The 144,179-nt window shown below is 37.2% G+C and overlaps 2 protein-coding genes and 1 long non-coding RNA gene across 34 annotated transcripts; all 3 read left to right on the forward strand.

Moving 5' to 3' along the window:
* The first annotated feature begins 2,379 nt into the window (after positions 1-2,379).
* On the forward strand, positions 2,380-112,036 carry LOC131051461 (mediator of RNA polymerase II transcription subunit 6). Of its 32 annotated transcripts, none has more exons than XM_059207885.1 (14): positions 2,380-2,637; positions 5,993-6,191; positions 11,518-11,639; positions 12,210-12,299; positions 14,190-14,399; positions 15,698-15,779; positions 17,925-18,009; positions 20,610-20,690; positions 20,864-21,299; positions 41,408-41,682; positions 70,392-70,566; positions 70,980-71,049; positions 96,133-96,239; positions 111,494-112,036. In XM_059207885.1, the coding sequence occupies exons 10-14, from the start codon at positions 41,435-41,437 to the stop codon at positions 111,644-111,646; spliced, it is 753 nt and encodes a 250-aa protein (XP_059063868.1). In that variant the 5' UTR covers positions 2,380-2,637; positions 5,993-6,191; positions 11,518-11,639; positions 12,210-12,299; positions 14,190-14,399; positions 15,698-15,779; positions 17,925-18,009; positions 20,610-20,690; positions 20,864-21,299; positions 41,408-41,434; the 3' UTR covers positions 111,647-112,036. The 32 variants fall into 32 exon arrangements, with proteins under 32 accessions (XP_059063868.1, XP_059063874.1, XP_059063865.1 ...); XM_059207891.1 differs by having other exon boundaries at positions 12,213-12,299; XM_059207882.1 differs by lacking the exon at positions 5,993-6,191 and adding an exon at positions 13,747-13,845.
* LOC131856297 (uncharacterized) lies at positions 101,358-102,393 on the forward strand. Its single transcript, XR_009358411.1, has 2 exons — positions 101,358-101,922; positions 102,063-102,393. It is a non-coding gene; the product is annotated as an uncharacterized LOC131856297 (long non-coding RNA).
* A 4,691-nt stretch (positions 112,037-116,727) lies between the features above and the next one.
* On the forward strand, positions 116,728-121,007 carry LOC131856298 (uncharacterized). Its single transcript, XM_059207907.1, has 9 exons — positions 116,728-119,538; positions 119,632-119,709; positions 119,794-119,892; positions 119,995-120,060; positions 120,157-120,225; positions 120,325-120,417; positions 120,513-120,581; positions 120,673-120,738; positions 120,845-121,007. Exons 5-9 carry the CDS (start codon positions 120,160-120,162, stop codon positions 120,905-120,907), a joined length of 357 nt encoding a protein of 118 aa, XP_059063890.1. The 5' UTR covers positions 116,728-119,538; positions 119,632-119,709; positions 119,794-119,892; positions 119,995-120,060; positions 120,157-120,159; the 3' UTR covers positions 120,908-121,007.
* The last annotated feature ends 23,172 nt before the right edge of the window (positions 121,008-144,179 follow it).

The raw sequence follows: 144,179 nt of genomic DNA on the forward strand, positions 1-144,179 counted from the left end.
AAACACTAGAGAAGAAATGTATTGAAAGTGGGGTGTCGATGAGCAAGAAAAACAAGTAAACGAGAAGGAACACAACGTTAATGTATTTGGATGTGAGGAAAAGAATACATGACACACTTTAAATGCAAGGAAGTGGATGTTCCCCAGGTGACATGGAGAACATGTACCTCTCCTTTGCCACAAAATGATCACAAATGGTTCCAATTGAAGATTGGTCACCCATCTAAATGGGCATGTATTTTACCTACTCCACTAATAATTGATTCACATATGTGCCGAATTGCATCTATATAAGCAAAATAATTTTTTTTTGGGTCTATTGTGAATTTTAGTTCCCGCCACACGTAGGAATACTAATGCATTCACCCAAATTTATTAAATGCCAAAGCATCAACCAATCAGAATCAATAATTAAAATAGCTTGACCAAATTTTCTAATGTTTATATTTTTTCCAAATTTATTATAAAGTATATAAATTGATTTATCTATTATTCTATTGGATAAGAGTACTCTACAGTCTTATTAGGATGATGTCAACATTTTAAATGTCAAAGCATCAACCAATGAGAAGCAAGAATTAAAATAGGTTAACCGAATTTCCTAATGTTTCTATTTTTGTCTTCATTTTCATCAATAGTATTCTACAATCATTTCATTATTAAATAATAGTAACTAGTTTTGTCCTATTTCTTTTGATAATGAAATGAGTGATAAAGCCACTTGATTTTTAATAACAATAATTTAAAAAATACATAGAATTATAAATATCAAACATATAAAAAGATTAAATTTATAGCTTTAATTGACTCATTTATATAATGACAATATACTAATTTCTTATATACTATTATATAACATATATAATTATTAGATAATAAATAATAAATAATAATGTAATATAATTTATATATACGAATGAAATAATTACAATACATTAATTATATATAAATTAAATATAATCGAATAATTAAAACTTATTACATAGTCATCAATAATAAATAATAGAATAATTACTATGAATAGTAATAGATGTTATTAATATTTTTTCTTATAATTAGATTAATTATTACGTGTACAATTATACATGATACTGGTTATCATAATTATTTTATTTTTTATCAGTAAAGTTTATGTAAATTTATTAATATTATCAAAAATTTCAATAAGATTTGTCACAATTTCAACTCCTCCTATTTTGAATCCATACAAATTCACAATCTACAACTATCCTATCCACAATAGTTTCTACATACAATTCTTGTTACGGTTTACACTACTCCTTTGAATCCATACAAATTTTTAGCTTGCATCTATCCTATTCACCATAATTTCTACATACGTTTCTACAAAAAAATGTGGTTCCCATCCTACTACTTATAGAAATATTTCTAAACTTCAATAGAAAACAAAAAGAAATTTGAAAACCCTAACCATCCTTCCTTCTTCACATTCTACACCATAGGCATTATGGTGACAAACTTCGCAGTCATTGTTCCACCTTGCCTTGATTGGTAGCCTCAGATCTCACAAAGACGAATCCACTAATTCTTTTTGTCTCTCATCCCATGAGCCTTCCCCTCTTTCTCTTTGTCTCATTCTTCTTTCAACTTCTCTACTCCGAGAGTGTTATCATAATTATCATTATATTTTATTAATTAACAATAACATTTGTATAGCTATTATAAAAATACGTGAAGCTTTAATTCTAATTTGACATACTCTATTTATTGCAAACCTTTAGTATACATATCTATTTTTTGTTACATGTAGAAATCATTATTGTTACAATGTTGTCTAACTAAGCAATATGTTATAGATTTTACTGATTGACATGAACTAGATGCAACACATCTATTGTTTACTTACTAAGGAAAAACATTTTATGTTTTAATATTTAAATATCGATGCTTCAAGGTTAAATTTTCTTCAATAATATTTGTCAAAAGATTTACTATATTATAACTATACATATTATTCAAATAATTTCAAATTATTATTTAACGATATCAACATTTTACTATTATTACTATAATTCACAAATTCCAATTTTAATTCTATTTTTAAAATATTTTTACCATCCATGTAATACTCCACGTAAACCAAAATTATCCCATTGGCCTCTTCCACTATAAGCCTCTCTCTCCTAGGAGAAGTGTACTAGTAATTATTATACACACCCATAAGCTCTAAAAAATACATCAAAATTTCACGATGTTTGTTTAGTTGTCTTCACGTGCAACTTAACTGCTTGTCACTATTATTTTGACTTCTAGATAGTAATGATGAACGCTATGAGATCCACTATACATTTAAAGATAAAAAATACACATTTCAAAGCGTCACCTATACCTGTTTAAAGATTCCCCAATTACCATAGGCACGTGTCATACGTTCGCTGTAAATATGTATATAATTTGGAAGCGAAGAATCTGCCTCATTTCACCCCGTGTTTTTTAAAAGTTTGGAACATTTGAAATTTGCGAAGAATTTGCCTTCTTTGTTTCCAATATTTTTTTTTGCAACGTTTCTTTTATTTGGGTTTATGGCGGTCAAGAGATTTTCCTGCACACATTGGAACAAGCTTGAATCGTTAGAAGTTGGAGTATCTCTTAAAATTGTTTCACAATATTTAACAGGTAAAAGGGCTGTTTAATTTATATTTACAAATATTACTTTAAATTCAGTACAATCTTTTTTAGAGATCGATGTTTTCGCTATGGTGTGTTAGTTCAAATTTATCTCTGTTCAGTGCCCTTGCGTTAGATATGGAATAATCGAAGCTAAGATTCTTTGTTCGGTTAGGGCAACCTATTTTTCTATTTAGCATAGTTAAAATCTGGACTTCACAAAAAGATGGCCCATATTTTAAAACCCTAAACGCAAATAATTCCGTTTCATAAACGGATGCTTTTGAATCTTTATTGTCATTACAATATGCTTTGAAATTTGTAGTCCGAAGAATGTAGTGAAATGGTTAGTACTACCGGGCATGATGTTTGCAAACAAAATCGTTATAACACCTATACTTACTGCGACGTTCAAATTATAGTGATCATATATTTGACAGAAGAATTTCTTCTGTTTTGAAATTGTCATTTATAATTTGGGGTATTTTCATTTTTATGTGAAAGAAGGATGTGGCTCAATGAATGGGGTGTCAGGTGTATTCTCCATCAGCAAACTAAACATACGTAAGAAGACATGTTGTATATTTGGATTGCCTTTTCTATATGCATTCTAGCAGAATATTCACTACTTTCTTTCATTAACAGCGAGTAGCAGAGCCACCCGCTGGAGGCCAAGGTCATTAGAGTCACCATTGAATCTCACATTTTCTAATTAAATTAATGCATTGCAATGAAGCGTATGCTCATATGTGTTTGAGTAGGGTGTAATGTCTCCATTTTTTCTAGTCTTTTATGAAATTTTAGCCTTTTGGCTAAGTGGAGAAATATGAAGAAATTAATTATTAATTTCTTATAAAGTCATGAAATAAATTAAAAATTAAAAGGGTGACTTTATATTTAATTAATTAATTAATTAGTGACTTAAAATAAAATAATTAGTTCATTAAAATGAAATAATATTATTTCTAGAATCCTCTAGAAGTTTATGAGACGTATGGAGAAAAAAGATAAATAGAGGTTGAGTCTCATTGTATGATAATTGGAGATTTGGATTATGGATTTGATGAATTGACTGATGCTTTGCATTAGTTGAATCTCTAGGATGCAAACCTTCAACAAATTGATAGAAGGGTTGGACGAAACCCTAATTGTTCATCTTGGGAGTGGATTCGTGACGAAATCTACATCAACGCCTAATTTGTGAAGTCTTCTTTCGAAGACAAATTTGCAGCTGAAAGGAAGATATTTCAGTCTTCCTATTTGAGCTTAATTTGTGGCCAAGGGCCAACTTTTCTTAGGTTCGATTTTTGAGAAGGGGTTGAAGATCGTGTAAATGTTTGAGGATTTCATCGATCCTCTTAAGAAGCTGTTAGCACCTTTTCATATCTGAGATTTAATTGCAGCAATCTTCAGACTGCCATCAATTAGGAAAAAATCACGATCTTGGAAAATACATCAGCTATTGATTATTTTGACATCCAAGTGTGCATCGATTGTTAAAGGAAGCAAGGCGAACTCTCTAGGAGCATATTGAAGGGGATATAATCAGAGTTCGACATTCTTTCAGATTTGAGATAAATCGGGTTTCTCCATCAAAACCCACGATTCCATATTTATTCCATCATTGGAGCATCAATCACACAAAGGAGGGCAACACTAATGTTGGCAATAAAGGGCGATTCCCTTGGGGGTATTTTGAAGGAGTTTTAAGGAAGGAATCAGACCCAAATTCAATTCTGAAGATAAATTGATCAGACTGTTGGGACACATGAAATTGCTCCTAGGCGTCCATATTGGTATTGAATTTGGCTTTTGTCACTAGCATCTTGATTTGAGGGAGTGAGCGATCATTCTTGGTGTAAAGGGGAAGAATTAGAAGCTGTCAAATTGTTAATTCTGAGACCTCCATTGTAGCAACCGAGGTGATTTTGGTAAAGGCTTCATTTTGGCACAAAGGAGGCACAAAGACCATCGATATTGCTTGTTTCTTCATCTACACAACAGGGCGCTACATTCAGGTTCTCTTTGGCCTTTGTTACAATGAGTTTTTAGTAATATTTATGTAAACTCTTGCTGCTATTAATACTCAGAAAATTCTGAGTCATATTCGTTTGTAAACCAATGTTGGCTATGGTTTTGACATTGTAAGCAGTCTATTGTAAGGAGGAATAAGGTCTGAAACATATTGTAACATACCTGGTTATTAAATTGTAAGTCTAAAGTATGTATGGCATAAGTTTGATGAAATGTCAATGATCTAGCAAAGTCTGATTTGAAGTATTTTCCTTGTGTATTTTGATGATTGAATTCATCTTGTTCATTTGCTTTAAGCAATTGTGAGTTTCAACGTGTTTGCCAACTGTTTGACAATATCCCTTAAGCCCAAAATCCATTATTTCATTGCACCATCAGCAAGGGATATTACATAGGGGAAGAAGTCATGAAATGTAATACAAACGCAATTTTGTTCAGATGGTCAAGAAACGGTATCAAATTAAATTATTATGTCATTTTCCTTCTTTTTCACAGTAATTAATTATTAATGTTATTATAAAAGGATAAAGATATATTTTCAAGCTGGTTGGTTCATTCTCAACAATGATTTTTCATATTCCAACTTTCAACATTGATATAGTTTGTGTGCACTTAGGGACATAACCCCTTTGACTTTGAATTTGAGGTGAGGATGAAAACCCTTGCCTCTAGCATTGACAACTCCATTTTAGGAATTGCATGGTGTACTAAATTGAATTATTATTCAACATTTTTTAGGGTTGTGGAGAAGATCAATCATCATTTACCCAAGCACTATATGGAGGATGAAAATTGTAGTCATCAACAGGTAGATTACAATGCAGAGACCAATATTGGTGGCTGATCCACCATCATATCACTGCCGGACTTCAGAACAGATTGGACGCCTAGGGTTCTTGTAGGTTGAGGGTAGAAATACAACACTAACCGGAAGTGCACTTGTGGCACTGCTAGGGATCAAGTGCCATGCATTTTTATACTGTCATATTTATTTTTCTTCTACTATTAAAATTTAAACCGACACATGCTATTTATTTTGGTTTTAGTTTTTTGATGAAAATTTATTTTAAAATTGTAATGTATTTTAAATTTTTTTGATATATGAAAGTGGCTAAGGGGCCCTAGTACAAGATGTGATGTCCCCAAATTTTTATACAGTGGTTTATTGAATTAATTGATTAAGTTATTCAAAAATTAATTTCAATTCTTATGGATGACTTAAATTAATTAATTTAATTATAAAAGTCACTTTATTAAATAAAGTTTTCCAATTATTTCAAATATATAAGTTGGCCTAATCTTTTAGATGTTTCCTCAAACTCTTTATAAGGACGCTCGCTTGGAGAAGTAAAGCATGCTTGATATGATGAATTTCTCTGATGCTTTACATCAGCTAAGCTAATCGTAGAGGATGAAAACCTTCAATGATGAGAAGGGTTGGATGAAAACCCGACTCTTCCTAACAGTGGATTTGTGATGGAGTCTACAGTTGTGCCAAATTTGTGAAGTCTTCGACGGAGACAAATTCTGTAAGGGTTTCCGTTTTGTTTTATATATTTGCATATGTTTATTATTTGAGAAAATAAATTAAGTTTTAAATTGTTATGACATAATATTATGAGACAGAGTTATCTCATTGGTTGCTGATAAGATTCATGCTTTGCTGTCTAAGGGCAGGTCCCATGCGCCTGCTTAGCTTATTTTTGCTAGTAGTCACTGCTTTATATTATTAGGAGAAAAGATTGGAGACATATAAAAAGGAGGGAAAGAAATTTGTGGAACCATATATCATTTTTTTTTTTTTTTTCAATAAGCAGTTGCTCCTCCTTTATTTTCAGTCTCGTTCAAAGCTTATTTTTAATTTATAAGGAGCAGCTGCTCCACTAAAATAAGGAGAGATTCCAATTTATCCTTTTCCATAAATAAAAATTTACATGAAGACACCAATGCTTAAATTTAAATTAATCAACCCCATAAGGACATGGGTAAGGTTCAATCTCAACTTTAATATTTGGTGCGAACTTTTTCTAAATGTTGGCGATGATACAATTCGTGGGCAAATGTATATTTGAAGGTAGCCCCGATAATTGTTTGACGGCAGCTATTATTTCATCTTTGGCAAATATAAGTTGTGGGTCACCTAATGCTTAGCATGTAATTATTTCCTATCGAGCCTGTGTGATATTGGCGTTGATACAGTAGCTAGTCTGTGTTGATGTGTATTTTGTACACAGCCTAACACAGAATAAAATACCTAAGGGTATCTTATCCTCTCTTGAGAAAAAGTCTCTAACTACTGAAGATTCGCATAAAGGATCAGTTAGGATGACTCCAAGGTTCCTTTTAGTAGGGTCTCTACATGTGGATAAGCTCGCCGTGGTATGATGTGATTTGCTGGAATCACAAGGGGACTTACATTTGGTGATTGAATTTCCGATCTACTTTGCTAGAACACAAGCTCTCACTAACTTAGATTTGAAAAAAAAATGGAAAAAGGATGGGGGCGAAGAGAGGATCTAATCCTAATACTAAGAATGTAGGAGCAATGATTGATTTTTTGATAAAACTCTAACTAGGTCTTGTTTTGACATCAATGGAACATCTACACAAGACTAGTGCGATCTTCTAAGGGAAGCTTTATGATGTTCAAATCATCACCGCAGGCATAGACACCATCAAGTTGATGCATATCAATGAAGAAGCGACAAATTGAAATTGAGCTTAAGCTGAACGATTCCAGTTGACTACACAAGGCAAGTTTGCAATCAACAAACTGCTAGTAGTATGGATATACGAATTCCATCATCAATCAATCACATTTCCTCCATTCATCTAATTATCTATCATCTAGGATTGAAGACTCAACAAGAAACCATGCAAATTGCAAGAAACGACACACTTCACCATTACTTCAATGAAAATGGAGTTTGTTTACAATCAATGGCAACAATTTCTTGCCTTGTCCTCCTATTCTACTCTAATTACTATTCTATCAACTATATTCTAACTCTTCCAACTATTTACATGCTATCTCTAACTTATTGCTAATTAGCCTTTACAAATGAAATGCCTGGGCTTATATAGTGCCCACAATACAATTCGATGGCTCAGATCAATTCAAGATCAATGGCCAAGATTCAACAATGAAAACCCTAATTAGGGTTTGTTACAACCATTACATAACATTTAATGCTTGACCAATGACAAAATTGTATTGCTTGGACACATGTCCCTTCTAGAAAAATCGACCAATGGATAGCCGGGGTAGGTACATCGGAGTTTGTGCCACCTTCCATGAGTTAAGTACATTGAATCTGGACATGCTGAGGTGGACCTCACTGATTGGAGAAATGATGACTAGGATGCCACCTCATTTGACACCTGTAACTTGGTAGATATTCAACTTGATGTTGTTGAGAAGCTGGCTTTAATTAATTCATCTGGAACTATTTACTTCTTCAACGAGCCCTTGTTCTAACTCCCTGTGTCCTTGATGTGTAGGATGATGATGTACCTTGCCTTGGAACGCTGGATTGAAAGAGGTCGCCCATGTCCTGGCGAAGACCGTCCTGGCGAAGACCGTCCTTGATCCGGCTTGATTTTCCTTGAAGAGATCTCCATTTGATGCCTACACAACATTTCAAAATTAGTAACATGATTTTGCAATACATAACATAAATTAGAGAGCAAATTTTAGGAAACTTAATGATAAGTCCTTTATTAATCATTTCCTAAAAACGACTGAGCTAAGGGAAAACAAATTTTCAAAATTCAAAATTAAGGCAATGATGATCAAAATTCGAAATTAAAACAAGAGATCTTGCCATACCTTACTTGAGAGCTTAACTCTAAAAATAAAGGAATTCGCCTAGGCAAAATTTGAAATAAGATGGTCTTCAACGTGATCTCCCTTCAAAATAGCAATTTCGCCACCTTTCAAGTTTTTGACGTGATCTTCAAGCCTTTGACAAGTTCGCACCAATAGAATTTTCAAGTTCGCACCCCTTTTGAATATAATTCGCACCTCTTTGTCTTCCTTAAATCGCACTTGAGATGATAAAATAACAATGTGAAAATAATGATCTTCACCACCCTCCTTTATAAGTGCTTACCTCTCATCATTATTTAGGCCGACTTTTGTAAAAATAAAGCAATTATAAACGATTTTTTAATAAATAAGAAAGGCCGACCTTCATAAAACAATAAAATACCAAGCGCTCTATAATAATTAATTAATTTGCCATCGTTTAAATTAATAAACTTCGATTTTTTTTACAAGGCAAAAATTAATTAATAATTAAATGCAATATTTAAATGCTATTTTTAATTAAATTTTCAATCTTATCGAATTTTCTAGCATTTAAATAAATTCAAAAATGTGTTTGAGCGCCAAAATATTTTGAAGATGGAAAGATACGTACCTCATCGCCCTGGTCCCTTGGAGAGGGACAGGAGCGATCCATCAACTGGGTCTTGATTCTTGCAATTTCGACGTCCAAAGTATTTATTTCCACGTTGAATTAGACATTTTTGCTAGGATCTTTGAGCTTAATTGACTTGTTTGTGCGAATGAATGCATCTCATGACTATTATCGCCCTGGTCCCTTGGAGAGGGACAGGAGCGATCCATCAATTTTTACTTGAAATTCTCCGTCCTTGATATCAACTTCTCCTTTATTACCTTTCAAACAACGCTTTGAACCCTTTGCAAGTTTGTTTGTCATGATCTCCGAAGGAAAATGAGTGCTTTGGCAAATATCGCCCTAGTCCCTTCCTGAGGGACAGGAGCGATCCTAGTGTCCTGGCTCAAATTTGCAAACTTTTGATCTTCGTTCTTCGTTCATTGCCTTCCAAAGGACGTCCTTGACCTTGCCTATCCTTGCCTTGTCTTGGTTTTGACGGGACATGAGTGTTTTGATGAAAATCGCTTTGGTCCTTGTCCAAAGGACAGGAGCGATATAGGCTCTTTATACAAATTGGTGATCGTTTGACGTTTGAAGCCTTTGGTATATCACCTTCGAAGGACGCCTTAGACCTTTTACCACCTTGCAAAACCTTGACTTGGCATGAATTTTACATGAATTGGCAAATATAATAGATATCGCTCTGGTCCCTTCCTGAGGGACAGGAGCGAACTTCAAGGTTTTGAGTTTGTCCTTGTTTCGACCAATTTGCCATCACTTTCATTGCGTAGAATGAAGTCCCTTTGAACACCTTGGACGCTTGAAACTTTTGAAATCTATGCCTTTATGGAAATATCGCTCTGGTCCCTTCCTAAGGGACAGGAGCGAATTAGGTGTCTTGATGCAAATCTTTCACTTTGGTGATCTTCGTAACTTTGTGCTTGATTGAGACACCTTAAAACATCTTTGCCACCTTGTACTTCGTCTTGAAGTGTCTTGAATTTGGAGGAAAAGGCAACATAACTAAGATATCGCCCTGGTCCCTTGGAGAGGGACAGGAGCGAATTTGTACTTGTAGTCTCCATCACACTTCGCCAGCTTCCAAATTTATCTTCAACGGTCTCGTAATGTCCCCTTTCATTCATCCATGCCTTGGAATTCATTGTAACTTGGCAAGAAATTTGTCTAAGACAAAAATCGCTCTGGTCCCTGCCTAAGGGACAGGAGCGAACTTGGGCATTTGGGTCCCTTGTTGACGTTTAATAATCTTCAATTTGTCTTCAATGGGTTCAATTCATCTCCTTTCTTACCTTCAAACATAAAACTTGCTTGATCTTTGCCCAAATCGTACCTTATGAAGAATTTCGCTCTGGTCCTTCAGTGAGGGACAGGAGCAAATTTGACCTTCTAGGCAAAAACTTCATCATTTCATTGTTTTTGATCAAGTTTGGATGCTCTATCATGCTCATTTCGTCCTTCACCATGCCTTTGATGCCTCAATTCGTCCAAACAAGGTCAGGAATGGCTCAAATAAGTATTATCGCTCTGGACCCTTGGTGAGGGACAGGAGCGCTTCGCCTTGGTCCTCCTGGGAGGGACAGGAGCGAAATTCGCTCTGGATCCTCAGTGAAGGACAGGAGCGAAATTTGACTTTTCGAACTCTCTATCAGGATAAATTTTATGGAATATAACATTTAAGTATAAGAAAGAAGTTTCTTATACTTTAAGTTATATTCCATATATACTTTCAGGATGTTTGAGAGTGGTTTCAGACCTCCAGGAGTTATATTGCAAAATCTAGTTTTTGGAGGTTTTTTCAGTTTCCAGACTTAGTCAAATTCAGGATCAGGACATTCCAGACTTACCCAAAATTCAGGATCAGGACTTTCAGACTTAGCCAAATTTCAGGACATTCCAGACTTAGCCACATTTCAGGACTAGGGCATCACTTAAGTAGGACTTGCTACCCTATTGATCTCCCCGAGCGACACTCAAAATGCAAAGGCTAACTAACAAAACCCTAAAAAACCTAAAAAAACAAACCCTAAAAAGCAAGAAACATGGGTCCCCATTTGCAATGGGGCGATGTGTGAAAACGTCACAACAGTCTGGAGTAAATATTTAATAGTGAGGCGCAGATAATCAATTTCATATCTCACGGATAGTTTAGTAATCGCAGAGCTGTTATTAGTCCCTGCCTACTATATATAGGCAGGGAACTAATGTTTTCGGTTAACTCTTCCCTATTAATTTGTGCAAATTGATGGTAAATTTTTTTCAATTTTCTATAGTTTCTAACATCTAGATTTGATAAATAGCATTTTCGGTGATATTTTGCTTTTTTTTAATTGGCTCGTTATATTTTTCCTTGTGGTTTTTTTCGTTTTAATTATGAATTTTAGAATTAAAAAAAGTGTTCACGTGTTGTCTTCGTAACACTTGTACACTGCAGGTACAGGCCAGTTCATCATTTGCTGATGTAACAATTAAGAAGCAAGCCCTTGCATGGTGTTCTCACAGCATACATTGCTTCGAAAAGCTCAAACAGATTGAAGAAGGCACATACGGATACGGGTAACTTAAAAAATAGTTCTCCCTTCATACCCAATTGAGTGGAGTTCTGTATTTGTTTAAAACAGATTGAAGAAGGCACATACGGGTAACTTAAAAAATTATTCTCCCTTCATAACCAATTGAGTGGAATTCTGTATTTGTTTATTTTATTATTCAAACTTGTAATTAGATTTTTAGTTTCTTCAACCTTTCATGGATGGAGCCCTAGTTCTGTTACAGAATTCATTTTGTGGTCTATTAATAATTATGGGATTCAAGTGTTAATGTTCCCTTCATTCGCAAGTAAGTTTTTGTTTGTCTTCCTGCATTTCATCAACGAAACCCTGTAGTTAGGGTTTTGCTTTCCATGATTAAAGGCGCAGTGTTGTCTCAGAATTCGTTTTGTAGATTTATAACAACTAGGAAAATAAATTGTAATGTTTCCCCTCATACGCAGGTAACTAGAATTTGTTTTTTTAATGCATTTTGTCTGCGAAACCCTGCAACTAGAATCAGGATAAAACATTGAGCACATTAGATGTTGTTGTATTGTCTTAACTTTCTTCTTCTGTTTGTGTTTGCTGGCGTCAGTAGCTCAAGGCCGTTACCAGACTCTATACGTCACCAGCTTCATCCACAACTACCGACATGAGCTCGCTAGATACCCTGCTTTGACTACAGGTTAGGTTCATTGTTTGTCTGATATCATTGCCAGAGCATAATTTCCTGCAAATCTACAAGTTTGATTATAATATGTGTGCATTTATATTCAATTTTGAGTCCGAATTCTGAGTTATGTTGAATCTATTATCCGCCCAATTCGTTCATGTTAGACTTTGTTGTGCAGAAATCTTTCTAGTCTAAGATTTAGAAACAGAGTATATATATTGTGATCCTTGTCTTCTACAATTTCGGCATTTGGATCCTTTGTTTGAAAATTTGTTTATAGCATGAAATCTTTAGAGGGCGACTTATTTTTAATTGAGGTTTGAGTGGATTCAAAGAGCCGGAGAATTCTTTCCTCACCACATAAAGTTGGAATAGTTCTATGATTTACAACAGATTCTGTGGCTCTTCCAGTACATAACATGTCTTATGGAGATCTGAATATGGAGTTTTGCCATAGTTTTAGGTTTATGTTTATTCCATTCAATTAGCTTTTAATACCAGCTGTGGATTTGAATTTTGGGTTTTACAGTAACTTTATGCTTTATTTTTTTATATCATACCATTCAAGTAGGCTTTCAATGCTAAACATCTGTTATGATAATTTGAATTTGGGGCTTTGCTACAATTTTGCATTTAGTTTTCATCAGCTCAAGTATCAATATCTAACATGCCTTTAGGATTTGAATTTTGGGCTTTGCTATACTTTTGCATTCAGCTTCATTCCAGTCAGTTGAGCTCTACAATATCTGACATGTCTTCCACAGATTTGAATTTTGGGGTTTTCTATAATTTTTCATTTAAGTTAATTCCATTCAACTAGGTTTTCTATAACCACTATTGATAGACTTTCAACATAAGCGACAAGTTATCTCCCACCAAGGATCTCATATGCATAACAATAGAAGAATTTAATCAAGAATACTATATTTCTTCTATATATAAAGATTCTATTTTAATTCATCAATGCAATACTTGCCATATTAGGTTCCTTTGATAGCCTGGAACAAACAACTCCACTTGCATTTTATTTCATATCAAACCAAGCTCTTTACAAGTGGTCTTTGGCTACTTAATTAGTCACAATGTGCCCACTATTAAAGCAGTGCACCAATCTGGTGAATATTTTAGAGGTTTGAAGGTTATAATGGTTGATCATGCTCCTCAGCTACCGAGCACTGAGTCTTTGCCCATCCTGTACTCAACTATTTAACTATCTGTTTAACTAGTTTTCTGTACTATAAAAGAATAAACTTTACAATGTTGTATGCAGACACATAATATTATGATTACCTATGAAATATGCAAATGTTTATAACATAAATTTATGTTCCTTGATGAGAAAATGTTTAGTAATAGAAATTTATGTTCCTTGATGACAATCTCTTTAATCAACATTTTGACATTTTCTAGAATTGTAAAGTGTTGTCAAAAAACTCTAAAATCTTTATTAACAAACCAGAACCGTTGAAGTAAGATGAATAGATGAAAACAATTTCCAGTGTCCACATCATTTTCATTCAAGACGTGCAAGACTCTCACACATGTTGCAGCATGCAAGGTAATGGCTTCAATATAGTTGACATCATGAGTTTCAAAAGCAAAAGTCTTGTTATAGGTACCGGGAGTCTATGCACTAAATTGCATTTTTATAAAATAGCTTCATTGATAGCATTATGCTCAAAGACATCGACATGGAAATAATTATTGGTTGGATTAGATTTAGTAGTATGGCTATGAAGTGCATTGATAGGAACACATGGTTAACACCTGGTGCAACAATATTGACATGAGAAGCATTGCTATAATTTTTTCTTTTTTTTCTTTGAGAATGAAGAGGACTGCCTCGCCTATTTAGTGAGGGGATATTATTATTAAAATTCTTGCATCTGTATTCTTTTATAGGCAACCCACATGGTCATAATTAACTTGATCATCGACATTACTACAACGTTCCTTGATGCTAGTTGAGGCCTAAAGCATATATTGATGCAGAATCCCTTCCTCGGGTATAACTACCACTAGTTTTCAAGCTGCAGTTGATAAGAACGTTTGAGAGAGAAAAGTGATACTAATATAAAGAAGTCACTGGGCTTCCATTGCATTATTTAAAAGGTACCATCATTTCTTTTCTCTGAAATAGATAAAGAATTCTAGATAAAAACAACCAAAGTTACATATATATTCAGAAATGTTAAAAGTGATGAAATTACCTAGTCCAAATATCTATCCATGAAATTTCCTTCAGTAAAGATACCTACCAACTTCGAATGCGTTGTATATTGAATATGTCATAATGAGGATGTCAAGGACCTAAGTGTGATTCTGACAATACCTGAAAAGCCGTGAGTTGAATTGAAAAGGTTGCATAATCTACCTAAAGTGATTCTAGATAAAATCCAAGATGTCTTCAAGATTAGAGATAATTAGAAAGATTGGAACAAGAAGTAAAGCCTTCCCTTTTCTGGGCTTGAAAGTACTGCTGATGTTTGGGATAGGAAACAAAAAACAAATTCGTGTTTATGTGAGGCAAGCCCTTTTGAATTTGTCAGGCCATTGTCAAAACGTTTCAAAGCAAATGTTCTTTCAGATGTTCTTACAGATTCAAGATTCTAGATTTTGAAAATAAATATTTTAAATTCTCTGCACTATTATGAACTTATTTTGATTACAATGTGGAAACTTACCAAATTTTGGATTTCTTTCATTAATATAAATATCTAGTGAATCATAACTCACACCCGAAGGGCTAGGGTGCCTTTTTGAGGCACCGTGGAAATTAAGTTTTTATACTCCCTTAGGATGAGGGCTCCAATAAACCAATGATCTATTAATTACTCCAACTCTTCAATAAATGATCATGTAATAATATATATCTACTCTTAAATCCCATGAATGGGGGGAGAAACCAATGATATATATCCTTTCCATTTATTTCAGAATTAAGAACATATATATATATCAGACATTAAGAGCAGATCTAAAAGAGGTTTTGTACCAGATATAAAGGGAGTTTATGAGCAAATTGTTCAAGCATATTATACCAGACTTGTGTGTGAAGACGTAGAAGATAAATTTTGAATACACCAGCAAATTTGTGAAAGAAAAGAACAAATAGAACACAAATTTTATGTAGATTCTATGAGTAGATATATAACCAAAATTATGGTAGATCTATGAGGAACATTATAGCAGGTTTAAAGCAGACCAGCAAATGTGTTAGCACAAACAAGGCACATGGACGATTTGTTGAATGCCATCAGATTTTCCCATTAATTTTTAATAATTAAAAAAAAACAAATGACTAGCATTTATTGTCCATAGAATTTCTTTGTGTTTTGTTCATTGCATGACATTCAACAAATAGACCATGTGACTTGTCTCTGCTAACACATTTTGCATAATGTGTGCAGGTACACAGCAACTGCAAGCAATATACAATATTAGTAGCATTCGTGCTTGAAGAAATAATTTTGAACACATCTTTGGCTGTAGGTATGGTCACTACTTTTCTTTTTCCTATTCCTTGGTTAACCTCTAGTGCAATGCAAAAACAATTTTTTGCACTCATCAAAGCTATAAAAAGTTAGCTGTGACTTGTTGGGTTGTGAAACATGGTAGTTGATTTCTCACTAACAACATTTTGGTTTGCAGGGGCCTTGATAAACCCTCTGGTTGTGGGAGCCATGCAAAACCCACTCTCTTGAAGGTTAGGGGAGCCTTTCAAAACCCCTATGTTTGGATTTAGTTTTTAATGCTTCTTTTATGTAATCATATCTAGCTGGATGCTGATAGTTTTCGAGGGCCCGGCACAGACTGTAGCTGTTTTTGGTTAAGGGACGGGCTAGCCTTTTGCTGCCTTATTTTTCTGAATATGGGTAGGGGATCCCAGAAAATCCTTGATGTTTGGATGTGGGAGTCTATCGACTTCATCTAATGCTTTAGGTTGTGTTGCCAGCTGGTTTGGTGCTGGCTTTTTTCTGTTCTTGGCTGTGCTAGCTTATGGCTGGTTTTAGCCAGCTCTGTTGTTTTAGTTTGCTGATCTTATTTGCCTATCTTTATAGCAGAAGTTTCTTTGTAAGTTTTAGATCCTGGCAAAATCTGAGGGTTTCGGGTCCCTTTAAAACCTGATGGATGGGGTTTCTGGTCCCCTCAAAACTTGCTTTCCCTTAATCAAAAACAGCATAATCAAAACATCTCTAAGACAACTTTTTTTGCAATGATTAATAAATCCATCAATATGCTTACAAATGTTGCTACAAAGAAGCAAAATATGTCACAAAACTCGATCATAGTAGAAACACACAAACCACAAAGCCATTCAACAATAATATCAATTTATCAAGCTCTGGATAATGCATAATGTTTCCAAATTAACTTATTCAATTACAGAGTTGGGGATTGTGTATTTTGGAACTAATGTTTTTGTTTGAGCCCTTCCCTATTAATTTGTGCAAATTAAAGGTAAATTTTTTGCCTTTTTCTATAGTTTCTAACATCTAGATTTCATAAATTCCACTGATTTTTTTCTTTTTCCTGATTGGATTGTTATATTTTTACCAGTGGTTTTTCTCGTTTTAATTTTAAAAATAGGGAAAATAAAATTGTTCACATGTGTTGTCTTCATAATATTTGTACAACTGCAGATACATGCTAGTTCATCCATTTTGATGTAATAGATAAGACTCACACAGTATTTGTGTCAGAGTTTATTTTCATGAGATTTTTTAAACTTGTAGGATTTGTTTAACTCGCATTATTTGCACTGTTGTTTGATCAAGGGCTAAGCAAGGGCTTAGCAATAACTTTGACATATGGTGGCTGTTTATGTTTTAAGAAATTTCTCGGTTTAGTTCTTTCATGACTTTATGCTTAAACCGTCGATTGTCATTGTTTTATTTTTCAAATGACTTCCAATTTGTTCTCGATTTAGCCATGGCTATTTCAATATGACCATTTACTTTTAAAATCTAGCTGTGAATTATAGCACATTTAATGCAGCTGATTTTGAACTGTGCTTATCAGCAGTGTTGTTTGACAAAGCAAGCTAATGTAGTTGTGAAGTACAACACATGTAATGCAACTGATTTTGAATTGTGCTTATCAACAGTATTGTTTGTAGAAGCAAGCTAATGTCTACATTTTAGCATTATTTCATATTGTAAACAAATCACAAGTTGTTTGGATAGTAGAATAGTGACAATGTAGAGTTTGAACTATAGATCATGGAAGAGCCAAATGAAGAAATTCATAAAACTAAAAATAGTCATAGAGCTAAACTTATGAAATCAAAGGACTGATCTAATAGAGCTAGAAAAAGAAATAGAAACAAGAAAATCGGTCACCATACCTACCAATGTCATACAAAATGTGTTAGCAGAGACGAGGCACATGAACTATTTGTTGAATGCCATAAGATTTTCTCATCGATTTTTAACAATAAAAAAAAAAAAACTAACTAGCATTTACTGTTTATTCATTATATTTTTGCTGACATTCTATAAATTTATTGTTAAAAATTAGATGACAAATCCTTCCAAAAAATTAAAAGTATTTCTTTGTGTTTTATTCATTACATGACATTCAACAAACAAATGATGTGCCTTGTCTCTACTAACACAGTTTGTATAATGTGTGTAGGTACACAACAAGTACAACCAATATACAATATTAGTAGGATTCATGCTTGAGGAAATACTTTTTGAACACATATCTTTGGCTATAGGTATGGTCACTGCTTTTCTTTTTCCTATTCCTTCATTAACCTCTAGTACAATGCAAAAAACAATTTTAAGCACCCATTGAGGTGCACTTTCTTTTCTTATCTCCAATTTTCGCTAACTAGAGAGATGTCAAAGCTATAAACAGTTGGTGCTTTTATTTCTACATAATCCGAATGTTGGTTATCCCATTCTTCATTATAGACTCTTAAAGATTCTAGCTGCACATGGAAAGCTGGTTGTCCCAACATCTGCATAACTAGTTTGTATTTAGTAGCCAAAACGGATAAACAAGTAGTCTTAAGAAGGCCACTGGAAACCAATCTCTCTCAGAACATTTCAATCTATATACAAAAAATCAACCTTAGCAAATGTATTTTCTATGTTCAAGGTTGAAATCATTCCAGTTTTCCAAAGTAGTCTCTTTCCAGTTTCTGATATATTTTTAATTTGAAAACTGCAAATACACATTGAAAATTGCCATACATAGCCATGTTGTATTACTCACCCAAGTTTCTAACTCAATATAATTGAAGAGTTTTTGCAATGGATCTTATCATAAATTAACATGGGCTTGATTTCACTATGATTTATTCAAGTCCAAAACTTTTAATTACTCAACCACTGAGTTTTCCTATATCAGTAAATGATATAGTACACAGTGCAAGACTGGCAAGCTGAAGCCATAAAGTTTACTGATGTAGTACACAGTGCAAGACTGGCAAGCCGAAGCCATAAAGTTAAAAACAAGATCTGGACTCTTAGAAACTTGGAGCTAATACCATGCACCTCTGACAGTCAATCAATTTAGTTAAGGTGTGGAAATATAAATTTATATTTCATTTCTTTGCCATATAGATGACTCAAATAATTTTATAGGAATTATGTGCAACCACCTTCCTTCTCTTGTTGAAAGATTTACCTGGGAGGTGCAGCATGAGAATCTCCAAACACAACTCCACAAGTCATGACAGATCCAGATATTGATTCAACAACAACTTTTCAATCAACTTCATCCCATTCTACTAGTGCTTTGGCTCTTCTTCGAATACGACAATTACTAGCACCAAGAAGGTAATTTAATTCACTCAAATAAGAAAATGGCATCCAAGCATCATCTTTTGTCTCCTCACTTGTAAAATCTAATACTGCAACCCAAGAAAATAAGAAGAGTAAATGACAGATTTTTAATTGTTAGTCAAGAACTTTTGTTTACAACTTCTAATAATGTAATGCAACGATTACTATATAAATTGACCTCAGAAGCTACTCTCAGCTTAAATGAATAAAATTTACAATTATGAATGTGTATGTGTAAGCATGCTTTGGCTCTTCTTCGAATACGGCAATTACTAGCACCAAGAAGGCAATTTAATTCACTCAAATAAGAAAATGGCATCCAAGCATCATCTATTGCCTCCTCACTTGTAAAATCTAATACTGCAACCCAAGAAAATAAGAAGAGTAAATGACAGATTTTTAATTGTTAGTCAAGAATTTTTGTTTACAACTTCTAATAATATAATGCAACGATTACTATATAAATTGACCTCAGAAGCTACTCTCAGCTTAAATGAATAAAATTTACAATTATGAATGTGTATGTGTGAGCATACCTTAAATAGCTACACATTTTAAGTTTTGGGATTTATTTTTCATGAGCACCATGAAAAATATAACAAGCCAATTAAAAAAAAGCAAAAAATCACCAAAATGTTATTTATCAAATCTAGATGTTAGAAATTATAGAAAAGGCAAAAAATTTACCTTCAATTTGCACAAACTAATAGGGAAGAGCTGAACCAAAAACATAATAATATCAATCTATCAAGCTTTGGATTATGCACAATGTTTCTAAATTAATTTATTCAACCTAAATGCATGGTACCTATTAGAATGCCTAGCTTTATAATTCCATATGCTAAAGAATTTGTAAGCTGTTTTAAGAGTGGGGCAAACAATGAACAGTTTCAAGAATAAGTGATGCTGCAGGTAAAGCTAAAACTTTAAAAACCTAAAAATGGTATGGCATCAAAAACTTTCCCTGAAAATAGCCAATGCTTAAAGATGAAGAGATCAATGCCATACTCTAACTTCATATGAAACTTCTTATGAATAGTTTGCTTTATCGTTGTTCAAACAAAAGAACAATAAGAGTTTAAAAAAATCCCAATAGAATAAACTCTGGTATGAATACTGTGTAAGGCTTAAATGTTGCATCAGAAATGATAAACTGGCATTTACCTGCAGCTATACAAGTATTATGAAGACTAACAAATGTGAAAACTTTTTTTTCCCCTACTTTTCATAATTAAATTAAAGAATTTTTCATTTTCAAACATAGATTATTTTTAGAGACAGTTTTTTATTGTAGACTTTTTTTATGTACTGCAACTTCATATAGGTTATAGCATATTCTGTTAAAAAGCATGATATGTCATAATGCCTAGCTTGACAGCACAATGTTCATGTAAAATATTTTCCCATTTTCCAGAACTTGCCTTTCAAGAACAAGCCATAAGCGTTTTGAAAATTTTATTGTTAAAAGTTACAAGAGAAATCCTTCCAAAAAATTAAGAGAATCTCTTTGCGATGTATTCACTAGATAGCATTCAGGAAACAAATCATGCATAGCAATATACAACACTGTTGCTCCACCAATAGTTCTGATTCTATCTGGCCACAGGTATAATGACTGGTTTCTTAGTTTTGATTGATGCTTGTGCTATCCATTTAGCATTATATTACAAAATAATGCTAAATTTAGTTCCATTAATATTTACAAAACACATGCGCAAGCTATTCTATACAAGACAGATTTACTCCAATATATTCACTAATATTTGTTGCATTTGGCAGGGACTCTAGCTCTCGCAGAGCTCTTGTTAATATTGTGGTTCTTTTAGCAAGCGATTCAAATATTGTAAGGGCTGCGGCTATTCTGGTGATTATCGAGCCATAAATATTTGTTCTGCTGTCTTCATCTTCAAGTAGTGTGTGGCGAGGGCTTTTCCTTCTATCGCAGCATCCATAGTTGGGGAAACTCTCCAGTGACAGTAGCCAGTAAATTGCGTTGAGGCACGAGGGGTTTGGCAGTGATTAGAGAAGTCTGAAAATGACTCAGAACCGAGCTTGAGGTATTACCAGAACTACCGGGTGTGTTTGAAGATCATCAAAGTCAGAGAACAATCGTGCTGTTTGCTGAAGCGCTTTTCAACGCTGAAGCAAAACTACATCTTGAAACTCTTTGGCCAAGCAAAAGGTTCAGTCCTCTTATGGATTAAAAAATCAGAAGGTATTTCTGTGTAATTATCTGTTTGTAAGGAAGCTGTTCATTTCTAAGTGTGCAAAATATCCAAGCATTTGAGTTCGTTTGTTCTCCATTGGTATGTGCAAATTCTGTTCAAGATATCGTTGCATTCAAAAATATTGATAAATATCTGAAACATATCAAAATATCAATTCTGTAATCTGCCAATTTATAGACAGCAGTACTGTTTCCCTTCCTGATCACTAATAGGGGTGTTTAAGTGCAATAAATTGGAAATTTGTCTTGAGGGACATTTCACAAGATCAGTAAAACATTAATGTTGAGCTTCATCCAAAGCCAAAAAACCTTATGCAAATAATAAATGATCAACCCCAAGCCAGCCTATAGAAATATTATCCCGCTAAACTGCCATGATAATGCCAAAAAACAACTTACTATTCTTCCACCAATTTGACTTTGTCTTCACCAGCTTCCCATTTGATAGTCAAAGGCCTATCCATTGTAGGGTTTGAGCCACCTCAGTTGTCTCCTTGAGAAACCCTAATCTGGTCGCAGCTTGCTGTCATCTCATCCCCTTGTTTGTGCCATATTCCCAAATAAGAAATGGGATTTGTGGGCCGTTATCATTTAGATTTAACTTAGATCAATAGCCCCCCAATGGTGTGAGACCAATACCCACTACCATGATTTCCAAGTACCCATTCATGTTTTTGCACCATGGTGCCCAAACTAGCCTTTCCATCATCCCTCTCACCATTGCTTTATCTTCTCTAAGTTCGAGTAACCAAGCCACAAGCATTAATGGGATGTCCTTGTTGACTTTGTGTTTGAAAGCTAAGTTGAGATATGCATCTCTCAGAACTAGTTGTTTGGCATGCTGTGTCTCTACGTCTTTGGTTTGGAAGATTTTCACCAACCTATTATCGGTGATCTTACCTTTTGAAATCCATCTACCGCTCCTCGGAATCTAAATTGATTGTAGTCTTCATCATGCCTGAGATGAGAAGTGTGAATTTCCTAGTGATGCTCCTGTAATTAAGCCCCTTGGGGGCAGACAATGGCTGCCATCCATGAATTCTCTTTTTAATGTGATCATTTTGATCACCATTAATGCCATTTCCCTTGCTTTGTCCTTTTTTATTCCAGTCTAGCTTTGAAATCTTGCCAAAATTCTTATAACCCCATGTCCCCATGTGGCTGCTTATGTGATCATTTTGATCGCCATTAATGCCATTGCCCTTGCTTTGTTCTTTTTTCCTCCAGCCTAGCTTTGAAATCTTGCCAAAAATCTTTTAACCCCATGTCCCCATGTGGCTGCTTATGAATGTTTTCTGCTTAAATTTAAGTAGCTGGAGTGTGCCCTTGTAAAATTTTAATTAGGAGAAAAGGATAAAATGGAATCTTTCCCTATTTTAGTGGACTGGCAGCTGCTTAAAAATTAAAAATAGGCTTTGAAAAAAGGGGGCTAGAAATAAGCAGCGGCTGTTTATTGAAAAAAATGACATGTGGCTTCACCATTTTTTTCCTTATCTTTTTTATTTGTCTACAATTTTGTCTACAAATTTTATTTGCAACAAATGTTACTAATAATTTCATTTACAAAATGATTTAAGAGGATTGCATAGAAATAAGCAGCCATTTTACTATCCATGGGGCCACCTGCTCCACAAATTGTTCCTCAAAAAGTTGAGCAGTTGCTGCTCGCCAAAATAAGCTGAGCAGCTGCATGGGGACCTGCCCTAAGTTTACCCCTAAATAATTGATGGGTCACATGATTCCCCTTTGTAAACGTGGGATATGATATCATCAAATTCTAGCAATAAATCCCAAATGTGTAACAAATATTTCTTTAGTTTCTAGTTGGGAGTATCTTTGCATTGTATGGCGTTGAGTGTGATTTGTCTCTATGCATAGATACACAGGGATTGTGATGATAAACTGAAACCTGCACTAACCATACCAGAAACTGTTGTGCTAAAATTAAACCCTAAAATTCTGGTTTCCTACACATACTTCAGCTAGATTCCTGCGTTTTCTTCAAATTTTATGTTAACCCTAAAAAAGATCTCTGTGCTAAAATTAAACCCAAAAATCATCAGGTCAGCCACATACTTAAGCTAAATTCTTGCATTCCTTTTTTTAAGTTTCAGATGTCCCATAAAAATAATCGGAAGAGAAACCCCAATCCTATAAAACTATAAAAGTAAAAATTAAGCCCTAAAATCCTGAAAGCCTCATTATTGGCACATAATTTGATTAAATTCCTACAATTTTTACAATTTCTGGATATTCTGTAAAATAAGTTATAACACTAACTGTTGGTTTATTTCATTCCCTGATTGAAATACTCATTCAATGTTTTTTAAAATGTCCTAGTAGGACTTGGGGAGTTTTTGTTTACCTTCATGAGTCAATACTTTGCAAAGTGTGATTATGTTTCAACTTCATTTGTCACGATTCCCATTTTTGATAAAAGGTTTAGCATTAGATAAGGTTTTCAATACCTTGATATTGTCAAAAACATTCAAAGTCTTCTTGTTTTCACCAAACTCATGTGTATGCAGTTTTAGAGGGAGTTTGTTGTTGAGAAAAGAGTTGAGTTTCAATGGGGTTAGGTCAAGGTTAGGGTTTTGCACGTTAGTCTCTCTTTCATAGCAGTTTGTAAACTTTCTATGGTGGCCCAAGATATCATCAAATTTTCAATCGAGAGTTTCAGAGGGGTTATGCTAGTTTCCAATCCTTATACTTTCATTTCCTATTATGAAGACACCTATGCTATGCATTTTCATGTTTGTGTTTCAACGCTTTGCAGATCCAGGTGAAGGGAGTTTCACATATAAAAATCTCTATGGTGGAGAAAATCTGTGTCAAACTGTTTGTTTAGTCCCCGGAAGTTATCATTGCTTACCCATGCAAAGAGCCAGGTGGAGGGAGGTTCACGCATAAAAATCTCTATGGTGGAGAAAATATGTGTCAAAATGTTTGTTTAATCCCTGGAAGTTATCATTGCTTACCCATGCAAAGGTATGCATGTGGAGGTTGCAATACATGTATCACAGTCTTCTTAGATTCTCTACAGTGCCAAGAGAATATGGTTTTCTTTGTCAGAGATATGGGTTCTCAAGATAAAATGGATGCAATAAGTCTTTGCCACAGTCAGCAAGGGTTTCTCTCAGGTTTTTGCAAATATGGAAGATTTGTTTGAAGCTCTAAGATGTTTGTAATGTCATTAACCCATATCCTGTTGTTTTGATGATAACAAGTGTTCCATTGTATATGCTTTTAAAAAACCTCATAGAGCTGTTAATGTGATCAATGCCCAAGATCTCACAGTAGGAGCCCTACCAAACGTTAACACCTCTGCCAAAAGGTCTTACACTTGTTCATGGAGGAGCTGTGAGAATATTATTGCAGCAGGGATTTAAGAGTGCTTTTGAGGATTTTTTGTGACTCTTAAGCCAATAAATGACAATGCAAGACTGTGTTAGGGAAAGGGACCCTTATTTTTGTTCAAAACCCTTACAAACCGTCTATGACAGTTATGGATTATTGACCCAATGTTTAGAGTCAAGGATGGCCTGGGTTAAGGTTCAAAGAACTCGTTGGTATGAAAAAACAGTGAAAGAACGAGGTTTTTGTCATCATACCTTGTTGACTGTTGATGAAAGGCTAAATATGGTTTGAAGTTGCAGACTTATGCATGCAAGGAGAAACAGAAGACATGTTAACTTTAGTGATCAGATTGCAGAGAACAATGTGAATGCAAGAATACAAAAGAGACAAGACACAACTCATACCCTGGGAAAACCTCCCTCTTGGAAGAAAAACCCAGCAACAAATCAGATCTAGATCCTTTTATTAATTGTAGAATACAATGGCAATAAAGATCAGACTACCTATCTGATATAACTGTCAACCTAGGGCAGAATTAGAGCTACAGTCGTAACCCAGCTAGGGCACAATGTAACAGCAGAAGATAGCAGACTTATCTCTTTCTTATATAAGGATATCATCAGCATACAGCTTCCAGCTCTTCGTAGTTCTTCACTCAAGATTGCAGACTTAATGGTGTTTGTAGACCTCCAAGAGGAACTCGCTATCCTCTTCAATGTATTCACTGTCCAAGATCGCATGTATGACAAATGCTTATGGCAGAAGTAATTCGCTGATTCCTTGATCAGAATTCGCATTGACCTTTTATTGCAGAGCACAGGGTCTTCACATTGATTGTCTAATATTCGGATTGCTTGATTATGACTAGTGATATGCTTGTGCATATATACAAGAGGTGAGCCCTATCTTGGGTCGGCCCAATCCATCCTTGGGGCCAACACTGTAATATTAGTTCCACACGCCACCATAAGCATGGGACCTAAACAATATAGTTTCCACGTTACAAGAGCCCATGCTACATAGAGATGTGCTAAAATAAGATATAGGACCATACGTTTGGAGAAGGGATGCGTCCTTTTAATAATACAATCATTTGTGCCCAGCCCATCATAAATGATCAATACGTAAGACTATACGCCACAAAATGTGTGTGCTAGAGATAGGTCCACACGTTGGACCTAGAGATGCGCCCCTTTATATGTTAGGTCCAGCCCTTAATGGTTTTACACATTACATATAAATACAATAGATAGGGCCCTGCCCTATAAGGATTCGGATGATGCCTTAAGGCAATCCGAATCCTATTTATTTTCCTATCCTAGTTACACAAAAAAACCAACAAGACATAGGTATGGCAGAGTACTGAGATGTTCCATACAATGATAGACAAGGTATGGAGGTGTCATGAAGCAATATGACAGTGCCAAAAATTGAGTAAGAACTCTTGTTACAAAGTGACAATCCTGTGACAGGCCTGTACACTTTCTTTAGCATGTGACAGTTCTTCATGAGAACCCTATCAAAAGAAGCACTATTGAAGACAAGAAAGGGCACTGTTACGACAAAAAATAGTGTCTTGAAGGTATGAAAGTTTTTATCACTTTAGGAAGTCAATGCACATCATAGAGATGAACAAGCAGTTGGAATGCAGTGACTGTCATAAAACAGTGAACAAAGACGAAGACAATCCTAAAAGAAGTGCCAAGAGTCACTGAGATGATAGCAATCCTAATCATACGCATGTATGAGAGACATGTCATCCCAAGAGTGACAGTCAAAGGTAGCAATCACCAAGAAAAGATTATTTAGACACCATGTAAGGCCATGAAAGATTAGAAAAGCAACAAGAAATAAAGTCACACAAGCTTTCAAAGTCAATTGATGAGTGAACAGAGATTTGTATCAAAGAGAATTACAGTCAGTCACAAGGCACAGAGTTTTAACCAAGATCATGATAAGATATGACAAGTGAAGATCTTTTAGTGATAGAGGATGCGAAGAGTGAAGACATACACAGAGCACGTGAACTGATTGACAAAATGCCTAAAAAGATATTACCTTATGAAATGCAATTATTGCAGGATATGCTCAAATTAGAATTGTGCAGGCCTGTGACATTCATTACGCAGTTATTGGGTACAGTGACAACATTGAGAGATTCAAGAGGACCGTTTTATAAAGAAACATTGGTTTCAGTCAGGCAAGAGGAAAGTAACAAACAGTTTTATTGCTTATAGCTTAGAAGTTTGTTTAGAAGCAACTCTTAATAATGATAAGAGGTGACAAAGCTCTACTCATGGATAATGACTATGTTGTGTGATAAGCAGCAGTCATGAGGTTTAGGATACTCAAAGAGATTTGCAAGAGGCTGACAGTGGTAGGTTTTGTTCACTATAGTCTAAACTCTAAACCTTAACAAGATTTGGCAAATGGTATTGTCGCTGTCATATAACAAGTTTCACCTGCAATTTATATAAATTATAGACTATTTGTTGTTATGACAGCCCATACATAAGTTTTGGATAATTGCAATTTAAGGGCATTTTCCTAAGTAATAGTGATAAGGAATTCCCTAATATCCCGAAAAGCAACCTTGACATAAGCCTCTGTTTTTTAATTTTAAACTCTCAAAGCGTCCTTTCCTGCAGATACTTAAGCTATCTTCCTTGATTTCTTTTCAAATTCCAAACATCCCATAGGAATAACACTTTTAAAATGCTTGGTGCTAAAATTAAGCTCTAAAATTCTTGTGTCCGGCACATATATCAATTAAAATCTTGCAATGTTTTAAATATCCTATAAATCTCGTAAAATAAACTTAGCAGAAACCTATATGCTCACCCAAACCCTAAAATCCTCATTTTTGGCACACACTTCCGCTAAATTCTTTGCAAAAAAAAATCAAACTTCACATCTCCCATTAAACATAACCTACCTTGGTGCAAATTCGAAGAAGGAGATCTTTAGCATCGGTTGAGTCTTGCAACGACAAACGAAGGAAAACCTTTATGAGAGGGATTGCATATGCTTCAAATTTGCCAGAAAACAATATCTCTTCCAATATCTCAACTGGATTCTCCCCTGCAGGCTACTACAGGAAGGATGTATGAATGTGATGCTGTAAATGCCTCATTAACTATGGTGTCGGTGATATTTAGTAATGATGAGATCTACCATAGGATTTCAGATTTGATACGATTTGATGGGATTTAACAGCTGTATGAAAGATTTAATATTAAATACCAACTTTTAGCAACTGAAATTAGGAACAGTTACGCTAAAAGTAAATACTAACTCTCGGTGACTGAAACCAAAAACAAATGTGCAGTTTAATAGCGTGAGACAGGTTTACCAGCCATCCGTACACAAGCTTTCTTGAAGGGTAAGCCTATTGGCTAATTGACAACTCAACACTATATGGAAATTGTTTGCCTTCCGAAACTGAAAGTATCAAATTAGTTTTTTAAGTACATTGGTCATTCTTTTCTCTTTCTTGTGTCTTGTTGATCTCTGGCTTCAGATACACTGCAAGTGATGATGTTTTTATTTTCTTTGGCACATTTATAACTTCTCTCAGTTGAGAAGCACCTAGAGTAACATTCTTGAAACTAACACCAGCACAATGGAAGGTATTCAACATCATCTGAGTAGTGAGTTGACCAATGGATTGTGCTGCAATACGTCCCATCATCTTCCTTGGGCTTTTTAAAGACTGAAGGAAACGCGATTTAATCTCTCCAACTACCCAGTAAATGCTTCCTTTGTGAGGTTGTACTCCTTTAGTACATGTTTAATTTCAAATGTAATACATAGCATAATACTGAAAATGAGTGTTGCATTCTTCTGGACCTCAATACTCATGAGATCATCACCTGAAGCTTATTGACCGCCTCAGAAGTCTCTATGGAATGCATATTTGATCATTTGTTGGATCAGTTGTGAAAGTCTTATGGATGTTCCAGACGAGGCTCTTCAAATTTACAGGCACATGCCATGAACTTCTTCAAATTTGTAGTTTCAATAAGCCTCTTAGACTTACTTGAAAACATTTATGTAATTACTTTTGGCAAGTGCAAATATAAACATGTAGAAAATAAAAATACATCTAAAGGGTTTGAGAAATGGATAAGTGATGGATATGATAATTTTTATGCAAAATATGAGGGTTAGATAAATAAGTGGATACAAAAATGTAACTAAAAAGTTAGGTACAAATGTTACTTTAGTTAAATAGGGAGGTATTTTATTTATAATGGTGTTTGCGAAGTGGGTGTAAAAAATATAATTTTGAAGGGTAGGAATGAAATTAGGGTGTATTTTAGTATCCTAAGAATGCAAGTGCTATGTCCATGTTTTATCGAGTGAGTCATCTGGGTCCTGTTGTGAGGTATTCACACATCGCCCCATTGCAAATGGGGGCCCCCCACTTTTTCCTGCTTTCTAGGTAGTGTCAAGTCTTAGCTATTAGCCTTTGCATTAGAGAGGTATAAATGCTTAAATGGCTCGGAGTCAGGTGGATAGTTTTGCATAAGTGTGAAGTAAGTAGGTTTGCAAAGTCTAGATATGATGAGTTCGATCATGAGTGAGGAAGATTTGTTATTTAAGAGTCTCTTCAAATGCTACTCTTGGGGAGCAAATTTCACTTCACGAACACTCCTTATGTAAGTAACTAAAATTCATGTCAAACTTCAGCAGTTGCAACTTTGGAGCGAGCTTCATGTTGGAGAGATTTGGGGCGAACTTCCTACTCAATCCTTGATAAGTGGATTTGAAGAGGTGAAGTCATAGCATTTACCTTCAAGGGAACAATCCAAAGTGGACTTCACAAGCTCAATGAAGCAAGCTTCATGAACTAACAAATCAGAGTGAACCTCATGCTTGAAGGATTTGGAGCAAACTTCTTCATGATGAAGATGGAAGAATTGAGAAATCTGTGAGCACTCACTTCATGTTGGAGAAATCAAGAATCAGCTTCATGGGCTAGAATTTTGGAGCGAACCTCGTATCAACTTCATGAATCAAGGAAATGGAGCGAGTTTCACATAGAGATGAACTTCATGTCATGAGGCGAACTTCAGGAGTTTCAACTTTGGAGCGAACTTCAGGACTTAAGCTTTTAGAGCGAACTTCATCAATGAACACACATGAGAAAGTCCACATGATCAAAGTTGGAATAGAGAGGAGAAGGATGATGAATAACATTTCACCTTGAATGGATTCAACTTGAAGATAAACTTCATGACTTAGCAATTCCAAGCAAACTTGATGACCCTAAGATTTGGAGCAAACTTCATGACTTGTGTTTTGGAGCGAATCTTCTACTTCATGAGTTAAGGAATTGGAGCGAACTTTAGGTTTGACAAATTTGGAGTAAATTTGATGACTCCATGGAGTTGCAAGGTGATTGAAACAAACTTCATGCTCGAGACTACATGGGTGAATGTCAATTTCATGACTTTAAGATTCCAAGTGAACTTCAGGAGTTGCACATTAGGAGCGAACTTCATGAGTTCAAGATTTGGAGCGAATTTTCCAACTTCATGAATTCCACATTTGGAGCGAACTTCATGAATTGCTACCTGTTGTGACCATTTCACACATCGCCCCATTTAAATGGGGACCCCCTCTTTTTGCTCGTTTTTGCTCGCCTTTCTTTTTGCTTTTTAGGATTTTGGTTTAGTATGCCAGTTGTCTGGACTAGGGTCAAACCTTAGGGTTTCTGTTACTGTGTTTTCAGGCCAGAGTCCAGTCCAATTTTGAGCTTTTGAGCTTCCTCTCGTGGAATGCAATTTTGAATAAAGTAAATTCGCCAGAGGCTGAGTAAGTTGGTCTAGTTTCAATTGGAATTTTGAATGCAGAGTCCAAATTTGTCTAAGTGTGAATGATGGGATTTTGATTTTTTGTCCGATTGAGTATTTTTGACCAAATTTTGAAAATTTTGATAATTGATCCCGGGCATTGGAAATGACTTTTTTTTGCCTTGTGAAGTGATTAAACTCCCAAAATCTTGATATTTTGGCCTGCAGGAGCAAAATCGCTCCTGTCCCTCAGTGGAGGACCGGAGCTTGTTTTTCAAAATCTTACTATCTCTGCAGGATCAAGATGAATTTCGAATTGGAAGTGGTAAAGGGAGGCATGTTCTTTCCGTTGAATATAATTTGAAGAATTTCACAGGCATGGAAATGTGCCAGGAGCAAAAATCGCTCCTGTCCCTCAGTGGAGGACCGGAGCTCGAAATCAAACATTGCCTTGTCCTTGCAGGATTTGAACAATTTGACGATTTGAGGAGATCAAAGGAGATATGTTTCATCAGTTGAATATAGGTTGGAAGCGCAAACATGAGGAAAACATGACTTTGGAGCTAAATCGCTCCTGTCCCTCAGCCAGGGACCGGGGCGAATTTCAGTGGTAGCTCTCGTCCCTCTCCCAGGGACCAGAGCGAATTTCCTCATGAGGCATGTTTTGGGCGAAGATCAAGTAAGTTTTGAGTTTGAGGCAAACAAAGAAGGTGTAACGAACTTATTGAAGACAAATTGAAGATTGCAAGACGCCTGATGAACTCTATATTGGCCTAGGCGCTCCTGTCCCTCAGTCAGGGACCAGAGCGATTTTTGCCTTAGGTCAATTTTTCACCAAGTTAGAACGAATTTCATGCCAAGAATAGGTGAAAGGGTCCACATCGAGTCCATTGAAGATAATTTTGGAAGTTAGCAAAGTGTGATGGAGCCTAGAACATTAAGTTCGCTCCTGTCCCTCAGCCAGGGACCAGGGCGAAAGGGTATTTATCTTGCCTTCCTCCCAAGTTTAAACCACTCTAAGTCAGGATACAAGCTGGCAAGGACATTTTGAGGCGTATCGACGAAGAACGAAGTTGCAAGGACCGCCAAAGATGAAGGAATTGCACTATATGCTTAAGTTCGCTCCTGTCCCTCAGTCAGGGACCAGAGCGAAATGTTCAAATGAGGCCAAATTTAAGTTGCCATTCACATTCTAAATGTTTGAAAGGGAGTAAAGAACATCGTTTTGCACTTTGAAGACATTTACAAGTTAATATGATGAACGATTTGCACCAAATGCCCAAATTCGCTCCTGTCCCTCAGTCAGGGACCAGAGCGAAATCTCCATGGAGGCTTAAATTTTGAATGTTAATCACATTTCGTACATTCAGGAGGGATCAAATGACACCGTTTTACATTGTGAAGGTGATTGCAAATTGATGGAAACTAAGATGAGCTCAAGATGTCAAAGTTCGCTCCTGTCCCTCAGTTAGGGACCAGGGCGATATTCATTACATTAGCCAAAATCTTCAAAAATCACGCTAAGTAAAGGACGTACAAGGTTGCACAAAGTCTAAGGTGTCTTGAGAAGATGATATACGAGGAAGTTAAACGTTAAAAGGTGATCAAATTGAACCAAAAGGCTAAGTTCGCTCCTGTCCTTCAGGCAAGGACCAGGGCGATTTTCATTAAAACACTCATTTTCCTTCAAAATCATGACAAATCAAGGCTGCGCAAGATCAAGGACGTCATTTGGAAGGTGATGAACGAGAGGCCAAGGTTGAAAGATAGCAAATTTGAGCTAGAGCACAAGGTTCGCTCCTGTCCCTCACCAAGGGACCAGGGCGAAAACCATTCAAACATCAAATGCACCTCGTAAAAGCCAAGAAAAGCAAGCGTGGAGTGAAGGGATAACGTCATTGCTTGCCACATGATGAAGATTGGTGATTGAAGAAACAAAGATCAAGGAGAAAACATAAGGTTCGCTCCTGTCCCTCACCAAGGGACCAGGGCGATATCAACCTCAGGAGACACTCATCCACAAAATCAAGTTGATCAAACTCGAAGTTTCCTAGCAAAAATGCCAGTTTTAACGTGGAGATGGTGATTTTAAACGTCGAAGGCAAGAATCCAAGCTAAAATGACAATTCGCTCCTGTCCCTCTCTCAGGGACCAGAGCGATATGGTTTGTATCTTTCCACCTTTCCAGTTTTGGCGCTAAAACACATTTTTTGAATTTTATTAAATGCTAAAATCGATAAATTTAAAAAATTCAATTAAATAGCATTTAAAAAATTGCGCATGGACATTTAATTAATTATTTTTTGCCTTTAAAAATCGAATTAATTAATTGCAAAGGCATTAAATGAATTAATTATTATTTTAAATAAAAAATCAAATTGGAGCGCTTGGATTTAAATATTTACAAAAGTCGGCCATTGGTTTTTATTAAAATTGCTTTTAATTATCTTTGTTTTTACCAAGTCGGCTTTGAGGTAGTTGTAAGGGTAAGCGCCTATAAAGGGAGGTGTTTATTTCATTTTCAAATCATTAATCAAACATCCTTCACATGCGATTTGGAGAGGTGCGAATTGTGTTCAAAGTGGAGCGAATTTCCATTCCAAGCAAGGTGCGAATTTAGCAAAGGAGGTGGTGCGAGTTTGAGTTAAACGAACTTGTCAAGGATATTTGCCTAGGCGATTCTCTTTATTTTGCATTTTAGAGTTAGCTCTCAAGTGAGGTATGGCGAAGTCTTGTTTTGTTTTAAATATTGATCGTCATTGCCTTAAATTTTGAATTTTGAAATTTTGAATTTCAGTGGCTCAATCGAATTTAGGAAATGATAACTCAAAGACTTATCATGAAGTTTCCTAAATTTAATCTAATCTATGTTATACATTGCAAAATCTAGTTCTTATTATGAAATGTTGTGTAGATATGGCGACCTCGAAGGCGGGAGCATCCACCAGTCGTCCAGCTCTCATGAAGGAAGATCAAAAGACCAAAGAAGTGGAGACCAAGATCGTGTCTAAATGGAGCAACATTGGAGATACCAACTTGGGCAACTTCAGTACGAAGAAGTTACGAGAGGTCCCTTACATTGGCAAGCCATCACCTGTCGCCCGGAGGATGATTGAAAGCGGCATCATTAAGGCGGCCGGCTTCCCTCCAGCAGTACAGTGCCATGAGTTGATGATTGAGTCTGCTCGTCATTATGATCCTCAATCCAGAATGATCGTGTCCAAGGAAGGAAACACTTTAGCTTATCTTTCAGAGGAAGCTATAAGTGAGGCTTTCCACCTTCCAGAGCACAGGGATATGGTTTACAAGAGCATAGAAGGAGCCAGGTCCATGTACGAAGATGATCCAGATGCTTGCCTAAGCATCATCAACAAGAACTGGTTACTCAAGAGTCGTCCTTGCCTGAGCAAGATCCCGAACACACCACACAGGATTGATTTCCAGGAGGAGTACAGAGATTTGATTACAATGCTCAACCGAGTCACGGGTGCACCTCAAGCTTTTTACTTTGAAAAGTGGATGTTCTACTTTATCCAGGTGATAGTTCAGGGAAAAGGAACAATACATTGGGCTAGAATGATTAGCCATTGCTTGGACGTACAGTTGACTCAAGGCTACCAAGTCCTTCCACATGAGTTCATACGTCATCTATGCCTTGATCAGGAGCTTCGAGTACACAGGACTACCTCACAGAGGAGTGATTGGAAGAGGACCCGGCGAGGTCAGAGTTTGTGATTCCTATGTTCACTTGCATCATCCGCCAGGAAGCAACTACAAGTTAGTTAATGATACCTTCACAATGAACATCACGAGGACGTTGCAAGGCGGGATTCACAATAGATTATCTCAGGATGCACAAGAGCTAGTAAAGAGGTACGGTGCCTGGTTTATCAAATTTCCAAAGTTTACTTATATCAGAGTTCATGGATGTCCTTCGCCTCCATACATGTTGCCGAGATATCCGACAGACAGAATTGTGTTACTTGAGGTAACAAGACAGTTGGCAGCTTATGCGAAGGCGTTCAGACACAGGCATGGGAATGGAGTTCCGGTACCTATCATATTGGGCAATTCAGTTGAGGTATGTCCTAATGCTTTAGCCATGGATGACGCAGAGAAGGAGTTAGCTTTGTATTCTTTTTCATTCTTTGCCTTGAGGGAGAACTTTGATCCACATGGATACATAGAGGGGACAGTCGGTAGGAAGTTTAAGCATGAGTTTCAGATAGAAGATTTTATGATGAATCTCCTAGACGATCTTGAAGTGAAAAGAAAGATGCATTCTAGATTGCCTTTGGATTTCATCAGGAAATGCAAGATTTACAGAGTGGCCGACCAAGCTCAAGACAGTGGCAGACATCTCCAGTCATCCTATGATCGAGAAAGCAAATCAGTAAGGTTAGATTGGAATGAGCCCGAGGTTGTGGATCTAGATGCTTTGATGGCTCCAGTCTTGTCTTGTACTCGCAGATGGGTTGATGTGCAGCATCAGAAGTTGAGAGAACAAGGCATAGCTATGACTTTCACTTTGGAAGAGAGACCAGTTGAAGGAGGAGCTAGTGTAAGTGAGGGTAATCCTAATCCCAGAAATGCAAGCGAAGGCAACCTTCGAAGTGCAAGTGAAGGCAATCTCCATCCAAGAGGCTCAAAGAGAAAAGAGAGACCTGAGAAGAAAGAGTCTTCCAAGAAGAAACAAGGGGCCAACCGAGATCGCTCATCCGGCACATCTTCTCGACAAGAGAAGAGGACACTTGAAGTAGAAGAGTCTATGGAGTCAATGGTACAGAATGATAAAGAAGGATAGGCATCTCAAGGGTCACCAGGTGGATCTCTCCAAGATTATGAGTTACATGAAGACAAGAACAATGACGAGGTAACATCTCCTCCTAGAGAAGAAGAAGCATTGCATAAGGAGATACAGGTTAAAGAGACCAGATCGGCCATCCCGGATTGGTTGAAGGAAAGATTAACGAAGGTGATTGTGATCGAGGACGAAGACAATGTGATTGATTTAGAGAGCCTTGTTGGACATTCCCAGGAAGTGACAGAGAAGAGGAAGGCTACCAAGATGTCCAAGATGATTAGAGATGAAACTGGATCCAGAAAATTACAGATAGCTACACCGGCCGTGGACAAGTATGAAGGTGAGATCCTAGCAGAGGAATATGATATAGAGACATTTGAGCTAGGTCCATCCACAGCCGAGCAGACACTAGATGATGCCACCGAGTCGTTTGAGGCGTTGAAAGATAAGCTTAGGGAAGAAATGGAGAAGAATAGAAAGCTTGAGAGAGAAGTTGGTGCATGGAGAGCATATTTCAGTCATCTCAATTAGCCTTGAGGACGTCAGGATCCAGCAAGATCACCCATACAGGCACTTCCCCTTCAATCAATTGGTGAGGCAGAGAGATTCAGGAGTATGGTCCAGCGTATGAGTACTTGGATGGATAAATCTCATACAGTCGCCATGGAATTTGCAACAAGGATGATGCAGACCATTCACCGAGCTATTCAGGTTCTTGAGATTATCCACAATTTGATGATAACAGTAGCTGCTTTTGCTCATACCAAAGAGGTTATCATTCCTGTCTTGCGAGTAATCAGACAAACATCGAGGAAGGTCTTAGCGCAGGAAAAGATCATGGATGGAGGACCTCACAGTTTACTTCAGTGGTCAACCTTACTCCAGATGAAGGAAGTTCTTTTCGAGGACATCAGTACTAGATGTAGCCATGTTGAGGAGGTGATCAACCCGATCCAGGACAGAGTATTTGAGGTACTTCGTACCATTCTTGGCAGGAGGATCGAAGTCGAGATAGATGTGGATTTGCAGGAATTAGAGGATAGAATCAAGGTCATCTTTTGCAAAGACGCTAATATCACAGATGAGCAACAGGACCAGATGTTTGCTACCATGCTCTTGATTGAAAAGACTAAGGAACTTGAACCTGGATGGGACGCTGCTCTTCTCGAGGCATTTGATCAGGTCATCCACTTGGAAGAAAGAATGAAGAATCTTCCCGAGATTCCAATTGCTGAGATCGAAGGAATCGTATCAAGATTCATTGCATATGCTAAAAAGGAGCATTGGAAAGGGAATAAGATTCTAGATGAAAGGTTGTTATAGATGACATGGCATCTTAATTGTCATTAGTCTATGTCTCCTAGGTTTTTGTGCCAAATTTAATATTTGGCTATGCATTTAATATTGTTTAGTAAAAAGGAGGCTATTTGTAACAAACCCTAATTAGGGTTTAGGTGTCATGATCTTGACCGTTGATCTGCTTTTCGATCTGGACCGTTCATTGTAATTGAGGATGCTATTTATACCCTCATTTCATTTCATTTTATAATCGAGAAATTAGAGAGAGTTAGAGATTATTGATTAGAGTTTAGAAGCAATTTACTTTTGTAGCAAGATTGAGCTTTGAGAAAGGAATTCAAGCAATTGTTGTACATGTTGGCTTTGAGATCAACGAAATATTGAAGTTATGGTGTTTTGTTGCAATTCTTTTGGTTATCTTCATGGTTGTTCATTTTCCTTGAATCATTCTCAATCGAAGTAGTGTGTTAATTCGAAGGACAAAGTGTTGGACTTGATCTTTGGTAGGATTCGTTTTCCAAACCACTAGCTTCTTGCTGATTGTAGGAATGCCTTGCGTGGTCGACTGGAGATATTTGAATCGCTTAAATCTTCGATCATTATTGTATCTTGGATATGTACCTTCGTGGTAGTGTTCTTGATCTTTGATGTATTGAAAAATCATTTGTTACCTTAGAAGATCGCATCAATTTCAATTGAGTTGTTAGTTTATGGCAATATTGAAGTTGGTTGAATCTCACCAAGTCTAGTCCACATCAAGTCATTCTTAGGGTTAGACTAGATTAGACCTCTTGCAAACCTTATCCTTTTGATATTTTTTGAAAAGCTTGTTTAGTTCAGCAAAATCTTCGGCAACGTAAGGCCCCTTGATGACACAACAATCACAACGACCACTGGTGCTTATCCACACGTAGAGACCCTACTAAAAAGAACATTGGAGTCATCCTAACTGATCCTTCTTGCGAAATCTTCAGCAGTTAGCGACTTTATTCAAGAGAGGATAAGATGCCTTTGGGTATTTTATTCTGTGTATGATCGTGTACAAAATACACGTCAACACTACCTTGGAGCGAACTTGAACTTCATGATTTCACCCCTTGGAGCGAAGTTGAACTTCATGAGTTGGGGCACTGGAGCGAATTTAACTTTCAAGATTTCAATGGTAAGATTAGCTATAAAGGAATGAAGTGAAGGAGTTGAGAGCACTTACTTCATGAGTTCATCTTCCGGAGCAAATTTCTAACTTCACGAGTTAGAGTTTTGGAGCGAACTTCATGACTTTGTAGTTTGGGGCGAAATTCTAACTTCATGAGTTGGTGATCTCAAGCGAACTTCATGACTTGAGCAAGAGGAGGGAAATTCTCTACTTCATGATTTACTAAGTTGGAGTGAAATGTATACTTCATGACTTGAGTAATTGAAGCGAAATTCTAACTTCATGAGTTGCACTTCTCAAGTGAACTTCACAAATTGCCTTATTGGAGTGAAGTTTGAACTTCACGACTTCATGTAGAGGAGCGAACTTGAACTTCATGACTTCATATAGAGGAGCGAAGTTGAACTTCATGATTTCATGTATTGGAGTGAAGTTGAACTTCATGATCTCACATTTTGGAGTGAACTTCAGGTTTGAAGGGTTTAGAGCAAATTTCACATTTGAAGCAACTTCATGAGTTGCTGTTTTGGAGCGATTTTATAACTTCACGAGTTCACCTTTTGGAGCGAACTTCATGAGTTCACCTTTTGAGGCAAACTTTAGGACCTTAAGATTTAAGGCGAACTTCATGAGTGACATATTTGAAGTGAATTCCATGATTTCATGAAGATGCAAGGTGATCAAAACGAATTTCATGCTTGAAGCCTATAAGAGAATGTCAACTTCATGTTTGAGCAAATTGGAGCGAACCACTAAGAATGAACTTCACGAGTTCAAGAAGGAGAGCGAATTATAACTTCATGACCAAGGGATACGAATGAACTTCAAGAATTAAGACATGAGTAAACTTCAAGGATCAACTTAGATGAGCAAACTTCACAATTTGAAAGATATGAGTGAATTCCACAAATTGAGCGTCAAGAGCAAAATTCAAGTGAGTGAACTCTTCTTCATGTTTTCATAGTCAAAGGCGAAGGTGCAAGATTGGTTACATGATTACTACCTTAAACTGATTTGAAGTTTTGAAAGAGTCATTTTGGGTTAAGCTCATATAATGAAGGGGAGTAAGTTCAAAGACAAGGACAACTTCATGAACATCAGGGGTGGAGTAAACTTCAAGAGCTCCTCTCTAAGAGTGAAAATCAACTTCAAAGTGCTCCTTCGTGAAGGCGAATTCCTCTAGATCTTTTTATCAAACCTACAAAACACATAAAATCAAGGGATATATCAAGCTAAGAAGAACTATCAAAGTTATATATTATGTATTTGATATCATGTTTGTTTTGTTTTGCAGATGGGAGAGGATGGTGATTGCAAAGCGAAAAGGAGAAAGATTGTAAGACCTACACCACCGTGCAAGAGGAGAAACTTGACTTACAAGAGGAATTTCAACCTTCACCGCACCATGGAGACATGAAGAGATTAAAGGAGTGCGAAAGAGAAGCTATACAATCACTCCAAGGCAAGCGAGGATGAAGGAAGGATTCAGTTACCTCACTACTTTGAGCAAGCTTGTAATGTTGAGTCTCGAATCTTCCAAGTCTACAAGCGAATTGAGGTGGCAGCCCAGTCACCACTCACCAATCAGAGGGGTTCCACATCAGCATGTCTAGATGCAATGTACATGACTCACTAGTGATGGCACAAACTCTGAGGCACCTACCCTTGATATCTATTGGTCCACACTTTCTGAATGTAATTTTCTCATTGGCTAAGGAGAGTTTGTTGTAACAAACCCTAAGGGTTTTTATTGTAAAATCTTGGCCATTTAAGGAGATTCAATCCTGGTCATTCATTGTAAATGAGCTCTCTATAAAAGCTCAAGTTCTTCGTTTGTAAAAATTAATAGTTGGAGAATAGCTAATAGCGAGTAGAATAGCTGATAGTCAATAGATAGTCTTAAGAGAGTAGAATAGAAGTTAGAGTAGAGTAGGAAGAGAAGGCATAAATTGTTGCCTAAGTTGTAAATGAACTCCATTTTCATTGAAGTTATGGTGAAGTGTGTTGTTTCATTACAATGTGCATGGTTTTTTGTTGGATATTCATGTTAGATGATAAATAATTAGATTGAATGGAGGAATTTGTTGAATGTATTCATGTGGAATCCATTTTGTCTATACCACTAGCCTCTTACTGATTGTAAGTGAGCCTTGCGTGGTCAATTGGAATGATATGAGCTTAACTTCGAATTGTTCTACATTCATGGCTTATGCATTAACTTGAATGGTAATCGATGTTTGATGGTATTGATTCAAATATCTTTGAAATATCCTTAGAAGATTGCATTGAGCTTGTGTCAAATTGTTCAGCTTGATGGTGAGACCTCCCTCAGTAGGATTCCACCTAGTCATTCATCTATCTTCTTACATTCTAAGGCCTAGAATAGACTCTCTTTGACCCTACCTCTTTTGCTCCTTTTTATCTTCCAATTGAGTAGATAGGACCTAAGTTCTTGTGAATCAAGCATTAAGGCATTCGAATGTAAGTCCCCTTGTGATTCCAGCATAATTACATCAAACCAATGAGCTTATCCACATGTAGTGACCCTACATTCATGAACCTTGGAGTCTTCTCAAGTGATCCTTAAGTTAATCTTCAGCATTTGAGAGATTTTGTTCAAGAGAGGATAATATACTTATGGTATTCTATTTTGTGTTCACACGTGCGTAAAAAACACATCAACAAGTCCTAATGAGAGCTTCCCTTCTTTCAAAATGTCTCCGTTACTATTACAGCACAACCTTATTATATGTTTGCTAGGGTTAGGGCCTGGGTTATTACAGTGGGAGGTTTGAATCTGGTTCATGAGCATATAAATGTCAGTGGGAGAATATGGATGTGTTTTATGATCTTATAAATGTGTCCTTCACAACATGTCTGCTATAGAGTTATGGGATGTGTTATTGCAGTTAGAGTATTTGAAACTGGGTTATGTTCTAATGATCACAACCACATCTCATGACTGCTAGAAATATGGGCTATCTTATTGCAGGGAGAGGATTTGAAGCCAGGTCATGCTCTTAAAGTTTAAGGATGACCTCCATTCCTTTACAGTTTACACTACAATATCAGCATATGTCAGAGTTATGGGCTGCCTTGTTCTTATAGGATTTGAACTGGGGTCGCATTCTAACAGATGTCACTCATTACCATTTTCTCTTGCATTGCAATACTATTTTGCTTCATTTTTCATGAGGCTTGGGGCTTTCTATATTCTCTAGCTTAAAACTGTTGTCCTTTTTCTATGTAGAAACATGTTTGTTGATTCAGAAGTAAACTTTGGTCTTTGTTGTTTTCGTTTATAGACTATTTCCTTTCATTATTAGCTTGTATGGTAATTATTGGTTGAGGTTATGGGCCACCTTTGAAGCATTGTGGGCTGAGCTTGGACAACATGTTTGTGTGACTATGCTTTGTTAGTTGTGGTTATGGACTGCTTTATTGCAGTGTGGATATTTCGAACCTTGGTCATACAGTTTGTACCCACTATCAAAACTCTACAAGCCCTTGGCTTGGCTGAACCAAAAAGTTCTCTAATATTCATGCTCAGCTTTACTAGACAAATGAGTAACTTTTTGATTATTTGTATCTTTTCATTAAAGTAAATTTTGCATTAGTCTCAAGTTCTCTTTAAATTTTATGGATTAATATGTGACTGAAAGTTTGAATCTTGTGATTGTAGTATTTATTCAAAAATATTTGTGGAAAAATGGCGGCAACTCCAGTTCCCCCACCTGGGGGAATGATGATGGGAATGGAAGGAATGCAGCCTCCTCCTCCTCCCGGCACTGATATGACTGGCATCTGCTTCAGAGATCAGATCTGGCTCAATGCTGTCCCCCTTGATCGAAATTTTGTCTTTGATTATTTTGCACTCTCTCCCTTCTACGATTGGACATGCAACAACGAGCAGCTGCGCAGGCGCTCCATTCACCCTCTAGACATGTCGCATCTTTCGTATGTTACTTTACCTTCTTTTGCAAATTTTTAATTTAAATGCCAAAGTAAATATAGGGATTGCTTGAATTGCTGGTCTTGAGTGATTTCCAAGGAGTTAATCCTGGGATACTATTTTGATTATTTTATCATAATTAGTAGCCTAACATAATGCTGAGCTGAAATACTGACTGAATTACAACGTTGTATGGATATGATACCTCCAATGAAGCCAATAGGATTTGAAACAGTGTGAGTGCTAAGTTTTCAAATTTAATTGCATATATTGGGTCAGAAAAACAACAGAATTGTGGAAAAGATGGCAAGTGTATAACAAAGTACAACCGTACAAATGATAGGAAAGCATATGAATTTCATAAATTTGAGTGCTGCTTAAAAATTTACATTACTCTTGCAGAAATTAAGCTAATCAATAACACCACAAGTCTTAAAAGTAAAACCCTAGGCATAGTTGGATGAAGGGATGATGAACCACGGACAATTCTAGATGACATCATGCTAGGGAAAGATTTTACTCTATCACCATTATTTTTAAGGCAACATTGGGATGCATCTGTGGGTCTAGCATGGCATCCTGAGTGCTTGAAATGGCTTTGGGATGAGGGGATGGGGATGAGACATCCCCTTTCTGCCCCCTCTAACTCGTGAAAAAATTGGGATGTCTCCAAAACTTCTAGACTTTCTTGGGAACATCTCTTGTTTTTCTTTTTGCCAAGGACATCTTGCTGACCTCAAAACTAAGCTGCTGGTTTGTGTTTGCTGGTACGGTGGTTTTTTTCAGGTGTGGTATGGCTAGATTCAGCCACACAATATATACAATTTTAAAAATTTATAAAAACAATAATAACAATATGAATAATTAAAACTAAATATATTAACAATAAAGTTATAAATATAAAGTAAATTAAAATTAAATAATAAATAGATATTTTATAATCATATATAATAATATACTAAGTTACTGCCAAATCGAGTACGGGAACTGGTATGTGGGCATGAAATGCTGGTACAGTAGAATTTTTTTGGGGGTTGGGTACATTTTCGGTATGTTCATATATATATATATATATATCTATATATTGTTGAACACTACTGGATGCTGAGAGGTGGGGGAGGGGCTGAATCAGCATATACTGAATCTTGATTAAATTAAAACATTTATTTCAAATCAACCATTCATCACATGTGCATGAGAATAAATAATTGAAACAACAAATGCATCTACACAAGAACACCATGATTTTTATGTGGAAAACCCAAACTGGGGAAAACCACTGTGAGAATTAAACTCATAGCAAGATACAAAATAGAGACTTGCACAACTGAAGAGCACTTCTTCAGGGCAAGATACAAAACATCCATCTTGATAAAATGAGAATAAGATATTTGAATTGTAAAGAGAATAGCATCTACCAACATGCAGGCAACAGTTCACAACTTAATACTCATCTGATACATCTTTCATCTTTGCTTTGTACCATATCCGAACCTCTGCTTTTCTTCAAACACACATCACATTCACATCATATATCTTACTATTTCAACTCCATGCTCATACATGCCACACTTACCTTAACACAATTGATCTGTTCTTTATATACCAACTGGAACACCAATAATCTCTATTAAGTGGACTAAATAAATGTAATGTGTATATGCATTATCAACCCAAAACTTTGCATGCGAAGGCAAAGAAGACATGTGAAGATTCACACCATGTCGGCACACCTTTAAATTATCCTCACAAAGGTTCTACACACAACTGCATGGACCAAAACACATAAGCCTGTTTATACCAATCTGTTTTACCCAAAATATTTTAATCCGGACCCAATAACAAGATATGCAGCCCACCACGAAAGAAACATGACTTGCTAGGAACAATATTCAATGATCCACAACAATCTCAAGGTAAAAACAAGATAGGGAATGCAACACATTCCTTGCACACTAATGAAATTGTACCAATCCTGATCACAAATTGGAACATGCTCATAGACAAACATCCATCCAACTGAGATCAATCTGCTATAATCATTCTACTTCAATTCACATAGCCATCTGATACATATCTGGTGTGTACATACAATTCCATACGAAGATACTGCTCACTAGAACAGTCAACAAAGATAGTAACACATTTGCCAAACCAAACAAAACACATAAGTCTCTCGGAAATACATCATATCATCAATGTTAGCTATCCAAAAAGCTTACAAATAGTTAACATAGCATATCCACCTATTTCTGAAAACACCATATCGTTCTATATCACTCACTGATAGACATCCAGACCACATCCAGATGGGCAACTAGATACGACCAATATGTTAGACTATACACTTCACCATATTACATCACTTCCAAACTAGTAGTGTTGGACTAAATACCAGTAGTGTTGGGACTCATTAAATTGAGTCAAGTTTAGAGGCCCATTTCAAAATTTTGCTCTGCATTTCCAAATGAGTCAGTTTGAATGGCCTAGTTAGAGAGAGGGCAAAATGGAGCCAGTTGATTTTCAAAGGGTAAGGCCCGGGAAACATGTCCTACACCTTTCATTTGGCCTATGCAGTGTGTTGCAACTTTCAGAATTCAGTTTGGATCAGTTTATCAGGTACTCATTTCAAGGGGTGAGCTGAAAGTGCATTTTAGGTGCAAATGCAGATTTTACTAAGTAGCCTACTTTGGGTGTTTATATCTTTTGCCCTGCTGATTGTCATGGTAAAATTCAAAATGGATTCAATTCTATGCATAAATGTGAGTTAGCTTGCAAAATTTCAAGTCCTTATGAATCCATTTGCTCATTTTTCAAAGCCAAATCCGTTTGCAGTTGGTGTGGTTTGACAAGTCCCTGTTTCGACACCTAGTCGGAGCTCTGTTTTGCACAAGTGTAAAAGTTGCCTCAGTAAGTGTCATGTCAGAATGTTTACTCCGGGCTATTTTTGGTATAAAGGACAAGCTATGTTTCAAATTTCAAGCTCCTACCAATCCGTTTGATCGGTTTTCAAAAGGGTTTCTTGAACCATCTATTTTAGTGGTCCGTACTTTCATTGCTATATCAGTAGATTGTGGCTATTTTCATGAGCGCACCATTTCCACCCAGTCAGTCTTTTGATCGAACTGAGAATTCTAAGTTTTGATATGTACTACAAGGTACCTATGTCTCAGATTCGAGGGTCTACGGAGGTCGTTTGATATTTTTAAGAAAGGCATCATGTGTTGCTTGAGCATTGACTTCATCAGGTCCGCAGTGTCAACAAAGCCAGTTGGTCATTTTCGACAATTAATATCTCTTCGCTCAGGATTCGTCTTGAGAAACCATTTGGTAGAATTCATGCTTGTATATCTAAGTACATGCTTGTCAGATGGCGAGGTTCAGAAAGGTGTTTTGACCGGTTTGAAAATTACGTCTTTGCGATTAAATGCGAAAATGTGGTGTAAGTGCTTGAAAGTTGCAAAACTCAGTTCGATGATCCGAAAATGGTGCCGATCATTTCCAAAGGTATGTTTAAGGTTTGTGAGACGTTTCAGAAGTCAGTTGCAGGAAAACGATTTTTTTTTTTAGTCGGACCCACTTTGGGGCTCGACCTGGCTCATGCCTGTGCAGTATTATTTTATTGGTAACTTGGCCCTATGAGCATTTCCAGAATAATATTGACATCCATTGTTGGAGTATAATACTTGCATGTTTACCACCAGAGGATAATGCAAAATGAAAATGCCTCTTGTAGTCAAAACAACCAAGGCATTTTACGAGTTCATGGTAAACACGCAAATACTGGTGCAATTTTGAAATGGGATGTGGCAAGTAATGGAAATTCATCACCACCAGAGTTAGAAGGGCGACAAAAGCAAATAGAAAAGAGAATCAAGAAATTACAAGAATGGGAAAAAGAGCTAATTGATTCAGCAAATGCAAGGTTGCAATTTCAGAAGGAACAAGAGTTGATTGAAATTGCTCGGAAGGAATGCAATGTTTTAAATGCAGAGAAGGGAGGGATGTTGATGGAAATGACAGAGTTAAAAGAAACCTCAATGAGAAGAATGCATATATGAGTAAGTTGCAAGCAGATCTTAGTAAGTGGAATGTGGTGTGGAGCTTTATTGCCAGCATCCAAAACTCCACGTGCCATAGTGCACCGTAGTCTCCAACATGGTTAATGAAATGTGCAAATGAAACTATTAGCAAATGCATATTGGCAGGTGTAAATGAAATTCCACAACCCCAGTCAAACTTACTCACTTGCCTCCTGTTGACGTGTATTTTGTACACTATCAAACACAGAATAAAATACCTAAGGGTACCTTATCCTCTCTTGAATAAAGCCTCTGATTGCTGAAGATATCGCGAAAAAGGATCAATCAGGATGACTCCAAGGTTCTTGTATGTAGGGTCTCTACGTGTGGATAAGCTCTCTGTGGTATGATGTGATTTGCTGGAATCACAAGGGGACTTACATTTGATGCCTGAACTTCTGATTTGCTTTGAATATTGCTGGAACACAGGATTTTCACTAACTTTGACTTGAAAAAAAAGGAAAAAAGAGGAGGGTGAGGAAAGAATCTAATCCTAATACTAAGGAATGTAGGAGCAATGATTGATCTTTGATGAAATTCTAACTAGGTCTTGTTTTGACATCGTAGGACCATCTCCACAAGGCTAGTGCGATCTTCGAAGGAAAGCTTTATGATGTTCAAATCATCACTGCAGGCATAGACACCATCAGGTTGATGCATATCGATGAAGAAGCGACAATTGAAGTTAAGCTTAAGCTGAATGATTCCAGTTGACTACACAAGGCAAGTCTGCAATCAACAAACTGCTAGTAGTATGGATATACGAATTCCACCATCAATCAAGCACATTTCTTCCATTCATCTAATAACATGAAATCAAACATGAGAAGTATAAAGACCATGCAAATTGTCGAATCGACCCATAAATTTCACCATTTCTTCAATGAAGTTACAAGTCTTTTACAACAACATCTTGGCAACAATCTTTGCCTTCTCTCTCTACTCTACTCTAATTGCTTCCAACTATTCCTAACTATTTCTAACTATTCTCACTCCTTTAACTATTGCCTTTACAAAATGAAATGCCGGGGCTTATATTGTGCCCTCAATACAATTCGATGGCTTAGATCAATTCGAGATCAATGGCCAAGATTCAACAATGAAAACCCTAATTAGGGTTTGTTACAACCATTACATAACATTTAATGCTTGACCAATGATAAAATTGTATTGCTTGGACACATGTCCTCTCTAGAAAATTCCACCAATGGATAGCTAGGGTAGGTACATCGGAGTTTGTGCCACCTTCCATGAGTTAGGTACATTGAATCTGGAAAAGCTGAGGTGGACCACACTGACTGGAGAAGTGATGACTAGGATGCCACCTCGTCTGACACTTGTAACTTGGTAAATATTCAACTTGATGTTGTTGAGAAGCTAGCTTTAATTAATTCATCTGGTACTATCTGCGTCTTCAACGAACCCTTTGCTTTGACTTCTTGTGTCCTTGATGTGCAGGATGATGATGTACCTCGCCTTGGAATGCTGGATTGGAGAAGTCGCCTTTGATGACGTTAGTCCAAAGAAGGTCGTCCTTGTCGATGCTAGGCTGGAGGAGGTCGCCCTTGTCCTTGCTTGATCGTCCTGGAGGAGACCGTCCTTGATCTGGCTTGATTTTCCTTGATGAGAGACTTTCGACTTGTAGATCCTTCGAGTTTGGAGTCGCCATCTTGATACCTACACAACATTTCAAAATTAATGATATATCTTGAAATCTAAAAATTAAACTTTAAAAGGAAGATTCAAGATTTTAATTTAGGAAACCTCATGATAAATCTTGAGTTATCATTTCCTAATTTAGGATTTTCAAAGCAAAATTTAAATCTTCAAAAATGGTGCCAAGGTGATTACGCCATACCTCCTCTTGAGAATTAATTCTAAAAAATGATGCAAAAATAGGAGAATTTGCTAGGCAAAATGTAGATCAAGACTCCCTTTAGCAAAATGCGCCCCCTTTAGCTTGGAAAAGAACTCCATCCTCCACTAGCTTCTTCAAGATCTGGAAATTCGCCTTCAAATGTCTTCAAAAATCTGGAAATTATCCTCCAATCTAGCAAGAAATACGCCTCTCCAATAGCCTTCAAGATGAATTTCGCCTTCCTTAGTCTCCACACTTGGTAGAAATTTGCTCCACACAAGCCAGATTTCACACCTCCTTCCTTGCTTCTCCAAATCGCACTTGAAACAATGAGTGAATGATTTGAATAATGAAAAACACACCCCAAATATATAGAGCGCTCACCATTTCACCTCCCCATAGGCCGACTTGGAAAATAAGCCTAAAAATAAATAAAAAATAAATAAAGAGGAGGCCGACCTTTATTAGAATATTTAAAATAAAACCCCAAGCGCTCTCTTTTTATTTAATTTAATAATTAATTAATTTAAATGCCTTGGCAATTAAAATTTCGATTTTTTTAAAGGCATAAATTAATTATTAAATGTTTTGCGCACTTATTAAATGTCAATTTAATTTCAAAAATATTCCAAGGTTTTATCGAAATTGGCATTTAATGTGTCATAGATGATATTGGCGCCTGGGCATGGCAAGATAATGGACATCAACAAGATCGCTCTGGTCCCTGGGAGAGGGACAGGAGCGCCCTTACACTTTAGCCTTGCAATTCTTGTTTTTCACGTTCAACACTTCATCCTGGACGTCCAAAATGGCATTTTACTTGAAACCTTGAGTTTGATCTATTCAATTTTTGGAACGAATGCTCCTTAGAACCATTTTCGCCCTGGTCCCTGGGAGAGGGACAGGAGCGATTTTGCATTTATAAGCTCACTTGTGTTTTGCTAGCTTCGAAAATTATCTTCAACGGATCGATTGCGTCTTCCTTCACCCACCTCAAACACGAAACTTGCCTTCCTTTTGCCAAAAACTTGTCTTGAGGGAAAATCGCTCTGGTCCCTTGGAGAGGGACAGGAGCGCCCTGGCCTTTATGAGCTCATTTATGCCTTGTTAACTTTCAAAACTATCTTCAATGGGTTGATTACGTCCTCCTTCATGCCTTTGATGTCTCAATTTTTCCAAACAAGGTCAGGAATGACTCCACTAAGCTTTTTCGCTCTGGACCCTTGGTGAGGGACATGAGCGATTCGCCTTGGACCCTTGGAGAGGGATAGGAGCGAAATTCGCTCTGGATCCTCAGTGAAGGACAAGAGCGAAATTTGACTTTTGAACTCTCCATCAGGACAATTTTAATGGAATATAACATTTAAGTATAAGTGACATTTCCTTGAAGAAACATAGAAGGAAATGTCACTTATACTTTAAGTTATATTCCATATATACTTTCAGGATGTTTGAGAGTGGTTTCAAACCTCCAGGAGTTATATTGCAAAATCTAGTTTTTTGAGGTTTTTCAGTTTCCAGACTTAGTCAAATTTCAGGATCAAGACATTTCAGACTTAGCCAAATTTTAGGATCAGGACTTTCAGACTTAGCCAAATTTCAGGATTAGGACTTCAGACTTAGCCAAATTTCAGGATCAGGACTTCAGACTTAGCCAAATTTCAGGATTAGGACTTCACTCCAGCAGGACTTGCTATCCTATTGATCTCCCCGATAGCACTCAAAATGCAAAGGCTAACTAACAAAACCCTAAAAGACCAAAAAAACAAACCCTAAAAAGCAAAAAAAAGCAAGGGTCCCCATTTGCAATGGGGCGATGTGTGAAAACGTCACAACATCTAATTCTGTTGACGTGTATTTTGTACACAATCATACACAGAATAAAATACCCAAGGGTACCTTATCCTCTCTTGAATAAAATCTCTAACTGCTGAAGATATCGCAAGAAGGATCAGTTAGGGTGACTTCAATGTTCTTTTAAGTAGGGTCTCTACGTGCGGATAAGCACCAGTGGTCGTTGTGATTGCTGTGTCATCAAGGGGTCTTACGCTAAATCCGAACTGCAGGAACAGGGTTTCCTAATACTAACGAGCTCTTAAAAAAGATCAAAAGAGTAGGGCTTGCAAGAGATTTAGTCTAATCTAACTCTAAGAATGACTTAATGTGGACGAGACTTGGCAAGATTCTACCAACTTCAATATTGCCATAAAGTAACAACTCAATTGAAATTGATGCGATCTTCTAAGGTAACAAATGATTTTTCAATTCATCAAGGATCATAAACACTACCACAAAGGCACATGTCCAAGATACAACAATGATTGAAAGTTTAAGTGATTCAAATTGATCCAGTCGACCACGCAAGGCGTTCCTACAATCAACAAGAAGCTAGTGGTTTGGAAAGTGAACCTCACCGACGATCAAGTCCAACACTTTGTCCTTCAAATTAAAACACTATCTTGATTGAGAATGATTCAAGAAAACGAACAACCATGAAGATAACCACAAGAATTGCAATAAAACACCATAACTTCAATATTTTATTGATCTCAAAGCCATCATGAACAACAATTGTTTGAAATTCCTTCTTCAAAGCTCAATCTTGCTACAAAATACTCGCTTTTATCAAATTGCTAATCTCTAATCACTAATGCTGATATCTAATCTCTAGTTTCTAGTTACAAAATGAAAAGAAATGAGGGTATATATAGCATCCTCAATTACAATGAACGGTCCAGATCAAAATAAGATCAATGGCCAAGATTATGACACCTAAACCCTAATTAGGGTTTGTTACAAATAGCCTCCTTTTTACTGAACAATATTAAATGCATGGCCAAATATTAAATTTGGCACGAAAATCTAGGAGACATAGACCAATGACAATTAAGGTGCCACCTCATCTATAACAACCTCTCATCTAGAATCTTATTCCCTTTCCAATGCTCCTTTTTAGCATATGCAATGAATCTAGACACGATTCCTTCGATCTCAGCAATTGGAATCTCGGGAAGATTCTTCATTCGTTCTTCTAAGTGGATGACCTGATCGAAAGCCTTGAGAAGGGCAGCGTCCCATTCAGGTTCAAGTTCCTTGGTCTTCTCAATCAGGAGCATGGTAGCAAACATCTGGTCCCGTTGCTCATCTGTAATAATATTCTCATCTTTGCAAAAGATGACCTTGACTCTATCTTCTAATTCTTGCAAATCCACATCTGTCTCAACTTCGATCCTCCCGCCAAGAATAGTACGTAGTACCTCAAACACTTTGTCCTGGATCGGGTGGATAACCTCCTCAACAAGATTGCATCTAGTACTGATGTCCTCGAAGAGAACTTCCTTCATCTGGAGTAACGTCGACCACTGAAGTAAACCATGAGGTCCTCCATCCATTATCTTTTCTTGCACTAGGACCTTCCTTGATGTTTGTCTGATTACTTGCAGGACAGGAATGATAACATCCTTAGTATGAGCAAAGGCAGCGACCGTTATCATCAAGTTGTGGATGACCTCAAGAACTTGAATAGCTCGATGAATGGTCTGCATCATCCTTGTTGCAAATTCAATAGCAAGTGTATGGGATTTGTCAATCCATGAGCTCATAAGCTGAACCAAACTCTTGACTCTCTCTGCCTCGCCAACTGATTCGAGGGGAAGTGCCTGCGCAGGAGATACTGCTGGATCCTGACGCCTCAAAGGCTGATTGAGATGGCTAAAGTAGCCTCTCCAAGCACTGACCTCTCGCTCAAGCTTCCTATTCTTTTCCATTTCTTCTCTAAGCTTGTCTTTAAGTGCCTCAAATGAATCAGTGGCATCATCCAACGTCTGCTCGGCTGTGAGTGGACCAAGCTCAAATGTCTCTACATCATATTCCTCTGCGAGGATCTCACCTTCATACTTGTCCACTGCTGGTGTAGCTATCTGTAATTTCCTGGATCCTGTCTCATCTCTGATCATCTTGGACATCCTAGTGGCTTTCCTCTTTTCTGTCACTTCCTGAGAATTTCCAACAAGGCTCTCTAAATCAATCACATTTTCCTCGTCCTCGATTACAATCACCCTCGTTAGTCTCTCCTTTAACCAATCTGGAATGGCAGATCTTGTTTCTCTAACCTGTATCTCATTAGGCAATGTTTCTTCTTTTCTGAGAGGAGATGTTACTTCATTATCTTCCTTATGTTCATATAACTCATTAGCTTGGAGGGACCCACTTGGTGACCTTCGAGGTGCTTGCCCTTCTTTATCGTTTTGTACCATTGATTCCATAGACTCCTCCATCTCAAGTGTCCTCTTCTCAGGTCGAGAAGATGTGCCGGATGAACGATCTCGGTTGGCCTCTGGCTTCTTCTTGGAGGATTCTCTTTTCTCAGGTCTCTCTTTCCTCTTCGAGCCTCTTGGAGGGGGATTGCCCTCACTTACACTTCGAAGGTTGCCTTCGTTGGCATTTCTGGGATTAGGATTACCCTCACTTACACTTGCTCCTCCTTCAACTGGTCTCTCTTCCAAAGTGAAAGTCATAGATATGCCTTGCTCTCTCAACTTCTGATGCTGCACATCAACCCATCTGCGAGTACAAGACAAGACTGGAGCCATCAAAGCCTCTAGATCCACAACCTCGGGTTCATTCCAATCTAGCCTCACTGATTTGCTTTCTCGATCATAAGATGATTGGAGATGTCTACCATTGTCCTGAGCTTGGTCGGCCACTCTGTAAATTTTGCATTTTCTGATAAAGTCTAAAGGTAATCTAGAATGCATCTTTCTTTTCACTTCAAGGTCATCCAAGAGATTCATCACAGTGTCTTCTATCTGAAACTCATGCTTATATTTTCTTCCGACTGTCTCCTCTATATACCCATATGGATCAAAGCTCTCTCTCAAGGCAAAGAATGAAAATGAATATAAAGCTAACTCTTTCTCTGCATCATCCATGGCTAGAGCATTAGGACATACCTCAACTGAATTCCCTAATATGATAGGCACAGGAACTCCATTTCCATGTCTTTGTCTGAATGCTTTCACATAAGCGGCCAACTGTCTTGTTACCTCAAGTAACACAATTCTGTCTGTCGGATATCTCGGCAACATATAGGGAGGTGAAGGACATCCATGAACTCTAATATATGTAAACTTCTGAAATTGGATGAACCAAGCACCGTACCTCTTTACAAGCTCTTGTGCATCCTGAGATAGCCGATTGTGAATCCCGCCTTGCAATATCCTGGTGATGTTCATCGTGAATGTATCATTGACTAACTTGTAGTTACTTCCTGGCGGATGATGCAAGTGAACATAGGAATCACAAACTCTGACTTCCCTGGGTCCTCTTCCAATTACCCCTCTGTGAGGTAGTCCTGCATACTCAAAGCTCCTGATCAAGGCATATATGATATATGAACTCATGTGGAAAGACTTGGTAGCCTTCAGTCTTCTTAACTGTACGTCCAAGCAATGGCTAATCATTCTAGCCCAATGGATTGTTCCTTTTCCTTGAACTATCACTTGGATGAAGTAGAACATCCACTTCTCAAAATAGAAGGCTTGAGGAGCTCCTGTGACTCGGTTGAGTAATGTTATCAAATCTCTGTACTCCTCCTGGAAGTCGATCCTATGCGGTGTGTTCGGGATCTTGCTCAGGCGAGGACGACTCTTGAGTAACCAGTTCTTATTGATGATGCTTAGGCAAGTGTCTGGATCATCTTCATACATGGACCTGGCTCCCTCTAAGCTTTTATAAATCATATCTTTATGTTCTGGCAAGTGAAGAGCTTCACTGATAGCTTCCTCTGAAAGATAAGCAAAAGTGTCTCCTTCCTTGGACACTATTGATCTGGATTGTGGATCATAATGGCGAGCACACTCGATCATCAACTCATGGCACTGGATTGCTGGAGGGAAGCCGGCCGCCTTGATAATGCCACTTTCAATTATTCTCCTTGCGACAGGTGATGGCTTGCCAATGTAAGGGACCTCTCGAAACTTCTTCACACTGAAGTTCCCCAAGTTAGTATCTCCAATGTTGCTCCACTTAGACACGATCTTGGTCTCCAATTCTTCGTTCTTTTGATCTTCCTTCATGAGAGCTGGACGACTGGTGGATGCTCCCGCCTTTGGGGTCGCCATTGTAACACCTACACAACATTTCATAATAAGAAATAGATTTTGCAATGTATAAACATAAATTAGATTAGAGATTGAATTTAGGAAACTTCATGATAAGTCTTTGAGTCATCATTTCCTAAATACGATTGAGCTTATTGAAATTTCAAAATTTCAAAATTCAAAATTTAAGGCTATGACGATCAAAATTCAAAATTCAAGACAAAGGAAAACTTCGCCATACCTTACTTGAGAACTAACTCTAAAATGCAAAATTAGGAAATTCGCTTAGGCAAAAATGAGGTTTGAAGATTTCAACGTGATCTTCTTCTAGCGAATGCCTCTTCCTTATCAACTTCGCCAACTTGGAGGGTCTTCAACGTCTTGATGGCAAATTCGCTCTACTTGAACACAAACCAAGTTCGCACTCCCCTTTGAATGGAAATTTCGCACCTCCTTGATGAAATTCTCACTTCTCCTATTGCTCTCCAAAATCGCATGCAACAATGACTGAATGATGATTTGAAATGAGATACCATACCTCCCCTTTATAGGCACTTACATCTTCAATCTCCCCTGGGCCGGCTTTTGAAAATAGGCGAATAATAAATAAATTTTAAATAAAAATGGAGGCCGACTTTGTAAAAATATAAAAATAAAACCCAAGCGCACTCCTCTTTTTATTTAAATTAATAATTAATTAATTAAATGCCTTGTAATTAATAGCTTCGATTTTTAAAAGGCAAAATTAATTATTAAATGCCTTGTGCGCACCCATTAAATGCCAATTTTAATTAAATATATCAAGGTTTATCGAAATTTAGCATTTAATGCGATTTGAAAATGATGTTAGCGCCTAGTCATGGGAAGAAAAATGAACATTAACTTCATCGCCCTGGTCCCTGGGAGAGGGACAAGAGCGATTATGCATTTAGGTCCTCCATCTTTCATTTTTCACGTTTGAAACTACATCCCCTACGTCCAAAATGAGGTTCTCGCTATGTATTTTGATTGTGACTTATTTCACCTTTGGAAAGAATGCTTTTAGACCATTTTCGCCCTGGTCCCTTGGTGAGGGACAGGAGCGATTTTTGCTTTTACTCCTTGGTCCTTGTTTTCCAAGTTGCCAAATCGATTCGTGAGGTAGGCAATGATCACCTTGTTTGCTTCACACATGCTAAACTCCTCCTTTGCAAAGCAAACTTGACATTCAAGTGATTTTCGCCCTGGTCCTTGACTGGAGGACAGGAGCGAACTTTGTATTTTAGCTCAAATTTGTCAACTTTTATCATTAACTCCTTGTTCATCACCTTTCTAATGACATTTCGGACCTTGGGTAACCTTGCTTTGATGTGATCTAGGAAGAAAAAAATGATTGACTTTATGAATATCGCCCTGGTCCTTGACTGAAGGACAGGAGCGATTTTGCTTCTTTGCTCAAGTTAGTCGCTTTTTGACGTTTGGTTCCTTGCTTATCATCTTTCCAAAGACATTTTTGACCTTGTGCGATCTCGCCTTGACGTGGTTTTTGAAAGAAATGACCAGTCTAGTGAATATCGCCCTGGTCCTTGACTGAAGGACAGGAGCGAATTTTAGTTTATGGTGCAAATCCTTCATCATATTAATATCAAATTGTCTTCAAGGCGTAAAATGATGTCCTTTATTCCTTCTTGAACGTATGAAATGGGAGTGATATTCAACATTTAAGCACATTTGACTATTTCGCTCTGGTCCCTTAGTGAGGGACAGGAGCAAACTTTCACTTGTAGGCTTGTTCGTGCTTTGCCAACCTTCAAACTTGTTTTCAACGGACTCATTATGCTCCCCTCCATTCATCTTCGATATGAAACTCACTTTAACTTCGTGGGAAATTTGCATAAGGAAGAAATCGCTCTGGTCCCTTGGAGAGGGACAGGAGCGAACTTGGGCGTTTCTATCACTTTTGCGGTCTTTGACAATTTACTTTCTCTTCGAGGCGTTCCAAACATCATTGCCCCCTTGTAGCTTGACTTGGAGTGACTCAAACTTGGAGGGAAATGTTAGATAACCTTGATTTCGCCCTGGTCCCTGGCTGAGGGACAGGAGCGAACTTGTACTTGTAGGCTCAATCACTTTTTGCCAATGCTTAAAACTATCTTCAACGGACTCGTCATGCTCCCTTTCATTCACCTTTGACATGGAATTCGTTTCATCTTGGCGAGAAATTTGTCTAAGGAAGAAATCGCTCTGGTCCCTTGGAGAGGGTCAGGAGCGCCTAGGATAACATGGACTTCACTTGGCGTTTTTGTAATCTTCAAATTATCTTCAATGGGTTCGTTACGCCTCCTTTGCTTGCCTCAAACTTAAAACTTACTTGATCTTTGCCCAAAACTTGCCTTATAAGAAAAATCGCTCTGGTCCCTGGGAGAGGGACGGGAGCTATCACTAAAATTCGCCCTGGTCCCTGGGAGAGGGACAGGAGCGATTTTGCTTCTATGGTCAATTTCCCTTATGATGGCAGTTTCAAGTTATATTCAACTGATAAACTGTATTTCCTTTGTTCTTCTCAAATCGCGAAATCGTTCAAATCTTGCAAGGGCAAGGCAATTTTGGATTTTAAGCTCCGGTCCTTCAGTGAGGGACAGGAGCGATCTTTGTCCTTGAGGGCAAACGTTCAACTTTTCTTCGCAAACGACTAAGTCTGGACGCTCCGTCATGTTGATTTCACCCTTCATTATGCCCTTAACACTTTAGTTTGATCAAAATGAGGTCAAAATGGCCTAGGCAAGACATTTCGCCTTGGTCCCTGACTGAGGGACAGGAGCGATTTGACCTCACACTCCAAAAATTTGCCATTTTCGAATCTCAAAGTCTTCAAAGCTTCCAATTTACGTTCAACTGTATCTCCTGGCGACCCTGCACAAGACAAATGAAACAAATTAATAACCAGGATGCATAAAATATCATTTTCGCCGTGGTCCCTGGCTGAGGGATAGGAGCGAACTTTCTTCCACAGGCCAAAATATCAAGTTTTTTAGGACCTCAGTCACTTCACAAGGCAAAATTAGGTTATTTCCAATGCCTGGGATCAATTATCAAAATTTCCAAAATTTGGCCAAAATCACTCAAACAAAATTTCAAAATTCCATCATCAACACTAAGGCAAAAAATTCATTCAAAATTCCGACTGAACCTAGACAGACTTACTTGACCCCTTGACAACTCACCTTACTTCAAAATTGCATCCTACGAGAGGAAGCTCAACAATCTTTCAAAATTGGACTGGACTCTGGCTTAAAATCATCAAAACGGAAACCCTAAGGCTTAACCCTGGTCCAGACGACTGACTCACCTACTCAAAACCCTAAAAGCAGAGAGAGAAACAGGCAAAACCGAGCAAAAAAAAGGGGGTCCCCATTTTAATGGGGCGATGTGTGAAATGGTCACAACACCTCCCCATCCCAAGTAGCAGCCAACGTGGGTTTTATCTTCCAAACAATGCAATTGACAAGCATTAAACCTTTAGCCAAAATCTAACGCTTGCCAGCATCTTATCCTCCTGTGTGGCTTTGGTAAAGTATGGACATACTTCTGCAAGTGGATATGCCTTTGCGTGAGGATGGTGTGGAAAAGAATACAGCAGCTCGTGCCCCCTCCCTCTGCGTGAGCCTGTTTGAAGAATGCAGAGGCTTTCAACTATGCAAATGGCAGTCTCTGCGTGGCATGCAAATGGCCATTCTTCTCCCTCTGCTGCAGATTGGAGAAGGTCCGTTTAATCTTTCAAGCAAATGCCATTGGTGAAATCAGCTCCTCTCCTACAGGCAGCGTGGCATATTGGAAGGCCACATTAAATTCTGAGCAAATGCATAACCCCTCCTATGCGTGTTTGAAGAAGAGCATTGAGCTCCCAAGCCAATGCAAAAAGCTTTGCCTTGCATGGTAGTCTGGAGGGCAGCGTTAAAAGTTTTGAGGAACCAAGCAAATGCAGAAAGCTTTGCAAAAAGTGCCAAGTCCCTCACCCTTGCCCACGTCCTTCCTGCCGTAAGAGGTAAGTTTGGTGGGTGTTTAAAACTCTCAGGCAATTGCAACATGGCAGGTTCAAAACAAAATCCTCTTGCGTGGCAGTGTAAGATGGCAATAAATCATTAAAACTTCAACAGAAAGCTTCAGACAAATGCAATTTGACTCAGTTGCATGTGAGGTGGAGTATGAAGGGGTCAATGCTAAACCTTCTGTGCGTGGTGGATGAGAAAGATGCGCCATTAAAGTTACAGAGAAAACCTTCACCATGCAGTTTCAGGCTAAAAGGAAATATCCCACATTGGCTGGGTGATGAGGTATTTTTGTATTTATAATCAAAACCCCACACTAGTAATATGTCAAACCCTCAAGAGGCTTTTGACGGATGGTGCTAATGGGCACCCAAGTGGACCCCACACGTGCGGGCGCACTTCCCGAGGCGACCAAGGAGGCTGAGTGGTGAGCAGGTTGGACCCCCCCCCCCCCGCCCCCAACATGCACGGATCCCGAAGCAGATGAGTTTTGCAGAGAAAGAGCGGATTAACAAGTGAGCAAGTTGAAGAGATCAGACGGTGCGCGTGGATTCGCGAAGGGAAGATGGTCGAAGAATACCCTTCGCGAAATAGCGAAAAGCACGTGCTCAAATGGCGAAGGTTAAAGGCCCTACAGGTTCAAGAAGATCTGACGGCCGGCGTGACTTCGTGACCCGAAGATGCAAGCTCGTTAGCCATTGCAAAATGGCGAAAGACAGGTGGCGGGTCCAAGTGGAAAGATAGCTTGCAGGTCTCGATGACATGTTGCTGAGGTGTCGACGATGTGGCCGACAAGCAAGCAGATAGGTGGCCGACAAGTAGCAGTGACAAAGCATACACGTGGCGGTGATGAGGTGTCATCCGAGGTGGCGCCCAGTGGACCCCATCAGCCAATCAGAGGCTGCCACGTGGCAGGGCGTCGGGGCAAAATCAGGCCAAAAATCAAAGTTAAAATCAGATTAAATATATAGTTGAAACTATATAGAAAATCCAAAATTTAAATGATGTGCACATATCCAAGTTTAATTCGCCTAGAGGTCCATTTTTGGTCAAAGAGGCAAGTATTATATATCGTCGGAAAGCTCTCGGGATGAGGAATGCAGTTATGGAGTTAGTTTCAACAAATGTGAGATATTTTGGGAGTAGTTTCCACGGGAAAGAAAAAGAAAGTAAATTCAGTTGGAAAAAGAGACACTTGGCAATTTCGGTTGCAAACCTAATGTTTTTCCCTCTCCTTATTCTCATTTTCTTCTCATTGTAGGGGTTCTAGAATTTTGGAGGAAGTGCTCCAGATTTCATGGCTTCCAATTCTGAGTTCTCTTCAAGATTGTATAGGGCAGTGCTTTTCTTTCAGTAATAGAGTATCTTCTTGTGTAAGTGTTTTTGTTGCAGGTCATGTATATGTAAGGCATAGATATAGTTTATTGGATTGTCTCTAAACAGTCTCTGTTTTCAATAAATCCAGTCTTCAAGGGAGTTTGGGTTTGTCCTCTCAAAGTGGGAGTGTAAGGGTTGTTTTCAGGTACTCTTCAAGGAAGAGTTTAAATTCTATGAGCAATCATTTTGGATTCAGGATAATGTCTCGATATGTATAATCCTTTGTCTGAGTTTAGAATGTATTAATGTCAGGCATTAATACAGGGATATCTTTCTTAATAAATTGGATCTGCAATAGAGGTTTTCATTTTTAGTTTGATGTATGACTCTGTTGCCCTTGGATAAGGCACTGATCTTGCAGATTTTGGGGTTTTCTCAGAGATTTAAAATCAAATCAGAATTTAATATATTTTCTTTCTGTTTTGTGGTAATGGCCCTCCTATCTCAAGCTCCAATGTAGTTGAGAGTCAATGTGAATGTAGCTAGTTTGCAGTACTTTCCTTATTGTTTAGCTATGTTTGAGATTTCTGCTTTAATGGTGATGCTGTGTGTGAGTTTAGACTGTATTTGAAGTGCATCATAGGTAAACCCGCCTAGGCCTTGCAGAGCCTGAAGAGAAGAAGGATTAAATATCCTTGTTAAGTTGGTCTAGTTAGTCCTTTGAAATCATAGTTGAGGTTGGCTACCTTTCAAAATTTTGGTTGTAGATTATACTGGTTGTTGATTTTGTTGTTCAACATAAAAAAGAGCCAACAAGTAGCACTAGCAACCATACCAAACCCATAACCAGTCTAGATAGAGTGACATCTCGGACTACAACAATAAATTTAACATCAATGACAACAAAGACTCATGTGCAACATACATATCTAGCTAAAAATAGAAATAAGTTTAGAATGTCATATACCAATACATATGCTAAACAAAACCATTACAAATTTCAAATTTTGAAACCTAACATGCTAATTATAATTCAGTTTTCAATATCAAAAAGATCGAACTAGAATCTCATGATAGATAAGTTTTGAGTTACTAATCAACATTGTAGGTCTTAATAATATGTAAGTTGCTAGATTCTTCCCTGGCAGTCCAGGGTCCTGTCCTGGATGCGGTTCGGCCCAAATACGGCCAGGGTCCTGCAATTTGCCTATGGGTTCGTTGTGAAGGACCTGGGGAGAATTTGGAAGAATTTGCAGCGAATTTTGACCTTAGCAGCAAAATCTAGGAAGAATTTGACAGATTTAAGCTCTATTGGCAAACTCGCAAAGTGCTCAGCGAGTTTTGAAAACTTGTTGAATTTTTTTGACTTTTACTCGCCGAAAAAATTGTTTGAGCTCGCCGAGTTTCTATAAAAAATTCAAGTACACTAAAAAAAGAGGTCCAAACACGTCAAAAAATTATCTATTTTTGTTTTTTCAGGTTAGTTTCATTCTCTTCATCAGAATATATACATGAAATATAACATTTAAGTATAAGTGGCATTTCAATATGTCTTTTTTCTTTCTTATACTTTGTTATATTTCATGTATATATTGGCAGGATGTTTGAGAGTGGTTTCAGATTTCTAGGAGTTATAATGCAAATTCTAGGTTTTAGAAGATCTTTTAATTTTTCAGACAGTCAAATTTCAGTAATCAGTATGCTCCTATCAACATTCTCTCGCTCTCTCTATCTAACTCACTTTATCTGCCTCAAATTTTAGACCTATCTATTTCCCTATCACTCTTCCTCTATCCCCCTCTCTACCACACTCCATCTTATTCTCTCCTCTCTCCCCCAAGATCTAGACCTATCTCTTTACCCCTCTCTTTCTCACCCTTAGACCCCGACGAGGGGTGCTACTCTCAACCTAATTTTAATTTGCAGATGCTTGGTGCAAAGTTGGGGTGGAAATACCCCTCATCTCAAAAAATTTGCCCTCAAAATCTTATGTCAGCCTCGTAGTTCATCCACACGAAGAAGAGGAGCAAGTTAGTGCAGAAATGCCTCAATGACCTTGTCTTCGTGCAATATAATCTTCGATTGCGCGTAAGGAAGGTAGAGGAAGTAGAGGTGGTCCCATTGACTTGGATGATATAGATCCTTATAGTGATTGGACATCACAAGAGCAACCTCCATTGTTTTCTGAGGAAGACATCACTGATTTGGAGAGGCATGTTGATATGTGGTGACTGATCAGGAAAGTACTGTACACTTGTCATGTATCCTCGTCGAGGTTTGGGGGCGGCAGGCCTCGAGAGCAGGGGTTCGGGGGTGCAGCCCTCGACTTAGCAGGGGTTCAAGAGCGCAGCCCCTGAGGATTTTTTTTTTTGCATTTTTCTGTTGAAAAAAACCGACATTGTAAGAAAACCCTAAAAATAACTGACTTTGAGTGTTGCCCTAAAAATCGCTTATTATAAGCGGCTGGAATGTAAAAAGGCATTGTGTTGTGTGGTATTGATTTAATGGATAATAAGAAAAGGTTGGACGACTGTGTTCTGTGGATGTAGCCCATCTTGGGTGAACCACGTTAAATCTGTGTTATCTGTGTTATGCATTTTTCTTCATCTTTGTGTTTGTATCTGCATATAACTGTTAATTTGTGTTTGCTCCAGATCTGTCTAAACCCTAACAATTGGTAGTATTAGAGCAGTGTATTTCTGTAAACTGGTAGGGACTTTCAGTTTTGAGTGGGAGTAATAGATGAAACCAAACTCAAGGTCGAGAAGTTCAATGGCCAGAATTATCAGTTATGGAAAATGCAGATGGAGGATTATTTGTATTAAAAGGATTTGTGGTGGCCACTGGAAGGAAAGTCAAAGAAACCGACCATGACGTTAGATGAAGAATGGGATATTCTGGATAGAAAGGCACTGGAAACCATTTGGTTGTGCCTTGTGCCGTCTGTAGCATTCAATATATTACAAGCAAAAACAACTTCAGATCTCATGGTGACACTGGCTAAACTATATGAAAAACCCTCAGCTTCGAATAAGGTGTTTCTTATGAAGCGTTTGTTTAATATGAAAATGAGTGAGGGAGATCTATAGCAGATCATTTAAATGAATTTAATACAGTTTCCAGCCAATTGACTTTTGTAAATGTTAACTTTGATGAAGAGGTTAGGGCTCTCTTAATTTTATGTTCTTTGCCAGAAAGCTGGAATAGCTTGGTTATGGCTGTAAGTAACTTTGTCTCTGGTTCAAATATTTTTAAATTTGATGATGTTGTTGGTGTTATACGGAAAAGCACAGGTGAGACTTCAACATCATCAGGAGTTGTTTTGAATGTTGAGAATAGGGGAAGATCAAAGGAAAGAGGAAAAGGCCTTGGGCATGAGAAGTCACGAGGGAAGTCAAAGAAAGGTCGCTCTCAATCCAGAGGAAGAAAGGATTGCTGGTACTACGGAATGCCAGGACATTTAAAGAAAGATTGCTGGTCTCGAAAAAACAAACAAGGAGATGGAAATGAAGATTACAGTAAGGAAGCTAATGTTGCAAGTAATACTTTACAAGATGCCTTGATCTCATGTTTAGATAATGTTAATGATTCCTTGGTGATAGATTCAGGGGCTTCATTTCATGCTACACCCCATAGAAAATATTTTCTAGATTATGTTCAAGGTGATTTTGGACAGGTATATCTGGGTGATGATGAGCCCTGTCAGATTGTTGGAAAAGGCAGAATAAAAATCAAGTTGCAGAATGAAAATGACTGGTTGTTGCAGGAGGTAAGGCATGTTCCTAATTTAAGAAGAAATTTAATTTCTGTAGGTCAACTGGGCAGTGAAGGCTGCATAGTTACCTTCACAGACAATGTTTGGAAGGTCACTAAAGGTGCATTAGTAGTAGCTAAAGGTGCAAAGGTAGGCACATTGTATTTGTATACTGGTAATACTTATTCTACCTTAGCTGCTACAAAAAAAGTTGCTGCAGGGACAACTACAATAGATGTTGCAAGGACATATTCAAAACTGTGGCACCATAGACTCAGGCACATGAGTGAGAAAGGGATGAAAATCCTTCACTCTAAAAATTTGTTGCTAGGATTGAAGTAGATTGATTTAGAATCATGTGAAAATTGTGTTTATGGTAAACAAAAAAGAGTCAGATTTCTCAAGGTTGGAAAAGAGAAGAAGAGTGAGAAATTAAAGCTTGTGCATTCAGATGTATGGGGACCGGCTTAGGTATCATCTCTTGGTGGCTCCTGTTATTATGTTATTTTTATAGATGATGCAACCTGAAAAACATGGTTATATTTCTTAAAACAGAAATCAGATGTTTTTGAAACGTTTAAGAAATGGAAAGCTTTGGGTGAAAATGAGACAGGAAAAAGGTTTGTCTCAAATTTGATAATGGAGGCGAGTATTGCAACAAAGCATTTGAAGATTACTATTCTTTCAATGGAATCTGAAGGCAAAAGACGGTTCCAGGAACCCCACAAGAAAATGGTGTTTGAGAGAATGAATAGGACAATCATGGAGCGTGCTAGGAGCATTAGATTGCATGCTGGACTGCCCCTGCATTTCTGGGCAGATGTTGTACATACTGTTGTTTATTTGATAAACAAAGGGCCTTCAAACCCTTTGGATGGTGGCATTCCAGAGGAGGCATGGACTGGTAAAAAGGTAAATTATTCTTTTCTGAAAACCTTTGGTTGTTAAGCTTTTGTCCATGTTGATAAAGAGAATAGAAGCAAGCTTGATGCTAAATCTCGAAAATGTACCTTCATTGGATATGGAATGGATGACTTTGGTTATCGGTTATGGGATTTTGAAAATCAGAAAATAATTAGATGTAGAGATGTTATATTCAATGAGAAGGTCATGTATAAAGAACAAATGCAGGAAAAGAAGCATGAACAGGTCAAAAAGGAATATGTGGTGTTGGATGAGATTCTAGAAAATAAAATGCCATTGGTACCTGATGCTCAACAACAACAAAATTTCCCACAAACTCCTGCAAGTGTTAGACGTTCTACGAGGTTAAGTAGACCTCCTGAAAGATTTTCTCCTTCTTTGTATTCTATTTTATTAATTGATTTTGGTGAACCAGAAAGATATGAAGAAGTAATGCAGGTGGATGCCAAACAACAGTGGGAGCTAGGCATGAAAGAGGAAATGGATTCCTTGATGAAGAATCAAACCTGGAACTTAGTCCCATTACCTGCAGGAAAACGATCCTTGCCAAATAAATGTGTTTATAGGCTAAAGGAGGAGGATGAAGGACAAAAAAGATATAAGGCCAGACTCGTGGTTAAAGGTTTTGCACAGAAAAAGGGTATAGATTTTGATGAAATATTTTCTCTAGTTGTAAAAGTGACTTCAATTAAAACTGTTCTAAGTCTTGTGGCTGCAAAAGACTTGCATCTTGAACAGCTAGATGTCAAACCAACTTTTCTCCATGGGGATTTGGAGGAGGAAATCTACATTCAGCAACCATAGGGATATGAGGTCAAAGGTAAGGAGGACTTTGTGTGCAGGTTGAAGAAGAGTCTGTATGGCCTGAAGCAAGCACCCCGACAATGGTATTTGAAATTTGATAGTTTCATGGCTGAACAAGGTTACCACAGATGTCATTCTGATCATTGTGTTTATTTTAAGAGATTAAATAATGGCAGTTATATTATCCAGTTACTTTATGTTGATGACATGCTTGTTGCTGGGTCTAACATGCAACATATAACTGAACTTAGACAAAAATTAGCAAAGTCATTTGCTATGAAGGATTTGGGTGCAACTAAGCAAATCCTTGGTACGAGGATTTCACGGGACAAGAAAAATAGAATGTTAACTTTGACCCAAAGTGAGTATATAAAGAAGGTGTTGAACAGATTTAACATGCAAAATGCAAAAGTAGTTAGTACACCTTTGGCTTGTCATTTTAAATTGACTAAGGAGATGTGTCCGAAGACACAAGAAGAGGTAAATAAAATGTCTAACATCCCGTATTCATCAGCTGTTGGTAGTTTGATGCATACAATGGTATGCACAAGGCCAAATATTGCACATGCAGTGGGAGTTGTGAGCAGGTATATGAGCAATCTAGGAATGGAACATTGGAATGCTGTCAAAGGGATTCTCAGGTATTTGAGAGGTACTACTAGCAAGGCATTATGTTTCCAAGGATCAAATGCTACTCTACATGGATATGTTGACTTTGATTTGGCAGGTGATATTGATACAAGGAGGAGTACTACAGGGTATGTTTTTACTGTAGGGGAAACTGCAGTTAGTTGGATTTCTAGACTGCAAAAGGTTGTTGCGCTTTCAACCACTGAAGTTGAGTACGTAGCTACTACTAAAGCTAGCAAGGAGATGATTTGGTTACAACGTTTTTTGGAGGAATTGGGCCAGATGCAGGAGGCTAGCCCATTGTATACTGATAGCCAGAGTGCCATTCATCTTGCAAAGAATTCTGCTCTTCATTCGAGGACAAAACACATTCAGCTTAGGTACCACTTCATACGGTCTGTTTTGGAGGATGGCTAGTTACGGCTTGAGAAGATACTATTTACTTTTGGTTTTACAAAAACTATTTATTATTTTGCTTCTAGGCTTCCAGCCATCAACATTCCTCATGAGGATGCGATTTTGTAGACACTTTGCATTTAAATATATCAAGAATCAGCTTGTTTCTTTTGTGTTCTCATTTATTGACTCATTGGATGCATCTTCTCATTAAATTTTGCAAAAAAATGTATTTTTAATTAAATTTAAGCGTGTTTTTAAGTTGCTGAGTTTTTCCGAGTTTTTCCCGAGTTTTTTTTTTCAGGCCTTGGCAAGTTTTGCCGAGTGGCGAGTAGTTCATCTATATGGATTTAAGACATTTTTAAAAAAAATTTTGAAGTCCTTTTTTTGGTCTATTTTGGTCTATTTTGGTCAACTCGACCCTACAATCCTAAAATAGACTGCTTAAAAGGCCAAAAAGGTGAAACATATCTCATTTGTGCATTTGCCATAGTAGGATGATGATGGTATGTTTGATGACTTTTGATGATATTTGATCAGTGATGGCTGATTGTTAATGTTGACATTATTATTTTTGAATTGAAACATTGATATGGTGGTGTATTTTGGCATTTTGCTATGTTATTTGGACTAAAACATTAATATATATGGTGGTATATTTTGCTATGTTACTTTACTATTAGCATAGTTGATAGTGGTGTATTATGAACTTGCTGCTGCATATATGTATATATTTTTTATTTTTATATGTTTTTGTACAGGCGAACCCAAAGCGAATCCAAACCCACCCCAAATTGTTTTTGAATGAACCTGCAAACCCGAATTTGAATCTGAATCGGGACCGACAACTTAGAATAATATAAAAAAGATCAAACTAGAATCACTAAACATTTTGAAGAATTTTGGCATCTAAAAACACAAGCCCCAAACACACCCATAGGAGATTCGTTTTAGATTCTGATTTTGGTACGTTTTGTACTTGGAATCGCTTGAAAAATCCCACGATTCAGCAATTTAGTATTTTAAATATGTTCAAATTAACAAAATTAAACTTGATCTTTTTAAGAGTCACATAGTTATAAAGCTATAACAATGAGGTTATTGGCAAAATCAAACCTTGTTTTGAACCCTAGTCTGACTAAACATGCACGACATTAAATTGTGAATCTCCATCTTGTAGAGCAGGAGCAAGCTAAATGTTCCAAGACAAGTAAATTTTAGAAGCTGTCTCGTGCCCTAACTCGAGGTTGCTTGCCAATCAAAGGTCGAAACATCGCTGCAAACAATGATTTTAATTGATTGCCGAGTTTTACACAAATAATCGCTAGTTTTACAAGATTTACACACGGGTGTTTTAGGTTGAAATCATGATGAGTTTTTGAAAAACTTGTCAGCGAGCATACCCTCGAGTGACTCATCGACTCACGAGTTGTGTGTAATGTCCTTTTTTGTAAATGCCCTAGTTTTACCCTAAAATCACAAATCCAAAATGAAACAAGGGTAGAGATATAATCTTCATTTAAGAATAAGTTGAGATAAGCCTATTTTTCAAAACATGCAATGAGATTAGACAATAATGTAGATATAACTCATGAAATACATCCAATTCTAGAGTTAGGATATGTATATATTGATCTAAACAACCAATATCAACATTTACATGGAAACTCAATCATAACGAGGGTTGAGTTGGAAGACATGATGAGGTGCCCCAAGCATCCTCTACACTAGGCCCAACAACAAGACCTTATCCTCTGTGGCCTCATGTGGTCCTTAATCGATGGTCCTTATCCTCTGTGGCCTCATGTGGTCATGAGGTGGCATACCTAGTGAGGGCTTTACACCGTTCCCCTCCATCATATCAACCTCTCACCTCTTATGATTGATTCACTTCGACAATTGATCCATTTGGAGATAGTAAGGAAGCTACAATAATATGCCTTTGATCCTCATCTAGTCATCCTCCTAATACCTTAACGATTTCACTTCTTGTATTTGTGAGCCATGGTGGAGAAGAGGGGAAAGATTGCTGAGTGCCCTAGAAACCATCTCTTCCTAGACCCAAAGACCATACCCTTTGTACTCCTTTGGGCTCTATGGGGTCATCTTGTCCCACTTCCAGGTGGTGTATCTAGAAGGATGCTCATACGCTGTACACCTCCCACAATACTTTCACCATGGCCTTCACCATTTTCACAAATGCATATAAAAAACGAAGAGTTGAAATACACATATATTTGTATTCATTATAATGTTATTGAATTATATGTTAAATCCTTTTAACAAATAATTGTATTAGGTATTGTTTATTATCAGCTCATATTATACTATCATTTATGTAGTAACATCAGCAATATTGATAGTATTATATTCCATAATTTAAATAATATCAGCACTGTTATGTTAATAATATTGACTTTATATTAAACACCTTTTTGTTGTATTAGTAATGTTAGTTTCATATATCATCTTATTTTCTATTAGTAATGAGTTAACATTATTGAACCAGATTACCTTTATAATCTTACGTCTGATATGAACTTAAAAATGATTATTAAGGAATGTTGTAGTAGTTTCTTTATATTATAATATTAATGCTTGTATTAGGCTGAGAACAGCCCCTATTATCACATTATTGAACGCTGTATTTTAACCAGTAAATAAATATAAAACAGTCCTCTACCTATCATCACAGACTTAAACTTAACCGTACTAAGTGTGATGGTTGCTGGTGAAAGTCCCTCTTAATATTAGTATTATTACCGTGTGTTTTTACCAGTCAATGTGACTACTGATGTATTCGTTATTTCCTTTTTTTTTTTTCCTATGCTCCTCTTGGCTGGGAGAGACTGACTCTATTTAAAGAGTCTCAACGGTTATGTCTCTTCCGTTAAGAGACATGTAAATACAAATAACTTCTGACTGCAGCCTTTGCATTTATTAAATTTGGTGATCAAGACAAGTATCGGTCAGCAATATTGACCACTACATTTTAATAGCTATTGAAAATATTATTTAATAGCAAGTTAATATTTATTGTGAATATTAGTTAATAATAATTATTGATTGTGATTATAAAATGCAATTCAATATCTATTTAAGAATTGTTATGAATATTGGTTAATGAACAAATAAATAGTTTAGATCATCTTCAAATAGAATACAAATAAAAAAATATAAGGGATATTACATTGTGCGAGTTTTTGGCAAGTTTTGCAACTATATATATATATATATCTAAAAAATAGAATTAAGTTTAGAATGCCATATACCAATACATGTGTTAACAAAACCATTACAAATTTCAAATTTTGAAACATAACATACTAATTTAAATTCAGTTTTCAATATCAAAAAGATCAAATTAGAATCACTAAACATTTTGGAAACATTTCAGCATCTAAAAACACAAATCCCGGATGCACCCATAGGAGATTCGTTTTAGAATCCAATTCGGGTATGTTTCGTACCCGGAATTGCCTAAAAAATCCCACGATTCACCAACTTAGATATGTACTGATCACCTTCTGATTATGGTTTAAGGTATCCATAGAAAGTGGTTGATCCACTCAAATCTTTCTTTGGTGCACTTTTGTGATAGTCCAACCATCTAAAACCTCTGCGAAATTTATAAAGTTGGCTCAAACTCTAAAAACTGCTATTTTTAACCAGTCAGTAGAATCCCTCATTGGACACACCATCATCTCACATTGGCTATATTTTCAACTAAAAAGGTGCGCCATCCTTAGAGTAGTTGGCCATAGAAGCAAAAGTTAGTTTTGATGTGCTAGAGCTTCAAATTTTTTGCCCCATATATGCAAGGATTTCAACATTTTCTTTTATTAGTTTTTTGGTTTTGTTCTATTTCTGCCATTGGTGAAGGAGTGCCATAAACTAATGTTGATTTTAAAGTCTCAAGGATTGGGTGTTTGTAACCTATACAAAATTTCTTTTAGCACATAAACTGAGGAGGATAGTGGATGCTACACGTATGATGTAGAAATTGTTGTTCAAGCTGGTCCATTTGCGTTTGTATTTCTATGGATTAAATTGAAATCGAGTAACTTTTTCAATTTTTACATTGATATCTTGTATTTGTTAAGTGGTAGTGTTGTATGCATCTTAACAATTTGTTTCTTATAATCGTGCATATGTTCTTTTTTCAAGTTGTTATTCCTTCAAATCTTGTTTGCATTAAATAGTTGATCTTTGTTTTGGCCAGTTGGAAGGTATGATAGGTGCGGGTCTAAATATCTGTTTCATTCTTTGATAACTCATAATCTCGTTTGCAAGGCACACCTATTAACAACTTGAAGCTTGTATTTGAGGCAAAAATATAGCTAGGCAGTCATTTCTTTTATGTAAATTTTGAAGAGAGGTTTATCCTCGTGTGCTCTTTTGTTTTGTGTTGTCTCAAAAGAGACAATTTAAAATGCTAGCATATAGTTAGTCTGTATGTGATTGTTCAAGGAGAGTTTTGTCTAAGAAATTCTTTCAGTCATTCAGATTATGTTATTTGTAATTTAATTTTCAAATGAGACACATATAGAGACACACATGCTTGTGTATAGAATGCACACACGCCCACTTTCACTCACACACACACCTGCAACGCATGATTAGTAGCAGTTACCTAGACACTCTCAATGTTCTTAAAATACAATTTTTTTTGCTGTCCCTGGAAAGTGTGCCCTATTGTCTTGGAAACATGGAGAAACATTGATGACTGTTAGCTTTTGGACACTAAGCTACAATCTACACATTGGATATTGTCTTGAGAGTTTGACCTAAATTTAGCATTTTAATTTTTTGATAAGCAGGAAAATGACTGGAATTGAATTTGTGTTGAATGAAGTTTTGGAGCCTCACCTATTTGTTTTCCGGAAGCAAAAACGTGATGGGCCAGAGAAAATCACTCCCATGCTAACATATTACGTCTTGGATGGTTCTATCTACCAGGCACCTCAGCTTTGTAGTATCTTTGCATCTCGAATGGTATGTATTATAATCTATTGTAGCGAGTTTGTTACTGTAGTTCCAAATAGAACTTGGGAGTTGGTGCTCAAGTTTCAGTTTGAGAAAAATGTGCTAATGCCAAAAGGTGAATGTACACTGCAATGGGAAATTTAGATCATATGAACTTCTTATGGTGATTTCTATTATAGATTCTATAATCAAATCAAAAGACATGGTGTATAGAGAAATTTATCTTGATTCTTGTTTAAATATTCAATGGATTTTGAGAAATTATAAACATTTGATCTGGATTTTAATAAAAAGAAAAGAGTTATCTTTGAAAAGAGTGGCAATGGAAGTATGCATTGAGAATATATGCAACTTTATAACTGACCTGCCAGATGCAAGCCTTTATGTTTCTGATCGAAACTTACAATTATTTTGTTTGGCAGGTACGAGCTCTATATCATATATCAAAATCATTCAGAATTGCTTCCTCAAAGCTAGAGAAGATTGGTTATGGTATGTTATAAGTGCTCCTCTTCTTCATTTATGTATGACTTGTATATCAATGAATCAAGATTTTCGGTTGTATTATTTTTTCTTATGCTTGATAAATTTAGGAAAGTAATGACACTTGCTAATCACATGCCATTATACCCAACTTTACTTGAAAAATTGTAGCTTATAAGTTCATATTTCTGTAATGGAATTAGCAAGGAGATTGAGTTTTGTTAAATAAATCATAGTTTGGCTGAAAATTGATGGGATGGACTAGGAACTTCTTGAAAATCTCTTTATGGTAGAAAACTAGCCGTATCTCATTATGGCATCAATTTTTTCTATATCTAGAGGAACATACATTTATGGGTAACTTGGTGAACAATAGTAGGAAAATAGCATGGTTGAACATAGTAGTTGATGCCAGGCATTTGATGAGACAGGCCCTATTGGTTGGCATGCTTGGTAAACTACTGTAGTAGGAAAATAGCTATTGCCATCACAAATCTTCCTATGAAGCCCTTCTCCAAAAATTTGAAACACTTGCATTTGTTTCAACTCCATAGCTATTCCTCACATCTTACTCCATCTCTATGGGTTCATGAATTTCTTTCTAGTATGGTTCTTAGAACATGAATTTGTTTCTACAGAATCAAAAGCTTTGTGAAAGTCAGCATCCATAAATGCTAGCATTAAGATCTGTGTAAAATACTGGCTGATCCAAACACACAAAATGCATTGATTGAAATGAGCATTCTTAGTTTTGTTAACAGTTAATGGCAACAATGAAAGAAATTGGAGATCACCGAGAAGAGTGTTAAACTCAGTGAGAAGACTATTGAGAACCTGGTTCTTCCAGATGCATTTGAAAACATAATGCTGGTGCAATGCAAGTGCCAAACATACTCAAGCCAACCCTTAAATGCCAAGTATCCCAGCCAAAGCAATCTGCCTGTATTGTACAAGTCCATAGCTCACTTTGGAGTCACTATCTGGGTCACTCATAAGGGAACTGATGAAGCAGGAGGCAAATATACATAAGATTTTATATGACTCTAGTCCTATGTTTGCTGAACTTGCTGTGATACATCAGAGATGGTGCTAAAACAAACTTTTGGATACTATTGAAATTTGTAATAATAGAGGAACTGTAGGTGCTTGGAAGCTCAAACTTTAATATTGTTTGATACACTGCTGATATAAATTAATGCAATAGAGATTAGGTCTTATGGTGTGTAGATGGGAAAAAGTGAACCACTCTGACAGGCGGGTGAACACCTATCAGGGACTTTTTGTGACGTTTTCACACATTGCCCCATTGCAAATGGGGACCCCCTTCTTTTTAGGCCCTCCCAGTTTTTTGGCTTGCATTTTTGTGGTCTTTTCGCAGCAGTCTTGTCAATCTCTCTACTTTGCAAGTGTTTGGGGGTCATATTGATTAAATCTGCTTTTTGTTTGAGCGAATTCGGTTAAGTCTAGGACTCGTTTTGTGAATTTTAGGGTTTTTGCCTTCTGTCTTAGATTTTAGGGGTTTCTGTTAGGGTTTTCGAAAAACTGAACATACAACTGGAATCAGGACCCTTCAAGGAACCTCCCAGTAAAATTTGAGCCAAAACGGAGCAACTTTCTATTTTTAGAAAGTCCCTATTTTTTAGGGATTTTTTCACGTCCCAGAATGTCGCCATTTTGCCAAAAATCAAACTTACTATTTTTAGTAAGTTTCTATTTTTAGTAAGTGCTTTTCTGACCTATTTTTAGTAAGTTTCTATTTGGGAAAATCTATTTTTGACAGGATCTTCACAGGAAAACACTGAAAGCTGAATATCTCCGAAGACGCTGAAGACTGAACGTTCCTGAAGACCATTTCTAAATCCGGAAAAGTCAGAAGGTAGACAAGTTGGATCAAAAATGGTTAAGTTTGGAACTCCTATTCCAGAAGAGGAAAGCATGCAAAATCATCCAAGTCCAGAAATTCACATCAATCCACCAATGTCATCCTGATCCAAAAATGGACTAAAATTTGACTAAGTTTGGAAATTTGGAAGATCTTCCAAAATCCAGAATTTGCATTATGATTCCTATGGACCTGAAACCACTCTCAAACATCCTGACAATATATATGAAATATAACTTAAATATGGCATCTTCAATATGTCTTTTTCCTTTCTTATACTTAAATGTTATATTTCATATATATATCCTGACGAAGAGCCTGAAATCATTGAAAATTCCATGTGTCCATGGACATGGCCAAAATGCGCCCAGGTCAGGGATGGGGCGCCAAAACGAGAAATGCATTCACAAGTGGAAAATTCCACCTCTCCATGGACATCTCCAAAATGTGCCCAAGTCAGGTCTGGGGCGCAAAAAACCAAGAATGAATTCACAAGTGGAAAAATCCACCTCTCCATGGACATGTTGAAAATGCACCCAAGTCAGGGCTGGGGCTCAAAAACCAAGAATGAATACACACGTGGAAAAATCCACCTCTCCATGGACATGTTGAAAATGCACCCAAGTCAGGGCTGGGGCGCAAAAACCAAGAATGAATTCACAAGTGGAAAAATCCACCTCTCCATGGACATGTTGAAAATGTGCCCAAGTTAGGGCTGGGGCGCTAAAACCAAGAATGAATTCACAAGTGGAAAAATCCACCTCTCCATGGACATGCTGAAAATGTGCCCAGATCTGGGCCGGAGCGCTGAAATCAGGAAGGCATTCACAGGAAGAAAATCCATGAATCCATGGGTGTAATGAAAATTTCACCTGAGCTAAAAGAATTGGAATTTCGCCTAAGGCACAGAATCCAAGGAGTCAAGGAGGAAAAAAAATAAAAATTCCCCTTGGGCAAATTTTTGAATTTGCTATTTTTAGACACCGAATCTCGACAGAGTGTGGAAAATTTTATAGATTCGGAATCATGGCAGAATTCTCCATCCAATGAACTGACTCCTAAATTTTAGGAGGATCCCTAAAAATAGGGATGTTGAAAAGGAGACATGGACAATTCACAAAGTAATGGAAATTCCTTCCTTCAGGACATAATTCCAGGAAAGGTGAAAAATTGACTAAGTGTTGGAAATTCCTTCCTTCATGACAGAGTTCTTGAAAAAGGTGAAAATTTGGCTAAGTGTTGGAAATTCCTTCCTTCATGACGGAATTCTTGGAAATGTGAAAATTTGGCTAAGTGTTGGAAATTCCTTCCTTCAGGACAAAATTCCAGGAAAGATGAAAATTTGGCTAAGTATTGGAAATTCCTTCCTTCGGGACAAAATTCCAAGCAAGGAAGAAATACACCCAAGGATGAATTGAACATAAAATTTCTAAGGCGAGGAAGGAATCAGGGATGAACTAAACAAGAAATTTCCCCCCCCAGGGAAAAATTTGAAAAATCCATTCTCGGGCATCAAATCACATCCAAATTTCAAAAGTTTTACAGATTTGGATTCGTAGGAGAGTTCTCTTGCTCCTGGACTTGAAACCCTAATTTGTGCAAAATTCCTAAAAAATAGATGTTGAAAAATCATTGAAAATCTTTTCCAGAGCAAAGGCAAGTTCAAAAACTTCAAGAAAATACTTCTAGCGTCAGAGATTCTCCCTCTTGAAGTTTTCTCTCTCTAGGGTTTTTTTTTTTCTCGCCAAGTGGTAGTCGAGTCAATGGACGTTGAATTAATGAAGCATCTCTCTGCATGCAGCCGTCACATTTATGGCATTATGACAGATTCCTTTTGCATGCAGTCGTCACATTTAGAAGATGATAGTGCATTTATGGCATCATGGGCGATTTTTGCACGAAGGTACATTCATTGCATAGTGGACACTTCTGGAATGTAATTAATTGTAATGGGATGGAATTAATTGTATATGGGCATGATGGGTTATTAATTGGAGATTCCCACCTTGTTGCATCATGTGTGGAGAATCTTTTGGGCAAACCCTAATTAGGGTTTGCATGTAGCCAGGGCTTGAAGCCTATATAAGGGGTGACCCCCCTCATTTGTAAGAGAGGGAGCTTTGTCTGAAATTGTTGCGATAAGTTTTGAGATAATAACAGTGAAACATTGTTCTCTGATGGTGTCCACTTAAATTATTTTTTCAAAGCTTGCATGGTTTCACCTTAATAGCTTAGAGTAGAAGTAGTATGGTGCTTTGATTTCAATGGAGAATGTAATGGTGTTTGATGAATTTCCATGGTTCATACTTTTTGCATCTTGCTGATTGTAAGTTGCAGTGTAAAGTTAGCCTAAACCCACTAAACTTGTGCTAAGTTCGGTTGTGGACAATCATTTGGATTGTGCCGTTTTGGGTATTCAAATGCACTTTCTCAATATGAAAATTCTTTAACATCCTTAGAAGATTGCACTGGTTCTTGCGGAGTTGTAGTTGATCTTGGCGAAGCAGAGCTTGGTTTATTTGGAATTTGTCCACCAGAGCACTATTCATTGTTATCATTGCCCTTAGGAGTAGATTTAGATCCTTCTGAACCCTTTCCCTTTTCTTTCAGTTCATTTTAGTCCATTTGAAGCAATAGCATCACAGAATTGCCATATCCGATGATGGAGTTCCAACCACAGCAAAGAAGTGAAAGAACGATGCACACGTAAGGCCCCTTGGATTACCAGCAATCACATCAGCCAACTGAGTCACGTCCACGCATTGAAGGAACCTTGGAGTCGATTGTTTGAACTTCTTGCAATCTTAGCATACAATTGTACTTTGATCAAGAGAGAGTGAAGTGACTGTTAGGCAACTTTATTCTGTGTTTGACGCTGTCATAAAAAACACGTCAACAGGACTCACTAATCAACCTCTCTACCCAAGATGCGTTACAAACTATGTTACCTGGCGCCCCCGGGCTGAAATCCCCCATCCCCGTACCGAGGACGTTTCGGGGACTTAGGGACGGCCAGGGGACGTCCCCCCAACATCCCCAAAACTGCAAAATCTGTGGGAAACATCCCAGAAACTTGGGGACGGTAGTGATTCTCAAAGGGGACATCCCCCCATCCCCAATATGGTTGGGGGACGTCCCCCTGTACCCTAACCGTCCTGGGGACGGCCAGCCATCCCCCTTTTCCCAGCACATTTAAAAACAAAAAGACTCAAATGCTCAAAAAAACATTTTTTAATTGTATTATAGGTTTGTAAAATTGGAGTTACCCTAACATGATGAGTAAACATGTCTGAATCACTTCCAAAAGCACTTAAAAAGAATGAGCAGCAGCCTGGTAATAAATTTCACAAACACTTAGAACTCGGTAGTGCGTAAAAATGTGGTTGTAGATCTGTAATATTGGACATTTCACTAATATGAAAAGTAAACAGGTCTGAATCATAGCCAAATGCACTCAAAAATATGAATAACAGCTTGGTATAGAATTTCACAAACACCCAAAACTTTGTATTGCATAAAGAAGCGGTTGTAGGTCATAATAGAAATGGAAGACTCAAAATATCCTGCAACTAGAAAGAAACAATGAACTACATGCAAACAAGTGCCAGCATATTGACAATGTATTTTCAATTATGAATGCATATTGAGTACTGACAATGAATTCTGAATTATGAATGCATATTGAGTATGGACAATGAATTTTGAACACAAATGTGGTATGTTAAGGTTCTATAATGTACATATACCTGCTTTATCCATGTTTTCATACGAATATAATGATATATACATGCTTTATCTATTTTTCACATGAACATTTAAAATTTCCCTATATTAAATTTTCGCTATATTTTATATAGCCATCCCCTTTGCTGTCCCCCCACCGTCCCCAAAATTGCCAAAAAATTTGCAGTCCCAGACACTTGTTTCGCCATTCCCTGCCTTCCCTGTCCCGGAAACTTGGGGTAACATAGGTTAGAAATTGTAAAACTGTCAGGTACCTCTAGATGACACTAAACATGTCACAAAGGCCCTCTTATGTGACTCAGTGACACTTTGTTTGAGGACGCACGCACGGGTCTAAGACGACAGTGCGATGTGCTGGTGTCCTGTACGAACAAAGTCACAGAGTCTGTATAGAGAACGGACTGTGACAGAAATGTGCCCAAATAACAGAAATTAAGCAAAATAACGATGCAAAAAGTAAATACGACTATCTATGAAATAATGAAAAGGGAAAAGGGAAGAAATGCAATCTCATAGTTGGTCCATGCTTGAAGTCTCCATCTCGCTCGCCAAATCTACTCAGCAACTTGCACACAAGACGAACAAGGACGAAAAGGTTGTGGCTGTGTTTTTAGAGGCCTGCCACAGTCAAACCCCCGCTTTGGTGTTTCCATCTCCACGAACAGCCAAGATAGTTGGATGAAAAGATAGTTGAAATAATAGATAAAAGATACAGCAACAATATCTTAATGAGTATGCTATGGGGATAACGAAAGATAGAGGAAGAAGAAGACTCCCTTTCTACACTCTAAGCAAGAAGCCTGTCGGATGAAGAAGAAAAACAAGCCGGTCTTCCTCAAAGCATAACAATTGTAGCAGTATGCGAGAGCCAAGGACACAATCAAAGAGAGCTTCGAAATGAGACAATGAACAAGTGTAAATCCAATAGATTTCTAGGGAGAGCGCTAGAGAAGCAACTAGAGAAACAAAATTAGCTCCAAAAGGGAAGATAAACATGCTGGGACAAAAACAAATGTCGGTGGTCGCGAATAGGCGTTATAGGCATCTTCCAGGCGCAGGTGTAATGCTCAAACAGCCATCTTCAAACTGTCAGATTCACGGGACACTAGCGCAGTGCGTAGATGTTACCGTAGCGCGCTAGTGTCTACAAGTCAAATAGTCAGCCGGGTCGGAAAAGGACAAGGCGGAGGCTGACGGGACAAGTGAGATGGACAAAGGACAAGGCGGAGGCTGACGGGACAAGTGAGATGGACAAAGGACAAGGCGATGAAGAAGATCTTCAATCAGCGTAAAGTGGAGGCGCTTATGTAGCGTAGAATTAGACAAGGTGTTTGAGAGGATGAAAGCATGAGAAAGATTTTGAGACTGTTAGCTCTTTTTGCTGATGTTTCCTCTTTAGTTTTGAAAGGATAGGATGAATTATAGAAGATCTGAAAGCAAACTGAATCTGTCAAAATGTGATAATATCAGTTAGTTTTTTATCAAATCTTGAACCTCATCATTATAACTTTTTTGTGATTTTATTAAAAAAGGGGTCTGAGGTATGATGTACTGCTCTAATTCTCACCAAATCTGAGCATTTAGTGATGAAGCTTTCCAATTTTCTACAAAGTTTCTTAAATACCCCTTACATAGTTTTGACTATTTTGTACTTGGGATCAAGGCGATAACAACAAAATTAATATTTATTTTTCAGAAGTTGAATTTTTTTGGATATCTTCATTAGCAACATTCTTTGGAAGGCTGTGCAACTTACATGTGCAAATCAACTTGTGAGACCTTATTCGTGGGATCTTAAAAAATGCAGTATGATTTGGTAAAATCAATGGATGGGATTTAGCTTTAAAGCTTCATATGTGAATCTGGATTCAAGTTGAGGGGATATGTCTTTCTTATAAAAAATATATCAGCAGAAAATCTGTATATAATGCCATACATATAGTAGTAAAACTTCATTCTTGGCATATATATGAGTGGAAAATCTGTATATTCTATTAAATATATAGTAGGAAAACCACATTCTTGGCATATTCAGCAAATATCGCCTGCGATTGATGTATCTGAAATAAACAATTCACAACCACATTGTTTTTATACTAAATTTCAAAGTCAGCCTTGTAATTTGGTTATCCAATTTTCTTGTTATTCAGTTAAGGCCTTCTATAATCAAAATAATATTTCAGGCATTGGTGGTCTGTCTCAATGATTGGGTGTTGGTACTAAATATGCTCGAAAAATTCTGAAACATGTGTAAGAGGCTATATTTTCTATGTACATGTGTATAATTATCGTTTCATTTCATTTCATTTAGTTATTTTTTCAAAAGATTGTGTTAATGCATGATAGCTTCGGTAAGATAAATGATCGAATGAGAGATAAATGAAGTCTCTCATTCAATCATTTATCATATTGATAACTATGATAAAACCTTCAAGCAATTAATTCCTCTTTGATAGCCATTCTACATTTGCATATAAATAACCTATTCAGTTCGATCAAACCCTTAACATTGATAATCATATTATATCTTTTGTTTATGTTCATCGATTACTAAATCTTGCATTCCGATTTGTATCGATTAACATAATTGATAATAAATAAATGATTAATCAAAACACCGATTAATATTGGGTTGTATATGCTTCAATATGTAATGTCCCCTTCTCCGCAGTGATTAGTTCAGCTGGCCGTTAGCCTATTTTTGAGGCCCGTAGGCTAGTCAGGAGCAAAAATTAAGGTTTCCTATTTTCTAGGAGGATTCTTTGGTGTTTTCAAGGGGTGTATGTGGGAGTTTGACAGTTTGGATTCTGGATTCCTTCTGGGTTTTCAGAGAGCTTCAGGATGGTTCGACATGCATCTGCATCGGGTTACTTTTTCTGGACTTACTATTTTTAGTAAGTGTGACGGCTGCTCAGAATGTGGTTAAAATCACTTTGGAAACACTTACTATTTTTAGCAGTATGTTATTTTTAGTAAGTACTATTTTTAGCAGGATGTCAGCAGGCTTGTTTAGATGGCTATTTCCGACCAGTCAATTTGAGCAGTTGGCCTTCTCTCATTTTTTGGTGCTATTCTTGGAAAAGGTTCCTCAACTCAGTTCAGTGACTATTTTTGGTAGGGCAATTCTCTCAGCTTGTTTCCCCATATACTTGGAGCTTGTTCTGGGAGGTTCAGTATTTGATGAAAAATGGTGTTTTAAATTAAATTATAACTTAAGGCAAAAGTTGGATGATTTATTTAAAAGGGATTGCCTAAGTTATATTGATATATAAGTCATTTCCTTAATTATTTATTGGGTGATTTATTGTTGAGGAAAAATACTTTATAAAGTGAAATATTAATACGGCAAGATGGATGCCTTATGGAGAAATAAGTTAAATTTTATAATTTATTTCACTTATCTACTTTGGATGCCACATTATGATTTCTCCTATGAGAAGGTCGACTTGGAGAAAGGAGAAATGAAATGTAATTTCAAAATAATGTGAAGTGAATGTGCATTTGGATTTGGCGTTCATTTGGAGGGAATGTGAATTTGAATTTGGGCCCTCAAAATCTATAAATGAGAGTGTTGGGCTTCTCATTTGGTATCTCAGACAATTTACATCGTTATGCTGTCGGATTAACTCCAGACAATCTTCGATGGTGAATACCTCTTAGGGCTCTTGATAGACTTCGAGTGTGAGACATCACTCTTAGTTGTGATTGGATCTTTTGAATGTGTGGTTTGATTTTTAGTGTGCATTTTCAGATTTTCACTGTGGTGTGGATTTCAGTGTTACTGGTTTTTGGTGTGGCTGAAGCGAAGATTCGATCGTATCTCCTTGCTTGTGCAATCGATTATTCTGGGTAATAGCTCGTTGGAAGCGTATCTGAAGGGCGATCATTCTTCTACATTGGCGTTTCATTTGGTGTTCTTTCTGATTTTTGGCAGCAAATTGAACTTTCCAGCTGGGTCGTACCATCTCTTGGCTGCCTTGGGTTGCGTGTTGGTTGTTTTTAGTGTTCGCGGTGCAGGTTTGAGTCTCTGGTTGCATTGCCTTAGTCATAGCTTTCATTTGCTTCCGTTTTTGTGTCATTCGGAGTTGATTTGGAGAAGTTATGAGCATTTTGGGGTGTCCGTAGCTTGCTGGTCTGCGTGTTTTTTGTGCGTGTTATTAATTTTCAGAATTTCATAGTTGTGTGTTAGAAGAGATTTTTGGTGTGAGTAGTCTAAATTGGTTTGGGAGTGATTATCTATTATTGTTGCAGTTGTTGGACTTGTTATCAGCACTTGATTCTTCTTTCTATATGATTGTAATGCTGGTTAGTAGTACTAACAGCAAAATTATGTTATTTCTTAGTCCCACTGCATAAGTGGAAGAGGATGGCTATGCCGCCTATCTTTGGGATAGTGATATTTCATGTATTGATAATCCATAATGTGCATTGTAAAGCTAGTTAGTAGTACTAACAACTATCTTTTGGATTATTGCTTGTAGTCCCACTGCGTAAGTGGAAGAGGCTGGCTTAGCCGCCTATTTTGAATATTTTGTAATAGTGTCCTCCCACTGCATAAGCGGTTGAGTTGATTGTAATCTTGTCCTCCCGCTGAATAAGTGGTGGAGTTGATAGTAAATTTCATTTCTAGTCCTCCAGCTGCATAAGCAGTAGAGTGATTGTTCTTCAGTTTCTTGTATTATCCTTGGCTGGTTTACCGCCAAGTGATCTTCAATATTCTCCATATCCCGCTGAAAAGTGGAAGGGGCTGGCTTGCCGCTTGAGCATTGTATTATTTCCAGTTATTTGAAGCTAACGATCCCCTCAACACCGTATGCTCTCACCTTCCCATATTGGGCACTTGGTGATCAAAAAGTGGAAGGGTTACAACTTCAGCATTATTGTATCGTGATTTCCTAACCTTAACGGGTTCTTGTTGTGATTGTAACTGGAAACAAATTGAAAAAATTGTTGGGGATATTACACAATATATATCGGGTGGCATGATAAAGGTTACCGATAGTTATCGGTTGTTAAGCATACACCGATAGTTATCGGCTGTTAAGGCTAACCACATGTCGATAACTATCGGCTGTTAGTATTGTGCAAACACTGATAGTCATCGGTTGTTAAAGTATTTACACACTGATTGACATTAACAATGAACATGCATTTGCTTGGTATTAACAAAGAGGCACGATCAAGTAATGTCTTGATCGGTCATGACCGATCAAGGCATTGCTTGATCGTACCCCATTTGTTATATACTTATATTGAATGGCATTCGTGAGATAGGACATAGAAAACAACAAATGCTCCTCTCACTTGTCACAAACAAGAAGATAGTCAGATTCATATAATAATTCAGTAATATATATAACAAGATCATTTTAAATAGAATATAACTTGCATATTGAATGTAAATTGAACATCATTTACATGGTATCAGAGCTATAGTTAAATCAAACCTGAGGCTGTTCAATTTCACGTGAAATTCAAATCAAGCATATATTCAACATCACAATCCTATCAATGGCTAGCGCTATCAGATTTGAAGACAGACTCGCAGGAGGTGACGACTTCTCCACATGGAAATTTAGAATTCAAATGATTCTAAAAGAAAACAAAGTTGAATCATTTGTAAAGACTAAAACTAAAGAACTTGAGACTGAACCTGACAAAGCAATTTGGAAAGAAGGAAATGATAAGGCTATCAAAATCATAGTTGATGGAGTAAGGAACAACATTATGCCCATTATAAAGAAACATGAAACAACCTTCAACATGTTCAAAGCACTTGAAGATGCTTTTGAAATATCGAATGCCAGTAGAACCTTGGCTCTAAAAAGAGAGATGAATCACATAGCCATGATAAAAGGAGAATCAGTCAATGCCTACTTCATGTGAATATCTACCCTAAGGGATGAACTGGCAACGCTTGGATATGAGATCCAAATCAAAGAATTAACCCTCATTGCTTTAGATGGGTTGCCTAGCATCTGGGAAACATTCGTCCAAGGCATTAGTGCAAGGGATAACCTCCCAAAATTCGATAGGCTAAAGGCTGACTGTCTCCAAGAGGAATCAAGGCAAAATAAGAAAGGGATCAAACAAAAGAATATAGATGAAGATCTTCAAGTTCTAAATACGAACTCAAACAAGAAAGGCAAGCAGAAGCAATTGAAAGAGAAAAGGTCGTCACGACAAGAACTCCTTCAAGAAGGACCTCTCTCAAATTCAGTGTTACAGATGTGACAAATTTGGGCACTATGTTGCCAAATGTCCAGAAAGAGCTAAACAAGCCACATTTGCCAAAACAGGAAAATCCAAAAGGGAAGAGGACTCCGAGAAGTATGTGCTCTATTCAACACTCACAAATCAAGCATCAAACAAAGTGAACTCCTTGTTGATCGACAGTGGCTCATCCAAACACATCACAGGATTCAGAGAAGTACTAGACTCCATGAAAGAGGAGAATGATGAGGAGGTAACCATCGGAGATGACTCTACACACCCTGTCAAAGGATTTGGAAACTGTACCATCAAACTAAAGTCAGGTGTATCATTACAACTTAGAGGAGTGCTATATTTTCCAGGCATTAAGAGGAATCCAGTCTCAATATCAGCACTGAAGGACAATGGATACAGAGTGACCTTCATGGACAACAAGTATTGGCTTGGCCAAAGAACTCATCCATCAAGAAAGCTAAAACAATTGGTCAAAGACAAGGCTACTTGTATGAGCTATGCACAGAGCCCAACTTAGCCCTAATTCATGAAACTACAGATGCCAATGAAATCTAGCATAGAAGACTAGGCCACCTAAATTTTAGAGCTTTATCATCAATGAGAGAACTTGTCACAGGTCTACCTAAGCTAAAGCAATATCATTCAGGGGCATGCACAGGATGTGCCCTAGGTAAAAATACTAAGGGTGCTTTTCAGAGTAGTACTAGGAAAACAAGTAAAATTTTAGAGTTAGTTTATTCTGATGTATGTGGACCTATGTCTATAAATTAATTGGGGGGATTTTTGTATTATGTAATATTTGTTGATGACTACTCTAGGAAAACCTGGATCTACTTTCTGAAATGTAAAGAATCAAAAGAGAATAGTTTTAAAGAATTCAAATCACTAACAGAGATCTACTCAGGAAACAAAATTAAAACCCTAAGAACTGATAATGGGGGGGAATACACATCAGAATTATTTAAAGAGTTTTGTAAAAATTCAGGGATTAAGAGGGAGTTAACAATACCTTACAACCCTCAACAAAATGGGATAGCAGAAAGAAAAAATAGGACAATCGTTGAAGCTGCCAAAGCTATGATTCTTGATCAGAATCTAAATATCAATCTTTGGGCAGAAGCAACTAGCACTGCTGTATATATTCAAAACAGATGTCCTCACTCTTATCTTGAAGATAAGACCCTTGAGGAAGTCTTTACTAAATCAAAACCGGATATAAGCCACCTTAAGATTTTTGGATGCCCTGTCTATATTCATGTACCTAAGGAGAAAAGATTAAAATTAGAGCCTTTTGGAAAAAGGGGAATCTTTATAGGATATAGTGAAACCTCCAAAGCCTACAGGATATATATACCTGGTCAAAAGAATATTGAACTAAGTAGGGATGTGATCTTTGAAGAAAACTTAGCCTTCAAAAGAGCCCAAAGCTCTCTAGATCTTGAAGTCTATATCCCCACCCCTAGCTTAGATAGAGATCCTACTCTTGAGCTTCAAAGGGAGAATCCTGAGGAAACTATGAGTGAAACTCAAAGTCCACCTAGAGAAAACCTCAAGAAAAGACCACTATGGGCCACTAGAACCATAGAAGAAGCTCAGAAGTTTGTTTCTCCTTTAGGAACCTTCAGAGAAAGCAAAAGGCCTAATAAATTCACTAGCTATGTTGCCCTTATGAATGATCTCTCTAAAGCCGAACCAAACAATGTATCAGATGCACTTGAACATCAAGTATGGAAGGATGCCATGTCTGAAGAGTATTAGTCCATTATGAAAAATGATGTTTGGGAGATTGTTCCTAGGCCAACTAAGAAATCTGTGGTTTCATCTAAATGGCTTTTCAAGATCAAACGTGTTGCAGATGGCAGTATTGAAAAACACAAGGCCAAATTTGTAACCAGAGGGTTTTCACAAAGGGAAGGAATAGATTATGAAGAAACTTTTGCACCTGTTGCTAGGTATACATCAGCAAGAGCTGTATTAGCCATTACAGCAGCAAAGGGGTGGAAGGTACACCAAATGGATGTTAAGACAACTTTTCTAAATTGTGAGATCTCAGAAGAAGTCTACCTAGAGCAACCTGAAGGTTTTGAAATTCATGATGCAGAGTCTCATGTGTGTAGACTCAAGAAAGCTCTCTATGGGCTCAAACAGGCTCCCAGGGCCTAGTATGAAAGAATTGACACCTATCTCTCAGGACTAGGCTTCTCCAAAAATGATGCAGATCCTAATCTCTACTACAAAAGAAATAAAGGTGATATGCTAATATTGATTTTATATGTTGATGACTTATTAATCACAGGAAATGATCACCTTATAGATCAATGCAAGAAAAATCTATCCAAAGAATTTGATATGAAGGACTTAGGACTCCTTCATTACTACCTAGGATTGGAAGTATGGCAGAATTCTGACAACATTATACTAAACCAAGGAAAGTACACCTTGGATATTTTGAAGAGATTCAAAATGCTAAACTGTAGACCCATGACCTCTCCTATGGAAACCAATTTACATAAACTTAAAGAAGCAACAACAGAGTCACAACCCACTGATCCTACTCAATACAGACAGATGATTGGGTCCCTGATGTACCTGGTAAATACAAGACCAGATATCTGTTATGCAGTTAATGCTCTAAGTCACCGAAGGAGATACACCTGGTTGCAGTAAAACACATTATTAGATACCTACAAGGTACCCTAAACCTTGGTCTCAAATATGAGAAAGTTGATATAGGCCTACATGGATTTACAGATTCAGATTGGGCTGAAAGTGTGACTGACAGGAAAAGCACTTCAGGGTGTTGCTTCAGTCTAAGTTCAGCTATGATATCTTGGATCAACAGGAAGCAGTCTTTTGTAGCTCAAAGCTCCACCGAGGCAGAATACATTGCAACTTCTATGGCTGCTCGAGAGGCAGTATGGCTTAGGAAGTTGCTTGTGGGGTTGTTTGGAGAACCTATGAAACCCACTGATTTACACTGTGACAACTAGAGCTGCATAAAACTTTCAGTAAATCCAGTGTTTCATGACAAATCCAAGCATATTGAGATTCCATACCACTATGTGCGAGATATGGTAGACATGAATGCAATCCAATTAGAATATGTTTGTACAGGAGATCAAACTGCAGATATTTTGACCAAACCTCTTTCCAGAGTGAAGGTTGATCACTTCAGAAAAGGTTTAGGTATGATAGAAAGGTAATTTGCTTTGTAATCTGTATTTGCATATCTATAAGATGTTTAATGTGTAAACTTCTGTCATGATAGGTCATTTTTGGATTTTATCCCCTGGGTTCATATCTAAGAGGTGACGATCTCTCAAGATAATGAACACTTGTATGGAGACATTATAAGGTGACGATCTTATAATGTCCAAACCAGTTATCATGTTGGATCTCTGGTGTGTCATGGATGTGCCATGATTGTGTTGTGATAAAACATTTGTATAAAGTGTTAGTGCACATATCACAACTTGGATAAGATGAGAAGTTAATCCTCATATGATTATCCTTAAGTATTGCGTGTGTAGGCAATACTGATATCACATGCTTAAGTGATATCCTGTCAATCACAAGATTGACGTGATGGACTTCGGTATCACGTGTTTAGGTGATACTTCATATCATGTGATTAGGTGGTATGATTTTCTAGAATGTCTAAAATGCTAACTATCATTTGAATTGTGATGCTTGAATATATTGTTTACATTCATCTTACTTACCTAAGAGGGAGTGTTAATGTATGATAGCTTCGGTAAGATAAATGATTGAATGAGAGATAAATGAAGTCTCTCATTCAATCATTTATCATATCGATAACTATGATAAAACCTTCAAGCAATTAATTCCTCTTTGATAGCCATTCTACATTTGCATATAAATAACCTATTTAGTTCGATCAAACCCTTAACATTGATAATCATATTATATCTTTTGTTTATGTTCATCGATTACTAAATCTTGCATTCCGATTTGTATTGATTAACACAATTGATAATAAATAAATGATTAATCAAAACATCGATTAATATCGGGTTGTATATGCTTCAATATATATCGGGTGGCATGATAAAGGTTACTGATAGTTATCGGTTGTTAAGCCTACACCGATAGTTATCGGCTGTTAAGGCTAGCCACATGCCGATAACTATCGGCTGTTAGTATTGTGCAAACACCGATAGTCATCGGTTGTTAAAGTATTTACACACCGATTGACATTAACAATGAACATGCATTTGCTATATACTTATATTGAATGGCATTCGTGAGATAGGACATAGAAAACAACAAATGCTCCTCTCACCTGTCACAAACAAGAAGATAGTCAGATTCATATATTAATTTAGTAATATATATAACAAGATCATTTTAAATAGAATATAACTTGCATATTGAATGTAAATTGAACATCATTTACAGATTGAACAATTGTTGTTGCATGACAACTACTCCTAAGCCATTTTCCGACGCATCACTCCCACTACAAAGGGATTTCAATATATTGGAACTGCAAATACAGCATTGAAGGTCATTACCTTTAGGCTTTTTATATGTTGGAAGGTAGTCTCTAATGAACTCAACTTGGGTGCTGTAAAGTCTGCAAAATCATTGAGAGAATTTCTATATAAAATTAGACTCTGCAAAGCCTATCAAGTTCTAACTAGAATTTGATTAGGAAAAATATTACACAGTTTAATCCAAAAAATCATCTTACAATTGTATGGACTGTGGGAACTTTATGTTTTGAAATTCTAACCAGTTACATTCTTCAGATATGTCAACCATGAATTGCTGGATTTTAGAATAATATCTTATTTATTTATTATTAATGGTTAATATTGTAACTTAAGGTAAATATTAGGTAGTTTCTAATTTTCTTTAGTTTACGATTGTTTCTTAATAGAAACATCGTTTTGGTAATTCTTTAAATGATCTTTCGATCATTTCATTAATTCATTCAATTATTTACGAAAAACATGGTATCAGATTTAGAAAAGAAAAAAAAAAATTCCTTTTTTAAGTTTTTGAAAATCTTTTTTTTTCTTGTGAATTTTTTTTTCCCAAAGTTTTTTTATCCTGTACTTGATTTTTTTTCAAGGGATTCTTACTGTTTCGGTGGTTCGTGGTTGTCTACAAAAGGGTTTTCGTAAACGGCTTTTTAGTCCACGTTCTTTTTGTTTCTAAACCCATGATCTTTCATGATTTTGTGAATCTTCATTTCTAGTGACGAACGTTCACGTGGTTTGCATTTGTCATGATTTTTGTTTGCAGACCCTCGCACGAAAGTTATTCCAGCTTGACGCCTTGCTTTTTTGGTCCCTGGAACTCGTGACGGGGGTTAAAAAAAAGATAACCCCCTTCTTTGTATGCGCAATGGATTTGTTCTTTTTGCCCTTTCTGCACGATGATGATTTTTTTGGCGACTGGAATTTTTTCTCTTTTCATATGCAGTTTTTTTTGGTTTCACGGATTTCCTATTTCTGTAGATTCCCCATTCTTGAGATTTTTTAAAAAGATCGCCTTTGCATTTCGACCTATTTTTCTATCAGCTAGGGTTTTTCTCAAAATCCTCAATTTTTTGGTCAGAATAAACTTTAACCTATAGATTTTTTGTGGGTTTTTTACGAAGTTTTCTGGGCGCGTCGAAAATTTGACCTCGGGATTCGTGCTAGCCGTACTTCTTGAAGTCTATATCTGAATTTGCGTTGGGATATGTGCCTCAGATTCCATAATAAGTTTTTTGCCTTTTCAAAATTTCTCGTTTTATGTGCCTCAGAAAGCATGCAAAATGGCATCATTGACCAACATCATGTTGGAGGGCAGTCAACGATTCAATGACAAAAATTACAACACATGGAAGCAATGGATGATGACCATCTTCAAATATCGCCGCCTTGATGATCTCGTTTTTGGGTAAAGAGACTCGTCTTACCCTTGCTGGACAGGATTAGGATAAGTTTGACGAGCGCAACCAGAAAGCGGTCATGCTTCTCAAACTTTCAGTTACTGATGATCAGCCACCGCAAGTACCTCCGACAAGACAGCTGCAAAGATCTGGACTATATTGAAGGATCTTCATAAGACATTAGATAAGAGTTGTGAATTCTTCTTGAAGAACCAACTATTTTCTATCATGATGGATGAGCGTATGTCTTTACAGGAGCATTTGACAAAGATTAAAGACATTAGGGATCAACTGGGAGAAATTGGTCGGACAATGGAGGAAGAGGATATGGTAGTAGTCACCCTCAAGAGTCTCCCTAAATCCTATGAGCACTTCATAGAAAAGCTAACATTACTTCAACAAATGTTGACTTAAAGTTTCCAAACTTTTGCAGTAGGACCGTTGGAAACATCAATTTGGTAGCAGTGCCACTTCGTCCTCGTTGGAACAAGCATTTGCAGCCAAATCCTTTTCACAAGGATAAAGGTAAATCTTAGTCTTTTCAGCAGAAAGGCCCCAATTTGTCTTAGGATAGCTCAAAGAAGATGAAAGTTTTGTGTAATTACTGCCACAAATTTGGTCACTTGATCAAAGACTATCAGAGTCGGATAGCTTCTGAACAACAGAAGCAGGGAGGGTCTTAGCCTAAGGGCCATGTCGCAGGGCACTCAATGCAAAAAGAATCTATATTTTACGCTTTCATGCGAAGCGTCCTGCAAATCATGTGAAATCTTCTGCTTGGTACATAGACTACTCATCGATGTGATTGGTTTACAAACTTCTCTCCTTTCATTGATTTAGTTATTTTTTGGGGAGGTGAAGAGTAAATTTTTGTCGGTAAGGGCAATGTTTAGATACAGTCTGGTGGGAGGAATCTCATATTCCTCAATGTATACTACATTCCTAGCATGGAACTGAACCTTCTCTCAGTGAGCCAGATTATGTGGCATTCTCCTCAGCTTGATGTGGTATTCAGTTCACACAAGTGTTCGATTGTTGTTCATGGTCACACTATTGTGGTTGTTGGCATCGAGGATCATGGTCTATACGGACTTATGGATACGGGTGATTCTCTTGAGCATGCCTTTGCAGCTAATAATCTTCTATCAACAATCTTTGGCATCAGCAATACAATCACCTGAACATTCATTACCTTGCTCAACTTGTTTGAGAGGATCTTGTTCTTGGCTTACTTGAAATTCAGTCTTAGAATCACCGAGTTTGTGGAGCTTGTTAGGTTGGGAAATAGCACAAGACACCATTCAAGGATGGTGACTCATGGCGAGCCTCAAAGGTATTGTAGTTGGTTCACGCTGATGTATGTGGTCCAATGAATACACCTTTTGTTATTGGTTCTAGATATTTCTTTCTTTTTTTGATGATTTCAGTTGTAAAATGTTGGTGACTTTCTTAGATAGAAATCATGTGTTTATTGTATTTTAGAAGTTTAAGGCCTTAGTAGAAAAAGAGTCAGGCTGTCCTATAGTCACTCTTAGGTCAGATAAGGGGGGGAGTTTTGTTCTATTGCTTTCTCTACCTTCTGCGATACACACGACATCAAACACCAGTTAACCACAACATACACTACTCAACAGAATGGCGTTGTTGAATGTCGAAACCGCACTATCGCTGAAATGGCTAGGTCAATGTTGGAACATAGGAGTATTCCTAAGAAATTTTGGGTAGAAGCAGTGTTTAGTACAGTCTATCTCTTGAATTGGTATCCCACACAGGCTGTTAAGGGGAAGACTCTTGAGGAAGCCTGGACTGGTTGCAAACCTAGGATTAGTCATTTGAAAGTCTTTGGCTCTTTAGCATATGTATGGATTTCAGATGCCAAGCGCTCCAATTTGGATTCCAAGAGTTAGAAACTTATGTTCACAGGGTACAGTGAGAACCTAAGTCACAAGGTTTGAATTCGATGACCATGAAATTCAGATGAAATTCGACAAGGGAAAAATTCGAAAAAGAAAATTGGATAAAATTCGCCTTATATAATTTTGTTTATTTTTTAAATAAATGTATACTTCTAATAAATTATCAAAATAGCTTTACATACAAAGAAAACCCACGAATAAATTTTGTTGCAGATACAAAGAATACCCGCGACCTAGCAGTTGCAAACTTGCAGATACAAAGAATACCTGTGACCTAGTAGTTGCAAATACAAAGAATACCCTCAACCAGCTGACTTGTGTGTTTAGAGGCTGATAGCAGCGCTTTATAGAGAAAATCCGCCGAAAATCTAAAAAAAAACCCTAAACACTTTTCAAAAACCCTAGAAAAACGCTTTTTAAATTTTAACTTTAATTAAAAAAATGATGTCCTATTCGTTCGAATTTATGGCTGAATTTGAACGAATTTTTAATAGAAGTTTGGATTCTTTGGAATTCTATAAAAATCGAGCTTCAGGCTTGAAAATCGCTGATTTCTGTGACTTAGGTGACAACCACAAGGCTTACTGGCTGATTGATGTAGAAATTGATCGTCTTATCTTCAATCGTGATGTTGTCTTTGATGAAGAACGAGGACCTTTTCAACTTTCCTTGTTTGAGCATAATTTTGAAGATCAGCCTTTGAAGGCTACTGATTTAGGTGTCTGTCTTCCATTTGGTTCACTTGATGGGAGGGATGATGCAGACTTTGAATTTGATGATGCACCACTTGAATTTCCTTCGGATGATGTTGAGCATCTTGCTGTTGACCCTGTTCCAGTTTTTCCTCCCGCACTTGATGTTGGTTGTTCTACTCTCCGACCTAAATGGTGGGCTAAGACCATAAGTGATCTTCAACCTAATGAGCTCATCGAGGGTAGATCTTCTAGAAACAAGAGCAAGTAGCAAAATATAGTCAACTTTGCTCTCATGGCCAACATTCATACTATTTTTGAGCCTCAAAAATATTCATAGGCTGAAGGGATTCTTGAGTGGGAAAAGGCTATGGAAGTTGAATACCCTAATCCTTTGAAGAATAACACTTGGGTCCTTTATGATCTTCCTCTAGGGAAGAAGCCCATTAGCTACAAATGGGTTTATAAACTATAAAGTTAAGTACAAAGCTGACGGAACCCTTGACAAGTTCAAAGCTCTTCTAGTTGCTAGGGGGTTCTCACAGAAAAAAGGCGTTGACTATGAGGAGACTTTTGCTCCTACAACCAAAATAAGTACCATACGGCTTGTCGTTGCCTTAGTAGCTCAGTTTGGTTGGAAAGTCCAACAGATGGATGTTAAGAATGCATTCCTCAACGATGAGTTACTGGAAGAGGTCTATATGACACAACCTCTAGGGTTTAAGGTTGCTAGAAAAGAACATCAGGTGTGCAGGCTGGTGAAAACACTCTATGGCCTCAAACAGGCTCCTCAGGCTTGGTACATAAAAATCGACAAGTACCTAACTGATAATGGCTTTCTGAGGAGTCCATCTGATTCTAATCTGTATGTCAAAAACAGTGGTGGTAATATTCTTCTCCTTGTTGTCTATGTTGATGACTTGATTATCACTTGTAGTTCAACACTTTTGATCGATCATATCAAACAGAGTTTGTGCCAGTCCTTTGACTTGATAGACTTGGGACTTTTGCACTATTGTTTAGGTGTTGAAGTTTGGTAGAAGGAGGGTACTATCTTCTTATTTCAGTCCAAGTATGCCTGTAGTCTGCTAGATAAGTTTCCAATGCAAGACTGCAAACCTGCATCTACACCTATGGAGAAAGGGCTAAAGCTGACAGCCAAATTTGATATACCTATGGTGAATGAATTAGCATTCAGGCAACCGGTGAGCAGTCTCATCTACCTTACTACTACTAGGTTTGATCTCAGTTTTGCAATGAGCTATATTTCACGCTTCATGACAGCCCCCAAGGCTGATCATTGGGTAGCAACGAAGCGTGTGCTGCGTTATGTGAAGGGCACTTCAGATTTTGGTCTTTTGTATAGTAGAAGTCACGATCTTAGACTTATTGGTTACACAAACTCAGATTGGGCAGGTTTCGTTGATGACAAAAAATCAACTTTTGGGTATGTTTTCAGTTTGGGATCTGGGGTAGTCACATGGACTAGCAAGAAGCAATAGGCAATGACTCTTTCCTCGACAGAAGTAGAGTATCAAGGAATAGTTAAGGCAGCTTGTGAGGCAGTGTGGCTTCGGTGGATGCTTTCAAACATGTAGATGTTTCAAACAGATCCCACTCTCCTTTTCTATGACAATCAAGGGGTGCTCAAACTTGCCAAGAATCCGGTCTTCTACAAGACAACCAAGCATGTTGAACTTCATTGTCATTTCATTTGGAAGTTGGTTGAAGACAGATCAGTTTAGTTGCTCTATGTTCCGATGGCGGATCAGGCAGCAGATATCCTCACCAAGTCTTTGAGCCCAAACAAGTTTGTAAAATTTAGGGGGCAACTTGGTGTAGTTGATAGATTGACCATTAAGGGAGGTTATTAGAATAATATTTTATTTATTTATTATTAATGGTCAATATTGTAACTTAATGTAAATATTAGGTAGTTTCTAATTTTCTTCAATTTACGGTTGTTTCTTAATAGAAACATCATTTTGTAATTATTTAAATGATCTTTCATTCTTTTCAATAGTTCATTCAGTTATTTACCAAAACACTGGAATTTTAGCTGGATCAGATTTGATGCATCCGTCACTAATAATTTCTCCAAAGCATAAAAGATTACTCTTGCAAAAAGTATATTTTTGTATTTTTTTGCAAACATGTCAGCTACAAGAATTGTATAACAATTTTCTGTTATTAGGATTGACAATGAAGAAATGATATTGAGAGAGTAATGAAGCACTATGTGATGTGTGTGGGCTCAATTATTTATTATATCAAATTTGAAGTTATACAATGGTTACAACTTAAAGTTATAATGGGATATTAGAAATATAATAAAAACATGATATATATTTAATATTTATATAAACTTACATTCTTATTCTAATAACCCTGCATAATAACTGAACTGGAAACAACATCAAGTTTGACGCAAAATTTGACAAAGTGAACAGGGCCAAAAGATTTAGTCATTAGATCAGCAAACTGCTCCTTAGATGTACCTTACATTCTTATTCTAAACCTGCCTGGCAATGGCTCAACAGGAAACAACCCCAAGTTTGACTGAAAATTTGACAAAGAAAATGGGATTCTAAAGATTTATTAGACCATCAGACTGCTCCTCAGATATGCAGTAATGAAGAGAAATGTCTTCAAGATCAACCAGTTTTTGAATGTAGTGATGGTGAATCTCAACACGTTTGGTGTAAGCCTGATAAATTGGTTCTTCATCAACTTGAATACACCGTCAATATCATAGAAAAGTGGAGTAAGTGTATGTTGAAGGAGTTGAAAATAAGACAATTCAGTGTAACCAAACTGCTTAACAAATTGCAGTGGTAGTTGCTTTGTACTTTGCTTCCATGGAAGAAAAGGCTACAATGTGCTGAAACTTACTACTAAATCCAAGGACAAGATGTACTTTAAAGTAGACCCATTAGAAATTAATATCTCAGGATCTTATTGATCATTATAAACAAAATATAAAATAAATAAAATGAGAATCATAGAAGCATTGTTTTTGGGAATTACAAAGGCTTATTTGATATTTTCCTTGATCTTTTTGGTATATAGAGATTTGATTATAGGCCAGTCCCGATCCAAGATTTGAGGTATACCAACCCTTATGCTATTTTTTGTGAGGGATCTGCTCGAGTCCATGAAAGATAGATTCGATGCAGCATTTCGCTGGCTTGTCCACCATTCTTGCCTTGTAGAAGCTACCGGGTTTACTTTTTTTTTCTTTATTTTTTTATTCTTTTTACAGCTGGTTGAGTCTTACAGCTGAGTCTGCATGATGGGATTTGCTGCGTTCGGCAAGTCCGATGGGATTCATCGAGTATCTGGCAGCCAAGTCCTGTAGCCTTGGATTGACTGAACTGGCTTAGGATTTGTTGAGTCTGGGCAAGTTTGTGCGAGTCTTAGTAAGTTAAGCTCAAAGGATAGAAGTGCGTGCTATCATACATTCCTATGGAATAAATGCCTCTTACATCTTCTTTGCTAGACCATGCCAAATTAAGGTCGCCAACTATGTCTCATGAGAAAGTAGATAATGCATAGAAGACATAGTCAAATCAGCCACAATGATAATCTGAAGTTAAATAAAATTGGGTGATAAACCAGGATTGATAACTTTTAGAGGTAGAGAATGATCACATAAATCAGTGAAATACTGTAAAAAAATATTCTATAAAATTTTGACCCCCAAAAGAGGTTAATTACAAAATATAACAGAATAGAGGGGCAAAATATCAGTGAAGGCAATCATGTGTTGATTTTGCAGAATATATAATAAAATTCATTAGTAAACTGTCAAAATGCCAAGTGCTATATTTAGTTTATTGGAATGTAGCATGTACAATATTAGAATGCATATAGCCCTTCTAAACGGCCACTTGCATTCCTGTCTCTTCATGAGTGTAGGCATTAGCTAGATGCTATTCAATAAAATTAGTAATAAAAACTGTTTTATGGTTAATTTTGTTTTATCTATGAATGTTATGCTTAAATATATTTATTTGGAAAGAATTTATGTTTTTTATCGTTGAATAAGATTTTTAGTTTTGGTATTTTGTGCAAATCTCAAAGTTTTCAGGTATCTATTTATCAAAACATATTTTAAAATGAAAAATCTATTGACTAGTGACTTGTGCTGGAAATGTGTTCCCACTGCATTACAAATACAGTAACTCAAAGGCTAGTATGAAGTTTAGGAGCTGCAGTTCGTAATTTTACTAAACTATTTTATGGCAGAAAACACAAGCCTCTTTTGGGATTGTCCAAATTTCTAGAGTACAGTATGAATCCCTCATTTCAATGTTGCGATGACAGAACAAAATACCCTATAACTAATGTTTTCACATAGTGCTAGAAATGATGGTGCAGTTTTTGGTATAGTATATTGATTTATCTTTGTTATTTTTTCTCATAATGGTATATTTATTTATGCTAGACGGAGTTTCTTAGTGTTTGACTATTTCACTATGCTATTATATTTGCACTTATTTTATATATACATTCTAAAAGATGTAATAATTTGAAATTTTTTTTGCTAAACAGTTCATCACATTAGCGCTTTTGTTAGTGGGCTCAAGCCTTTGTGAATTCTGATTATCGTGAAGAAACAATTTAAGTCAACTTAAACAAAGTTTCTTTCTTAACTTGACTCCAGAAATTGTGCTTTAATTATCTACTAATTGAGTATTCAGCTGTTTAATCTCATGTTCTTAGATACTGAGGGTGACAATGTGAAACCTGATGCAAAATCTGGAGTTGAGAGTGTTGACTTTAAAGAAATAAAGCGGGTTGATCATATTCTTGCAACTTTGCAACGCAAGGTAGTATCTGCTATTTTTTTTATTTATTGTTTTCATTTGATTTATACCAAAATTGAAATTTCAATGTGAGAAAACAAGAAAGAAAATACCTTCAAATAATGAAAAATGGGTTATTTACAAGAGTTTTGCAGATTTGAACTTTGCACAGTTGAAGCACAATTGGCACAGCTGGGAAATTCACACTGCTCAATTTTGTTGGCAGAAATAATACTCTTTTTAAGTAATTTACAGCTGTTTGGTTAACAGACAATTTTGGATGTTTGACTTTAATCTTTCATTATCAAAGAAGGCAATCTGTTGGATGGCTTACTGATGTAGGGATTGAAGGTTGAGAAAAATCATGTCAATTGGTTTTCTACCTCAGATTTTCAGCCTTAAAAGGGTATATGAGAATTTCTGGCTAGAGAAGCCACAATATCTCTAGATATTGTATTTTTCTGGACAAATTAAAATATTATATTGCATACTAGAAAGCCACAATTACAAGATGCCTAAGGCATAGCTCTGAAAATTAATCCACTAGCAAACACTAGGAGTGTTATGATAGTTAGTTCATTTTCCTCACGATCCACATAGATTAGCTTGGGACCAGCATTGTGGCCCTTATATGAGTTAGGAATATGAAGTTAGTTGTGTAGATGATAGCAGATACTATGCATATCATTAAGAAGAAAGTTCATGTGTTATTGGATAATTGGTTAGTCTCTCAATCAACAACTACCTTCCAAAGTTTCCCTAACCAAGTTTTGCAAAGGAAGGTTCAATTTATTGAGGAAGGAGAAGACATTGCTCTTGCTCAACATTCAAGATCATTCTTGTTTTGGAGAGACATAACAGTATTTTGCAAAATTGATTTCAAGTGTTTTAAGAGGTTTGTGACTTGAGAATTGTATGAACTTGTATGCAATTTAGCCTAGGAAGGAGTGTTGTGAGGATGAGCTAGCCTGATGTGTATCTGACTTGCAGTAGTGTTGGCATTTGGTTTTCTGTTCAGGTGGGGTTCATTTAGATCAGCCTTGCACTTTCCTCTTCCTAAAGAAAGTTGCAAGAGTTGCTCGTGCTGACTACCTCATGACCAATACTCTCCTTTGGCTGTCAGTATTATTGGTTACCATGTAGTACCTCATGATTGTAAGGATCTCCAACCAACGTAGCATTATTGGTTGAATCAACTTCTCACAAGAGTGCAAGAGCAACAATTGTTGCATGAGGAGTAATTGCCAAAACAATTGGTTGTGCAATAATGTAGAATCACTCACCTTCTGAATCAATCAACTGAGAATTTAGGGCAATGAAAGTGCATCTGAAGGCAAAACATAGGAGAGGAGATCTAAAGTCTTCTATGTTTAAGAGCTAGTTTCTTGTGTTGAGTATGTTGTCATTGATGTCAAAGGTTAATATTAGATCAAGGTCGTATAAATCTCTGAGGATTTTTTCAAAGCAATAGAAAATTGGTTGAGCTACTTGCTCGCTTGCTTGAGGTGCTTGACTTGCTTGATGTTCTTGAGCTGCTTGCTTGTCTTCTTCAGCTGACATGTCAGATTCTATGCCACGTCATCGTTAATTACTCCAAAAGATCGCTTTCTTTGAGATTCTATGCCATGTATGACTCATTACATACCACTTCAGCTGTAATGAGTCATGTGTGAAAACACTATGTGCGTTATTTTTAGCTTGAGTCGAGCTGGAGACCATTGTGTTTAAATTGGTGTGGCTCGGGTTCTTTTAAATTTTTGGCCGTATATTGAAAACGTGGGAGAGCTCGTTGACCAGAAAAACAGTAGGTTGTTTTTTTTATTACTTGGGTGCAGATGTTTAGCGTGCAGTTATGAAAATCATTCATTGCCATGTGTGGAGTCAGTTTCATCTAAATATAGTGGTCAAGTTCGATTGTGCGGCTCTAAAAAAAAAGGAGTATCGAGGATATTTCTTTTGTATAATAAAAAGGAAATGTTTTTCTATTGATGTGGAGAAATTTTTTTGTATTGAGAAGTGGGAAAGTGATGGCAGAATATTTTGGTAGAGGTTAGAGTGAAGTTAGTTCTTCTTTTGTGAAGGTATGAAGGCCTTAGTGTGTTGAGTAAAGTATTATCTTTCATGTGGTGGATATCATTTTCTTTTGTATGCCGTGTTCCATATATGGTTAGTTGTGTGAAAGATAAGTGGAACTGCATTGAGGATAATAGCTGACATAGGAGTGTGTGAACAGGAAATAGATTTCATGTCTGTGTTTTTTTTTTGTAGTGAAGCAGTGTTAGAGTCTTGAGGATCGTGGTTTTTATAATGTTCGGAAGTGAATTTTTACTGTCAGCTGTAGCTTCACACATTTCCTGAGGTTGTTTTTGCTAAGTGAAAGGGAGTTGATGCCATTAACTGTTGTTGGTATCGATGATTATGGAGATTGTAGTTTTATGAATGGGTCGAGAGTCATAGAGCAGTTTTGATTAAAAGGGGTGTGACAGAGTTTTGAAAATCTAGAGCTTTATAATCATGTTTAGCAAAGTTAAAGTAATATTTGCTGCAGACAGAGATGTTGTGTAGTTTTTGTCTTTTGGATTATAGTTCAGAGAATTATGCTTTAGTGTTCAAAGTTGGTGCTTCAAAGAGGGTTGGTGCTCACATTTGTAATCTGGGTTGGTGCCCATTTTGTTAATGAAAGTTATTGCATGCCGTGGTTTTTTTCCCAAAAGGGTTTTCCACGAGAAATCTAGTGTTTGCATCTTTATGGTCGCTCTTTTTATGGTTTATGTGATTTTAAGCTTTTAAAAGTTTAAATGTTCTGAAATATTGATTCACCCCCCTCCCCTCTTAATATTTCCCGTGTGCTTTTCATCTTGCTAGTAGAAAAGAAGAATTTGATACTACCAACAACGAGATAATATAAAGAAGAGAGCACATTCGGATTGTTTTAGGGAGAAGAACAAGGTGCCATGCCCAAAATTATCAACAATTCTAGTAAGTTAATAAGAATTCCTAAAAATCTGTAGCATCCCCTTCCTAACCAGTTTAGTATAATACAGATGCAAAAGCATATGGATTTCAAAGATTTCAAAGATGATGTTTCTAAAAGAAACAATCGTTAACTAGAGGCAAAATTAGAAACAACTTAAATGACCATTAATAACAGAGAAAGATATTATTCTATTACCCTCCCTTAATGGTCATCGTTCTAACTACCAAGAGAATAACAGAGAAGGTTGCCAGAACACGCTGCAACAGAAGACAAGAGCCTGCCACTAACTCTACCACTTGAGATGAGTCTGCCACCAACCCTCCCAGAAACTGTAGAACTTTTGGAGATACCCAAAACAACACCAACCGTCCAACTTGATGTTGGAGAACTATTCCTCCCTGTAACTGGAGACACACCAAGAACAGTTGTCATGATTTTGAGGAAAAAATTGGCAAACCCTCCAAACTATTGCAGATGAGCAAGATGCTCGAGAATAGATTGCAAACAAGAGACTAGTGCAGAAGTTCTCACAACAACTTCAGGTGCGACTAAAAACAGATTGCAGCAAAGTACGATTTTTGAGGAAAAAATCATAAACCCTCCCATGATTTTTATTTAACAGGGACAAAAAAATATTTAAAAACCTAGAAATAATTTTTTAGGACAAAATTATTAAAACCCACAAATTTTTTCAAGGGAAAAAAATATTAAAACCCATCAGATTTTTTTTTAGGTAAAAAAATATTAAAAACCGAAACAAACATCGATGCCCATAAGCTATCTTCATGCTTTTCGAGGCACAAAAAACAAGGTACTGAGAAGATGCTAAGTGCTTAAAACCTGACTGCCTTCCAACATCAAGTTGGTCAATGCTGCCATCTTGCATGTTTCTGAATGCACGGAAAACAAAAAAACTAAGAAGAGGCATGGGCACGAAATTCAAAAAATTCGAATCCCAATGCAGAAACAGAGGCAGATGTAGGTACATACTTCAAAAAATGAAGTATGACGGGCACGAATTTCAAGAAAAAATTCCGGCTGACCCAAAAAAATCCAAAGACAACCCAAAAATCCTTGCGAAAAACCCAGAAAGAATTTGCTGTCAGAATCTGGATCCGTGGGCTCAAAAATCGAGGCACCTAGAAAATTCTGACAACCCAGTTGAGATCTCGAAAAACCCACCAAGAATCTGCAATCGGAAAAAAATTCGACTTGATCTGAAGGGAAACAACCCTAGTCGAAAATGCAGATTTCCGTCCAAAAATGGCAGAAAAAAATTTGTAGGTGGAAAAAATTGCGTCACACGCAGATGATTAATGGCGTCGCGAGACGAAGGTCTGGTTAAAAAGAAATCCGCCATAGAAAACACGAAGAACAATAGTAAAAACTGCCTAAAAGAAAACCCTTTAGAAAAAAAAATTTGAATTGCGAATTCTGAAAAAATCACAGTGATGATAGAAAAAACAAAATTTTTCTTTCTGCTCTGATACCATAATACAGATGCAAAAGCATTGGATTTCAAAGAATCGATGTTGTTCAATTAATCAAGGAGACAAAGCTCCTTTAAATAGAGTTACAAAGATGATGTTTCTAAAAGAAACAATCGTTAACTAGAGGCGAAATTAGAAACAACTTAAATGACCATTAATAACACAAAGAGAAAGCTATTATTCTAATATAGTATAGTGAACAATTAGCCTATTTAGTGGTTCCCGTAGGCTAATGTGTTAGGTTTAGGAACTTTGAAGACAGGTGATCTAGCAAGATGGCAATATAAGAGGTTTAATTGAGCTCCAACAGTTATTATGAGCATAATATCTTTTTCTGGGTGATTTCTTCCTTACTATTTTTAGTACGTCAGTTGTTGGCATTGAGAGAGCCAATTGTCAGCATTTCTATATTTAGATATGTTGGTGGGAGCAGTCGATATCATTGTCTTGATATTTGGTAAGTTGGGTGATTTAAATTTAAATAATGGTAAATTAATATTTTATAAAGTTAAATTACATATTTAACTTTATTGGTATTTAAGTTATTTTAAATAAAAGACTATTTGGGACTAAGATTAAAGTGCAAATATTAAATAAGAGGGCCTTTTTGCGGACGTGGGCACACATTTTGAAGATATGGATTTTATTTTAATGTTTTTAAAGGCAAAATTAGAAGAGACCAACCCCTTCTTGGAGGCTATAAAAGAGAGACTCGGAATTCATTTGTGTTATGGTAAGTTGGATATTTGAAATTGCTTCTTATTCTTGGAGGAGATTGCTCTTCTTAGGGTTTGTGAGGACGGAATCCCTTGAAGGCGACACTCTCCAAGTTGAGAGACACAATTTGGAGGGTTCTTGGTGTTATCATTCAGGAAACATAGATGAGCTGATTGGCGATTCAGATTTTCAGTTATTTGTGGAGTTTTCATTGCATGTTTGATTTAGAGAGTTGATTTAGGAAGTTATTGAGGAGTTTATTTTTTGTTCATGTTCTTTTGGCTGGGCTGTACTCTCTCATATGCTGGCCTTACCTCTTGTGAAGGGCCGTACACTTTGTTGGTTGGGTGGTTAGGGTTTGAGAAGTCTCATGTTGCTGTTTAGAGGCGTTTTGGACCTGCAATACCTTGCTTAACATCTGCGTGGGTTTTGGTTGAGACTTTGGAGGGTGGCGTCCACTTTTGGCACATCTAGTTTGCATATTTTGTGAACAGTTCAGTGTATTCATTGCTGCATTTTGTGGGTATGTCAAAAATAGATATGTAATATGATTTAATGATCTGGGTTGCTCATAGTTTTGAGAATATTGTACATTCTGTTCGACATTTGTGTCATTGATGTCAATCTTTGATGTTTATTTGAGCTGCTTGCTTGCTTGACCAGCTTGACCTGCTTCAGCTGTCTACTTGCCTGGTTCAGCTACTTGGTTGCTTGCTGGAGCTGCCTGTGTGTCTGCTAGTGCTGCTTGAGTGTATGTCTAAGCAAGCTGTGTGCTTACTTGTCCTTTTGTCAGCAGCTGAATCAGAATTTTTGCTTAGTCAGCAACTCTTGCCACATTTTAAAAAGGAGGGCCCACGTTTCTTTTGGAATCGAATTATTTTTTCCTAATGCATGGTCGCTAAGTATCATTGTGGAAAGCATATCTTTTTGAATACGTAGTCTGACTGCTGATCAGAACCGTTATCTTATTGAAATCGTATTTACTCCTTGTGGACATGGTGGACATATTTTGCTATGCTTTTGTGAAATTTTATGGTGGGCAAATTAATTTTTGGTCTTACGGTTCCCACTTTGGAGTTTTAAATATAACAAATTGATTTTTATTCTGCCGCCGGCTCTCAAGGATCGTGGATCCTTCTATTCAATGCGATGTTCAATATTGTTCATATTATAAGGAATGGATTCATATATTTGGGTCGATGATTTTAAGTATCGACTCTTCTTTTTGAGTCAGTGTTGAAAAATTTAAGCTGCTTGGGGATGGATATACTATTTTATGATCTCTTTTTGAATTCGAGAAGCATCTGTTGTTAGCAACATCCACTTCAGAATATCGTGGCTGTCGGTCTTTATTTTGTTTCAAATTGTCTGCCTTAAATAATATTTATTTTGAAACTGAAGATGGCTGATTTTTTTTACTGGTAGTGGAGCTTAAATATGCAGTCGCTGTCAATTGTGGAAGTGATGCTATTATTGGATACGTTCTTTTTAATTTCTGGGCGACAGTTAGCAGAAGTGTTGGAGTATTTTGTACAAAAAAATTAGGTGGATGTTGAGCATTTGTGTTTTTTCAATCTGCAAGAGAAGCTGTCGGCTGTGTATGAATCTTGTTTGGCATCAGTGTGTGATAAGTGTGTGTGATGCTTTTGTATATGTTAAGGAAGAGTGAAGAATGTGAACAGTTTTTGTTTGACAACGAACCTTGTGTGTGCTGTGGAGAGATTTACTTCATAGATTTGTTCTATTGTTCTGAAGATTCTGTGCTGTGAAACTGAGCGAACGTCTTAAAACTCAAAAACTCTCTAAGCGTATGTATGAAGAAGACATAATCATGTTCATCCTGAAGTGTTGATTCTGAGAAAGTCTTATCGGTTCTGTATTTCAAGATTGTAACACTTTGCTGGAGGTTGTGCTTCAGCTTGTCTGTGCTTCCTTTAGTTTGAGTTGGTGCCTCTTTTGTTCTCAGTTGGAGCTGAGAAGGGAGTTGGTGCTCCCTATTTGTGTTCTTACTGTAAGTTGGGTTGGTGTCCATCTATTCAAAATTGAGAAATCTTTTTGCTGTGGTATTTTACCTGAAAGTGTTTTCCACGAGATAAACTTTGGGTCCTTGCTTTGCATCTATATTCATTTCTCTATGTTTGGTAAATCTTGTGTGTTAAATTATTAAAAATGCTAAAAGCTGATTCATCGCCCCCCCTCAGTGTTTTCTGTATGCTTTTCATATTCAACTCAGAATATAAATCTGAAATTTCCAGCCTTACATATTTCTGAGTATTGTTTCTTATTTGCTAAAAATCTCTATATTATCTTCACTTTATTTGTCATTTCAAAACTATTGCAAAACACACTTCAAAACACAAAAAATAGGCAAATCAGGGCAGCATGCTACAGTGGTATCAACCATTGCACTTTATTTGACATATGTGGGAATTTGATTGGCAACTAAACTTCACTTATCGGGCAAACAACCAGTTCACTTGAAAACATCCACAAGACATCCTTTCTTTAAACGTTTTGGCTTTTGTGGGACTTGGGCCTCCATGAGGTCCATGTGGGATTGGGAGTATCAAGTTAATTGCACCAATCGACCCTAGATTGGCTCACTTGGAAAGACCAGCTAAAAGTTAGTAGCCGAGTGAAAACCTGCAAAGCTAAAGGATGTGGAAAAATTTAATTGAACCAAATAAAAACGGATGAAAGGGGAAGGTCAGTAGATGGTTGGGTTCTTGCAAAACCTATACCTAAGCCATTTTCTAATTTTTCCCTCTTTTGCAGGTGTTGATAATTGAATTGATGCTTTGTAGGGGAAACCAACTGGAGTGAACTATGCGAGAAAGGGCATTTGAACTACATTTGGGCTGGTAGGAAGGAGATAACCCACAAAGGCATGGCTTTCACCCCTTGAGAAATCTGCAAAACTTCTAAAACCACTGGGTTGGCAAACGACCAACCAAATTATATATGTCAGATTAGTTACTAATAGATGGGTTGGAAAGGCCAAGATCACAATTGGAACAACATTGGACTCAAGCAAAAGAGGCACAACAAATCTGAGTACCAATATGTGTTGACTTAGTGGTATGCACCTCCTTTGGGGTTCGCGACATGGCTTAACTGCCTCCCATGGATCTGGTTAAGTCTGGTGTTTGTGATGTTTGTTGACAGCTTGAGCTTTAGGCGCAATGACAAACATACCAACAATTGGTATCAGAGCTTTGGGTCCTGGGTTCGAATCCCGAGAGGTCTCCTTCATTCCGTTGGTGCAGAACCCTCAGTCAGTGTTGAGGAGGAGATTGTTGACTTGGTGGTCGGCACCTCCTTCGGGGTTCGCGACATGGCTTAATCGCCTCCCATGGATCTGGGTAAGTCTGGTGTTTGTGACCTTCGTTGACAGCTCGAGCTTTTGGTGCAATAACAAACATACCAACAATATGTTCCACTGAATTGAGCTTGTGGCAGTTGGTAGATAATTGAAGCCCATCACCTCCAATTCCTTGGCAATTGGCAATAAGTTTTTGGTGGCAAAGAGAAACTCGTCCTTTGTAATGTCCCCATTTTTGGTTACTCTTAACATCAAGGTTACCTCCACTTTTCTCTGTGAGTGCCAACTCTTTTAGAATGGAATTCAGTTATTGGCATTGTGTTCAAGTGATCAAGTTGAACCTACTGATGCTTTCCGGATGCCATTTCACCATTCCGGGTACACTCCAAACTTTTTGGAGGAATATTTTAATTTTGGAAAGTGTCAATTTTAATGGTAGTAGGTAATATTTCAATAGTAGTGTCAATTTTAATATTTTAATGGTAGTGCCAATTTTTTTTTAAAAGCTGGACCTTCTCTCACTGAGTAGGTTGGTGTGTTCAAAATTCACCTTCGAATGATTTTGGTAGTTTCTGCAAGAAATAACATAATAATTAGATAATTAAACTTCAAAGCAAAATTAAAAAAACTCATTTTAATTATTTAATAAGGTGAATTATAATGGACTTAAGTGTTGGAATTGTTAAATATGAAATAAATTCACTTTTGTGGAGCAAAAATGAAAAATGTTAATTTAATTATGAAGTTATTCTAAATTACATTTTCCCAAGTTCTCCCTAGAAAGTTATAAAGGGACGAAGAGGCTTATTTTAATAAATTCTCAGTTGTTTATTTGGATGAAACCCTTTTTGGGAATTTGGAGCTGCTGTTCAGTATTTCAGCCACGGGATGGAAACACCTATTGTGAAGATTGGTTTCAATAGTGAAAAATCTGCCCTAGCCGATTTGCAGGTGGAGTCATTTTTCACGCTTGTGCTGGAGGTTTTGCTAGTAAGGGACTTGTGCTGAAGGTTTATTATTCTTGGGATTTTACCAGGCTTGAAAAAAGTATAGAATTGATAGAATAATATATTTGATGCTGTTGGGCATGAAAACTCAGCTGTACTATATTATAAGCTGCTTAAGGATGCCATACAAATTTATTAGCTGAAGGAATGGAGTTGAAATCATTTGTGGAGGAGGTCTAAAGCTTGGCATAAGGTTTATTTGCAATATATTGCTGGTCGCTGCTACTCTAGGGACTGCTGTACATCTTATGGAGTCATTGGTTATGTGGCATTTTGAAAAAGGTTGGAAATTAGATGCAGCCTAGAAAGGAGGAATGATTGCTGCTTTAGGACTTGTTTATTATGGCGACTACCTTCCAAAAACAGAATCGTCTCAGCCTTGAAGCTATATGCCTGATAGAAGGGTGTCGTACCATGTTTTGGAAGCTTTAAGGCTGACATGTACTTGAAAAGGACAAACAAGCTTTCTGCAGCCTTATTGAGGTCTTTTTCTCTATCACTGCATACAAAAAGCATCTGTAGCACTACTATATGCTACCATACACATTTCTCACTTGCTGTACCATCTTCCAAGGGGCCATATAGCCATAAGGGAAGTCAGAAAGCTGTAGAGTTTGCTTTCTGACCAGTCAATAGCAGGCTTACAGGCACCCCAAGCACATCAAGCAGGTCAGTGATTTGGAATATATAAATATTAATGTTTTCGTGGTCTAATGACTGTAAATTTCTGTATGTGCCTTCTGGAGCTAGTGTTGTATCTGGAATTTTCCATTGAAAATATATTGCAAAACATTTGATTTGAATCAAGGGTGGACACTACATCCTTTACTCCTTTTAATGCATAAAGAGTTTGAAGATGCCTCTTCTCTTTAAAGATTCGAGTCTTGAGCATGACCCTAGTAAACTTAGGACAAAACCCATAAATGTTATCTAGATTGTCAAGAAAAGTTGTTTGTGGTGACCCCTCAAATCTTGATTATAAGACATTGCTTTTTTCTTTAACTCTTTTTGAAAGATGCCAACTAGGAATTGGCACTAATCTGATTTGTTTGTTTCAATCTGAGTCTTTGACCAGCAGTTAAATGTTTTGGTTCTTTTGATGAGTTTTGAGTTTTTAAGCCATTTTGAAGTTTCTGTTTGTAGCTTTGACAATATAGAATGAAAAACAAATGCAATACATAAAGAATAACTGACTGGAATTGAATCTCAGACTTCTGATTTATTTACCAGCAATGCACAAATGTAAATAAATGTTTATTTTCAACAACCAAAGCCAAAGCTGGCATACCAAGGTCCCAATGCTAGCTCGAAGGTGGTTTTATTTACTTGAAATGAGAAATAGAATGATTGAAGCACCTCCAGCTGTAGCTGATGACTCCAATGAGCTTTATTTACTTAATAAATAATTACCTAAAACAAATATATGAAGAAGTCACAAGTCTAGTGCAATCTCTAGACTTTTGCCAGGCAGGGTCTCTAGATTTGAGTGCTTTCTCCCCACTAATTTGCTGATGTAGCTCCAGTATGGTGCAATATCTTCAAATTAACCCTCGACTCCTTATTGACTGCTAACAATGAATTCTGAGCTAGAAAACTGAACCAAAATCCTTGTATTTATTTTTTAGTGGCCCCAGGCATGAAATGATGGTACGACCTAGCTGGAGGAGGTATGGCTGGCTCCAAAATGCATAAATTTCACTGAAATTAGTCTTATTCTTGCTCAGATCTGAACCCCACACTGATAAGATGCTGTTGCTGCTATTAAACCATTGATTCAAGCCCTTCTTGGCCAAATACAAACATTCCAGGCAAATTGATATGATGAGAAGTGAGAGGGGTTTCGTCCTTTCACCAAGAAATGGAGGTTTTCGTCTCCAAATCCACTCCAGAACTCTGCCAAACTCGTTGCAGACCTGCAGAAGATAATATTCTCTCAAAAATAAAACAACTCAATGCCAAAAATGATCGCCCAAATCCTCTTTTATGCATCCAACCCTAAATCGATCCTCGAAGGGCATAAATTAAAGATTCCAAGGAATCTTCTTTTTCTCTAATAAGGCGTCCAGTCTTGAGGTTGAGCTCAACATGATAAAGCCACCACTTTTTTTAAAATTAACTTTGCCTAGGAAGTTGAACCAAGGGGTAGATACCATGTTTTAACTTTATAAAGTTACTTTTCAATAAAGTTGCTATTTATAGAATAAAGTAACTTATAAACTCTTATTATAAGCTTTCTTCAATTTCTTTTCATCAATTACCCAAATTTGACTAAGTATAGCTCCTCTTGGTTAGACCGTCATCTCCTAACCTCACGATTTGGCTGCGGAGATGGCTAATAGGCAAATCCACCTTCCTGAGTGGTGACTAGAAGAGAGGGGACATTACACTTTTTCTTTTATTAACCTTTATATCTGGTCTTTGCACAAGCAACTTTCTCTTCTAATCAAGAATTCTAAATTATTTTGACAATGCTTGAATTAGGCCTCACTTGTACAAAACAGAGTTAGAAATTGACAATAATGCTATTCACTTTCTTTTCTCCAGCATCTAGGAAATACTTACAATCCTGATCAATATTCAATTTTTGTTGTCAGATTACTCAGATCCTCTTAGACGGTTATTGTAATTTTACTGTTAATTCCTATGTCATGTTTAGACATTTTGGTTTATGTGGATCATGGTCCAGTGCAGAGTATTGTTTTTCAAAAAAGTGGTGAGTAAATGATGCATGCCAAGGCACAGCATTGGATTGCATCTGTGATGCCCCCATCTTTGACCCAAAAAGATAACGAATGATGAACAATTGTGTGATCAAGGGTGCAGCCTTGATAACAAATTTAAGTGTTTAAGAAGTGAAAAGCACCAATATTAGGTCGTATATTTACAATTTTAAAATAGAAGAACACTGGGAAAATCACCATATTCCAATGAATTATTAAGGTTAGAACAAGTAAGGAATGAATAGTTTATCCACCCATTAAGGCATAAAGACTTGCAAGCATCCAAGGTGTGAGAAGCCTATATCGATCTGCGGCAAGATAAGGATTAAGTGATCAATTAATAAAGAACAACATTGACATTATAAGGTTCATTATTAATAATTAGTGATGGGTTCATCATTGATGATAGCAGTGTATTAAGATCTATCAATAACAAAACTTATAGGAATTGATGGCAATCGGTATGCAATACTGATTTAGGAGTTAAGGACGATCATTATCATCATCATGTAAGGTGTGAACAGATATCACATTGATGATGATCAGACAAACACAGGTAATTAAGAATGTTAATTATTAATAACTATCAGTATGAAGAGATGTTAAGTAATTAAGAGCGATTACTAGTATGGAAGTTAATCATAAGGGAAGTGAGTGCAATTAATCGTTCTAGATTTGAAGACTAATCAATTACATTATGATTTGGGTACAATTAGAATACAAATCTAATCGATAATCATAAAGATAAAGAAATGGTGCAATTAGTAAGGGAAGGGAGATGTATGAACATAAGACACATCCTTGGGCGATTATTTCAAATGTATGGTATAAGAGAGTACGCACACTCTGAATTTGGGGAAAAAGATAGTCTATAACTTATTTTATAATCCAGGTTGGACCGCTCTTGGTGGGCAAATGTTGTAAGTACAACATCGGGTGCACAAGCTAAATTAGTTCATAGCAGAGACAGCCCGTAACGTTGCAAGCAGCGATTATTGATCCAATAAAGAATAATCATAGCAAGGCACAGCGATAATGATTAGGTAGATCAATCAACCCTCATCGATTTCTAACTAAGAAGATTTTACAAACATATAATTGTTACGATCAAACCAATCATATTAAGCCAGATATATTATCTACGGGAAATTACGATATATACATCCCCTTATTGGATCTTTGACGTGAGCATTGACCCTTGGGGAATTATCATAATACGCCAGATAAGCCCGATAAGTATACATTCCAGAAGCACCAACACTATGATTCATGTAGTATTTCGAAGCCAAACAAGTAACACTTACGCTGCCAGGAAATGATATCAATCAGCCATATCGATTAAGGAACTCGATATTGATGGTCAGCATACCCAATATGATTGATATGATTAATAAGTCAATGTTAGCCGTATTTGGCATAAAAACACAATCAGAGGTTCTAAGTCAATTATCGCAAATATAAGTTTTTGGCGGCTCATCGCAATCACCTTATTGCCAGCAGTATTTATTTCGCTACAGTGTAAAAAAATGTGCACCACGATAATGAGACTTGAAGGATCTCTTTGGCACCCTTATACATACTTGGTTCGCTCAAAGAAGTTATTTGTGGCATTTGAAATAGCCGAATAGACGGGAAAGTGTAGCGCCCTTTAATGCGAAAGAAGACACCAGACATAATACTCAATATACTTGATGGCTAGGAGTTAGAAGTTCCATTTGATGCAAATCTTCACCCATGCTAATATATTTCATTCAACAACCACAGTGAAGGAGAAATGATTTTAGGAAAAAATGAATGAACCGAACATATGTCATTGTTCTCTAGATAGAGGGAATTCTCGCCGTCCATTTATATTAATATTGATACCAGTAGATAAGTCCTATCCTTTGAACTATTCTTAAAACTTTAAGTTGAATATCATAATAAAATGTCTTCAGTTTGGGTAAATATTGTATTACAGTTCTCACCTTAAGTTGGAATTGTTGTTTCAGGATAAAATAAAGGAAATTCCTAAATGGGGACATTACAGCATCTATATGGATGAATAAATAAAATATATATTGAATATGGGAGAAGATTATGAGAGGTTAGATGAAGGATAGGATATGGATATGTTAATAGTTACATAAGGTTTGAGGGTAGGGTCATAAAATAACGACTCTACAACAGTATATACTAACTATATTTATATATATTCAATAAAATTCCTTTTCGTGAAATAATGGATACATGGACTACGATCTGAAATCTAATATGGCCATACTTTCAAAATACATGATATCAATAATAGGACCAAGCAACAATCACCCTCTTAATGGAACACTTGCCAACCTTGGTTATATGATGCTTGTTTATGTATTGTTTTGCATCTCCATATTAACTCACAACTAAGAAGTCCGGCTGGCAGCAGGATCAACACGAACAATCTGAGAAAATGGAAAGAAAAAAATGGTTGACAAAAGCATTGCATAGATATAAGTACACTTGTATTGTTAGTTTGGAGGGCAATGATTTTAATATGATAACGGTTCTATCTCTCTAAGCACGGAGCTTGCAGAAGGGAGGGAACATTAAAATTGAGTGAGATTTACATCTATCTATCTCTTCAATTACCACTAGTAAGCTCTGTAGTTTTTGTTGATTTAGTCAATCCTACTTGATATTCATTCTTACACATTTAAAATAAATTCCTATTGAGGTGAAAGAAATAATATTTAGAATATCATATGTAGCCTTAAGGATTATAGGGGAATAATATCATTTTAGTGTCACTTTACTATTTGAAAATATTTTGAGGTGTTTGATATTCTTGCTAGAAATGAATCTGGGACTCATATTTTTTCTACTTCGTATTCTGCATGTTTTTTAGTTTATTTATGCTATTATAATTTATTTTGGATTAGGAAAATTAAAATGATGCCTGTTTGTTAGGCACTGCTTTTATCTAGGCACGATTTCTAGAAAATTTAGTGTTTTATTTTATATGTATTATGGTTTAGACTTATTCAAGAACCAAATTTTGAGACAATATTTATTCTTGTTCAGCTACCACCAGCTCCTCCACCACCTCCATTTCCTGAAGGCTTTGCAGCACCCTCTGATACAGCTCAAGGACAGGATGGCCAGGCACAAGATGAACATATAGATCCTATATTTGATCAAGGACCACCAGGAAAAAGGCCAAAAATAGAGAAATGATATGGATCGGATTTTGTTTCTTGATTTTGTAAGATTGCATGCCAAAAATGTAGTAAAATGATGTTTTCACCCGGGTTTCTTAAGTTTCTAAGTTTGATTAAAAAATTATCTTTATTTGTTGTTGGTTCTTGTAACATGCACTTAAATATCCTGAGAGTGAACGTTGGACGATATGTTTTTTTAAGCTCAAGTAGATATCAAGAATAATTACATGGTTGTCTGTTGGATGGCTGTATGATGATGACATTGTGATTCCTCGTTGGTCAAGTGTTTCATGGCTGGAGAAAATTTGTTAAATAGCTGGGTCAAATTTAAATTGAAATAACCTTTATTGTATCAAAAGCTTATGATTTCATAAATCTTATGTAGTTATTGGACCTTTTCTCTTTAGGTATAGATCTATTCAAGAAATACAGAGCGTTAAGTCTGCAAACGTTTTGCAGAAATTCATAATGATACAAACATTGAAAGAAAAAGAGAGTTTGACAATTGAAGAAATAATAGGTTTGCTAATTGCTTGTTCTCATTATCCATGGTTGAACTAGCTCATGGTGTAAGAATCCTTTCAGATTAAATGTCATCTACCTATGAAAAACTTGTTTAGTTGCAAAACGTACATGGCTCTGGGACAAATGTCTTGCTCATCATGGAGGCAATGGCTCAGCAGACCATTTCAATTTTCAATTATGTCTATTCATTTGCTCCTAAAAGTAAGGAAGTCATTTACATATTCCATTTATATTATTGGTCTTGTAAATTTCCTTAAAGACATTACACGGTGACATCAAGATACATGATATTGTTTCTGACTGGAAATCCAAAATATTTATTACTTGTATTACACATTTGAAATATACCCCTTGAGTATGGCATGGAATGAGTGTTGTATGGTCATTCACATTCAGTTTTCCACAAATGGCCACCCCCTTTCTGTCTCAAAACATGGAAAAACAACATAAGTCCAATAAAGCTCCTCTTCGATTATATGATGTCCTCTTTCACAAAGGAATCACGCTTGAAACCAAAGTTAGAGCTTGCAAATTTGCAAATGGAGATTTGAACCATGGTGCCTCCCTTAACATGGGACAAATTTAATCAAGTATAAACTACTGGCATGCTTTAGAATTATGACCTAAATTTATGGAACTTGACACTGCTTATGCTGAAGAGAGCTCAATTAGAAGAGAATACAGTTCTTTAACTAACCACTTCATACGTGCATATGATTGAAAATGTGAAGGTACACTAGATTATGATGCCCTCTCTATGAAAAACATAAAGGTGGGGGCAAGGACCGTGATTTGCAAATTTAACTGCATTTCACTAGATTTGGACAGAACTAACATAAGTCCAAATCTATATCACACATTTGAAAACATTTGAGTCTAGATTATTTAAGGCAAAGAACCAATTCATTGATTTTGCCTTTGTTGTGTCCAAATCTATATCACATTTGAAAACATTCGAGTCTACATTATTTAAGGCAAAGAATCAATTCATTAATTTTGCTTTCTCGTTGACTATTGTAGTCCAACCTCCTTTTTTGGGAGATACAATATCCATGCTTTCATCCTACTCTCCCTGTGCACCTCCATTAGAAGGGAAATCAAAGCATCTAGATTTTTGAAGCTTTTATGAACAATCAACATATCTGGTTGAAGAGATTGGTGCACCTCCATTAGAAGGGAAATCCTTTTCTAAAGAAAGAGGATCAAAGCATCTAGATTTTTGCAGCTTTTATGAACAATCAACATATCTGGTTGAAGAGATTGCCAAAGAAGCTTCAAAACATCCTATTAGAGTTGTTCTGAATAGATGTCATTTTGACTTTTAAAAGCACATCTGTAGGCTTCAACAAATGTGCCTTTCATTCAAATGAAAGATTATGTGCCATGACTTTCTTGTAGGAAGGAGGCATCAAAACAACCTCATTGTTCATTGGAAAAAAGCACCTTACACTTCTCTAGATTTTTGAAACTTTTATGAACAATCAACATATCTGGTTGAAGAGATTGCCAAAGAAGCTTCAAAATATCCTATTAGATTGTTTTTTTTTTGTCGATGAAGGCAAAGCCAAAATATTTAATATTAAAGAGAAAGTTTCCAAATACAAAGTTTAAGCTTGTGCTGATCCTTCTTAACCAAGATAAATGGTAAAGCTTGATAAAAAACATTTATCCTCCCACAAAAATTTGAAACAGTTCAACTTAACCGTAAACCAAGCTTAAGGGACTACTACCATCCACTTATAACTAGCAAGTTGTTTGAGACTGTACAAAAATTCAAGACAAAAAAGACCAAAATACATATCTTTCTTTTTCCACAAACATAATTAAACCCTTGAGGCACCCCTATAACGACCATGACCACCTGCTCGACCCTTACCTTGGCCACACCCACTTTTGCTACCACCCTTGTTGGCATTCTGCAAATCCATCGATTCTTCTTCGCTTGATTGGGGAGGATCGTTGTTTTTTGTTGCCGAAAGAAAGCCATTAAGGATGGCAAAATCTTTGAACACTATTTCCTTATCTGGGTCTTGAGCACGATCTGTTAATACTCTCCATTTTAAGTGATCAACCGTCACGACTGCAATTTGCCTGCCTCATCAAGGCTAGCCCCTTGAGGTCAAGTAAGAAGGGATAGAAATTAATGGTATCTCTCGCTCATGAGGCACATCAAGATCCCTCGGTCTCAAAATTCTAGAGCCGAGCAAGGCATATTTCATGACCCTATCTAGACCCCCTAATAGTTTAGACTCAAATAATTCGAACACAAGCGCTATAGTCTCTGTTTTAACAAAACTAGCATCAAGAACTGAGGCCACAAATCTTGATGAAATGTGTGAATTGTCTCTATAATACTCCCTCCTGGCCAAATGACCTTGTCCCAAGATCGTTTTTGTTGCCAAAATAACCGAAGGGTTTATAGTGTGTAAGTTACACTTTAGTCTCAGGTTCGTGATTTCTTTGAAGCTGTATTGACGAATGAGGCTAGACAAGGATATCAAAGTGTCCACTCCAAAACATGCGATCGAGTCCGGAAATATTCTGATAATAATCTTGGAGGAACTTGCCATTGCCAAATCTGGAGCGAAGACTTGCCTTCAGCTAAGAGAGAAATATGAGAGAAACAACTTAGAGAGAAAGAAAATGAGGAAGAAATAAGGATGGTGGACTAAAAGAAATATGGAATTAAGTGAAATGTCTTCATTAATGAAGGCGTTCGTCACCCTCAACTTAAGTTTGCCATCTTAGTGAAAAACATTCTCTTGATGTGATGACTTTCTCGTCCGGTGCAAGAAAAGCATTAACTCACTCTGCCACTTAATTCGCCATCCAAGGCAAGTGGGGTATGATATAGCCTTGAGTTTAGGAGTCACTAGTGAGTTCGGGTTCCAAAAATCATAATCCTAGATCTCCTAAAATCTTGATCTCGGGTTTTCATCCTCTGGAGCCATGTTATTAAATGCGCACAAACTGATATGATTGGGAGAAAGGCTTAAAAACTTGCCAAAATTAGAAATCACTCTCGTATTGTTTAGAGAATGATTAATTCTGTTTGACTAATTTATCTAAGTCCTTTTTTGAAGAAAGAAGGAGAACCCTGTCAATTGCTCTGATAAGAAGAGAAGAGATCCTTGTGATTTGGCTTGATTACCTAGCAAAGAGTACCTCTGCTCGAGAGATCAATAAATGCATCTTAACCTTGCGAGCTACACCTTGGAAGTTGCTCAACATGACTGATAGTTGACAACGGGTTTGATCGGATCAAAAGATCTAGAAGTATCTATTGAGATTTTAAGTTCTGCAAAGAATATTAAATGGTGGGGAGCTACTCTGCTTATTTAATTTTAGTTAAATTTGATTTTTAAACCACTATCATAAAGTTGTTAGCCCTGTGAGAAGAATCTTGGGCAAAACAACAGACTGAGTCATTGGCTATACTTAGAAATTTTGAACTCGTCCTCCCACCAAACCAATTCATGACCCTTTGTTGCTGATTTTGATAAAAGACCCGCTTCTGAATTGGCTTCCCTGTAAATATGTTTGCATTAGTTCTCTAGCTTTCCCAGAAAAAATAATTTTTTCTCCAATAGGGCTTGCAGTCTCCAATTAGGGAATCTAGCCGTTCTTAAAGCATTTATGACAATAGCAGAATCCCTCTCAATTTTGAGATGCTTGATTCCTCTTTTTGAGCATTCAAAAAGGCCATGCAAAAGCACATTAAATTCGACTATATTGTTGGTGTCAGGAGGGATGGGAAAATAAATTTTACCCTTAATAATTCCTTCATGGCCCCTGACAATACAACCCACACTAGACGGACCTGGGTTGCCTTTGGATGCTCCATCAAAGTTTAGCTTTAACCAACCTCTCTTGTGGGGAGACCAAACTGTTTGGTTTCTTTTCTGATCTTTGCCTCCTATATAAGGGGGAACCTTTATCCCATTCCATCTATGACGAATCTTGACATCCCATTTTGTAAATTCTTTTTTAGGAATAGAATTCAGTGCTAGCTTGCAATTATGTTTTCCACAATGGAGGTCTCTATGGATATAAGGATTGATTCTAACCTTCTTGCTTTATTATCGAAAATTCTCCTATTGTGTTCCTTCCATATTTCTCAGATGAGGCTAGAAGGGCTGACTTCCCAGAGGGAACTGAGAAGGCCATCTTCTGGTCTAATTGGCCATCCTTGACAAAGGGTAGCAATATCATTGGGGAGGGCTGAGATCCACCCTAGTCTGGTTCAAAGCCATCTCCAACATTTGGTTGACAAAAGGGCAATTAAGAAGTAGATGATCAATGGTTTACTCGTGTGCCTTTCACAAAACACACCTTGACGGACCCTCAAAGCTCATCTTCTTAAATCTTTCCGTTGTGAAAATTTTCTTTTTCACTACTAACCAAGCAAAAACCTCAGCTTTTGGAATTAGTTTGCCGCTCCAAAAGAGCTTTTGTGGGATTCCAAGATTGTCATCTTTAGTTTGATTGGCTAAAAGTTAATAGCCATCTTTGGCATTATATTGAACTGTTTTAGGAGTTCAAACTAAGGAGTCTTGTCCATTTTTGAAAAATAATAGTCGATCCTTTAGTGTCTCTTTAAGCAATTGTACTTCATTAGAGGGGAGGGGCAAGCCTTCAAAACTCTTCTAGTTCTAGTCCAAAGAAGAATTATCCTCTGAAAACACTACATAATCCCTTACATGAATACCCCAATTTTGTCTAAGCCAATTTCTTGTGCTTTGAATTGAAATCAAGTTGTCTAAACTTGGGTAGCCACCCCAAGAGTCCTCCCAAAAAAGGCACGTGGAACCAGCATGGACATCCCAAGAAATGAAATCTGCAACTAGATTCCTATTCTTAATTATGAAATTCCAAATCCTGGATCCCTTTGGCCGATTGCCAACTCTCATAAAGTTTCTTGATTCTTCATCTGCAATATAATTAGCATGCATTAGCCTAGCTCATCTTGTTGGATCTTTAATCATTTTCCATACAAGTTTTGCTCCTAGAGCTTGGTTTTGATATTGCTAGTTGCAGATACCCAATCCACCTAATAACTTCGGACTGTAGATTTTATCCCAGGCAATTAAGGTTGTTCTATGCTTCTCTTCCACGTTTTGTTAGAAGAAGTTTCTCATTTTTTTGATAATGAAAGCATTCATTCTTGTTGTTAGTGCCATATATGACAATAGGTAGATAGGTAGAGTTGATATAACCACATGTAACATAACCAACCTGCCTACCCAAGAGAGCCATTTGCCTTTCCAAGAGTTGGTGCTTGTCTCCAATTTTGATTTTAAGGGATCCCATAATTTCAAGTTTCTTAGGCCTCTATCTATTGGAATGCCCAAATAAATGCATGGAAGAGTACCCTTCTTGTAGCTGAAAATACCCGAAATTCTTCTCTCCACTTGTTGAGGGGTTGAGATAAAAATATTTTTGATTTCTCCGTATTAACAATCTGGCCCGAGACTTTACCATAAGAGGTAAGGAGATTTAGAAAATGCTTTGCTTCTTTAGCTTCAACTACACCTAGAAGAAGATTATCATCAATAAAGTTCAAATTAATTTTAAGACCACCTATTAGACTGTTGTTACACAATTCCTTAATAGCTCTTCCAAATGGTTCTGCCATAATAATAAAGAGAAAAGGAGACATTGATTGGGTCCCTTTGTCTAATACTCTTGGAGGATGAGAAGTAGCCTTTAGGTTTTCCATTAATGAAAACTGAGAGCTTAGGGGTTGAAATGCATTCAAAAACCCAATTTATCGATCAATAATTGAATACAAAGGCTTGCATTATCTTGCAGAGAAAACACCAATTTGCATTGTCATATGCCTTTGAGATATCCAACTTGGTGATCATCCCTGCTTTGTTTGTATTCAAAAGGGTACATATAGCCTCTTGAGCAACAATAACGCCATCTAAAATTGATCTCCTCGGGACAAACCCAGTTTGCTCTTAAGATATAATACTGTCCATTATTGGCTTTTGTCTATTAGTTAATACATTTGAAATAATTTTATAAATGGAGTTGCATAAGGAGATAGGTCTGAAGTCCCCCAGTTTTGTTGCCTTCTCTTTCTTTGGGATGAGAGCTATAAAGGTGTTATTGACTTCCTTTAGAAGATTACTAGATTTTCTAAAGGATTCTAAGGCTTCCACTAAATCCGGCCTTAAAACATGCCAACATTTTTTATAAAACCCAGTGGGAAAACCATTCGAGCCAAGTGCTTTGTTTGGAGGAAGTTGATTGAGAGTCGAAGAGACTTCCTCTAAAGAGATCCTCTCAAGTACCGTATGTTTTGTTCATGAGTGATAACTTTAGGGATGACTGCAAGAAACTGGTTTTGCTCCCTTAGGTCCGAACCAGTCTCATTATTTAATAGATTGTTATAGAGGCGAATAATTTCATTCCTAATGGCCCGAGGATCTTCAATGAATTGATGCTCTTGAACCTCCAATTTGGAAATTTTGTTTATGCTTCTTCTTTGCTTGGTGACATTATGGAAGAATTTTGTGGTTTTTGTCCCCAACCTGCAACCAACCCTCTCTAGATTTTTGTTTCCAAAATATTTCTTCTTTCGTGAGGATGTCTTCATATTCTGCTAATAACTCCCTTTCCTTGATGTATTCATCTTGGGACATTCCATCCTTAATTACTTTCTCATTTAGCTCCTCGAGTTGGGATTCTAAGGATCTTTTAGACTTAAAATTGTTCTTAAAGTATGAAGCAATCCAGTCAAGTAACTTCCTCTTAATGTATTTCAATTTTGAGACAAAACAGTACAACTTTGGGCCTTCAAAGCAACCTTCATTCCACCATTGCTTTATAAGGGGAAGAAAATTTGAATCTTCCATCCACATACTCTCAAATCTGAAAGGAGGCTTTGATGTATTGCAATCACCCTGAGGGCTAAGAATAAGTGGATAGTGATATGATCCAGAACATGGTAAAACTTTGCACTCCAAAGAAAAAGGGAAAGAGGAAAAATCCCCCATCCAAAAAAACCTATCTATTTTTTTAGCAATATTATTGAATCCTAGTCTCCTATTATTCTAGGTATAAGTGTTATCCCCTGGTTCCACCTCAAGAAGACTACACTTGAATCCTAGTCTCCTATTATGCAGAGGATATGGCCCTCACCAACGAACTGCTCAATATGTTCTACCCTCTCTATCAGACACAGGTGCGTTTAATTCTGTTTATGACATGTTATCAATTAAGTGACTAAATCTTATAAAAAGAAATGAATTTTTATTTATAGAACAATTTAAAGTGACATATAAATAAAATGCATTGCAGGGTGCAACAGGTGGTGGGAGTACACCACATGCTGTTCAGTTGACTCCACAGTCAGGAGTAGTTTCGCCACCAGAGGTAAAGATTTGTAAATTTGTTAAAAATATAATAATACATTGGATTCAAAATATATTTTTTTAATTATATGTATCATTACTTGATATTTTGTAGGGCTTATCAATGGCTGATATGTCCCAACTTGATGATATCACGCTTTCAACCATTGACTTTGGCCAAGATAGCTATGCGGTACCATTTAGATTTATATATTCTTGACTTAAGTGATATATTAAATACATGCTCTTTTCCCTTATGTTAATTTTTTTCCATTAGTTTACCCCACCCGCCTCAAGGACATCTCGTGTGAGAAAGCCATCCTCTAGCACTCCGAGGCAGAAAAAGATATCCTCTCAGACACCCAAACGACAGAAGGTAATTCACTACAATTTAAATTCAATTGTTGAAATGTATTATGATTAAACATGTATATGTAGATATTGATAAATGCACTTAATTTATTTGTTCTATATACAGAAACATATGGGGTTTACGCAATTAATGAATGCATCTGATGTCGATGAGGTTTAGCAGAGGGAAGAGGTGATATCTTCATATTCACTTTGGATTGCATTCTTGCTTGTTCGAAATAACTAAATCCTTTTATGTCTATATCATATGTTATTATTTTTCATACAGGAAATGGTAATAGCTGCATCAGATTCGACTAGGCCTCCTAAGGTTATAGGAGAACTATACGAGGCTTCGGTTTGCATTTTTTCTACATATGTTAAAAATACTTGTTTTATCTAGTTTGTCAACAACTTTGGGTTATTAACTCGTATGATTGTCTTTAAACTATTACAGGCCCCTTCCAAACTTCCTATTGTTATTCTACCATTCCATTTCAGTAGAAGTCCTACACGTATATTATGGGATCCAACACGACCAAGGCAAAAGGTATGTCTGTCTTAGATCAACTCCTTTTCACTAAGTGCACAACGGAGTTGAAACCGTCTAGTTAACTCCTTTTGGATCACTTACCATGGATATAGGAAATGGTCGTAACTGATTCATCTGTGACTTTGCCTCCTACGACAACAACACATCCATCTGAGGCTTTGGTATGCTTTAGTTTTTTAGTCTATTCATTTTTAGTTATTATGTGTTATTTGACATATATGTCATTAACATGTGTTAATGTTGTTTTACCAGTTACAGCCTCCTTCAGGACATCCCACGGATCCTCAGCCTCACCGAATTGCAGAAGACAGAGATGAGGTAATCAACATTTCAACTTCAAACAATTTAGAATTCAGTATTTAGTTATTTTGATGTTATATTGAGAAAATATATCTGATTTGACATTTGAATTGTCCTTGTGCAGCCACCTAGAGAGCCACATACTGCTTCAAAGAGGCTCGATTTTGATGATCCGCCACAGTCATAGATACCGATAAAGACATATAGTTATAGTTGTGGTCATTGAAAGACCAATTTTTTATATATTCGACATTTGTATATGTATATATCGACTTTGACAGACATGACACATGACACATTTTTGTAACTATTATTGATTTGGCATCTATGCCATTTTTTGATATATGTACATGATTATTGTTCATTTTGATATATATGAAACTTGATATTTGATCCAATTTGTTCATTGATATATATGAAACATGATATTCCTGAAACTTAGTTATTTGCTATTGAAATGTGATCAAATGTGTTCATTGTGTATACGTCTTGAAATGTGATCCAATTTGTTCATTACTTGTAACTCATATGGCGTATACTTTTAAACTATCTATTGCTCATATTGTGTACACCCAAGTACTAATACCGGTAATGTTGATATTGTGTATTTTGATTGAGTGAATTTGCTTTGAGTCCTTCGTGCATGAAGAGATTGGAGTGAAGTTATTTTTTCATAAACTCGTGCTTATGGAGTGAAGTTCATCATTTCAAGAACCAATTAAGACAAGATTTGAGCACACAAAGCAGATTTGAAATTTATCCAAGGATGAGTCGGCTTAGGTAAGGTTTTCATTTAAATTTTATTCCATAACAAGTCGGCCTTAGGGTAAGAGACACACCTATTCATCCAAATCACCTATAAAAGAAGAGTTGAAGCACTTATGGATGATCCGTGTGAACCAATGGGGTCGTGTTGTCGCTGCCTAAAAAATCCTATCTCGGTTTCGGGCAACTCGATTCCATTTTCTTGTGGTGAGATTTTTTCTGTCGCATCAAAAACCGTAAAAAATTGTCAGTGAGATGTGGCAAAATAGTGCATCTTTCGTTCTGCTTGTCGTGGGAACGAACCGTTAGCACGAGCACGTCCAGATGGACGGGTTTACGCTAGGTGTGCCCTTGTATCGCTCCCCAAGGCGTTCGATCGTTACAAGCCACCTCGTAGCAACATTTTCCCTTGAGTGCTCAAAGTGGAAAAATAGTCAAACTTTGACGTAGCGTAACTTGGAGACCGTGGCACTTATGGATGATCCGTTTGAACCTATGGGGTTGTGTTGTCGCTGCCTAAAAAATCCTATCTCAGTTTTGGGCAACTTGATTCCCTTTTCTTGTGGTGAGATTTTTTCTGTCACATAAAAAACTGTCCAAAACTGTCAGTGAGAGGTGGCAAAATAGTGCATCTTTCGTTCTACTTGTCATCGGAACGAACCGTTAGTGCGAGCGCGTCCGGGTGGTCGGGTTTACGATAGGTGTGCCCTTGTCTTGCTCCCCAAGACGTCTGATCGTTACGAGCCACCTCGTAGCGACATTTTCCCTTGAGCGCTCAAAGTGGAAAAAACGATCAAACTTTGACGTCCCATTTCTCGGACCATGGCACTTATGGACAATCCATTTGAACCTATGGGGTCGTGTTGTTGTTGCCTAAAAAATACTATCTTGGTTTCGGACAACTCGATTCCATTTTCTTGTGGTGAGATTTTTTCTGTTGCATCAAAAACCGTCAGTGAGAGGTGGCAAAATAGTGCATCTTTCGTTCTGCTTGTCGTGGGAATGAACCGTCAGTGCGAGCACGTCCAGGTGGTCGGGTTTACGCTAGGTGTGCCCTTGTCTCACTCCCCAAGACGTCCGATTGTTATGAGCCACCTCGTAGAGACGTTTTCCCTTGAGCGCTCAAAGTGGAAAAAAGTGTCAAACTTTTGATGTCCCATAACTCGGAGACTGTGGCACTTATGGGTGATCCGTTTGAACCTATGGGGTCGTGTTGTCATTTCCTAAAAAATCCTATCTCAATTTCGGGCAACTCGATTCCGTTTTCTTGTGGTGAGATTTTTTCAGTTGCATCAAAAACTGTCAGTGAGAGGTAGCAAAATGGTGCATCTTTCGTTCTGCATGTCGTGAGAACGAACCGTCAGCGTGAACACGTCTAGATGGTCGGGTTTACGCTACATGTGACCTTGTCTTGCTCCCCAAGACGTCTGATCGTTACGAGCCACCTCGTAGCGACGTTTTCCCTTGAGCACTCAAAGTGGAAAAAACAGTCAAACTTTGACATAGCATAACTCGAAGACCATGACACTTTTGGACGATCCGTTTGAACCTATGGGGTCATGTTGTCACTGCCTAAAAAATCCTATCTTGGATCCAGACTATTCCTACTAGCCCTTCAAATCGCGTAGTTCAATAATAACTCAAAACTTTCCCTAAACACTTGGAATTATTTTTGCATATTCAGATACCCATTTGCAATTTATTTAACATATGTCAGAATCAAACTCAGTTATTTATAATCAAATGGTACAAGTTTATTACAAATGTATTTAAAATCAAATGGTACAAATTTGGGCTCTCAAAATTTGCAAATCAGCCCCATGGACACTTTCATATATAAAATTTGGCATCTTATATAAACGATCAAGCTCATTACTGTTTATATTTACAAAATTTTGCATCCAAATATGCAAATTACAACTCGTTTTTTTTTTATACAAAACTTAGCATCTAGATATGCACATTACAACTCATTGTTGTTTTTTTATACAAAATTTAACATCTAGATATGCACATTACAACTCATTGATGTTTTTATATACAAAATTTGGTATCTACATATGCACATTACAACTCATATGCATATTATAGCTCATATGCATGTAGAGCACATCCAAAAAAGAGAAGTTACAACGTTTCGCAAAATATATATACAAAATTGTCAAAATTATTCTAGCATATTGTAGAATTATTCTTCTAGATGGCCGAAAATTAATCAAGTGAACCTTCTGGATCAGATCTAACCCTTAGTCTCTCAAGTATTACCTCGTGGTCTGATTCACGAACTTTCCACAAATCCTTGTTAAGAGGTCTACCATGATATTTAATCAAATGAATATTTGTCGCAACAAGAAGGTTTGAGTAATGAAGAATATGTCTATCAAAGTCCTCAAACAACCAGGCATTAGAATTTTTTATAGGGTACCTGCATTTTATAGAAGGATAATGCCAAAATCAATACAACGACTGCTAAATAAATGAGTTTAAGAGGTCTCAATACAACTCGTCACAACAACGATACCTTCTAAGCCATGTCCCTATCACAACAACGGATCCTATTGGGTACTCAATACCCTCTCCATCAACCACTGTAGAAGTCAATTTCTTTTTGGCCTCAATACAACGACACAAAAAGTAATATGTTCCTTCTTCGTTGTTCTCATCCGCAATAACTGCATATACGTGACCTGCATTTAATAGAAGGATATAAGTTAATACCAAAATCAGCATAAGTTAATACTAAGAAATTAAGCTTAAAATTGTAGCAAATTGCAACCCTTTACTAGGTTCAACTATGTCTGATACATGGTCAAAATCCATTGATGCTTCAATCTGGTTCATTTGTAGTGCTCTAGGAGGTTGATATGTATCTAGGGTTTGCAAAGGTCTACAAGACCATTGGTCAACCCACTCTTTTGATTCAAATTCATCCCACAAAAAATGCACACACGAAGAGCAAAATCATGCAATATGTCTAGTATAAATAACTAGTGATGTTGCATTTGAACTTCTAAATGAATGCATGTCACTTGATCCAGTAAGTGTACAACAATCTAGATAGTTTTCAATGTTAGATTCACTTATTAACCAAAAATATCTAGAAACCATAGACTTACCTGCATTACGTGGTCCCATCGTAGAGCTACACCATTGCACAATTGTTTTTGCATCTATTAACATTGCACCACCTTCATACTTCAATTCCTCTCTAGTAAGAGCTCTTTTCACGCATGCTCCCGCACCATCATGCTCTCCCTTTCCATGCCCTGCCTCAATGAAATTCCAAAAATGTTGCACACCACTTGTCACATGCATCCTAGTCAACCAGTAGAACATTCTTGCATTCTTGAATTGTGCGGTGCAATTGTCTGACCATATTAAGTGTTGGTTGTATCTTATATCTCTTTCCCTTAAACTATCATAGAAGACTATAAAGCATCCTTGCACAAACTCTGAGGAATGAGTACGATCATCGTTGATATAGAAGTGATATTCTCTTATAACCTTTCTGTCCTTCTCGGTGCTATCATGTACATGCATGAATGTTATGTGTACAAAAATTGTAACTTATGTAGACTGGTAATACATAGATTGTACTTCATTTTGCCGCTTTAATGTATAATTCTCAGCAAAATCAACGACAGAGACAATAGTGTCGAGGGGGAAAGTGTCCTTACACAACTTGAATTGCTCATCTAACCACCTAGCTCTATGTGTGTGATCTATGTACTCATATACTAGTTTTTCTTGAAACATCTTCATAAAATCAGCTACGCATATATCCCTTTTCACTAACTCACGCCTCTTTAATTCTTTTCCATATTTAACACCATATGTGACTGACTTATATTTTCCAATAGAAACTAGTTCCTTACCAATTTCATGTGTGCTATCCAGATGTAGGCATCTATGCAACTGTTGCAAACCGCCACATGTAGGACAAAAACCTCTCAAACACATCATCTTATAGTAAATGCACTTGTCATCTCGTCTACATAGTACACTCTAAATAAATTCTCTCGGTGACTTAGGAGGTGCTTGTAGACCACATTCTTGCAAAACATCGTTAGTGTGCAAAGTACAACAAATATAGCGATAAATATCATAATGCATGGAAAATTCAACATGGACCCTACAACAACATGTAGTGCGTGCATGATTAATCTTAACATAAAATGGTTTTGTCATCTCAAAAAATCTTTGACTAATTTTAATCTGAGGAAAGCTTTGAAGAAACCTTTCATAAAATTGTGTTTGAGTTGTATCTAAATAGTGTTTTGGATGTGGCTCACGATTACTAATTCCAATTCGCCATCTAACAAAATCTCTTTGGTTGGGTGAGAAACCCTTGTGTTGTCATGCCAATATTTCTTAATTAACATTCTTAGTGCATCAACAACAACCTTGTCCTTGTGTGGGAGTCTACCCAAGAATGCCCAAAGAGAATTATTGTTAGGATCCTCGATTTTCTCTCGCCTCTCTAAGGCATAGTGTAATGTGGTTCTACTTATCCTTAATGACTTGCTTGTTTTGCTTATTAAACGAGATTTTTTCATTTCCTTTCCCATTATGGTTGATGTGAGGACACGATGAGTAACATTAGCATCTTTAGTGCGTGATTTCGAACCAATGGCTTGGTATGCATCAAAAAGATTTCTCACAATGGTTCTTTCACTATTATTTTTGGATGTTCTTAACCCCAAAATTTTCATTGTCTCTCTATATTTCAGATTTTTAATCATTTCAACAACTAATTGGCATCTTCCACTTTGATTTAAGTTTTCAAAACAGTTATTCCAAATTCTTCTACAAGTTCTTTCAAAAAATTTATCATGCATTGGCTTCACAATATTCATCAATATCTATTAGGAACTTTGGTTTTCTACGAATTATTCTAAGAGGTGTTCAGATTGGTGCATGCTCTTCATTTTCATTAGGTGCATTATGTGCATTGATCACATCAAATTCAAATGGTATATCTTCTTCAATTTCATTAACATGTGCATTCACCAAATCATTTTCAAATGGTGTATGTTCATTGCATTCATTAGGTGCATTCATCATATGTATTTGAATTGGTGTATGTTGATCATCTTGATTTTGTGCATTAATCATATCAATTTCAATTGTTGAATGTTCATCACTTTCATTAGGTGCATTAGATGATGTACATTCATGTAATCTCTTCATACGCTCCCTTTGTCTTTCCTTTGCTGCCTCTCTTTGTTCATTTGTTCCTCTCTTATTCTTTCCCATTGTCCTACACATAACATCATGATGACAATCCACAATCAAATAGCAAAAAAACAACAAATGATCATCATTTTGTTATAATCTAAAGTAACAATAATAAAATAACTTCAAAAAAAACCAAAATACAAGACAAATAAATCATGATCAAAGCAAAAAAGCAACAAATGATCATGATTTTGTTATTATCTAAAGTAACAATTATAAAATAACTTCAAAATCAATCATTCCAAAGAAAAAGTGACAAGAATATGAAAACCTGACTGTTATTGTCCCAGAAAATCATGTGCAAAATCAGTGTGGCCTTCAAACAACTTGCAATGTTGGTTTTTAGGTCGTTGGGACTAAAATATATAAAGATTTTCCCATAACCCATACGGGTTATGGAAACCTTATATGTCAACGTTCACAATTTCTCATAACCCGTACGGGTTATGTAGAACTAGAATTTTTGGCCTTAGTTCTACATAACCCGTACAGGCTATGTAGAACTAGGAAAAGGAGAGGGGGAGAGGGAGAGAGAGGGAGATTGGGAAAAGGAGAGGGGGAGAGGGAGAGAGGGAGGGAGAGGGAGAGAGCGAGAGGGAGGGAGAGGGAGATAGCGAGATTGGGAAAAGGAGAGGGGGAGAGGGAGAGGGAGAGAGAGGGAGATTGGGGAAAGGAGAGGGGGAGAGGGAGAGAAAGCGAGATTGTGAAAAGGGAAGGGAGAGAGAGGGAGATTGGGAAAAGGAGAGAGAGAGAGAGAGAGAGAGAGAGAGAGAGAGAGAGAGAGAGAGAGAGAGAGAGAGAGAGAGGGTGGGTGGAATAGGATAAAGAGAGGGAGATTGGGGAAAGGAGAGGGGGGGAGGGAGAGAGAGAGAGGGAGATTGGGAAAATGAGAGGGGGAGAGGGAGAGAGGGAGGGAGAGAGGGAGGGAGAGAGAGGGAGATTAGGAAAAGGAGAGGGGGAGAGGGAGAAGGAGAGGGGGGGATGGAGAGAGAGAGAGAGAGAATAGGGGATAGGAAGAGAGGGTGATTGGGAAAAGGAGTGGGAGAGAGGGAGAGGGAGAGAGGAAGATTGGGAAAAGGAGAGGGGGAGAGGGAGAGAGAGGGAGATTGGGAAAAATGAGAGGGAGAGAGGGGGAGAGAGGGAGATTGGGAAAAGGAGAGGGGGGGGGAGAGAATAGGATAAGGAGAGGGGGAGGGAGAGAGAGGGAGAGAGAGAGAGGAGAAATTGGGAGAGAGGGAGAGGGAGAGGAAGGGTGGAGATGGGGAGAGAGAGAGAGAGAGAGAGAGAGAGAGAGAGAGAGAACGAAAGGGGGAGAGGGAGAGGGACGGGGAGAGAAAGAGAGAGAAGGGGGAGAGGGTGAGAATAGGATAGGATAATGTGTGAGAGAGAGAGAGAGAGAGAGAGAGAGAGAGAGAGAGAGAGAGAGAGAGAAGGAGAAAAGGGTGAGAGAATCGAAAAAGAGAGAAGTGTGAGGGGGAGAGAGATGAGATAGAACTCAAGGAAGATAATTAGGGATCAGAATAGACAAAGACAATGATGGGGGAAGTAAGACGAGGGAGAGAGGAAAAGAAGAGATACATGTATGTATACAAACATATATACATATATCTATATAAATATATTTATATATAACTATAGATATGCATATATACACACATAAACACATATTATCTAGGTATGTCTAAAACATGTATAGTAAATGCTAAGTTTACAAGCATACATTATTATGTCTTCATAACCCGTACGGGTTTTGTGAAACAAAAAAAAATGTTTTTAGTTCTTCATAACCCGTACGGGTTTTGTGAAACAAAAAAAAATGTTTTTAGTTCTTCATAACCCGTACGGGTTTTGTGAAACAAAAAAAACTATTTCTAGTTTTAAATAACCCATATGGGTTATTTAGAACTGCAAATAGTACTTTTGGTTTTTCAAAACCCGTACGGGTTTTGGCTTGGTAAGAGGGTTGGAAAACGACCCTAAGGCTTGCAAGCCCATTTCCCCCCCTTTTTTTGTTCCTTTACACGTTTTTTCATCCTCCACCATGATTTCTTGACTTCATTGTCATCAAGTTTACAAATGATCAAGTGGGTATCTCTAAAATTACCACCATAATCTCACACATCTTCTTAGTTTTCAGACCATATAATTTTTTCTAGTTTTGGACAACATTAGCATAGTAAACTTTAATTTTCTTTAACAATGCCTTGACAGTCCTCATAGACATATGTCTACCATTTTTTTAATAACTTTTGATATACTTGACCAAATTCAAAATAAATTATATATTATTGTTCTACACTAGATTCTATACACTTTAAAAAAAAAAATTGTATTTTTGATTATTTTGATGCAAGTTATGCCCAGCGCACGAACAGGTACCAAATTTTTCAGGATGCAGTCACTTCTTAAAATCATAAAAAATAAAATACTCAATGGGAAATTACAAAAAAATACACAACTTCTAGATCTCACTCTTACCTATCATCCTACCAAAGGGTTTTGCAAAATACTAAATCTAACTATATATTTTGTGCAGCACACTAAAATAGCTATGTTATATTTTTCTGAAAAAATCAGGAACAGTTTTTCATGCGTGAAAGGTTTGACCCTCTTAATCTTATCCAAAAAAAATTTTAAATAGTAGTTTAGAAACTAGATTCAGAGTACTACAATTCTTATTCTTTTCTCAACTCCTAGTTTTGACTGCATGACCTTCAAATAGCTCTTTGAAGTTTAGGTTTACCTGTTTTCAGAAGAAAAAAAGTGGCCACTTATACCCCCCTTTTTGTTCACCATCTTGGTGCACTTACCCAATTATATCCTCTTGCAAGCTTTATGTGTTAGAGAGAAGTTCTAAAAGAGCTTGAACCTTATATTTTGAAGGATCTTTTTGGATCAGATTAAAACCACTCTTAACCTTCGTAGAATGCTTCCTTTTCTTGGAGGATCTCTTTGATTTAGATGAGAAAGCTTTGCCTTTTCCCCGATAAAAATGTGCTTCTTCTTAATAGATTTATTCTTTTTCAATTTGCTGCCAGAAAACCTAGTGTTTGAAGAGCTACCCTGGGCTCTCCTAGAGGAGTTTTCTATAGCTTCATTATGATTAGGATGGCAAGAATCCAATAGGGGAGGGTCCTCTAGTAGCTCTTGATGACACACCTCATTGGATTAGAAGAGTGGGCCGATTTGACCTATCAAAGAACCACCAAAAGTGGTTTACTCTCGAAGAAGGCATTTTCCAAGGTGCCCGTCAGTAAGCCTCTTAACTCTTTGCTTCCATCTGCCAACTTCAAAAGCAATTTCCAGTTTTCCATAAAAACCAAAGTCTAAGTGTATCTCCAAATAAATATTGGACACATCATCTAGCTTCCCATTGAAGAAATCTCCTTCTATACCTATCACAGTACCTAGAGCAACCCCAATCTTCAAAAGAGCCTCAACACACCAAAATTCTGAAGGAAGGCCAACTAAGCTAAGCTAAATCAAGGATTTCTTGAGTTTATAAGTTCGAGGGTCAAACTTGGGCTTCCAATCCAGAAAATGGAAAGAACCATGGTAAAAAAATAGGGTTCCCATAAATAATGCATTGCTTCAAAGTAGAATCAATGCATTGAATGAAGAAAAAATCGTTCTGCAAGATGCGAACAGAGATCATACTTGGAAAGAAATGAAGCCACCACTCTAAGATCCCTTGATTATTGCCACCCACACTGCACCATTTAGCAAACAATGTTTTATCTTTAAGGTGACTAATGGCTGGATTAATGGCGTCTGAAGGTAAAACAAAAAGTTTGCTTCCCGGTCCCTTCTTTTTCCATTCCTTCTTTTCTAACTCAAACCTAACACCCTTAAGGAAGGTGGAAGGTTCTTCCTTTCTGAAGCCTTCGAAATGTTTGGGAGCATTCCTCCTCAAGAATGAGATTTTCCCTTTATTCAAATCGCGAGATAGACCCCCAATATTGGTACCCTTTGTGAGTATGTGACCCCACGGAGCCTGTTGTAAGTTGATTTGATGCCATCGCAAGCCTCCTCCAGGATTTCAGGTTCCTACCTTGCCGTTTGATAAAGTTTTTCCCCGGAAAGAAGGGACTTCTCCTTTTTGATAGCCCGTCCTCGGCTTACCCAAGGGAGTCCATGAAAATTGAATCGGGCCAAGCTTAGAGTTTAGGAGAGGACCCTGGAACCCTGCTTCCTTGAACCAAGGGAGTCTATTATTAAGAAGGGAATTCTTCGACCATGACCCGCTAAAATTATTGCGAAGCAATAGCCTAGAATTTCCATTAGGCACGATTCCTTTCCGTAGGGAAAAATCCTCAAAGGAGCGATAGTTGTTTAGAAACTTTGGACCAATAATCTGCCTCTTACCTCCCTGGTGGACTTTTCTGAAGGAATCTTCAGGACGAGAATGGGAGTCTGCAAGGAAATGTGAAGATTTTTTCCAATCTACAAAAGCGGGACCGCAGGGAGGTGTTCCTTCCAGTTAAGCCTGAGGGCCAAGAGCCATCTTGAACAACAAAGCTTGACCACAAAGATCCATTTCGTCCAACCAAGTTTATTCGTAGCCTAACCAAGTTCGTTCGCTCAGCCATCTTCAACATTTCAGAGAATTGATAGCCTTTATGATTACCGCAGTTTCCCTATTAGATTGGTTTTGAATAGATGTCATTTTGACTTTTAAAGGAACATCTGTAGGCTTCAACAAATGTGCCTTTCATTCAAATGAAATATTAGGTGCCAGTAGGAAGGAGGCATCAAAACATCCTCATTGTTCATTGGAGAAAGCACCTCAATCTTCTCTTGAATTTGTTGTACACTAACACTAACCAATTTTAGTGATTTTACGTCTTGAGCTACCAAAGACTCAACCTATGAAGCTAGCCTACTATTAAGAGAAGCTAATTCTAAGGAGCATCCAACTACTTGATGATGGGGATTTGCATTCAACCACCCAGTTGTACCAACATTCAAATTTTGTAGAGACACATTGCCAACAAGTGACCAAGGCCAAACAATTTCAATGCTTGAAAGCCAAATTCTCATGATCAATAGGTTGCTTCTAGATAAAATCCTCTAAGTTTTAGGTATAAGTTGGATTGAGACCACCTTTTAAGAGAGATAAATTAACTAAGAAATCACCAATGCTTTCCAAAGCGAATGGTAGTTAGAAGTGTAAGGGTAGATTAAGCATACCTTACCCCACTAGAGCAAGTTTGAATTTTTTATTAAGGATTAAAACTTGGGAATTAGAGTTATAAAAAGAGGCACTCTCTCAAGCTCATGGACACTTTGTTAAAATATCGTCTCTAAGGAATGTTGGGTACATGGATTAGAAAGGGTTTCATGTATTAGTCATTCCTTGTAACTTTTGAAGATTGGGCCATAGGATGATAATTCTTTAAATTTGAGCTATTTTTTAATAATGATCAACTTCTTGAATTATTTCCTCACCTAGAACTAGGAAAATTGTTCTTGTTTCTTTTTATATCTATCTTGAGCTACCTTTCCTATTATTTAAATTAGTAGAAGACAAGAGTACCCCATTGTAGCGTCCTAAAATTGCGACACTTGCAATTTTGACTGCATTTGGGTCTTCATGATGGCGACGCAACACTAAACCTGAATGGAGACCCCGAAACTTGCTCACGACACCAAAAACTGCATTTTTCCAGCACCCTGGCCTGATCCTCCTTGCACCCTACTGTCCCGGGAGGTGGGACCAAAGCGCCCAGCGCCCTGGTCCTTCAGGACCAAGGCGTCCAGCGCCCTGGTCCCCCAGGACCATGGCGCCCAGCACCCTGGTCCCTGGCCCTATTTTGGGCCCGGTCTCCTATGGGACTTCGGGCCTTTTTGTTTGCAAATTAGAAAATAACATTTCCTGGTCGGCCTAAGGTCGGGAAAATCAGTCTTTTAACCCTAATCGGCAAGTATATAAACTACTTTTCCTCTCTCATTTTGGAGAAGAGGGAAAAAGGTGGAAACGATATTCAAGCATTCAAGCATTCAAGCATTCAAGCATTCAAGCATTCAAGCATTCCTTCAAGTAGTTGATCATTCTAAGTCTCCATTCAAGGCTAAGTGTTGCATTCAAAACAAGGATTCAACCATTGAAGAGGAGATCACTTACAACACATTACATGCTACAACATACAACATACAACAACATCTATACCTTCGCATATAAGGATACAAACATCCTTACAACAAGGTATTAGTACTTGTTTTACATTACATTTACAACATTTCTCATTTCTTGGTTAATTCCAAAACTGGGGTTTGACCTAAGGGCAAACCCCTAATCCCTAACCCCCCAATCGTCTTCACTTTTCTGTGTGTAGGTTGCAGGTACGCGGCTGAAATTGAAGATCTGGAATCCTTGTGCAGAGACGAACAGATCCCCTTTCGTTTCGCGGATTTTTCAGAGGACCGTGTGCATGCCGGGAGCCATCGTCCCGTCAACTTTTGCTCAAATTTGCAGGACAGCGCGGTCTCGACATTTTACTGCTAATTCCAGGTCTGCAGCTTCATATCATATCCCTATCTCAGTTTATAAGCGAATCTTTCTCACTTTCTATGTATTCCTAGCTTAATCTTTCTATCTACATTCTTTACAAAAGAGGGTATCCTTGCTATCACAACCCTTGAAACTCATTTAGAATCCAATCTTGCATTGCGTGGGATTGGATCTTGTGGGTTTCAACCCCTCTTTTGAAAGTAAAGCCTCCCCTAAGTGAAAACCATCAACCCTAGTGACTCTCCCTTCTCTCTCCTCGGAGTTGGGGAGGGGAGAACGACTAGGGTTCGATTATTTTCTGCTTTACATTTTGGTGAACCCGATGTGAACATCCTTTCTGATTATTCATAGTTAGATCCGAAAATTGGATTCCTTGACTACATTTCCATGTTTAATCTTTTGCAAAATATAGAGGTTAATTGCATAAAAACCCTAAATTTTCTTTTTAAGTAATTAAACTTGTGAAATGTTTAATTGTTAAATGCTTGTTTAAGATCTGCCCTTCTATTACAAATTGTCAATTCATATTTGTGCATTAATTTTGAAAATTAAGTGGTTAAGTGTCAAAACCCTAATTTTTGAAACCCTCTTGATTCAACCTTTGTCCGACAATTTCACTGATCAAAACATTTCCAAATCAGCTGTAACTTTGGATTCCGCAATAAAATCATAATATCTTTCATCCCTGAAAATTTGGAAAAAAGTTGCGAGGACCGTGTGCACTCCGAGCGCCATCATCCCCGACATTTTTTCTGAAATTTTGGGAGCTAGATCTTACTGTATTTTTCTGCTAAAATCCAGAATTTTGGTTGATTTTATCAATTTTAACACATTCAAAATTACAGTCAAAGTTGGTCTAGCGATTGCTTGGATTGAGGCTTCTAATCATTCAAAAATTGTTGAAATTGAAATTTGTGTCAAAATTGTGTTTCTTACAGTCCTAAATCTGAAAAGTGTGTTATCATTCATTCGAAATTTCAGCGATTTATTCAAATTTTTGCAATTTGTGACTTTTGAAATTAAGTGCTTAATTACAACAACTTTGATTTCCACTTTCAGAATTGAATTTTGCGTGAAATTGAGTCAACTTTCAAATTTCAAAACTTGCATTGCTTTTGGTATTCCCTCTAAAATCATAAAATTCAAAATTTCAGTTTCACTCTCTTTTTCAAAATTCAAATTTTGCATTTTTCGACAATCTTGGTAGGGTTCAATTTTGAAATTGCAACTTTAATTTGGCCTATCTACAGATCGTAAAATCACTCAATTTTTTCAGGTTAGCTGTAAAATCATCATAACTTTCATCCCTGCAAATTTCGAAAAAAGTTGCGAGGACCGTGTGCACCCCGAGCGCCACGGTCCCGAACATTTTTTCCGAAATTTCGGAAGATTGTCCTGATTGTATTTAACAGCTTAAATCTGGAAGATTGGCTGGCTTTACTGAAATTTGCTACCTCTAAAATTCAAAATCTTCTCTCTTTCTTTAGTGCATGAGTTTTACAACAATAAGCCCTACTTACACTATTCCAGTTAGACGAAGCCTTAGAATTAAGTCTTTCCAAGGTTTAATTACTGAGGAGATGGAACCTAATTTGAATGGTCTTTTTAACGAGGACATGGGTAATTCCTCTAATCCTCTTAATGATGAAGAAGCTCTCCATGAGGTTTCTGTAGAACAACTTTCAAAATTGGATAACCAATTTGACGATTTTCGACAATGGATGTCTCAAGAATACCCTGATAGTCAAGCTCTTCCTTTAATTGAGGGTCTAAAACGTATGCTTCAAAGTGATAAGAATGGAATTGATATTTTGCGTGGTATTGCACACATTGTGGATTCAAATGTGATGCCTATGAAAAGTTGTGCCGAAACCTTAGGTTATACACAACCTCCTACTCAAGACAATCATTCTATTCCTTTGACGACTTCTATTGCTAGTATACCTACTTTTACATCAAATATAATGACTACTTCAATACAAGACATTCCCCCTGTGATCACTAGTCATGGGGGCAATCCCTCTTCTTCAATTAACCCTCTTCCTTTATTCAATCCAACTTCTTCATTCATTCCTTCAGTGAGTGTTCCTCTTATATCTCCACAAATGAACATGACGCAAGGGGGCAATTCATTTAACCCTTCTATTCCTCCTTGTAGTGTTCCTCCTGTCCAATCATCTCCTATGACTAACTATCATAGTGTCCCACCACCTTACTCTCTACCTTCTTTCAATAACATAACACCTCCATCACAATCTAACACGTCTAATATGAACTCTTCGACTGAAGCGACCATTAACAATCTTGCACAAACTGTCTCTTCTTTACAGCAACAAATTGCCTCTATGAATCAATCTAAGTTTAGTGTGCCCACATTTGACGTTGCGAGCCCACTTTCTCTTGACATTGTTCGCGCTATCCCCCCTAAACATGTTGAAATTCCACATTTGGAGCTTTATAATGGTAAGGGCGATCCTCTAACACATGTTAAGACATTTCAAACAATATGTACCGATTTTGCTTATGACCAAAGGTTGCTTGCAAAACTGTTTACTAGAACATTAAGAGACAAAGCCCTACAATGGTATTGCTCGTTGCCTTCCTATTCTATTACTTCTTTCGAACAACTTGCAAATGCTTTCATTCAACAATTTCAAAACAATATAAGTCCTAAAGTTACTTTGATTGATTTAATGCATTGTAAACAAGGTGTTAAAGAAAAAGTGATTGATTTCATTGGTAGATATAAGCATTTGTATGCTCAAATTTCTTTTCCAGTGCCTGACAATGATATTCAAAGAATCTTCATTTCTAATTTACAAAAAGACATTAGAGAAAAACTCCTGTTTTCTGAGTTTACTTCTTTCCAACAGTTGTGCGCAACTCTTCACAATTATCAACTGACTGTGAGTCAAATGGAACAATCACATCCTATGACTCCGAGTGATAAGGGTGATAGTAGTCAACAACCATTTGGGAAGTTTAAACCGAACAGAGAGTCCATTAAATTCAATGAAAACATCATCAACAACAATGTGAATGCAGCATCAGGTGTGTCTCCTATTTCTAAGTTTTTCAAGAAAGAAAGAAAGTTTACTCCTTTGAATGAATCATTGCATAGTATTATGAATAAGTTATTGGAACAAAATGTGCTTACTCTTCCTCCTACAAGGCAAATTGATCCTACAAAGATTACTTCACCTTATTTTGATAACAAATCTTTTTGTCAATTTCATCGTCAACCTGGGCATGATACTGAAAAATGTTTTGCTTTAAAGGGGAAAATTCAAGATTTGATTGATAATAATACTATCTCTGTTTCTGGTGTGAATGATAAAGGCAACAAATCTGTAGCTCTTCCTAACCAAAATCTTCAGATTTTTACTAATCCATTGCCTTCTCATACCTCTAATGCGATTGATACTACTGATTCCTCTGTCTCACCTGATGATCTCGTGTCTATGACTCCGAATGTGATTAATTTTGTGGAGCAACAGAAAATCCCTAAAGAACCTTCCATCACCTTTGATTCTAGTGAAACTATCAGGGCACCTGATGGTCCTTTATATATAGTTGCAAAAGTCAAGAATACACCTTGCTGTGGAGTGCTTATTGATCCTTCGTGCATGGTTAATGTTATTACTGAAGAATTTCTTTTTACTTTGCAATTGAATCAATTGATCTATGACAAAACAGATGTGATTGTGAAATTATTTGATGCATTTTCTTCTCCTGCAATTGGTTCTATTACATTACCTATTGAGGTCCGTAACAAATCCCTTGATGTGGACTTTGCTATTATTCCATCATCCGAACAATTTCGTGTGAAGCTAGGCTATCCTTGGCTATCTTCCATGAAAGCTATTGCTTCTCCTATTCACAAGTGTCTGAAATTTCCCCATAATGGTGAAGTTGTTACTGTCAATCATAGTATCTTTAAACCAGCTGAAAGAACTTCTAGCGTTCCTATTGATTATTTTTGGCCTAAACAATTCCAATCTCTTCCTCCGTGAAGTGATCATCTTTTCAAATCTTATCAAAAGTGGAAAAAAGACATGATCCTATTTCTAAGTGAACCTAGAACACCCAAACTTGACATTCCTATCATTCTTGAGAAGGAAGTTCTTCCTTTGAAAGATAAAACTAATGTCTTTCCTCAAGAAGATTCGCAACCCATCCCTATGAATGTGACCATGCCTATATCTAATAAACTTTCTAAAGGTAGACCTATACCTCCTCGCCATGATGGACTTGGTCTCCTTCCTAAACCAAATATTCCTCCCTTATATGGAGCAGTTCCTCCTCCTTCCTCTTATGGAGAGAAGAGACCTTCCTCTTCTCCTATTATTCAACCTAAGAGACCACAACCTAAACACCCAAGTAATAAGGATGAGAACATTCCTCCTCCTCAATCTTCTCAACTTCCTACTAAGACTAGACGGAATCGTTCTGCACGTGAACACTGACGAAAGCGTCGTCTTAGAGCTCAGGCAGCTGCCTCTCAAACTTTGCAATCTCCAAAAACAAGCATTATTCCATTTTCTCCTCAGCCGGAAATTGAGCCAAAATCTCCTAAACATAAGATGCATGATGGTCTTGATCCTGTGCGAGTTAAAGATCCTATTTTTATAAATCTTGATGATGATATGGATGAAAATGTTATTCATGATGAAAATATTACTCCTGTTCATTCTGATAGTGAATATGAACTTGTTGATATTGATAACCATTTATCTAACGAATTTTCTAAAGCACTTCTCCTAGCTCCTAGACAAGAACACCGTGGCTTGGGATATGAACATAGCCCTTGTTTGGATCTTGTGATAGCTCCATCTGTTGTGTTGGATGTTCCTCCTCTAGCGTGTTTCCTACCTTCTCGAAACATTGATCAGCAAGATCGGGGGGTAGATGACGTGCTAGACTAGTTTCATTAGCATAGCAGATTCTCTCCTCCTCTCTTTTGTTACTTCTTCTATATGTTACTCTCATTCTTCTATTTGTTTTCCTTAGTGTTGTCTACTTGAGGATGATACAAAGCATTGAGATCTCTCGATCTCTCTCATGTTGACTCAAAAGACACATGTGTTCCCTTCTTCTAGGTGACCTTCCTTGATTGGGGAATGAAGAACAATTATGCATATATACATATGATATACATGAATTATCATACAGCATACTGACCCCGAGGAAAGCGAAGTCACCTTGTGCTTTGTGTTTTGTGTCTATTATCCTTGGGCTTATCTCACACTTGGGGGCTAAATCCTCGTGATAACGTGCTCCTTTCCTTTCTTATTCTTATATGTATCACTACCTTAAAGCAATCACCCCCGGTGAGGCGTGTGCGATTGCTTTAACGTAGGGGGGCATACATCTCGTTCATATCTTTTCAAGATACTTGAAAATTTCTTGGCAAATTTAGCCTTGCCTTGAAAATTTTTGATATCTTTCTTGCATGACTCATAGTGAGGGAACCTTACTACTGACAGTCATGGTTCTCCCTCGTGATCTTCCCTTTTACTTTGTCAATCGAAGTCATAAGATCCTTAGTCCACTAGGGGCTTGGTGTATCTTGCCTCCTTGACGTGGTGAAAGTTTTTCAATGTTGTTTCCTTGTACTTTACCGGAAGTATGAGCGTACGCTTATACTCCCGCTAAAGTGGGGGCTAAATGTAGCGTCCTAAAATTGCAACACTTGCAATTTCGACTGCATTTGGGTCTTCACGATGGCGACGCAACACTAAACCTGAATGGAGACCCCGAAACTTGCTCACGACACCAAAAACTGCATTTTTCTAGCACCCTGGCCTGATCCTCCTTGCACCCTGTTGTCCCGGGAGGTGGGACCAGAGCGCCCAGCGCCCTGGTCCTTCAGGACCAGGGCACCCAGCGCCCTGGTCCCCCAGGACCATGGCGCCCAGCGCCCTGGTCCCTGGCCCTATTTTGGGCCCGGTCTCCTATGGGACTTCGGGCCTTTTTGTTTGCAAATTGGAAAATAACATTTCCTGGTCGGCCTAAGGTCGGGAAAATCAGTCTTTTAACCCTAATCGGCAAGTATATAAACTACTTTTCCTCTCTCATTTTGGAGAGGAGGGAAAAAGGTGGAAACGATATTCAAACATTCAAGCATTCAAGCATTCCTTCAAGCAGTTGATCATTCTAAGTCTCCATTCAAGGCTAAGTGTTGCATTCAAAACAAGGATTCAACCATTGAAGAGGAGATCACTTACAACACATTACATGCTACAACATACAACAACATCTATACCTTCGCATATAAGGATACAAACATCCTTACAACAAGGTATTAGTACTTGTTTTACATTACATTTACAGCATTTCTCATTTCTTGGTTAATTCCAAAACCGGGGTTTGACCTAAGGGCAAACCCCTAATCCCTAACCCCCCAATCGTCTTCGCTTTTCTGTGTGTAGGTTGCAGGTACGCGGCTGAAATTGAAGATCTAGAATCCTTGTGCAGAGACGAACAGATCCCCCTTCGTTTCGTGGATTTTTCGGAGGACCGTGTGCACACCGGGCGCCATCGTCCCGTCAACTTTTGCTCAAATTTGCAGGACAGCGCCGTCTCGTCATTTTACTGCTAATTCTAGGTCCGCAGCTTCATATCATATCCCTATCTCAGTTTATAAGCGAATCTTTCTCACTTTCTATGTATTCCTAGCTTAATCTTTCTATCTACATTCTTTACAAAAGAGGGTATCCTTGCTATCACAACCCTTGAAACTCATTTAGAATCCAATCTTGCATTGCGTGGGATTGGATCTTGTGGGTTTCAACCCCTCTTTTGAATGTAAAGTCTCCCCTAAGTGAAAACCATCAACCCTAGTGACTCTCCCTTCTCTCTCCTCGGAGTTGGGGAGGGGAGAATGACTAGGGTTCGATTATTTTCCGCTTTACACCCATCCTTTGATTTTACTATAGAAATGGTACAAACATACATTCTCTCACCAATTTTTAGGGTGGTGTTTTCATAGCCACCAGTTTGGACCTAGGGTCCCATACTTCGTAATGACCCAATTGTGTCCTTGTTCACTCCTTTCTCATGCACAAATGTAGGATTGTTCTTGCAACCTTCACTCTTTTCACCTATTGTTCATAGGGGATTGCAATTGAGGGAGAAAATAATTTGTTTCTCTTGAATGTGGTTGCCCTTCCAATTGGAAGTGTAAATGAGATATTGAGGGCCACACCCTTGACTTGCTTGTAATTGCTAGGAATGTCATGTTGGGAAATGAAGAGCTTGAGGCACTAGCTACAAGCATGATATTATGTGGATATAAAGGTGAATGACTAAGCATTCGTTAGGTGCTATAGGCTATCAAGGTTCATGATTATGTTGATTGAAAATCTAAAATCTTCAATTACTTGCAATCCACATATTTGAAATCTCTAAATTTTTAATCCCTTATGACATTGAATGAGAGTAGTATGACAATTCTCATCTAGTTGTTGACAAAAGGTTCCTTATTTGGCTCAAAACATAGAATGGCAATAAGGAACCCCTAGTGCCCCTATTTAAGTATATGATATCCTATTTCACATAGGAAATGACTTGAAATCAAAAGTTATGGGTTGCAAATTGTAATATTCCCAACAAATAGCTTTGGTCAAAACACATGCAAAGCCATTTTTTAATTTTTATAAATAATGTTTGGGACAAAGGTATTGGATTCTTCTATTTAATGATTGAATTACATTCAAATATTTTGTATTAACAATAATTGCAACATCTTTAAACATTCGTATTTATACCCTTGACAACACAAAATCAAACCATTACAATGTGGTTTGAAATTAAAAGGTTTTTGTTCATTAATTTATAGAAAGGTTTTGTGTAAAGTAATAGATGATCATCCTTGATCCATTTATATCCATCGCACCAATAACAAGTTGACCACAAAGTAAATTGGCATCTTGTAATTTGAAGAACTATTATGGGTGGGAAAGATCCTATCTAAGAAAGTTACGGTTCCAAGATATGTCATTAATAAAATTATGAGACTTGTTGGGGAAATGGAAAGAGCATAGAACCGATGATGAAAATGTCGAGGTGTGGGGGTTGGAAATGCCACAAACTCATCCTAGAGGTCAAGGTGTTGGGGGTTGGGCAATCCACATGCTAGTAAAGATAGGTCCAAAGGAAAGAGTCATGATAGGATGGAGTTTGAAATTCCAACCAAAATTAAAAATAGAGTTGGAAGGAATAAGATACTTGAAGGGAAAAAACACACAAGATTAGAGGAAAGATGAGAGAGCAATAGAGAGACAAGAAACAAATAATAGACTTATATCTACATATTTAAACAAAATAAAATGGAACATAACAAGTTTGTTTTGCTATAAGTAATTATAATAAAATTTCTAAAACTTCAAAAATTGCTCACGAAATTGGTAAGGGTAGAGCAGAGGGCGATGGCCCCGGCAATACACAGAATGACAAGTCGCATAGGGAATCGGTTGGGATGATGGCTTGTGACAATCTGAAGGTGGGTTGCAAGGTCGGCAGTGATAGGGAAGATGCCGAGATTGTGGTTAATGTCACAACAATGGTGGATCAGGATTCCAGGGATTTGGAAGCGTCTGTCCTGATTGGTAGATTCATTGGCAAACACTTTAACGCGAAAGAAATCGGTGATTGGGTGGATAGAAATTGGAAAAGTGATCCACTTAAAAAATTTCTTCCCTGAGGTTTTTATGTTGCGATTTTTGAATCTGAAATTCAGAAGAACGATATTCTAGAGGTCAAGAGTTGGCATCTTGGAACATCTTTTTCATATTTGTGAAAATGGATCCCAAACATTAATCCCTTGCTGATTTCAACCACGAAAAAGCCATTATGGGTGAGGTATATAATCTCTCTTATGAATATTGGTTTGGGGAAATATCTCTCTGCAATTGTTGACAGTTTTGAGCATACAATCGATGTTGAACTACGAAATGGAGAAAGCCTAATTTACACTAGGATTATGATAATTGTGTCCAAGATTATCCCTAAGTCATTCAAACTCAGGACGACACAAGACATTGAGATTGAATCACCTAATATCCATTATGGAAAATGCAAGGCTTGCAATCACTTTGGCAAGAATTGTCGTCATTTCCCCCTCAAGTCCACGATATATGGAGGCCAAAAGCCTTGAAGTCCAATGTGAAGAGTAACATTGCCCCTCAGAATAAAGAAGAGGACATAGATATCTCCTCACCAGTGGAAGAGCAATTGGTGCTGCCATCCGGGGAATGCAAAACGACTTCTCATCTTTTGTTAATGAGAATGGTTCAATTGATATCATCTAGACTAATGGGATGTTCATGTGGAATATAGATTGTCTGAAGATTGGCTTGAATGGCCACTTCTTCCGGTCTCCCAAATCAAATCAATTTCGATCTTCGATCACTTTCCTGTGGATATTCACATAGTGGAGGACCATTCTCCACCAAAATGTCAATTCCGTTTGGAGAAGATGCGTCTGTCAGGGTCTAAAAGAGTTAATGCGGCAATGGTAGGACGATTCCAAAAGCATCAGCGGAACCAAGATGTTCATTTTTTTCAAGAGATTGAAAATGCTCAGGAAAACTTGGAACAAGGAATCCTTCCGAAACATTTTCCAAGAAAAACATAGGATCGAAGATGATTTAGAGTGAAATGGCTATTCAGCCTCCATTTGTTCTTTTATTAAAACTGTCATTTGCTCTTTGTAGCAGCCATTTTCTTGGCTGTATAGGCGTCACCGATTTGGAGGCACAGAGTGACAAGTTTATTCGGGATTCAATGACACGAGTTGAACATGCGAAAGAGAAAGCGCTTATGGCTAAGTACAATGAGGTTCGGCGAGAGAAGAATGTAATCGATGCTTTAATTTTTTGGAAATGTGGCTATCTGAAGGCGAGCTAAATACCAAATTCTTTCACAACACAACGGAGATGAGGAGGGGACAAAACAAGATCTCACAATTTCAATTCATAAATAGTAACATGATCACTAATATCTCAGATATTCAAAAGGCGGGGATTACTTTGCAATTTCACATCACATAAACTTCCTCTTAGTTCAACAAAAGACAATTATGCAATTAAACAGTAATCTAACTAAACATGATTCCTTCTAACGCCCCAGAGTTAAAATGTTCCTAGACGAATGTGCTACTTCTTGATGTTTGTGTAACATGCTAGTCCCCCTCAAAAGTGTGATACTTAGCTGTTTGTTGGAGCATTACGCTTCTTGCATTTCACTTTAGTTAGGCCAAGTGTTGCAGGCAAATCCAAACTTGCTAAATTGGTATTTGAACTTCCTTTTATAAAACAAGGAGGCCCCAACTCATTCTTTTCATTCTTCCTTACATGCGTATTGAGTTAATAGTGTTCTCTTGAAGCTTTCAACATCACAATTGCAACAAATTTGAAGCTTCAAAGCATGCCTCCCTCTCTCTCATGGTATCTACATGAAGATAACTTTGCCTTTGGTCGGATTCTTTTTCTTTATTGTGGGAGATTCATTCTTGGAGAAATCCTCTCTATGAATCTTTCGTGGAAGTTCAACTTTTTGGGTGGCTTCTTTTTCATTTCCTTTTTCTTTTAGTACATGAATGCCAGTCAGGTTCATACAAGCCTGGATTCAAGTAGTTCATTTTAATATGTAATCGTTAGTGTACTTCATTTTGGCACTGTCATCTCTCAACACTCGTGTAGGATTTGTATTGTCGCTTCTTGTTACGCTTATTTTTAATGTCCAATGGGACAACAACGTGTCACACTATAGTCAACACACCACACTAACATTTGTGGGAGAGAGTTGGTTCGAGTCTCTATTGTATGTGTGTTTCATCTATCCAGTCACTTCAATTTAATTTTGTTGTACATTCACATTATAATTGGAAAACACATAAGACTTCCTTACTAAAATATTAGAAGGTGTTGTAGCCATAGATTTA

Source organism: Cryptomeria japonica, chromosome 7 (genome assembly GCF_030272615.1).
Source record: "Cryptomeria japonica chromosome 7, Sugi_1.0, whole genome shotgun sequence".
Classification (NCBI taxonomy): domain Eukaryota; kingdom Viridiplantae; phylum Streptophyta; class Pinopsida; order Cupressales; family Cupressaceae; genus Cryptomeria; species Cryptomeria japonica.

Bases quoted from the DNA above. Each gene is read 5' to 3' on its own strand.
- LOC131051461 (XM_059207885.1), top strand. From the start codon at position 41,435: ATGGCGGCAACTCCAGTTCCCCCACCTGGGGGAATGATGATGGGAATG. The intron at 41,683-70,391 runs GTATGTTACTTT...TTTGATAAGCAG, and splicing joins CTAGACATGTCGCATCTTTC to GAAAATGACTGGAATTGAAT. The intron at 71,050-96,132 runs GTATGTTATAAG...TCATGTTCTTAG, and splicing joins GCTAGAGAAGATTGGTTATG to ATACTGAGGGTGACAATGTG.
- LOC131856298 (XM_059207907.1), top strand. From the start codon at position 120,160: ATGGTAATAGCTGCATCAGATTCGACTAGGCCTCCTAAGGTTATAGGA. The intron at 120,418-120,512 runs GTATGTCTGTCT...CCATGGATATAG, and splicing joins CAACACGACCAAGGCAAAAG to GAAATGGTCGTAACTGATTC. The intron at 120,582-120,672 runs GTATGCTTTAGT...TTGTTTTACCAG, and splicing joins CACATCCATCTGAGGCTTTG to TTACAGCCTCCTTCAGGACA.